Below are 120,979 nucleotides of genomic sequence, written 5' to 3'. Positions count from 1 at the left end.
AATAATTTTATTGAATTAAAATTATTTTTCCTCATAGTACCGATTTAATGTCGGAAAATGTAGCTTTTTCTGAATTTTTTAAAATTTTATTCTCATAAAAATGTCTTTTTTTTCTTGTTAAATTTTTGTTCAACTATTTCAACTTTTTTCATCAGGATTTTATTCCCTTAATATTTGGATTTTATTCTCCTAAGTCTCCATATAATATGTAAATATGTAATATTAATATGTATTAATATGTTAACTAATATTACTACTAATAATAAATAATAAAAATAATAATAACTTGGCACTCTTTGCTTTCTTTCCTCCATTTTTGCTGTTTTTTTCCCAACTTAAATATTCTTTTTTTAATATTATGACTTTATTCCTATAATATGTGTCTTTTAAAAATAACGTAATTTCTGTAATATGTCAACTTTATGCTACTAAAATTATTTTATTAAATTTATTAAATTATTATTTATTAAATAATTTTATTGAATTAAAATTATTTTTCCTCATTGTACAGATTTAATGTCAGAAAATGTAGCTTTTTCTGATTTTTTTTTTCATTTTATTCTCATAAAAATTTCTGGTTTTTTTTTTGTTCAATTTTTCACAACTATTTTTTGTAAGGATTTTATGGTCGCTGGAAAAAGTTTGGACACCCCTTGTCCACTACGACGGAATACTTGACATCCAACATTCTTCCGGAATAACGCCGTTATACGTTAATTTCCAGGTTCCCGCTCCCCCTCTCTTCAGGCCCCCAGCGCCTGTCTGGATAACAATACCTGTTGGAATCCGTCATCCTTAATCCCCGAAATGTAGATTTTTTTTGCGCGTTTCATCCCAGTTTATGTGTCGGGTTTCTTGGAAAAAGTTCTGCTCCGTTCCGGCATCCACCTGGGCAGCTTAACCTACATTAAGACCATTGATCTGTGTCTCGGCGGCACAACGCCAGCATGTTAAGCGTTGCTTAATCTGCCTCATGCTACCTGGATTTTCATATTGGAGTAATAATCCAAACGAAAAGCGAAATAAGGGCCGAGTCACTTCAGAATCTTGTTTAAAAGCTTCTTATCAGAGACCCCCCCATAACCCCCCCACGGCGTTAAAACTAAAAAGGCAATGATAGCCTTTCAAGCTCACAAGCTACGGATTTAATCAAAGCAGCTTGGGTGACGTGTGTGTGAGTTCGGGTCGGGATCATGTCCGAAAACAATACCGGTTCAGTCCACACCCATGTCAAGTCTGTGGAATTCTAACCCCCCCCCCTAATGGAAGACTCCAATACTCCAAAAGGTCCTAAGAGATAGCTTCACAATATTATCAAAGGCTTTAAACTCCACTCGGACTTGACTCAGACTTTAGTCTAATGACTTGTAATGACTTAATAGTTTGCAATGAAGTTTCATAAAGTGGTTGCCAAAACTAAAAAAAAAAAAAAAAAAAAAAAAAAAAAAAAAAAAACACTTCCACACTGAATGAGAGGAAAACCATTTTTTCCCGCTCAATCTCCATCATGTCCGAAAACAATACCGGTTCAGTCCACACCCATGTCAGGTCATGTCTGTGGAATTCTAACCCCCCCCCCACCCTAATGGAAGACTCCAATACTCCTAATAGGTCCTAAGAGATAGCTTCACAATATTATCAAAGGCTTTAAACTCCACTCGGACTTGACTCAGACTTTAGTCTAATGACTTGTAATGACTTAATAGTTTGCAATGAAGTTTCATAAAGTGGTTGCCAAAACTAAAAAAAAAAAAAAAAAAAAAAAAATACCACTTCCACACTGAATGAGAGGAGAACCATTTTTTGTCCCGCTCAATCTCCATCATGTCCGAAAACAATACCGGTTCAGTCCACACCCATGTCAGGTCATGTCTGTGGAATTCTAACCCCCCCCCCCCCTAATGGAAGACTCCAATACTCCAAAAGGTCCTAAGAGATAGCTTCACAATATTATCAAAGGCTTTAAACTCCACTCGGACTTGACTCAGACTTTAGTCTAATGACTTGTAATGACTTAATAGTTTGCAATGAAGTTTCATAAAGTGGTTGCCAAAACTTAAAAAAATAATTTTGAAACCTATTTGACTTTCTAAAAGCAGGTTTTAATATTATTAGCATATTATAACACCCTTATTACAGTCTTATTCTTTGTTTACATCACTTTGCCCAGCATCACTGCCGCTAGCAAAGCAAGCTAACTAGTTAGCCTCTCTAATTTCATTCATTTCAAACATAAATGTTTCAATCAGGTTGGGGAAGAAAAACAAAGAAACAAAAAAAAAATACCACTTCCACACTGAATGAGAGGAGAACCATTTTTTTCCACTCAACCGTCTCAGCCATGGCGATCGAACGTCGTGTCTCATAACAGTACCAATGCTTCGTTACCAGAATAACTGTACAAAATATATTTGTTCACTTCCTGCTTTCCTAATATAGTTTTATAGTTTTTTTTGTTTTAAATTAAATTAAATTAAATTCGGGTGGGTGCCGACCCTAACACAAGAAGAGGGTTAATGTAAAACCACAGGTATACTTAACCTTCCTCTTGTGTTAGCTTTCTGGTATCAGTAACTGTTACATTTGTTCACTTCCTGCTTTCCTAATATAGTTTTATAGGTTTTTTTTGTTTTAATTGTAATTTTTTAATGTAATGTAATGTAATTTAATTTAATTTGGTATCAGTAACTTACATTTGTTCACTTCCTGCTTTCCTAATAGTTTTATAGGTTTTTTTTGTTTTAATTTAAATTTTTTTAATGTAATGTAATGTAATGTAATTTAATTTAATTTGGTATCAGTAACTTACATTTGTTCACTTCCTGCTTTCATAATATAATTTAAGTATTTTTTTTATAACATTTTTTGTCACGTACCAAAGTACGAGGTGATATCACCATACAATTACATAATGGGTACCATAGTAACCATTATAAGAAGCCAAAGTCACAACCAATGGGATAAGAATGTTGTACTTTGAAATTATGACAATGTTTGTATCTCGTAATTTAGATTTTTATTCATAAATATGACTTATGAATTTTCTTCCAATGGTGAAAACGACAACATATGACTTGTAAGTACGATAAAAACTTCAAGACTTGACTTTCTCGTCTTCCTCAAGACTATAACTAACCTGAACCCCCCCCCCCGCTCTCGCCCCCCCACCCCAGTGGGTTACGCAACCATGAACCGACGTCAACTTTGAAGGATTAAACAACAATAGGGATTAGATCAATTCGGAATTGTGAAACTTCATCTTAGAAATAACAAGTCTTTATTTCTCAAGTCATGTGATGTTTTCATTTCGACGCCGCCGCTCTTCGCCACCATGTTTTTAACTTTTCAGAAATGTTGTGATGAAATATTATTGTTCCCTGTAAAGTTTGCTAGCAATTCTATTTCAAGGTAATGCAGACAGGAGAAACAATTATTAATAATGACAATATCACACCGTAACCATTTACACTGGGAGCAAAACTGACACGCTATTACCATGCGGCATAACATCAATTTAGCTCCTGACAAACAGTCACACGCTGCAGGAAGAGCTATATGAAGCTAGCAAGGATCTGGTCAGGTGCAATGAAAGATTATTCCTTAGAACAGGGGTCTCATGTAATAATAATAAAACAGCAAATAATAAAAACTTAAGAAACCACATATAGTTGGTGGGTAGACAAATTATTTTTTTTCAGATTAAAATGAACAAATCATTATTAGAGCCCTGTAGACATGACAAAACACGACTATAGTCACATTTATAACTTTCATACCAAGGCGGGGGGCCTCAAACTAGTGTCCAGCGGGCCACATTTGGCCCGCGGACCGCGTGTTTGAGACCCCTGCCATACAGCATCCATATCAAACTTGCGCGGGCCGCACTAACATTAAACTTTCATATCAAGGCGGGGGGCCTCAAAGTAGTGTCCTGCGGGCCACATTTGGCCCGCGGACCGCATGTTTGAGACCCCTGCCATACAGCATCCATATCAAACTTGCGCGGGCCGCACTAACATTAAACTTTCATATCAAGGCAGGGGCCTCAAAGTAGTGTCCTGCGGGCCACATTTGGCCCGCGGACCGCATGTTTGAGACCCCTGCCATACAGCATCCGTATCAAACTTGTGCGGGCCGCACTAACATTAAACTTTCATATCAAGGCGGGGGCCTCAAACTAGCGTCCTGCGGGCCACATTTGGCCCGCGGACCGCATGTTTGAGACCCCTGCCATACAGCATCCATATCAAACTTGCGCGGGCCGCACTAACATTAAATTTTCATATCAAGGCGGGGGGCCTCAAAGTAGTGTCCTGCGGGCCACATTTGGCCCGCGGACCGCATGTTTGAGACCCCTGCCATACAGCATCCATATCAAACTTGCGCGGGCCGCACTAACATTAAACTTTCATATCAAGGCAGGGGCCTCAAAGTAGTGTCCTGCGGGCCACATTTGGCCCGCGGACCGCATGTTTGAGACCCCTGCCATACAGCATCCATATCAAACTTGCGCGGGCCGCACTAACATTAAACTTTCATATCAAGGCGGGGGCCTCAAAGTAGTGTCCTGCGGGCCACATTTGGCCCGCGGGCCGCATGTTTGAGACCCCTGCCATACAGCATCCGTATCAAACTTGTGCGGGCCGCACTAACATTAAACTTTCATATCAAGGCGGGGGCCTCAAAGTAGTGTCCTGCGGGCCACATTTGGCCCGCGGGCCACGTGTTTGAGACCTCTGCACTACAATGTACAGAAATTCTAGTTAATTATTCTAAATAATTAATTCATTAGAATAATTAAAATTCTAGGTAATTATTCTGCATTATGCATTGGTAGTGTCTGTTTTTATCCACCTATTGCGTTGCTGTGTGTAGTTCTTGTATGAAAACCATTGAATCAGATTGGGAATCATGGGCAAAATTCCCCCCAAAAAGCGCACTTCCCCTTTAAGTGTCCTGCCTTAGGAGGAAAACCAAAGAGAATGACTTGTAAGCAAAATCATTTATTGTCATTTTCCCCTGCTAATATTGTTTGCGTCTCATAATAAAGCTTGTCATAAAACTACGTAGTACATTCACGATAAAGGATTACCTTCGATGGCTGAAAAGAGACCCGACATTTTGTATCCTTACCTTCGATACCGACCCAAACCGTGTAGTGTACAGTATTTATGTATGTACTGTACAGTATTTAAGTACTGTATAGTAGCTGAATGATGCAAGAGTATAAAGAAAAAAAGGGGAAACAAAAAGACGCTAGGACATCAAAAACAAACGCGCCATCATTTCTGCTGCATCCTGGCAGCTTTGAACTTTGACACGCGTTTACCAGGCTGCTGAGGGGGCGCCACGTCGGGCGCCACCTCTTCCTGTTTCCACTCAAGGATGGTGGGCAAAGCCGGCGGGGCGATGGTCAGGTGGGGAACGGCCAAGGGCATGGGGTCTTTTTCCACCACGGTACCCGAGAACGCCTGCAAGACAAAAAAAATGGGGCGTCAGTGCGAGAACCGCTATCTGATGTGGCGTTGTTATTTCCCACATGAAGAACAGTATCATAGGATACTTGACCAGGGGTGTCCAAAAGGCGGGCCGGGGGCCTTTTGTGGCACGCAGAACATTCTATTTTTTTTATAAAGCTTATTTTATTGATTAAGTGTTTGCTTGCTAAGTTAATTAATAATATAGTCTTACTTCAATGCAGCACATTCTAAACATACGATTTAACAAGAAAAGTAAAACAGCAGCAGTAAAACAAAACCAAAAAAAACTGTAATTTTACATGAATAAAGTCAAAATATTCATAGAAAAATATGTGTCATGTAATTATGACGGGGAAACAACGTCATTTTTGTAACAAAGTTCAAATATTATAAATACCGTATTTTTTGGACATAACATACATAAGTCGCGCCGGAGTATAAGTTGCAAAAGGGCAAAAATTCATAATTAGGTAGAAAAAACCATACATAAGTTACCCCGGAGTGTAAGTCGCACAAGGCCAAAAATGCATAATTAGGTAGAAAGAAACATACATAAGTCGCTCCGGAGTATAAGTCGCACAAGGCCAAAAATGCATAATTAGGTAAAAAAAAAAACATACATAAGTCGCTCCGGAGTACAAGTCACTCAAGGGCAAAAATGCATAATTAGGTAGAAAAAATCATACATAAGTCGCTCTGGAGTATAACTCGCACAAGGCCAAAAATGCATAATTAGGTAGAAAAAAACATACATAAGTCGCTCTGGAGTATAAGTCGCACAAGGCCAAAAAATGCATAATTAGGTAAAAAAAAAATCATACATAAGTCGCTCCGGAGTACAAGTCGCAAGGGCCAAAAATGCATAATTAGGTAGAAAAAAACATACATAAGTCGCTCTGGAGTATAAGTCGCACAAGGCCAAAAATCCATAATTAGGTAGAAAAAAAACATACATAAGTCGCTCTGGAGTATAAGTCGCACAAGGCCAAAAAATGCATAATTAGGTAGGAAAAAAATCATACATAAGTCGCTCTGGAGTATAAGTCGCACAGGGCCAAAAATGCATAATTAGGTAGAAAAAAAACATACATAAGTCGCTCCGGAGTATAAGTCGCACAAGGCCAAAAATCCATAATTAGGTAAAAAAAAAAACATACATAAGTCACTCCGGAGTATAAGTCGCACAAGGCCAAAAATGCATAATTAGGTAGAAAAAAATCATACATAAGTCGCTCCGGAGTATAAGTCGCACAAGGCCAAAAATGCATAATTAGGTAAAAAAAAAAAAAAAACATACATAAGTCGCTCCGGAGTACAAGTCGCACAAGGCCAAAAATGCATAATTATGTAGAAAAAAAACATACATAAGTCACTCAAAGGCAAAAATGCATAATTAGGTAGAAAAAAACATACATAAGTCGCTCCGGAGTATAAGTCGCACAAGGCCAAAAATGCATAATTAGGTTGAAAAACAACATACATAAGTCGCTCCGGAGTATAAGTCGCACAAGGCCAAAAATGCATAATTAGGTAGAAAAAATCATACATAAGTCGCTCCCGAGTATAAGTCGCACAAGGCCAAAAATGCATAATTACGTAGAAAAAAAACATACATAAGTCACTCAAGGGCAAAAATGCATAATTAGGTAGAAAAAATCATACATAAGTCGCTCTGGAGTATAAGTCGCACAAGGCCAAAAATGCATAATTAGGTTGAAAAAAAACATACATAAGTCGCTCCGGAGTATAAGTCGCACAAGGCCAAAAATGCATAATTAGGTAGAAAAAAAATCTCCTAGAGTAGGAAGTATTAAATCCCGGTGCATGCGTGGGTTTTCTCCGGGTACTCCGGTTTCCTCCCACATTCCAAAAAAAACATGCTATGTTAATTAGCGACTCCAAATTGTCCATAGGTATGAATGTGAGTGTGAATGGTTGTTTGTCTATATGTGCCCTGTGATTGGCTGGCCACCAGTCTAGAGTGTACCCCGCCTCTCGTTCGAAGATAGCTGGGATAGACTCCAGCACCCCCCCCCCGTGACCCTCGTGAGGAAAAGCGGTAGAAAATGAATGAATGAATAATTCTACCTCAAATCGTCCATTTGGAAGCGGCGCCAATCCCGTCGGGCTGTCCTCCTCCGTAAGTCCGTCGCTGGTGCTGTTGTCGCTGGGCGTGGCTTCGTCGTGGCTGAGACCACGCCCCAGAATTCGTCGCTCTTCCATATCTGCCGCGCTGCTCTCGCTCGTGTCGCTGCACACGCTGTTTTCCCGACTTCGGGATTTCAGTATGGACTTCTTGGGGATGGGTTCTCCATTCCTCACGTCCACAAACAGCCTAAGGGTGAAGAACTATGAAACGAAGCAAACGATGTTGCGGCCATGAACAATGTTCTACCTGTAGATGTCTGCAGGGGTTTGGATTTTGTGGACTTCGTGATGCGAGTGTCCGTTATGGTGACCGTTTCTTTTCTTTCGTTTTGAATGTTCCTTGTGTTCTTTTCTTTCGCTGAACTTCAACATGGTGTTTTTACTCGTGTTGATCCTCACCTAAGCACACAGACACCATTTTGACTCCGACATGGAGACCCGAACCACATGACTTGTCGTCGTCACCGACCTTCTTAAGCTCCACCGTGTGAGAGAAGTAAATAGTCGGCAAACTGTTGTCGTCTTCCTCGTCTCCGCTGGGGGGAACGCTGTCACGGGGTCCATTCACCCGATGAGCGGAGTCCCTTTCGTTCTGCTCCTCCGACGAAGAAGACGACGACGTGTCCTCGCCGACAAGATCTGCATTGTCAGACAACCTAAGGAAAAATATTTTAATAACTTTAATAACCGAAAATCATACAAGTGGGCGTGGCTTACCTATCACGCTCGTTGTGAAGATCCTCCATTTTCTCCAGTTCGTCCAATCGAGCCCACAACTCCTCCTGAGTCATGAAAGAATTTGTCGTCCCGGTTTTTTTATGGGCGTCCTCACCACTTCCGTCACTGTCCTCTTCCAGATCCAGGACCGCGTCCAGTTTGGGCTTTGAATGTGGTTTGTGAGCCACTCTGTGTTTTCCTGTTTGGGGAGGGGGGGGGGGGCATGCGACATATATGTGATTTCAGCTCCAGTGGACGCCATTAGCGTGGTGGTTAAAAATTTAAATACCTTTAGTGAAAGTGGTCTCGTGTTCCCCGATCTCCTCTCTGATGTCAACGTAGCCCCCCTTTTCCTAAAACACAAGCAATGTCAGTAGAGGTGTCAACATGTGGGACGGGGGCCGGGGGCCGTAGGCGGCCTGTGGAACAGTCTAAACATAGAACACTACTCAAATCTGGAAAATCTGTAATAATTAAAAAAAAAAAAAAGTAAACAAAAAAGTCTAAATATTAAAAGAAAAAATTTGTAATATAACAAGAAAAATATGTAATTTTATTGTAACATTGTAATATTGTTATTTTTCACAGAATAAGTCAAAATATCATTATTTTTCAGCAAATAAGTCAAAATATCATGGCAATAAAGTTATAATTACAAAAAAAAATTAACTAACAAATTAAACAAATAATAAATAAAAGTTGAAGCCATTGAAAAAAAAGTGTAAAAATAGAAAAATAAATTATTTCATAACAATAAAGTTAAAATATGATGGGAAAAAAATGTAAAAAAAATAGAGTTCAACTATAGAGTTGGAATATTAAAGAAACATTTCATTGCTTTTGTAGTCATAATATTGGCAGCAACAAAAAATTAAGTTGGAATTTTTGGGAAAATTAGCTTGGAAAAGTTATATCATGGGAATAAAGATAATATTAAGAAGATATGGTTATAATTATGAGAAGAACATTTGTAATAAAAGTTGAAATATTTTGACATTAAAAAACAAAAACATAAAAAAATAACTAACTTTTCGAGAATAAAGTTAAATATTAAGAGAAACTTTTAACAAGAAAAATTTTACAATTTTATGAGAATGAACTTGAGTCGTATTTTGTTTAAAATATTTTTTAAATAAACCAAAATGTAATTTTTGGAAGATTAGGTTGGGAAAATAAAATATGGGATATAAATATATATAAAATATGGGAATAAAGTAAAAAAATTTGTTTTTTTTTTTAAGTTGAAGCCATTGAAAAAAAAACTGCAGAAATAGAAAAACAAATAATTTCATGAGAATAAAGTTAAAATATTAACAACAAAGTTGGATTCTGATAGGATTTTTTTTTTTAATATTAGGAGGAAAAATCACGTAGAGTTCAACTATAGAGTTGGAATATTAAAGAAACATTTCATTGCTTTTTGTAGTCATAATATTGGTAGAAACAAAAAATTAAGTTGGAATTTTTGGAAAAGTTATATCATGGGAATAAAGATAATATTAAGAAGATATGGTTATAATTATGAGAATAATATTTATAATAAAAGTTGAAATATTTTGACATTAAAAAACAAAAACATAAAAAAATAACTAACTTTTCAAGCATAAAGTTAAATATTAAGAGAAACTTTTAACAAGAAAAAATTTACAATTTTATGAGAATTAACTTGAATAAATTTGAGTCGTATTGTGTTTAAAATATTTTTAAAATATAATAAAAAATAAAATAATTTTTTTTAATGCAATTTTTTGAAGATTATATTTATATGGGATATAAATATATATAAAATATGGGAATAAAGTCCTAAAATTACAAGATAAAAATGTACAAAGATGATAAAAAAATGTAAATAAAAAATGAAGAGCATTTTTTGTAAGATAAAAATGTACAAAGATGATAAAAAAAATTTTAATAAAAAAATGAAGAGCATTTTTTTGTAAAAGTGTAAAGTAACATACAGATGAGATGTTCTCCCAGTCCTTCACCATTCCCACTCTGGCTTCAAAGTTGTTCCTCGTCTTGGCCAAACCGTGCATCTCACTCATCACATCTGAAAGCAGAGATTTGGAAACATCAAAATGAGCACTGATGAAGTATAAACACGTCTGCAGGCCGCATGCGTGCATGCGAAACAAACATTCAACATAATGACTGAAATGTTTCAAAGTTGAGGGGGGGGGGGGGCAAATTATGACTCAAAGCGTACACAATATCCTCTGCCCTGAATACCACTCCGGATCATTAAATCTTCACAACAATTAAGCCCTTTTACAAAAAGCAAGCAGAGAGCCCTTGTTTCCATGGTGACCGGGAGCCCCTTCAGCGTGTGCATCAAGTGGAAGTGAGAAAAGGTCAAACAGGGAAGGCCTGACAAGCCCGTCCGCTGTCTGACACATTTCAGCTCGCTATGTTTGCATTACAGCACTTAACTCTGTAATAGCAGGGCAGGCTGGGGCACCAAATTTTGTGGGTGCGTGTTTGGGGTGGGGGGTGGGGGCGCATTTCTACGTCACTTAACACTCTCACAAGAGTTCTCATCAGAGATCGCTACATGCGTTCCGTTAGAACAGGGGTCTCAAACATGCGGCCCGCGGGCCAAATGTGGCCCGCAGGACACTATTTTGTGGCCCCCGTCTTGATATGAAAGTTTAATGTTTGCGCAAGTTTGATATGTGTGCTGTATGGTATCATGTAACCGGAAAAAAATATTAAGTTTGATTAATGTTCATGTTAAAGGTTAAATAACTGTTAATAGTTGTACTCCCTATCCGTGTGGAAGTGGTAAGTTTTTGGCGATTTAAGTTGAAAGGAAATAACTTGAAGGCTACCGTTTAGGTCGCTAGCTGTCTAGTTTGCGAGTTAGCATGTGTCTCAAGAGCCCGCAGTTGCGCAATATGTTGTAAATAAAAAGTATAAATGTGACTATTTGTCATGTCTACAGGGCTCTAATAATGCTTTGTTCATTTTAATCTGAAAAAAAAAATTTGTCTAAAAATTTATTTATTACTGATTGATTGATTTTCTTTATTCTTGATTTATTTATTTTTCATCTTATTTTGTGCAGAAAAATAAAAATTAAGATATTTGAGAACAGTTGAATGTTTTATCAGAGCTTTTATTGTAGAAAATCGGAACCAAAGCACTGAAAAAGTTTGTATATTTTTCTGTTTTTAATAATTTTTTTTTTCAGTGGCCCCCAGGTAAATTGAGTTTGAGACCCCTGAGTTAGAATGACAAACAGGGGGGAAAAAAGACTATTTATTATTATTTCATATTTCAAAATGCCACTTGCAGGATGTTATAAATAATATCAGTGTCCCCGTTTCCATAGGCGTTGCTGTGACTAATGCAACAGCGCCCTCTGCTGGTGACAGTGGAGAATGCTTTGACATCAACCTGTTAATGGGGTGCTTTTCACAGGGTGCGACACCTTTGTAAGAGAGAGAGAGAGAGAGGGGGGGGGACTCACACTTCATCCTGTGGTCGACAATTTTCTCAGCCTGCTTGGCGGAGCACTTTGCAAACCAGTTGTCACCCAGCAACACCGTGACTTCGTTCGAGTGCAGCAGCTTCCCGGGCATGAAGGCCAGAGGGCCGAACGGCACCTGGAAACATGGAGGACGGGAGACAAGATGGAAACTATACACAGAGTGGAAATTGGGGCAGCTTTTTGGTCAGGAATGTATGAAACAGAGGGAACGCTTACCATAATGTCGTACGAGACTTGATCAGGAAGAGTTTTGAGGCGGTCTTTCAGGGCTTGGTAATCACCTGACAGATTCTCCCTGTATATCGTACATAACAATGTAAAAAGTTAAGTCACATGATAGACTAGTCACCTGCTAGCTAGCGCCATTATTCAGTTCATTTAATATATAATAATAATAATAATAATTAAGGATGCTCCCATCAATCGGACACCGATCCATATCAGTCGATTTCGTTCAAAAAAAAATTCACATATGCTATTTAATGCCTTTAAATGCTAACAACCTGTAGCTAGCGCCATTCTAGCCCGCAGCAATCGCCACCTGCATGTAGTGTCCTACCTTAAACATCTTCAGCAGATGAAACAAAAACAATCATGTCTGCCGCGTGAAACCTGACCTCGTTTATAATGTCACAAACGTGACAAAATATGGAGAGTTTTTCGAGGCTCGGGCTAAGACCAACATTCGCCCGAATGTGCGCGACAGTCAGAAAGCTAATAACACCAAAAAACGATAACGGTTAAGGTGACCAAACTATAATAATAAAACGGCAAATAATAAAACCTTAGACAAATTATTTTTTTCAGATTAAAATTAACAAAAATTATTAGAGCCCTGTAGACATGACAAAACACGACTATAGTCACATTTATACTTTTTTTTTATTTACAACATATTGCGCAACTGCAGGGTCTTGAGACACATGCTAACTCGCAAACTACAGAGCTAGCGACCTAAACGGTAGCCTTCAAGTTATTTCCTTTAAACTTAAATCGCCAAAAACTTACCACTTCCACACGGATAAGGAGGTTAACTATTAACAGTTATTTAACCTTTAACATGAACATTAATCAAACTTAATAATTTTTTCTGGTTACATGATACCATACAGCATCCATATCAAACTTGCCTCAAAATAGTGTCCTGCGGGCCACATTTGGCCCGCGGGCCGCATGTTTGAGACCCCTGGTCTAAATTAAGCAGATTTTATGGTTCCCTTTTCATGAGCAGGAGTGCAACCAGGAATTGTGGGTCCCATGAAAAAAAAAAAAATCCGCCCTCCCCTTATGAATTGATTACCAATTTTTTTTTAGTAATTCATGTGTTAGCGTTACTTACCAATGCTGAATCCGACGTTCGCAGTCCTTCACCACCTGTTTTCGTGTGGACAAACAAACTTGCATAAATCATAATACTGAATTGAAATGTGTTTGAAAAAAAAAATGGCGTCTTTATTAGTAGATTTCCGCACTCATCGACTGATAACGATGAAGACTTACGCTAAGAAAGATACGCGATGCTACTTCATCTTGCGTAATGACTGAAAGTCGACCACCAACACCAATTATGACCAAATACCATCCGGTCATTATTCAGTCGGAAGGGATGCTCCCTGTAAGATTCCCGCTTAGCCAGCTGCCGTTTCACGCCCCTGCACAATGTGAAGCTCCATTGTCCCATTGAAGGAAAAAGCACCACCAAACTACATACATAGAACCCACTGGGGAGAGGCAAATGGAGTGCACTACTTGTCTTCAACCAGCAGGGGCGCTGTTTACTCGGTTAATGTAATTTCCGTCCATCTGTCAGAAACTATTTTATCGGGGACAATACTACTGAAATTAAATGTTAATAAATATATCAGATTCTTTAATAGCGGAATTTTTGTATATTTTAGGGGACTAAAAGTACATACAAAGGAAACCCACAGATAAAATGGAACACAATGATACAAAACAAATAGGCCACCATTTCATAGGAAACAAGTTTCAGGAAGTAGAGGAAGACAGAGCTACAAAAACACCAAATAGTTCAAGCTAGTCAAATAAAAATATGCATTATAGCTAGTATTTGTATCTTTGTATGTTTGTACCACTCCCCGTGTGTTTTTATAGTGTGACTTTTAAAGTAGAGCAAGGGGGGCGTTGACGTGCGAGAGTTTCAAGCTAACGTTAGCTCCTGTAGCTAGCTGGCTAACTAGCTTGGTGCTGGTTCACTTTCGTTTAGCGATTCAAACACCTAAATGGGAAATACGCACGAATTACTACATTTTATACACGACGCAGTTTAATTAAACCTGCGCTGAATATTCTGTTTGTTGCGTAAGTTCTGAGGCAGTCAAAGAAAGAAGTAAGGTTATGGAAAATAGAAGCGTCATCGTGACAGACATTTAAATGTGCCATGTAGCGAACATTAGTAGAGCAATATGTTTATTTGATTGTTTACTTATTGCACAAAAGCACTAAAGCTGACCCATGTGGAGCTGAACTCCGTCTCTGGCCTCCGCATGGTCACCAGCTGAGACTGGACGAGTTCATTTGAAGCCATGCTTTGTGTCTTATATACAGTTTTACCTTTTCGTGTTCCTCACGGAGCCTGACAACTCCACCGGGATCCTCCATGTTTATCATATTCTTTTCAGCCATTGTCATCCCAATCGCACAGCAAGTTTGTTTGTTTTGTTGTCGGTGGGTAAACAAAGCTCAAGGGCTGTTGTGAGTCCTAAAGAAGTGTTTATGAATGCAGCAGAAGCTTCTTCTCAGACCCACTTTAGCAGAAGTCATCAACGTGGCAACGGGTATTATCCACACTTTCGGAAGTAATAACATCTCACACTCTCATTTCAGGATTTCCGCATCATCCCCTCCAAAAAAAATAACAATTGTTTGAAGAAATCCAGAGAAAATAAGTCCTCCTCGACGTCGTCCTGCGCCACGCACTTACAAGGACAAGTTATCTTGAGTCGAAGTGAAACATCCGGTTTCATTTCTGCTTTCTTTTCAGAATAAAATAACAGGAATTGACTTAGGTATGTGGGGGGTAAAAATACAAGTTTAATAAGTGCTGATTTTATCAGATGAACGTATTACTAGTCTTTTAAAGGTGATCTGTCTTCAATTAGTTTGTTTGTATTAGAATATGGACTTTCTTTAGCTCTTATTTTGAAGACAATTTCGTTACGTTTCCTTTTTCAGGCCAACTTCACACAATAGATTGTTGCACGCCCTCCCAGTGCATTGTGGGTAATTGTGCATCTACGCATATGTAAACATTAACAAACAACATTTGTAGGTCACGTTAAGCAAATGTAGTCACACAGCACGACGAAATGTTAGGAGATTTAACCATTTCCATAACTAGAGCTTTCTTTCTTTAGACAACTGTCGTTGTTTTGTTAGCAGCGAACGTCGTAACGTAACATCGTAATATCACACTAAGCTCATTAAAATCCAAAACAATAAAACTATTTTTATTCATGAACGCAATAACTACTACTACATCCCAGACAAAAAATAGTGTTATGATATTATGTTGTTGTGTAATAAGTGAAAGTGTTTGTGTTGCATTTAGGTGTGATGGGAAAGTTCGCAAATGTCAGTTTATGTTATATTTATATATTAAGACAGTACCATTATGTTATTTTCATAATCCTATACTGTGCTGTTTTTATATCCTTTCATATTTCAAATTGTTAAATTAAAACCAATATCGTTGATTTAGCATAGGTGATATTGTAGCTGTAATGAGTTGGTATCGAATCGACACTAAAACTTGCTGTATCCGCCTATCCCCACTGACGAGTCATTGTGAATTTTCCCATCATGCATTGCGGTCATCGCTCAACGGCGGCATCTGGAATGAACGTCATGGCGGAACACAGTGGAAAGAAAACAACACAATGCCAAATAATTCATCGATTTTTCTGAAGAACCGGTAGTTTAACAAGGTATGTTGACATAATTCACTGTTAGAAGATTACTTATATAATACTACTGACGTTTTGTACGTATATCAACTGTATTTTTCAATAAAGCTGTGAGAATCATACATGTTTAGCATAAGTTATGCTAACTACCCGAATGTTTTGCTTGAATTTGATGATAGCTTCTGTTTTTTTTCATAACAGATAATGTGTCACAGGCTTGAAGATGTTATGAAACTGTGCTGTGAGTTATCTGCTGATCAGCAAATCCAGACCACAGTGAAGGGGTCTGGGAAGGGGGCAGCAGCAGCCGGAGGCCTGGCCTTTGCTGGAGGCCTGGTTGGAGGTCCTCTTGGTATTGCGGTGGGTGAGTGGAACAGATGTAGTAGAGTCTGTTAGTTATTGAATATTAAATATTGTCTTCACTCTGACGGGAAATGAGAAAAAACACTTGATTAAACCTGGGCTCTCCTCAGGTGGAGCTGTCGGCGGCCTCCTTGGCTGCTGGCTGACCAGCGGCCAGTTCAAGCCTCTCCCTCAGGTCATCATGGAGCTGAGTCCTCAGCAGCAGCAGAAGCTCTACGCCGATGTCGCCGCCATCCTTGGAGACATTCAGTGGACCGACGTGGCGCAGCTGACGGCTCTTGTGATGAGCAACAGCAGCCTGAAGCAGCAACTCACAGCTGCCCTTCTTGGCTATGTCACCAAGGAGCTTCAAGGAAACGTGCACTACGTGGATTAGTGTCTACGGGTCCGCTGGGTGTCAGACTCCTTAAAGGTATCCTTAAAACTCACACTGACAACACCGGCCTTGTGGTGACAACACATTTATGGGAATTGTGCCATTGCATTTGTGCATAGTATTCATACCCAGACCACGTTTTGAGTTTTTTATTTCATAAATATTATTTTTAAGCTGGTGGCCAAACAACAAACAACCATTCCCATCCACGGGGAGAACATGCAAACTCCAGAAGAAAACCTACAAGAAGAAAATAATTTTTTATTTAATATTTAACCTCTTAGCATTGCTATGCAAAAATGGAAAAAAGGTCAGTATTTTCTGAGTTAATTCTGAGTCAATCTGAGCTAAAGTTATAGTTATTAGTATTGTTTTAAGCTTGAATGATATGACTGAAGTTCCAAAAAAAAACCCCGCATTTATTAAAAACAGTTCCGATTTTCTACAATAAAAACTCTGATAAAACATTCCACTGTTCTCAAATATCTTAATTTTTATTTTTCTGCACAAAATAAGATGAAAAATAAATAAACAAATCAAGAATAAAGAAAATCAATAAATCAGTAATAAATAAATATTATAATAATAAAAACATAAGAAACCACATATAGTTGGTGGGTAGACAAATTATTTTTTTTACATTAAAATGAACAAAGCATTATTAGAGCCCTGTAGACATGACAAAACACGACTATAGTCACATTTATACTCTTTATTTACAACATATTGTGCAACTGCAGGGTCTTGAGACACATGCTAACTCGCAAACGAGAGAGCTAGCGACCTAAACGGTAGCCTTCAAGTTATTTCCTTTAAACTTAAATTGCCAAAAACTTACCACTTCCACACTTATAGGGAGGATAACTATTAACAGTTATTTAACCTTTAACATGAACATTAATCAAACGTAATAATTTTTTATCTGGGTGCATGATACCATACAGCATCCGTATCAAACTTTCATATCAAGACGGGGGCCTCAAACTAATGTCGGGCCGCGTTTTTGAGACCCCTTCAGTCATGTAATTCAAGCTTAAAACAATACTTGTAAGTTTAACTCAGATTGTGGCCAGGATATGAATGCTTTTGTGCTTATTTGTATCTTTTTATTTATCAACCTTACCTTTAGTATGAGTTAAGATGTTATATTTATTCTTGGAACCCTCACTTTACGTTTACGATGAGCCGAATAAAGATGTTTCTTTTAAAAAAACATAACATGCAGTACATCTCTGCAGGACTGTAGTCCCCCATTGGAACTAGTGTGGCTCCACTAAGGAACACTAATGTGACTTATTAGTTAACTTTGTGCACGTTATGTCCCATAATGTTAGGCTAACTCTCTGGGGTTATTTTATCATAACCGTGTCTTATATTTTGAGGGTACATTTTTTTTATACAGCTTATTTATAACATAATTAGATCTACTTTAACTCAGAGGATGAAAGAATGCAATTGTGGTCATACCGTAGGAAACAGGTCTTTATTGTTAATTAAATAAATCATCTTTCAACCCTGGATAGAGAACCTATTTCATTAATACATAATATATAGTCGAGAGAGCAGATGGATTTATCCCACGATAACCGTGTCGTCATCAGGGAACTCGTAGTAGGGGACCTCCAGGTTAAGAGGAGCCGGCCCCTTTCTAATTCTTCCCGAAGCATCGTAGTGGGACCCGTGGCAAGGACAGTAGTAGCCTCCGAAGTCACCGGCGTTGGAGATTGGCACGCAACCCAGGTGGGTGCACACACCGAGAACGATAACCCATTTGGGGTTGACGACTCGATCCTTGTCGTGCTGGGGATCGCGGAGCTCGGTGAGGTTCACCGCTTCCTCTGTCGCGATCTCCTTCTCCGTGCGGTGACGGACGAACAAGGGTTTGCCTCTCCATTTGAAGGTCATGTTTTTGCCTTCGGGGATGTCGCCGAGCTTGATCTCGATCTTTGACAAGGCCAAGACGTCGGCCGAGGCGCTCATGGAGGAGACAAACTGAGTGACTACGGTCTTGGCGGCATAGACACCGACGACGGTGCTCGCCCCGGTGACCAGGTAAGAGAAGGCCCTCCTGCCCTCGCTGCTGTCCTGGGACGATTTGTTGGGGTCGGTCACCTCGGGGCGACGGTAATCTGTGAAGTCGGGGATCTTGATGTCTGTGTGAGCGAGGCGGGTTCCTCCAGGAGCTGAAACCAAACCAATAATACAAAACATGTAAATGATGTTACACCTCAGTAATTACGCTCTGATATTTAAACCAGTTCTTAATTCCTGAGGCGCCATATTTTCACAGTGTTGTGCTGTTGTTACACACAAACTAGTCCCTTTCCTTCCGCTACTAGCCAAGACGTCGAAAGAATATTTTAAGTACAAGCCAAACTAATCATCCCGAGGGGGGAAACTATCAATTTTAGTGCTATATAACTTACTGGAAAACCGTCCAATGTGAACTTTAACCCCATGCAATTAAAGGTCATCCAGTCACTTCCGCAAATACATTAACATTGGCTATTTCCCATAGTAATATACAACCGTTGTTTAGCTTTGTGTGTTCATTTCAGGCTTGTTGACATTATTTTTCGGGCGTTGCCTTTTAATAGTTCGACATTGCGGGTAAACTTGTCTGTCAGGCAAAAGAAAAAAACCCGAATCTAAGTACTTTTAAGACAACACTACGCCGCAGTGTAAAAAAAAAACAACCCACGTAGCTTCAATGTGTCGCTAACGTTAAATTAGCCGTTAGCATGTAGCCCGATCGCAAAGCTTACCAGCGGCACACAGGAAGTCCTTAACTCCAGGTAACACCACACCTTTGGCGGATTGCTTTGTCGCCTGCAACATTGGGGCAAAAGCCCCAAAACGAGCAGCGGTGGTAATCATTTTTTTTTTTTGCTCGATAAACGAATCCCTCACCCCCGTAGTTGGGGACACGACCTTGCTACAACAACTCTCCTGTGTCGTACTCTAATATGACGTGTCGGAAACACGCTGTCTTTACAGAAGGTTCCGACAAGAAGACAGTGCGATTTTAGTTTTGTTTAAATATCTGTTTTCATGAGTAACAATCAGAAAAATATAATGTATTTTTGTATATATTTGATGTCAATTTACTATATATATTTAAGCATTTTAAAAAAATGACATTTTAACAGGCACATCCTCAGGACACCCGCATTTGCGTATCCTCGTGATGTAAACAAGGGTCCTGTTAGAATGGAAAGAAAAAATGGAAGAAGAGGCGCAGAATGGTGACACAAAACCGAACAAAAGGGTAGAAAAATGAAAATTCCAAAGCGTAAACTGTTTCTTTTCATAATTTTCGCATATGTAGCATTCTCACTCTATGCTGCGTACAATGTATTTTTTAGCAACAAAATCATCTCCCGCGTTCACAGGGTAGTGAAGAAAGAGGCAGGACCCTCAGGTATCTATATAGAATATTAAATATAATTTGCATTTAAATAGCATTCAATGCGATGTGTTGTGTTTGCAGGACGCATTCGAGATGGCGGAGCTGCTGCAGTCTTAGCGGATCAATGGAATCCCTGGGAGGATGAAGAGGTGGAGTACAACTCCGACCTGAATAAACGGAGAGAAGCCTTCAAACAGCATATGGCACGAATAGAAAAGAACAAACCCAAAAGATATAAGGTCCAGATTTGGGGTAAAGCAGCCATAGGTGAGTTATGTTGTCACAGGTACTCAAGCATCCTTCTTCATCCATAAAAAAAACATGCATACAACGTCGATTAGAGTCTTTAAAATTGTCCATGGTGTGAATGGAGCCTACATTAGCCAATAGCATCAAAGAACTGCAACTAAACTACACACGGATGATTCAAAAATACTGATGTTTTGCATAAAACGCGTCTCCATTGTGAAGGTGTGTATAATAATTACAGAATAGTCATTACCACCGTACTGTTTTGACCGTACTCCACTAAAACGCAACTCTGAATCCCCGACGTCACTTCCTGTCCACACATGTGGAGGACATTTATTGAAACACGACGATTTATTGAGCGTGACTCGGATTCGCGTCTTAAATGGCTTATTTTCTCTGATTATATCAACGTTATTGGGTAATATGAGTGCAAAAGGGGAGTGTAGGGATGTTATTTAATGTCTAGAAGGCTCTAATAATGGTAAACAATTTTATTTAGAATATGATAAACAGGTTTTATAAGCTGAAAGTATGAAAATATTCAGTTTATTAATTAACCCGCAACCCTCGTGAGGATAAGCGGTAGAAAATGAATGAATATTATTCAGTGGTTGCACGAGTGGTTAGCGCGCAGACCTCACAGCTAGGAGACCAGGGTTCAATCCCACCCTCAGCCATCTCTATGTGGAGTTTGCATGTTTTCTCCCTGTGATTGCAACTTTAATTAGTTTTTACTTTTTTTCACTTTTTGTTTTTTTTTACTTTTCCAAATTTCTATTTAAATAATTTGTCAAATTTATTCTTGTAATATTTTGATTTTATTCCACAACTTAAGTTCCCCAAAATTGCAACTTTAATTAGTTTTTACTCTTTTTTTTCACTTGTTTTTTTTTTACTTTTTCAAATTTCTATTTAAATAATTTGTCAAATTTATTCCTGTAATATTTGGATTTTATTCCACAACTTAATTTCCCCAAAATTGCAGCTTTAATTAGTTTTTACTCTTTTTTTCCCCCTTTTTTGTTTTTACTTTTTCAAATTTCTATTTAAATAATTTGTCAAATTTATTCCTGTAATATTTGGATTTTATTCCACAACTTAAGTTCCCCAAAATTGCAGCTTTAATTAGTTTTTACTCTTTTTCCCCCCCCTTTTTTGTTTTTACTTTTTCAAATTTCTATTTAAATAATTTGTCAAATTTATTCCTGTAATATTTGGATTTTATTCCACAACTTAAGTTCCCCAAAATTGCAGCTTTAATTAGTTTTTACTCTTTTTTCCCCCCCCTTTTTTGTTTTTACTTTTTCAAATTTCTATTTAAATAATTTGTCAAATTTATTCCTGTAATATTTGGATTTTATTCCACAACTTAAGTTCCCCAAAATTGCAACTTTAATTAGTTTTTACTTTTTTTCCACTTTTTTTTTTACTTTTTCAAATTTCTATTTAAATAAGTTGTCAAATTTATTCCTGTAATATTTGGATTTTATTCCACAACTTAAGTTCCCCAAAATTGCAACTTTAATTAGTTTTTACTCTTTTTTTTCACTTGTTTTTTTTTTTTTTTTTACTTTTTCAAATTTCTATTTAAATAATTTGTCAAATTTATTCTCCTATTCTCGGTCGAGTGGTTAGCACGCAGACCTCACAGCTAGCAGACTAGGGTTCAATTCCACCCTCGGCCATCTCAAATGTATTTGGTTAAAGTACGTTTCTGTTCAGATTAATGACCTTAACCGAGGTTCCACTGGAATATCTCAGCATTCATTGAAAGAACGCACCCGGAAACAGGAAAAGATAAAGTTCAATCTTGCTAATATTGGATGCCCCAGGGTTCAATTCCACCCTCGGCCATGTCTGTGTGGAGTTTGCATGTTCTCCGGGTACTCCGGTTTCCTCCCACATTCCAAAAAAAAAAAAACATGCTAGGTTAATTAGCGACTCCAAATTGTCCATAGGTATGAATGTGAGTGTGAATGGTTGTTTGTCTATATGTGCCCTGTGATTGGCTGGCGACCAGTCCAGGGTATACCCCGCCTCTTGTCCGAAGACAGCTGGGATAGGCTCCAGCGGTAGAAAATGAATGAATAATATGAATATTATAATAATATTCAGTTTATAATTGTCTTTATGTGTGATGGATTGGCAACCAGTCCTTGCTCTCTTGCCCAAAATCAGCTGAGGTAGGCTCCAGCTCAGCCATGACCCCGAATGAGGATAAGCTATATAGAATATGGATGGTAGTTAAAATGTTGCAAAGTTCAATATCGAGGCATTAATGTTATTGTTTTTAGGTTATGTACATGCTTTTTAATATGAAATGATATGGTTGCCATTTTGCAGGGCTTTATCTTTGGGAACATATTTTGGAGGGACCCCTCAACCCGACTGACAAGGTCGCACAATGGAGAGAAGGCGAGCTCCAGTCAGGAAAAATTGATTTCAGGTAAAAAGTCACTTTTTTTTTTTTAGTCTGCCATTTTAAACACTGTTCCACTTCCTGTCAGTAGAGACACAACCACAATGTGGATTAATTTCCTACGTCGTTTTAGTTTCTACACAGGTCCAGCCGTGGTCCAGGGCCACGTTCCTTTCGATATGAACAGTCTGGTCGTGGTCTTAAACGGTCGCGAGAAGCAGAAAGTGGAGTACTCCACGCGGTGGTTGGAGCACGTTCAAGCTCTGGTTCGTTCCCACGCCGTGTCTCACGTGGCTGTCGTCCTGCTGGGCAACGAGCGCTGCGACAATGACTGGATCGGACCGTACTTGAAGAGAAATGGCGGCGTCGTGGACCTGCTTTTTGTCGTCTACGACAGCCCCTGGGTCAACGACAGAGATGTCTTCCAGTGGCCCCTCGGCGTTGCTACGTAAGTTCGTCTTTTTGTCAGGAAGTTTATAATTGACAATCAAAAATTGGCTGTCAAAAATTAAAAAAAATTAAAAAAAATAATTAAAAAAGGCTTTTATTCCCGTAATATTTTTACCTTAATCCCAATTTATTCAAAATTTTTGGGAATTAAAAAAAAATTTTTGTTTGTACCATTTAACAAAAAAAAAACATAATTTTGTCTTAAATATTTTAACTCTGCTACTAAAATATTATTTTTCATCATATTATTTAGTGGTTAGCGCGCAGACCTCACAGCTAGGAGACCCGAGTTCAATCCCACCCTGTGTGGAGTTTGCATGTTCTCCCCGTGCATGCGTGGGTTTTCTCCGGGTATTCCGGTTTCCTCCCACATTCCAAAAACATTCATTCATTCATTTTCTACTGCTTTTTCCTCACGAGGGTCGCGTGGGGTGCTGGAGCCTATCCCAGCTGTCTTCGGGCGAGCGAGAGGCGGGGTACAACCCGGACTGCTGGCCAGCCAATCACAGGGCACATATAGACAAACAACCATTCACACTCACATTCATACCTATGGACAATTTGGAGTTAACTAATTAACCTAGCATGTTTTTGGAATGTGGGAGGAAACCGGAGTACCCGGAGAAAACCCACACATGCACGGGGAGAACATGCAAACTCCACACAGGGATGGCCGAGGGTGGAATCGAACCCTGGTCCTCCTCGCTGTGAGATCTGCGCGCTAACCACTCATCCACCGTGCCACCATTCCAAAAACATGCAAACCCTTGCATTTGATTTTCAGAGATGCGTGGCGGCTATTAGCTTGATTTAAATGTTTAGGGCATGGGTCTCAAACACGTGGCCCGCGGGCCAAATGTGGCCCGCAGGACACCAGTTTGAGGCCCGCGCCTTGATATGAAAGTTTAATGTTAGTGCCCCCCGCGCAAGTTTGATACGGATGCTGTATGGTATCATGTACCCAGAAAAAATTATTACGTTTTAATTAATGTTCATGTTAAAGGTTAAATAACTGTTAATAGTTATCCTCCCTATCCGTGTGGAAGTGGTAATTTTTTGGGCTATTTAAGTTTAAAGGAAATAACTTGAAGGCTACCGTTAAGGTCGCTAGCGCTCTAGTTTGCGAGTTAGCATGTGGCTAAAGACGCTGCAGTTGCGCAATATGTTGTAAATAAAAAAAAGTATAAATGTGATTATAGTCGTGTTTTGTCATGTCTACAGGGCTCTAATAATGCTTTGTTCATTTTAAATGTGAAAAAAATTATTTGTCTACCCACCAACTATATGTGGTTTCTTAAGTTTTTATTATTATTATTATTATATTTATTTATTACTGATTGATTTTCTTTATTTGTTTATTTATTTTTCATCTTATTTTGTGTAGAAAAATAAAATTATTGTAGAAAATTGGAACCAAAGCAAAGTTTTTTTAAAAAAATTTTTTTGTTTTTTTTTTTGGGGGGGGGGGGGTTTGGAAACTTAAACAAAGGTCCAATACCAAATGTTATGCTGTGCAGTTACAGGCAATTCCCCATGGTCAGGCCCAGCGCCGAGATGATCACCTCCGACCGCCCATACCTCTGCAATTTCCTCGGAACTGTTTACAAGAACTCTTCCCGAGAAACACTCATGCAGGTTCTGAAACAATCCGGCCTGGAAAAGGACTGCATTACCTCTGCCAGGGAGAGGTAAGTCAAAATGTAATTTCTAGTCACCGTTACTTTTAAACTCATACGCATCCTTCAGGTGGCTCCCTCAGGAGACATCGGAGAGTCTGAATCGCTACCAGACGGCGTTGTCCCAAAGCGAGCTCACCCTGTGCCCCGTGGGCGTCAACACAGAATGCTACCGCATCTACGAGGCCTGTTCTTACGGCTCGGTGCCCGTAGTGGAGGATGTCCTGACGCCCGGGACCTGCGCCGGTGGTCCCAGCTCCCCTATGCGTCTCCTAAAAGCAGCGGGAGCACCTTTTGTGTTCGTTAGCGATTGGAGGGAGCTTCCTGCTATACTGGAGAGAGAGCGAGCGATGAGTCAGGAGCGGAAGGTGGACAGGAGGCGGAGGTTGCTGGAATGGTACGCGACCTTCCGTCAACAGATGAAGGAGAGGTTCACCGAGGTCATCGAGGAGAACTTCTTCAAACGCGGCTGAGTTTCTGAACTCCAGGTGTGCTCGCACTCGGACATTCGTGACGTGACGGATTTCCCTTTTTTTTTTTGGCCCGCCATCTCCAGATTAATTAATTAATTCCAGTTTTAATTCGACTTATTCTGACTATTTTGGCTTGATGGCGACTATCATAAATAACTTGCGGGACTTCATTCATTCATTCATTTTCTACCGCTTATCCTCACAAGGGTGGCAGGGGGTGCTGGAGCCTATCCCAGTTGTCTTCGGGCCAGCCAATCACATATATAGACAACATACCATTCACACTCACATTCATACCTATGGACAATTTGGAGTCGCTAATTAACCTAGCATGTTTTTTTTGGAATGTGGGAAAAAAACGGAGAAAACATGGAGAACATGCAAATTCCACACAGAGATAACCGAGGGTGGAATTGAACTCGTGTCTCCTAGCTGTGAGGTCTGTGCGCTAACCACTTGAGCACCGTGCAGCCTATTTTACTTCAACTACAACTAATTTTCCTCTACTACAGCAGTGTCCGAAAAATATATAAAAAATATCAAAAAAAATATCATAAATATCATAAAAATATCAGAATAATATCAAAAGTTGGACAATATCGGTTTTCGGCAAAAAAAAAAGCCAATATTAATATCCCGAATAAAAACCATAATAAAAGTGCAGCCTATTTTACTTCAACTACAACTATTTTTCCTCTACTACAGCAGTGTCCGAAAAATATATAAAAATCTAAAAAAAATATCATAAATATCATAAAAATATCAGACTAATATCAAGAGTTGGACAATATCGGTTTTCTGCAAAAAAAAAAAACAATATGAAAATATGAAAACCATAATAAAAGCGCAAAAGTTCTAATACGGGGCTGCACGGCGGTTGAGTGGTTAGCGCGCAGACCTCACAGCTAGGAGGACCAGTGTTCAATTCCACACTCGTCTATCTCTGTGTGGAGTCTACACGGGTTTTCTCCGGATACTCCGATTTCCTCCCACATTCCAAAAAAAAAAAAAAAAACATGCTAGGTTAATTAGCCACTCCAAATTGTCCATAGGTATGAATGTGAGTGTGAATGGTTTGTTGTCTATATGTGCACTGTGATTGGCTGGCACCTTTTGCGCACCCTGGTGAGGATAAGCGGTAGAAAACGAATGAATGAATGACTTCTAATACGGGATAATAAACACAATATTACAAGAAGAAAATATAGAAATATTATGTTAGAAGAAACATTGAAATATTGGAAAAGTATAAAATATCAAAGTGTTTACTTGCGAGGAATGTTTACTCGTGCCTGGATATTCCGGTCATGCCAGAGGAGGGAAGTACAGTACAGTACAGTACAGTACGGTAGTATACAGTATGTCTAACACTGATGTATTTATTATATGGGAAAGCGGAGTGATGCGGTACTTTTTGTGTAGTGACCCGGTGATGATGATGATTAGTCGTAATTTTGAATAATAATAATAATTCAGTATTTGTGACGGTGAGAGATTGAGACTTATATTTGTGTTTCATTGTTGTTCAGTCATGTAGAATCACTGGAGCACAAGATGCCTTCACTTACCCTTGGAGAAAACTGCCAACACAGCAGTAGAAGCATTTTGAATGATTGTACTGTAGTTGTTTTGGAAAAGCTGTTTTCTATCGCCAAAGTTCTAATTACAGAATTTAATGTTGCATGCGGATATGATTTGTTCTTTAAAAAGTGGTTTTGTTTATTATCGGTGCTGTGTTGCATTGCATGGATGTTTTTTAGTCGGTGCAATAAAATCAAGTCGGTTTCTATTTTGTCCAGCAGATGGCGCCACAGTTCAATGTGCAACAGGAATGTTAACTACTCGAATGTATTGATATTTTTCCGGATTCATATCTCAAACCTACAACAGCGGCTTCAAGTTGGGTTTATTGCTATTGTGGTCTTTAGAGGAGGGTCTTTAAATTGCGTTTATTACATAATATGCATAGAAATTAATACACGTGAGAAATGAAGTTGAATCGTGACTCATGAACTTACTTGTGCGCGTGCGCACTTACTTGTGCTCCCTTGCCCGGCTCTAGCTGCGGAGTGCCGCAGCAGCCAAGTCAGTCCACTGGGCCTTCCCACTCCGCCGGGAGTAACCAGTGGTGTGTGTGTGTGTGTGTGGGGGGGGGGGGGGGGGTTCCAAGCTTCCAGAAAGGGGGGAGGTGTTTGCGTGGCAGTGTGTGTCCGAGTCGCAAACAACGAAAAAACGAACAAAAGCCACAATTTAACTCGATATCAAGGCGCTTGTGACGCTGTGTTTAGGGGACTACTTTCTTACGCGGTGCTAACTGCGACCCATTCTCCTCCACGAAGCCGATGAAACTTGCGTGATTGTGTGATTTTTTTTTTCTTCTTCCACTCGCTCTCTTTAGTCACACCGGTGGCAGAGATCGTACTGGATTGCAGACTAAATACGGAATCCTATCCACGAAGAAGTGATCGTTTCCTGCTTTATGCTGTGGACTTCAAATCCCCCCCTTGGTTTGGGATGCACCGCTTATTGTAGCCCCCCCAGCTTGTTGACAAGCACTTTTTTTGCAATCTCTCAACAGGAAGCTACCAAAAGATGTCTTCTCCGAGGTTCAAAAAGGATAAAGAGATCATAGCGGACTATGAGAGTCAAGTGAAAGGTAAGAGTGGACGTGGGACGTTCAAGTGCAAAAGCCAAACCGCATCACTGAGGCTAGTTAGCTTATGGCTGAAAAAGTTTGGAATGCATGACCTCCAGCAGTGTTTAAAGCCATAAAATCGTCTGACCGATTAACGTAGATTAGCAGGATACTGTAGATTATGTTTATGTTAATATTTCCCATTTTCATGTAATTGTATGCAAGTTGGTTGAAGTTGCAAAAAACAAAAAAAAAAAAAAGCACATGTTTAGGCAGCACACCTGTACTGTATTGCTCAAGGGCACTTCAGACAAGATATGTTTACTGCTGATGTGCATCCCTTCATTGAGCATGACGTCATTTCCTTCAATCTTACCCAGCCAAGACACAGACCACATAAAGTTTATGATATTTGAATTTCAAAATGAAGCAATAAAGCATTAGAACTTTTTTTTTAATTTAGTATTTTTTTTTATATAAGGGAACCTAATTTGCATAACTTGCTCTTCTCTAACAAGGTACAGGATTCAGGAAGCCCTCAAAGTGGACTTGAGCCATTCGGTTTTTTGTTAGAGGGGGCAGCAATCTGTGCAAAAAGTACCGAGTTTTAGGTTTAGCTAATTTTTCTGTCGAGTTGCTGCTCAGAATAACTATTGCCGGGTCAAAGGTCAGAAATGTTTATTAACGGTTTCAATATTTATGAATCAGGAAGTGGATTAATGGTTTAATTCCATTTGAACATGCATCAGATGACAATTGAACGCATCCCATAATCAGTTCCCAGTTCCACATGTCCGAAAGGAGTAGGAAGAAGCAAAGCTTATTAAATCCTACCCCTCCAATCTGGTAATTTTACAATCAGTAACTGTTAGATTTGTTCACTTCCTGCTTTCATAATCTAGTTTTATAGATTTTTTTAGTTTTAATTTTTTTCATTTTATTTAATTTTGTTTTATTTAATTTTATTTAATTTTATTTAATTTTATTTAATTTACTTTAATTTTATTTAATTTTATTTAATTGTATTTAATTTTATTTAATTTTATTTTTTGTCACATACTGAAGTACAAGGTGATATGACCATACAATGACATAATGGGTACCATAGTAACCGTCAATATAGTGATATACTATATATATCGATTCCCTTACTCAATCCATTCCATAGTTTGATTCCACATACTGAAATGCTATGCTAACGCTAACGTAGTCCTAGCATAGAAGTGTTTCAAATGTACTTCTTCCCTGAGATCATATTTCTCCTCTCTTGTAGAGAAGTATTGCGTGACATTTTTAGCTAATTGGTTGTTTTTAGCCTTTTAGCTTGTTGTCGATGGGAAGTAGAATTAGCACAGATGCTACTTGCTATTTTCTCCGAGCGTCATACGGTCAACATTTGACGTCTTGAGTGTCGTTTCCGTCGAGGATCCGACTTTGTGAGGAAATCTGATTTAATAATCGTTTTATTGTTACCGTTTCCTTTCGCCAAAAATGAGCTAACATTAGCCTAGCGGGAGTAGTTGTGCCGTTCACTCGCTTGTAAAAGTTTTCCATTTGTGTGTGGCTCGTCTGCTACATAATCCATTTGGTTCGAGAGGAAAATTGATTGGCAGTGTTACATAAAGCTGGTCACTGAAGCCGGCTGCTGTGCCCTTGAGCAAGACATGCTGCAACTCCCACAAGTTGCAAAGTTGCCGTCTGCTCCGCTGATGATACTTGACTGTGATACAATGATCTCACAGCATGATATGATATGACTCTATTTGCATAACGTGTGGTCAAGATGTGACGGAGAAGCTAACCGTTAGCATATTTGTTCCTTTTTATTCGCCAAATTGTCCCAAAAAAAACGAAGCAGCGTCTTATTTACATGGGCAGTAATGGGCTTACCTGCTGTCTAATCTCATTGGCGAAGATTACTTACACTGTCGGTAACTTCAGTTAAAGATAATCCAGTGGAACCTTGGTTAAGGTCATGAATCTGAACGGAAATGTACTTTAACCAAATAAATTTGTTAATTTATTCATTTTGTACTGCTTTTTCCTCACGTGGGTTGCGGGGCGGGGGTGCTGGAGCCTATCCCAGCTGTCTTCGGGGTACACCCTGGACTGGTCGCCAGCCAATCACAGGGCACATACAGACATTCATTCATTCATTCATTCATACCTATGCAAACTCCACACAGACATGGCCAAGGGTGGAATTGAACCCTGGGGCATCCAATATTAGCAAGATTGAACTTTTATCTTTTCCCGTTCCCGGGTGCGTTCTTTCAACGAATGCTGAGATATTCCAGTGGAACCTTGGTTAAGGTCATTAATCTGAACGGAAACGTACTTTAACCAAATAAATTTGTTCCAATAGAAATGATCTTAACAGAAAACTCTATTGGAGTAGTACATAATAAATTTGGGGGGGTGCTGGAGCCTATCCCAACTGTTTTCAGGCGAGAGGCGGGGTACACCCTGGACTGGTCGCCAGCCAATCACAGGGCACATATAGACAAACAACCATTCACACTCTCATTCATACCTATGGACAATTTGGAGTCGCTAATTAACCTAGCATGTTTTTTTGGAATGTGGGAGGAAACCGGAATACCCGGAGAACATGCAAACTCCACACAGAGATGGCCGAGGGTGGAATTGAACCCTGGGGCATCCAATATTAGCAAGATTGAACTTTTATCTTTTCCTGTTCCCGGGTGCGTTCTTTCAACGAATGCAGAGATATTCCAGTGGAACCTTGGTTAAGGTCATTAATCTGAACGGAAATGTACTTTAACCAAATAAATTTGTTCATTTATTCATTTTCTACTGCTTTTTCCTCACGTGGTTCGTGGGGCGGGGGTGCTGGAGCCTATCCCAGCTGCCTTCGGGGTACACCCTGCACTGGTCGCCAGCCAATCACAGGGCACATACAGACATTCATTCATTCATTCATTCATACCTATGCAAACTCCACACAGACATGGCCAAGGGTGGAATTGAACCCTGGGGCATCCAATATTAGCAAGATTGAACTTTTATCTTTTCCTGTTCCCGGGTGCGTTCTTTCAACGAATGCTGAGATATTCCAGTGGAACCTTGGTTAAGGTCATGAATCTGAACGGAAACGTACTTTAACCAAATAAATTTGTTCCAATAGAAATGATCTTAACAGAAAACTCTATTGGAGTAGTACATAATAAATTTGGGGGGGTGCTGGAGCCTATCCCAGCTGTTTTCAGGTGAGAAGCGGGGTACACCCTGGACTGGTGGCCAGCCAATCACAGGGCACATATAGACAAACAACCATTCACACTCTCATTCATACCTATGGACAATTTGGAGTCGCTAATTAACCTAGCATGTTTTTTTGGAATGTGGGAGGAAACCGGAATACCCGGAGAACATGCAAACTCCACACAGAGATGGCCGAGGGTGGAATTGAACCCTGGTTTCCTAGCTGCGAGGTCTGCGCGCTAACCACTTGACCACCGTGCTCATTTGATATTTTGGAATAATAAAAAAAATTTATTCTGGTGACATTTGTATTACAACTTAAAAATAATATTTAATAATATTTCACCCTCATATTTTCCCTTTATATTACATTTTTCCTCAATATGATGACTTTGTAAAATAATTTGTATTTGTACTAGTTTTGTAATTTTCTTGTTAAATTATATTTTTACAAGGTACCGCGGGACAGTAAATCACAAATGGCCCCTGGGCTGCACTTTGGACACCCCTGGTGTAGTAGTAGATGGACTAATGGAATCAAGTAAAAGCCATACCATCTGTTTGAAGTATTCCTTCATATAACAGTGTGTATCTACGGTACAGTTCCATGGCATGGGGTGTGTACTTGTGTATGCGTGTACTTGTGTATGCGTGTACTTGTGTATGCGTGTACTTGTGTACAAGCGTGTGCATGGCGGTTGAATGATGTTATTGACAGCCCCATCTGTGGCCGCTCACGCTTTTTCTGCAGCTTTAATCAACTCCAAAGCTTCACTTTTCCTGCTGCGCTTTTCAAAAAAAAAGCCACAAAGGCCACCGGGACATTGCAGCACCCACCCACCCACCCCCACCCCCATCAACTCCCCTCCCAAAAAGGGGGCAAACCAGCCTTTTCAATAGCTGATTGTGCAAAGCCCACCATAATAGCAAGACCACCATCATGGACTCTGCTTTTTAAAAACAACAAAGTAGTCCTGCAAAGCCATCCTTAGATGGTTTTAGGCAGGGGTCTCAAACTCAATTTACTTGGGGGCCACTGGAGCTAGGGTCTGGGTGAGACTGGGCCGCATCAGGTCCCCCCCCCCCCAAAAAAAAACGCATTTAAGAAACCACATTAGAAAAAAATATGTTTGATTAATATTCATGTTAAAGGTTAAATAACTGTTAATAGTTATCCTCCCTATCCGTGTGGAAGTGGTAATTTTTTGGGCTATTTAAGTTGAAAGGAAATAACTTGAAGGCTACCGTTTAGGTCGCTAGCTCTCTAGTTTGCGAGTTAGCATGTGTCTCAAGACACAACCTGCCGCATCAGGTTTTCAACAACAACAAAAAAAAATTATTAAAAACAGAAAAATGAATAAACTTTGCTTTGGTTCCGATTTTCTACAATAAAAGCTCTGATAAAACATTCCACTGTTCTCAAATATCTTAATTTTTATTTTTCTGCACAAAATAAGATAAAGAAAATAAATCAGTAATAAATAAATAATAATAATAATAATAATAAAAACATCAGAAACCACATATAGTTGTTGGGTAGACAAATTATTTTTTTCACATTAAAATGAACAAATCATTATTAGAGCCCTGTAGACATGACAAAACACGACTATAGTCACATTTATACTTTTATTTACAACATATTGCGCAACTGCGTCGTCTTGAGAAACATGCTAACTCGCAAACTAGACCGCTAGCGACCTAAACGGTAGCCTTCAAGTTATTTCCTTTCAACTTAAATAGCCAAAAACTTACCACTTCCACACTTATAGGGAGGATAACTATTAACAGTTATTTAATAATAATAATTATAATTTTTTCCGGGTACATGATACCATACAGCATCCGTATCAAACTTGCGCGGGCCGCACATGGAGAGGGAGGTCTATTGGGGGGGTGGGGGGGTGGGGGGGTAATGAGCCGGGTGAGATTGGATGTGTAGCATCGCTTTGCATGAGCTAACAACAAAGTACCACCGTGTTAATAGAATTGGACTCAGATTGGAGAGAAAGTCAATGAAGGAATTAAAGTAATGAGCGAAATTAACAGAAACAGAAAACCGAGGGGGGGTGGGGTGGTGGGGGGGTCCTAAGTTGGATTTCGAGAGATTTTTGCCATTTTAATTCCTTTCGATGGTTGCTGGTTGCGGGGCTCCAGTTTGACCATCCGCCCATTCTGCCACCTCGTAGTCCCGGATTAGTGGCAAGGAGATTCCAGGGGGATGGGTGGAGGCCATATGAGGTCAGTGCAGGATAAGTGGGTGGGGGGGGGGTCATCATAGACTCTGACTGGTATTCATGTGCCATATGTAATATGTTCTTGGGGTTACTGCTTGGTTATTAATATGAGCAGAAATGTCTGGCCTAAAGATTTCAGGTGTTTTGGATTTGGAATTTGGAATTATGACATCATTCCCATATTTTTTTTTACTTTATTTTTATTAAAATTTATGGTAATTTTTCAATTTTTGCAGTTTTTTTTAGTTAAGTTGTTACTTTTGTTGATTTGCTATTTAAACTTTCTTGTCATTTTTCCTCTCGTAATTATGACATCATTCCCATATTTCTTTACTTTATGCTTGTGACATAATTTTTTTCATAATTTTACAACTTTTATTCTCTCTTAATATGTTTTTTTTAATTAAAATTGATGGTCATTTTTTCAGTTTTTTTTTTAGTTGTTACTTTTGTTGATTTGCTAACTATTTAAACTTTCTTGTAATCATTCCCATATTTCTCAATATTTTTATTTTATTCTCTCTTAATTAATAGGTTTTTTTAAAATTAAAATTCATGGTCATTTTTCAATATTTAAATTTTATTCTCTCTTAATGTTTTTTTTATTAAAATTCATGGTAATTTTTTAATTTTTGCTGTTTTTTTTAGTTAAGTTCTTGTAATTTTTTCTCTTGTAATCATTCCCATATTTCTCAATATTTTAATTTTATTCTCTCTTAATTAATGTTTTATTTTTATTAAAATTCATGGTAATTTTTCAATATTTTAATTTTATTCTCTTTTAATTAATATGTTTTATTTTTATTAAAATTCATGGTAATTTTTCAATATTTTAGTTTTATTCTCTCAATATGTTTTATTTTTATTAAAATTCATGGTAATTTTTCAATATTTTTATTATATTCTCTCTTAATTAATATGTTTTATTTTTATTAAAATTCATGATAATTTTTCAATATTTTAATTTTATTCTCTTTTAATTAATGTTTTATTTTTATTAAAATTCATGGTAATTTTTCAATATTTTAGTTTTATTCTCTCTTCATATGTTTTATTTTTATTAAAATTCATGGTAATTTTTAAATTTTTGCATTTTTTTTGTTGTTACTTTTGTTGATTTGCTAACTATTTCAATTTTCTTGTCATTTTTCCTCTTGTAATCATTCCCATATTTCTCAATATTTTCATTTTATTCTCAATTAATATGTTTTATTTTTTATTAAAATTCATGGAATTAAACTTTCAAGGCGGGGGCCTCAAAGTAGTGTCCTGCGGGCCACATTTGGCCCGCGGGCCGCATGTTTGAGACCCCTGATTATCGGGTTAATCGGGCCGTGTCGGTGGACTTCCAGGGAGTTAGGATGCACGGGAGCCATACTGTTGGTCTCGCCGTCACGGAACGCCGGCCTCGTCCGGCTCGGCATTGAACAGAGGAACAAAAGAGCACTGAAAGCTGATCCGTGTGTTATTTTCTGTTTTTTTTTCTCCCCCTCTCCTCCATTCTTCTTCTTCTTCTTCTTCTTCTTCTTTGTGTGTCGCTCGGAGCAGCTGTCCTCCACTCGATCCCATTTCTCTCCAATCGCACAAGCATACCTTGTGGACGTTAGCTGCCGTTTTAGCTTCACCTGTCCAGTCTTGTCTGGGTTGCGGTGGTGCTTTCAAGGTTAGCGAGGCCTCCTAATGAGATGGGAGATGATTGTCAGGTAAAGTGCCCCCCCCCCCCCCCCCGAGGGGTAGTCGGGAGAAGATAACAACATGCGGCTCTGTCACTTCCTCCTTTAGCGGCACGCTATAATTATGTGGATGTTTGAGAAGTCTTCCTTGTTCTCCGAGTTTGGAGTTTGGATGATCTTTCCGTGTTTTGTTGCCTCTGATCCCGTTCAGGGATTTTTTTTGTAAAAAAAAAAAAAAAAAAAAAAAAAAAAAAAAAAATCAATCATCGCTGACTGTGCCCGGGATGGGGCCTGCACACCACAGGTTGGGGGTCATTCCCTCTGAAACCTGAGCCTAAATCCTACATCTGGTGTTAGGTATTCCCAAGATTTTCCCAAGTATTCCTAAAAAATTTTTAATTTTTATTTATATTTGATGTATTATTCTACACTGGTCGCTAGGTGTCACTTTGGTGTGACACACAAGCACCAGACTCGGTCATCGAAACACACATTTTTATGTCTTATTTATGTCTTAAAAGGCTTATCTTTTGCTATTATATATATTACTACTACACTATGTCGGGGGAATACATGTTTAAAGATGACTATAGGGGTGTTATATTATGCATAGTGGGCTTTAATAATGTTAAATGTATTTAGAAGGCCGTAAACAGGTATTCTATGCTCTGTGAAAATATTACATTGAACCAATGAACGAGGTATTAGTGTGTACACCAGGGGTCTCAAACACGCGGCCCGTGGGCCAAATGTGGCCCGCTGGACACTACTTTGAGGCCCCCGCCTTGATGTCAGTTAAAGTTTGATACGGATGCTGTATGGTATCATGTACCCAGATAAAAAATTATTACGTTTTAATTAATGTTCATGTTAAAGGTTAAATAACTGTTAATAGTTATCCTCACTATCCGTGTGGAAGTGGTAAGTTTTTGGCGATTTAAGTTGAAAGGAAATAACTTGAAGGCTACCGTTTAGGTCGCTAATATGAATATAACATGTTATTTATGTATTTATACATAAAATGTCCTTTTTAGATTCTAAAAACCAAAAACTTATTTTTCTGTAGGTTCCAATCCTAAATCAGGAAAAAAAAAAAAAGAATAATTACAATGTAACATGGCTTCCATCTTTGGGATTCCAAGTTCCAGGAATAATTTGGGTTTCAGTTGATAAAAAAAACCGGGGAAAGACGGAAGGAAATCGGGAGAGCCAATAAAATGCTTGGATGCGGTTGCCAGTTATAATTACCCCGCCAGCGAAGAAGAAGAAGAAGACCAAGTTCTGCTTTTGAACCACAATACCAGTCCCCACGGTCTTGGTATGCCAGGAACGCCCTGCTATGTCTGGTTCTTTCTGTCGTTGGTTTCAGGCTGTCCTAAAGTGTCAGCGGCAGGGATAGAAAGGCTGGGTAGTCCCAGTAGTCCCAGTAGTCCCAGTAGTCCCAGTAGTCCCAGTGGTGTTTTATGGAGGGCCACCTACTGTAAAACTTAGCGGTTTTTCCCAAAAAAAAAAATCCAAATCCTTGAGAATGCATCTGGCAACCAATAAGCTACTTTTTAGATTAAAAACTCTAAATTCATTCATTCATTTTCTACCGCTTTTCCTCACGAGAGTCGAGTTTAGTAAGATACAAAAATCTTGAGAATGCGTCTGGCAACCAAGAAGCTACTTTTTAGATTCATTCATTCATTCATTTTCTACTGCTTTTCCTCATGGGGGTCGAGTTTAGTAAGATACAAAAATCTTGAGAATGCATCTGGCAACCAAGGAGCTACTTTTTATATTAAAAACTCTAAATTCATTCATTCATTTTCTACCGCTTTTCCTCACGAGGGTCGAGTTCAGTAAAATACAAAAATCTTGAGAATGCATCTGGCAACCAAGAAGCTACTTTTTAGATTCATTAATTCATTCATTTTCTACCGCTTTTCCTCACGAGAGTCGAGTTTAGTAAGATACAAAAATCTTGAGAATGCGTCTGGCAACCAAGAAGATACTTTTTTGATTAAAAACTCTAAATTCATTCATTCATTTTCTACCGCTTTTCCTCACGAGGGTCGAGTTTAGTAAGATACAAAAATCTTGAGAATGCATCTGGCAACCAAGAAGCTACTTTTTAGATTAAAAACTCTAAATTCATTCATTCATTTTCTACCGCTTTTCCTCACGAGGGTCGAGTTTAGTAAGATACAAAAATCTTGAGAATGCGTCTGGCAACCAAGAAGCTACTTTTTAGATTCATTCATTCATTCATTTTCTACTGCTTTTCCTCACGGGGGTCGAGTTTAGTAAGATACAAAAATCTTGAGAATGCATCTGGCAACCAAGAAGCTACTTTTTAGATTAATTCATTCATTTTCTACCGCTTTTCCTCACGAGGGTCGAGTTTAGTAAGATACAAAAATCTTGAGAATGCATTTGGCAACCAAGAAGCTACTTTTTAGATTAAAAACTCAAAATTCATTCATTCATTTTGTACCGCTTTTCCTCACCAGGGTCGAGTTTAGTAAGATACAAAAATCTTGAGAATGCATCTGGCAACCAAGAAGCTACTTTTTTTATTAAAAACTCTAAATTCATTCATTTATTACCGCTTTTCCTCACGAGAGTTGAGTTCAGTAAAATACAAAAATCTTGAGAATGCATCTGGCAACCAAGAAGCTACTTTTTAGATTGAAAACTCTAAATTCATTCATTCATGTTCTACTGCTTTTCCTCACAAGGGTCGAGTTTAGTAAGATACAAAAATCTTGAGAATGCGTCTGGCAACCAAGAAGCTACTTTTTAGATTCATTCATTCATTCATTTTCTACTGCTTTTCCTCATGGGGGTCGAGTTTAGTAAGATACAAAAATCTTGAGAATGCATCTGGCAACCAAGAAGCTACTTTTTTCATTAAAAACTCTAAATTCATTCATTCATTTTCTACCGCTTTTCCTCACGAGAGTCGAGTTCAGTAAAATACAAAAATCTTGAGAATGCATCTGGCAACCCAGAAGCTACTTTTTAGATTCATTCATTCATTCATTTTCTACCGCTTTTCCTCACGAGAGTCGAGTTTAGTAAGATACAAAAATCTTGAGAATGCGTCTGGCAACCAAGAAGATACTTTTTTGATTAAAAACTCTAAATTCATTCATTCATTTTCTACCGCTTTTCCTCACAAGGGTCGAGTTTAGTAAGATACAAAAATCTTGAGAATGCGTCTGGCAACCAAGAAGCTACTTTTTAGATTTAAAAACTCTAAATTCATTCATTCATTTTCTACCGCTTTTCCTCACAAGGGTCGAGTTTAGTAAGATACAAAGATCTTGAGAATGCATCTGGCAACCAAGAAGCTACTTTTTTGATTAAAAACTCTAAATTCATTCATTCATTTTCTACCGCTTTTCCTCACAAGGGTCGAGTTTAGTAAGATACAAAGATCTTGAGAATGCATCTGGCAACCAAGAAGCTACTTTTTTTAATTAAAAACTCTAAATTCATTCATTTATTACCGCTTTTCCTCACGAGAGTTGAGTTCAGTAAAATACAAAAATCTTGAGAATGCATCTGGCAACCAAGAAGCTACTTTTTAGATTGAAAACTCTAAATTCATTCATTCATGTTCTACTGCTTTTCCTCACAAGGGTCGAGTTTAGTAAGATACAAAAATCTTGAGAATGCGTCTGGCAACCAAGAAGCTACTTTTTAGATTCATTCATTCATTCATTTTCTACTGCTTTTCCTCATGGGGGTCGAGTTTAGTAAGATACAAAAATCTTGAGAATGCATCTGGCAACCAAGGAGCTACTTTTTATATTAAAAACTCTAAATTCATTCATTCATTTTCTACCACTTTTCCTCACGAGGGTCGAGTTCAGTAAAATACAAAAATCTTGAGAATGCATCTGGCAACCAAGAAGCTACTTTTTAGATTCATTCATTCATTCATTTTCTACCGCTTTTCCTCACGAGAGTCGAGTTTAGTAAGATACAAAAATCTTGAGAATGCGTCTGGCAACCAAGAAGATACTTTTTTTGATTAAAAACTCTAAATTCATTCATTCATTTTCTACCGCTTTTCCTCACAAGGGTCGAGTTTAGTAAGATACAAAGATCTTGAGAATGCATCTGGCAACCAAGAAGCTACTTTTTAGATTAAAAACTCTAAATTCATTCATTCATTCATTTTCTACCGCTTTTCTGCACGAGAGTAGAGTTCAGTAAAATACAAAAATCTTGAGAATGCATCTGGCAACCAAGAAGCTACTTTTTAGATTCATTCATTCATTCATTTTCTACTGCTTTTCTTCACGAGGGTCGAGTTTAGTAAGATACAAAAATCTTGAGAATGCATCTGGCAACCAAGAAGCTACTTTTTTGATTAAAAACTCTAAATTCATTCATTCATGTTCTACTGCTTTTCCTCACGAGAGTCGAGTTCAGTAAAATACAAAAATCTTGAGAATGCATCTGGCAACCAAGAAGCTACTTTTTAGATTCATTCATTCATTCATTTTCTACCGCTTTTCCTCACGAGGGTCGAGTTTAGTAAAATACAAAAATCTTGAGAATGCATCTGGCAACCAAGAAGCTACTTTTTTGATTAAAAACTTTAAATTCATTCATTCATTTTCTACCGCTTTTCCTCACGAGAGTCGAGTTTAGTAAGATACAAAAATCTTGAGAATGCATCTGGCAACCAAGGAGCTACTTTTTAGATTCATTCATTCATTTTCTACTGCTTTTCCTCACAAGGGTCGCGGGGGTTGCTGGAGCCTATCCCAGCTGTCTTCGGGCGAGAGGCGGGGTCCACCCTGGACTGGTGGCCAGCCACTCACAGGGCACATATAGACAAACAACCATTCACACTCACATTCATACCTATGGACAATTTGGAGTCGCTAATTAACCTAGCATGTTTTTTTTGTGGGAGGAAACTGGAGAAAACTCCACACAGAGATGGCCGAGGGTGGAATTGAACCCTGGTCTCCTAGCTGTGTGGTCTGCTTGCTAACCACTAGACCGCCGTGCCGCCCCCTCCACTTTTCATATTTTTTTTCCATTAATTTTCATTGAGAAAAACATTTTACCAAATTTTTTTTTCCTTATTTTGGCTACTAAAAAAAAAATTAATCATGGCTTTTCCAATTTTTTTTTCCTGTAAATTTTCTTTTGGTATTTTTTTTCCCCTCATAATATGTTGACTTCACTTTTGGAACTTTGCAACATTTCCCCTAAACTAAATTTTTGGAAACTGCAGGAATGAAGAATGAAAGTGCTGCGTCTGGCAACCCGATGATAGTTGAACTGTGCTAAAAGCTCTCCGTACGGCAAACCCATGCGGCTTACAAGGCAGTTTTTTTTTTTTAACACAAAAGAACCGGCATACTTTCTATTTTGAAAATAAATGGGAATTATGGGATGTGGCCTCCGAAGGGACATTTGGATATCATCCAGTTGGGAAACAAAGACACTATAGTCCGACCTGATCACCACAGAGACCAAACAGTGCTCTTTTATTGTCCGTATCAACACCGAGCGAGCGTCAGTCAGCTGGATTTGTTGCTGACGGCTTTATGGCTCGTCCAATTCTGCAAGTCACTATCGGCATGGCAACATGACAGAAAAGCCGCATTATTCACTTTTTTTTTATTTACAACATATTGCGCAACTGCAGGGTCTCGAGACACATGCTAACTCGCAAACTAGACCGCTAGCGACCTAAACGGTAGCCTTCAAGTTATTTCCCTTAAACTTAAATAGCCAAAAAATTACCACTTCCACACGGATAGGGAGGATAACTATTAACAGTTATTTAACCTTTAACATGAACATGAATCAAACGTAATAATTTTTTCTGGGTACATGATACCATACGGGGGCCTCAAACTAGTGTCCTGCGGGCCACATTTGGCCCGCGGGCCGCGTGTTTGAGACCCAAACAAACAAAACAATGAAAATCAGGTTGGTCATAATTAAGAGAAGAGTCGTTTTTATAAGAATAAACTCAAAATAAAAAAAAAAAATTTATAAAAAAATAAAAAACTTTATTTATAAATGTATTTTATGGTTGTTGTTTCATCAGAGATCCGGGCACAGTTGGTGGAGCAACAGAAATGCATGGACCAGCAGACGGAGATGAGGGTCCAGCTGCTGCAGGACCTTCAGGATTTCTTCAGGAAGAAGGCAGAGATCGAAATGGAATATTCCAGAAACCTGGAGAAACTAGCCGAACGCTTCATGGCCAAGACTCGCAGCACCAAGGACCACCAGCAGTACAAGTAGGTTGACGTTGTCACAGTTAAGTGTGGGGTACACTTTTTTTTTTTTTTTTAGACGAAACGGCAACATATAACACACACAAACATATTTCATGGTCTGCCACATAATTAGGGAAGAGTCGTTTTTAGAAGAATAATAAAAAAAATTATAGAAATAAAAAAAATGTTATTTTTAACATCTGTTGTATCATGAAAAAAAACAAAACAATGAATAAAATCGTTGGTCATAATAAAAAGAAGAGTCGTTTTTATAAGAATAAACTCAAAATAAAAAAATAAAAAAAAAAAATTTTAATTAAAAATTTTTTTTACAAATAAAATAACCAATTTTTTTATTTTTAACATCTGTTGTATCATGAAAAACAAACAAAACAATGAATAAAATTTTACGTCTTGGAAAATTAGGTTGGTCATAATAAAGAGAAGAGTCGTTTCTTATAAGAATAAACTCAAAATAAAAAAATAAAAAAAAAATTAAAAATTAAAAAAAAAAAATTCAAAATAAAATAACCAAAAAATTTTATTTTTAACATCTGTTGTATCATGAAAAACAAACAAAACAATGAATAAAATTGTACGTCTTGGAAAATTAGGTTGGTCATAATTAAGAGAAGAGTCGTTTTTATAAGAATAAACTCAAAATAAAAAATTAAAAAAAATTAAAAATAAATAAAAAAATTAAAAGAAATAAAATAACAAAAATATGTTATTTTTAACATCTGTTGTATCATGAAAAACAAAACAATGAATAAAGTTGCACGTCTTGGAAAATCAGGTTGGTCATAATTAAAAAATAAATGAATAAAAAATAAATAAATGAATAAACTAACAAAAAAAAATTAAAATAAAAAAAAAAAATACAAAAAAATGTTATTTTTAACATCTGTTGTATCATGAAAAACAAACAAAACAATAAATAAAGTTATAAGTCTTGGAAAATCAGCTTGGTCATAATTAAGAGAAGAATCATTTTTATAAGAATAAAGTCAAAATAAAAAAATTAAAAATAATTAAAAAAAAATAACAAAAATTTTTTTGAATAAAATTGTACGTTTTGGAAAATCAGGTTGGTCATAATTAAGAGTCGTTTTTGTAAGAATAAACTAAAAAAAAATAAATAAATAAATAAAAAAATTTAAAAGAAATAAAATAACAAAAATATGTTATTTTTAACATCTGTTGTATCATGAAAAACAAACAAAACAATAAATAAAGTTGTATGTTTTGGAAAATCAGGTTGGTCATAATTAAGAGTCGTTTTTGTAAGAATAAACTCAAAATAAAAAATTTAAAAAAATAAAAAAAAAATAAAAAAAATTAAAATAAATAAAATAACAAAAATATGTTATTTTTAACATCTGTTGTATCATGAAAAACAAACAAAACAATAAATAAAGTTGTACGTTTTGGAAAATCAGCTTGGTCATAATTAAGAGAAGAGACGTTTTTATAAGAATAAACTCAAAATAAAAAAAAATAATAAAAAAAAATTATTTTTAACATCTGTTGTATCATGAAAAACAAACAAAACAACTAATAAAGTTATACGTCTTGGAAAACCACCTTGGTCATAATTAAAATTTTATAATGTTGGAATCTTTGGGAAAATTATAGGAATAAAGTCATCACATGCAAATGAGATCATAACATGAAAAGAAAATTTACTAATTAGAAAAAAAAAATGTACTATTTGGAAAATAAAAAATAAAATAAAAAAAATGTAAAAAAAAATTGTAATTATTCAATAATAAAAATAAAATATTTTGACATTTAAACAAAATATTTTTTTTTAAATATTATGATCATAAAGAACGCCGTAATAATTGTTTTCCTTTTTATTTTTGTATCGTCTCTTCCCTCACATGACCCACTTTCCAAAATAAAAGTTATCCTCCCCTCACTTCCTGTAAATACATGATGCTCGCTGGATGCTCGATTGCTCCAATTGCTGCAGCAGCTGGCGTTGCCCGGTGGATGAGTGGTTTTTATGGCATGGTTCATAGTCCCAGGAGCATACTTCTTAAACAAATACAAGAAGTTGAAATAGCATAAAAAAAAAAAAAACCCCGAAGTCTATATTTTACAGCGCACGCACAGTAAAACCTTTGTGATCGCGTTCTCAGACCTGTTTTTCTTGGACAGATTGGACACCGAATGTTAAAATAGCACCACAATGACCAGTTCAATTTCTGGCTAATTAGTCTAGACAAGCAACACTCTGTTGAGGGGAGCCCCCTGTTGGGGCCCCCGTCATAGGAGGTGAAAAAATAACACACTTGAAGTCAAAATATGGCGTATAGATTCTTCAGTTGGACAATTCTGTTCTTGTTCTCGGTAATATTCCATTTGGACCCCGCGTCTGAATACCCATAAAACAAGGGTGTCTAAACTTTTTACTGAAAAAATCTTTCACTCGCTAAATGTACTGCAAAAAAAGGCCAGTAAGGATAATTCATAATGCCGCCAACATGGAAGAAGTACATTAGAAACACTTCTATGCTAGGACTACTACGTTATGCTAGCCATAGCGTTTCAGTATGTGGAATCAAACTATGGAATGGATTGAGTAAGGGAATCGAACAATGCAACGATGAGCCAATTCAAGAAACAATACAAGCAGTTGATGTTAGCTAAATACAAGGATGAAGAGTCTTGAACCAGTTTAAATTAAATTAAAATAAATTAATGTCCTGAGTTTTAATTAAATTTAAAATAATTAAATTAATGTCTTGAGTTTAAATTAAATTTAAAATAATTAAATTAATGTCCCGAGTTGAATTTAATTTAATTTAATGAATGTCTTGAGTTTAAATAAAATTTAAATTAAATCAAATTAATCTCCTGAGTTTAGTTTAATTTAATTTATGTCTTGAGTTTAAATTAAATTAATGTTTAGTTATTAATAGTAATTAATGAGTTTAGTTTAATTTAATTTAATTTAATAACTTAGGACATTAAATTAAATTAAATAAAAATAAATTAATGTCCTGAGTTGAATTTAATTTAATTTAATGAATGTCCCGAGTTTAAATAAAATTAAAATTAAATTAAATTAATGTCCTGAGTTTAGTTTAATTTAATTTAATAACTCAGGACATTCATTAAATTAAATTAAAATAAATTAATGTCCTGAGTTTAAATTAAATGTATGTCCTGAGTTGAATTTAATTTAATTTAATGAATGCCTTGAGTTTAAATAAAATTTAAATTAAATTAAAATGTCCTGAGTTTAGTTTAATTTAATTTAATTAATGTCTTGAGTTTAAATTAAATTAATGTTTAGTTATTAATAGTATTTAATGAGTTTAGTTTAATTTAATTTAATAACTCAGGACATTAAATTAAATAAAAATAAATTAATGTCCTGAGTTTAAATTACATTAAAATTAAATTAATGTCCTGAGTTTAATTTAATTTAATTTAATGAATGTCCCGAGTTTAAATAAAATTTAAATTAAATTATGAGTTAATTTAATAACTCAGGACATTCATTAAATTAAATTAAAATAAATTAATGTCCTGAGTTTAAATTAAATTTAAATTAAATGTATGTCCTGAGTTGAATTTAATTTAATTTATTGAATGTCCTGATTTAAAATAAAATTTAAATTAAATAAAATTAATGTCCTGAGTTTAGTTTAATTTAATTTAATTTAATGAATGTCCTGAGTTTAAATTAAAATTAAATTAAATTAATGTCCTGCGTTTGGTTTAATTTAATTTAACAACTAAGGACATTCATTAAATTAAATTAAATTAAATTAAATTAAAGTCCTGAGTTTAATTTAATTTAATTATTAAAAAAAAAAAACTTAAACTGTATTTATGGAAAGCAGGAAGTGAACAAATGTAATAGTTACTAATTGTAAAAGTACCAGATGGAGGGGTAGGATTTAATAAGCTTTGCTTCTTCCTACTCCTTTCGGACATGTGGAACTGGGAACTGATTATGTGATGCATTCAATTGTAATCTGATGCATGTTCAAATGAAATAAAACCATAAGAAATTATTTGGACTTCATTTGGGGTTAAAAAAAACCTCGAAAGGAAATGTTGGTTCCTGTCTTTTAACGAGCGACATTATCATGGAGCCACTAGAGGACTTGGATAAGATCTCATGGTTCAGTATCCTGCAGAGGGATGTGGCAATCCTTTACTTCCACCCCCCCATCTATCTATCTGTCTGTCTGACCCAGTTCCTGCTCAAGCCGAGGAGGAAATGATGACATTGGGAGATTTTCCTGGTATTATTATGTGGGGTGTTGTCATCCTGTGTAGAATATCATCATAGATATAAATACATAATTAACATACCAAGTGTGGATGCAAATTTATGGTCATTTTCTCAAACCTTAATTGGATTGGCTTCCATTTGGGGACAGTTCATGAAGGGATCCCCTCTCTAATATCGCCACATAGACATATGCAGTTTGACGCCCCTGCACAAACCGAAGCTCCATTGTTCCATTGAATAAAAAAGCACCCCAAGATCATGATGGCGCCCCTTCCACTGTGCTGTGTGGAAAACGTCTAGTCGTCCATAGTCGTGCTAGTCATGCTAGTTGTCCATAGTCGTGCTAGTCATGCTAGTTGTCCATAGTCGTGCTAGTCATGCTAGTTGTCCATAGTCGTGCTAGTCATTCTAGTTGTCCATAGTCGTGCTAGTCATGCTAGTTGTCCATAGTCGTGCTAGTCATGCTAAGCGTCCATAGTCGTGCTAGTCATGCTAAGCGTCCATAGTCGTGCTAGTCATTCTAGTTGTCCATAGTCGTGCTAGTCATGCTAGTTGTCCATAGTCGTGCTAGTCATGCTAGTTGTCCATAGTCGTGCTAGTCATGCTAAGCGTCCATAGTCGTGCTAGTCATGCTAAGCGTCCATAGTCGTGCTAGTCATTCTAGTCGTCCATAGTCGTGCTAGTCATTCTAGTCGTCCATAGTCGTGCTAGTCATGCTAAGCGTCCATAGTCGTGCTAGTCATTCTAGTCGTCCATAGTCGTGCTGGTCATGCTAGTCGTCCATCGTCGTGCTAGTCATGCTAGTCGTGCTAGTCGTGCTAATCGTCCATAGTTGTCCATAGTCGTCCATAGTCATGCTAGTCATGCTAGTCGTCCATAGTTGCGCTAGTCATGCTAGTCGTCCATAGTCGTCCATAGTCGTGCTAGTCATGCTAGTCATGCTAGTCGTCCATCGTCGTGCTAGTCATGCTAATCGTCCATAGTCGTCCATAGTCGTGCTAGTCGTGCTAGTCATGCTAGTTGTCCATAGTCGTGCTAGTCATGCTAGTTGTCCATAGTCGTGCTAGTCATGCTAAGCGTCCATCGTCGTGCTAGTCATGCTAAGCGTCCATCGTCGTGCTAGTCGTGCTAGTTGTCCATAGTCGTGCTAGTCATGCTAATCGTCCATAGTCATGCTAGTCATGCTAGTCGTCCATTGTCATGCTAGTCATGCTAATCGTCCATAGTCGTGCTCGTCATGCTAATCGTCCATAGTCATGCTAGTCATCCATAGTCGTGCTAGTCGTGCTAGTCATGCTAGTTGTCCATAGTCGTGCTAGTCATGCTAGTCGTCATAGTCATGCTAGTCGTGCTAGTCGTGCTAGTCGTGCTAGTCATGCTAATCGTCCATCGTCATGCTAGTCATGCTAATCGTCCATCGTCATGCTAGTCATGCTAATCGTCCATCGTCGTGCTAGTCATGCTAATCGTTCATAGTCGTGCTAGTCATGCTAGTCGTCCATAGTCGTGCTAGTCATGCTAGTTGTCCATAGTCGTGCTAGTCATGCTAGTTGTCCATAGTCGTGCTAGTCATGCTAATCGTCCATAATCATGCTAGTCATGCTAGTCGTCCATTGTCATGCTAGTCGTCCATAGTCGTGCTAGTCATGCTAGTCGTCCATAGTCGCGCTAGTCGTCCATAGTCGCGCTAGTCGTCTATAGTCGCGCTAGTCGTCTATAGTCGCACTCGTCGTCCATAGTCGCGCTAGTCGTCCATAATCGCGCTAGTCGTGCTAGTCGTCCATAATCGCACTAGTCGTGCTAGTCATCCATAGTCGTGCTAGTCATGCTAGTCGTGCTAGTCGTGTGTGGCCACCTGGTCATTAAACATCGGTATGGTTCCTGCTGGTCCATCATACAGGAAGGACTTAGTTGCTCTTTGACTGAGGTGTCTGTGATGTAGTCCACTATTGTGTTTTTCCATTTAGCTTTAGCTTTAGCTTCACTCCCTTTGCACGTGGCTAACTGGACCACGCATCACCACTACATCCATCTGCCCGGGCTTGGAATTTCCATCCTGTTTTTCCAGTTTTTCAGCGAACATTTCACTCGTTTATTTATCGCTTCTCCAGGAATGTCGACTCTTTTGCCCTAGCAGCAGATGCGGCACCAATGCTAAATGCGAGTTTGAGGTCAAGGCCGGGGTCACTTGCCAAGTTCTGGCTTTTTCACCTGTTGTGTTGACAAGAGCCGTGTCTGTTAAACGGCCCCCGTGGGGGCAAGAGCGGAGGCGATTCTCCATATGGTTCCTGTAGGACTTGACCCCATACCCAGTCTTAGAACATTCTCACTCCTATGTTGCTGTCTAGGAGAGGATATTAAGAGTATTTAAGGCGTGTTTGTGCTCGGCCACATGGGTTCTGCCCCAGAAATGTCATGGACTACAAATGTGTCACACTTAGAAGTGTTGACCTTGAAAACTAGGCAGGACTTTTAGGCCTGGAACCGATGGTATCTGGGCCATTGAACACCAAGGGAGGCCTATGACACGTTCCTGCTGTTGGCCTTCTTATTTTGTCATCCCGCTCATTGAAAAGCTGCTACAAAGTACCAGTAATTACGATGTTTTTGTTGTTTTTTTATTTTTATTTGGGCAAATATGCATAGTTGTGCTACTCGTGCTAGTCGTCCATAGTGGCGCTAGTGGCGCTAGTCGCGCTAGTCGTCCATAGTCGCGCTAGTCGTCCATAGTCGCGCTAGCCGTCCATAGTCGCGCTAGTCGTCCATAGTCGCGCTAGTCGTCCAGAGTTGCGCTAGTCGTCCATAATCGCGCTAGTCGTGCTTGTTGTCCATAATCGCGCTAGTCATGCTCGTCATCCATAGTCGCGCTAGTCTTCCATAGTCGTGCTCGTTGCGCTAGTCATGCTCGTCGTCCATAGTCGCGCTAGTCTTCCATAGTCGTGCTCGTTGCGCTAGTCATGCTCGTCGTCCATAGTTGTCCATAGTCGCGCTAGTTGTCCATAGTCGCGCTAGTTGTCCATAGTCGCGCTAGTCGTGCTAGTCTTCCATAGTCGTGCTAGTCTTCCATAGTCGTGCTAGTCTTCCATAGTCGTGCTAGTCTTCCATAGTCACGCTAGTTGTCCATAGTCGCGCTAGTCGTCCATAGTCGTGCTCGTTGCGCTAGTCGTGCTCGTCGTCCATAGTTGCGCTAGTCGCGCTAGTCGCGCTAGTCGCGCTAGTCGCGCTAGTCGCGCTAGTCGCGCTAGTCGCGCTAGTTGTCCATAGTCGCGGTAGTTGTCCATAGTCGATCTAGTCGCGCTCGTCGTGCTAGTCGTCCATAGTCGTGCTCGTCGTCCATAGTTGCGCTAGTCACGCTAGTTGTCCATAGTCACGCTAGTTGTCCATAGTCGTGCTAGTCGTCCATAGTCGTGCTAGTCGTCCATAGTCGTGCTCGTCGTGCTAGTCGTCCATACTCATGCTAGTCATCCATAGTTGTGCTCGTCGTCCATAGTTGCGCTAGTCGCGCTAGTTGCGCTAGTTGCGCTAGTTGCGCTAGTTGCGCTAGTCGCGCTAGTTGTCCATAGTCGTGCTAGTCGTCCATAGTCGTGCTCGTCGCGCTCGTCGTGCTAGTCGTCCATACTCATGCTAGTCGTCCATAGTCGCGCTAGTCATCCATAGTCGTGCTCGTTGCGCTAGTCGTGCTCGTCGTCCATAGTTGCACTAGTTGCGCTAGTTGCGCTAGTCGCGCTAGTTGTCCATAGTCGCGCTAGTTGTCCATAGTCGCGCTAGTTGTCCATAGTCGCGCTAGTTGTCCATAGTCGCGCTAGTCGCGCTAGTCGTGCTAGTCGTCCATAGTCGTGCTAGTCGTCCATAGTCGTGCTAGTCGTCCATAGTCCCGCTAGTCGTCCATAGTCGTGCTAGTCGTCCATAGTCCCGCTAGTCGTCCATAGTCCCGCTAGTCGTCCATAGTCCCGCTAGTCGTCCATAGTCCTGCTAGTCGTCCATAGTCCCGCTAGTCGTCCATAGTCCCGCTAGTCGTCCATAGTCGCGCTAGTCGTCCATAGTCGCGCTAGTCGTCCATAGTTGTGCTCGTCGCGCTCGTCATGCTAGTCGCGCTAGTCGTCCATAGTCGTGCTCGTCGTGGTAGTCATGCTAGTCGTCGCTAGTCGCACTAGTCGTGCTAGTCGTCCATAGTCGCGCTAGTCGCGCTCGTCGTCCAGTCATCCATAGTCGTAATATTATTATTATCATTATTGTTATAATCTTTATCACTATTACCATTATTATTATTATTATTATTGTTATAATCTTTATCATTATTACCATTATTATTATTATTATTATTATTATAATCATCATTAATTTTACCATTTTCATCATTAATTGTAACAATTTTTGTTTTGTTTTTTTAATTTAATTTTCCAGACTTGATTGCCTCCTGTAGAGTACTGTATCATTCCATCTGTTTTCTGTTCTGAATGGAACCTTCCTCTTTCCCCTTAGAAAAGACCAGAATCTGTTGTCCCCCGTCAACTGCTGGTACCTGCTCCTGAACCAGGTGAGGAGGGAGAGCAAGGACCACGCCACCCTGAGTGACATCTACCTCAACAACGTCATCATGAGGTTCATGCAGGTCAGCGAGGACTCCACACGACTACTGAAGAAGGTGAGGATTTCTCCACATGGAATACCTCGGACGGTGAAACGTTTTGGGAATTGGGTATGCGTTTCTGGTCGAGGTCGAGACTTTTAAGTCACGAGATGTACCATCCGGTGTCCGCGGCGTCGCCAATTCCTATTCCATGTGTCAAAAAACACACAAACAACAACAGAATAAGAGGATGAAAAACAATACACTACAGATGTATAATGCAGAATATGAACCGTCTGTCCTTATTTCTGCCTTTTAAGTCCTGCAAGCCATAAGTCATAAACCTTTAACCCCCCCGCCCCCCTTGTTGAGGTAAAGTTCTTTCATTCACGTTCACAGAAACAGGAAGCCGCTGCTCCCATTTCCTGTTGGTGTTTAAAGTGTCACTGATTCTTTTTAATGGTGCCAGATATGACAGATATGTCTGTTGTTGCCCTTCCTGTTTGTATACATTAGTCGTGCTAGTCATGCTAGTCGTCCATAGTCGTGCTAGTCATGCTAATCGTCCATAGTCATGCTAGTCATGCTAGTCGTCCATTGTCATGCTAGTCGTCCATTGTCATGCTAGTCATGCTAGTCGTCCATAGTCGTGCTAGTCATACTAATCGTCCATAGTCATGCTAGTCATGCTAGTCGTCCATTGTCATGCTAGTCGTGCTAGTCATGCTAGTCGTCCATAGTCGTGCTAGTCATGCTAATCGTCCATAGTCATGCTAGTCATGCTAGTCGTCCATTGTCATGCTAGTCGTCCATTGTCATGCTAGTCGTGCTAGTCATGCTAGTCGTCCATAGTTGTGCTAGTCATGCTAATCGTCCATAGTCATGCTAGTCATGCTAGTCGTCCATTGTCATGCTAGTCGTCCATTGTCATGCTAGTCGTCCATTGTCATGCTAGTCGTCCATTGTCATGCTAGTCGTGCTAGTCATGCTAGTCATGCTAATCGTCCATAGTCATGCTAGTCATGCTAGTCGTCCATTGTCATGCTAGTCGTGCTAGTCATGCTAATCGTCCATAGTCGTGCTAGTCATGCTAATCGTCCATAGTCATGCTAGTCATGCTAGTCGTCCATTGTCATGCTAGTCGTGCTAGTCATGCTAGTCGTCCATAGTCGTGCTAGTCATGCTAGTCGTCCATAGTCGTGCTAATCCAACTTTAAAAACATAAGACCTGTGAATGTGCCACAGGCGAATATAAAAACAGCAAATGGCCCCCGGGCCGCACTTTGAACCCCCCTGCTGTAATTAAAGCCTCACCGAGTCTTTGATCCCAAGTGAGTCTACTGAATAACGAGGCACGAGCAAGGCAACGTTTCCAGATGTTGGACTTTTGCGGGCGCCAGCTGTCGTGTTGTCATCCTCGCGTCTCGGGTTTCCTGTTGGGTGAAGACGGTAGAAGACCTCGCCGTCGGCCATGTTGTCTTGACCCATTTCTTATTTTCTCTCCGCCATCAATTCTTCAAAGAAAAAAAAAACGTGCATTTGTTTCTTTTTTTCCCTGCCGAGCCAAGATGGGATCACATGGAAGTACTTTACATTATTCATACCAGCGGTGGCTGGTTCAACGCTGCCCTCCTTTATTTAGAGAAGTCACGTTCTGTGGCTGCGGCCACCGGCTTCGACCTCGCAACCAAGGTTTTTACACTGTGGGGGGGGGGCTTCATGTCGTCATCTTTCATGGGGGGGGGGGCGTATGTTACCAGGAAGACGTGGTTTTAACCCCTCATTACCGGCTTCCATCCTTCCTTGCTTCCTTCCTTCCTTCCTTCCTTCCTTCCATCCATCCATCCATCCATCCATCCAAGGAAGGAAGGACATAAGTGCAGGAGGAAGGAAGGGAGAGAGGGAGGAAAGAAGGAAGGACGGACATGAGGGAGGGAGGGAGGGAGGGAGGGAAGGAAGGAAGGAAGGATCCCTCCCTCCCATATGTCCATACTACCTTGCTCCCTCTCTCCTTTCCTCCCTTCCTTCCTTCTTTCTGTCCTTCCTTCTCTCTTTCTTTCTTTCTGTCCTTCCTTCTCTCTTTCTTTCCTTCTTTCCTTCCTTCTTTCCTTCCTTCTTTCCTTCCTTCCTTCCTTCTTTCCTTCCTTCTTTCCTTCCTTCTTGCCTTCCTTCTTTCCTTCCTTCTTTCCTTCCTTCCTTCCTTCCTTCTTGCCTTCCTTCTTTCCTTCCTTCCTTCTTTCCTTCCTTCTTTCCTTCCTTCCTTCTTTCCTTCCTTCTTTCCTTCCTTCCTTCTTTCCTTCCTTCCTTCCTTCCTTCATTCTTTCCTTCCTTCATTCTTTCCTTCCTTCCTTCCTTCCTTCCTTCTTTCCTTCTTTCCTTCCTTCATTCTTTCCTTCTTTCTTTCCTTCCTTCCTTCCTTCCTTCCTTCATTCTTTCCTTCCTTCATTCTTTCCTTCCTTTTCTTTCTTTCTTTCTTTCTTCCTTCCTTCTTTCCTTCCTTTCTTCTTTCTTTCTTTCTTTCTTTCTTTCTTCCTTCCTTCTTTCCTTCCTTCTTCCTTTCTTCTTTCCTTCCTTCATTCTTTCCTTCCTTCCTTCATTCTTTCCTTCCTTCCTTCCTTCTTTCCTTCTTTCCTTCATTCTTTCCTTCTTTCCTTCATTCTTTCCTTCCTTCCTTCTTTCCTTCCTTCTTTCCTTTCTTTTTTCCTTCCTTCCTTCCTTCCTTCATTCTTTCCTTCCTTCCTTCCTTCATTCTTTCCTTCCTTCTTTCCTTCCTTCATTCTTTCCTTCTTTCCTTCCTTCCTTCATTCTTTCCTTCCTTCCTTCATTCTTTCTTTCTTTCTTTCTTTTTCTTTCTTTCTTTCCTTCCTTCTTTCCTTTCTTTTTTCCTTCCTTCCTTCCTTCCTTCTTTCCTTCCTTCCTTCTTTCCTTCCTTCCTTCTTTCCTTCCTTCTTTCCTTCCTTCCTTCCTTCCTTCCTTTCTTCTTTCCTTTCTTCTTTCCTTTCTTCTTTCCTTTCTTCCTTCCTTCCTTCCTTCCTTCCTTCCTTCCTTCCTTCCTTCCTTCCTTCCTTCCTTCCTTCCTTCCTTCCTTCTTTTCTTCTTTTCTTCCTTCTTTCCTTCTTTTCTTCTTTTCTTCCTTCTTTCCTTCCTTTATTCTTTTCTTCCTTCTTTCCTCCCTTATTTTCTTCCTTCTTTGTTTCCTTTCTTCTTTCTTTCTTTCCTTCCTTCCTTCTTTCCTTCCTTTCTTCTTTTCTTCCTTCTTTCCTTCTTTCCTCCCTTCTTTCCTTCCTAGCTCGGTAATGGAGTTTCCCTTTTGACAAGCCGTTCCAACAAGTCTTTTATTTTGGAAGAATGTAAAATAAAAATGTTTTCTCAGATGTTGTGATGCCAGAAAGACGTCTCCAAGTTTGGTCTCTGCTTTCTCGGATGTTGTCGGCTCCTCAGATGAGGGAAATATTCCAGGATGATGATGGAGGCTATTTTACTCAGCACGGTTCCCTAATTCCAGACACCAGCCTGGATAAGAACGTAATCCACTTTGCGCCGTGTTGAAGTGGATCCTACGCCATGCATGCAGCTTTGGGAGGAAACGTGTCCACAGCAACAATCACTGTCAATTTTCCTTGATCCGAGTTGCACGATGTTCGATTTTAAAGGAACGCCTTTTTGCTCGACTTTGAACTTCCTGAAGATCCAACAGTGAAAAATAAAAATTCTTGCAATTCCGACTCGTCTTAACGTTGTCATTAGCTTTTATTTCCTCAAGTGGGAATGTGTTAAGTGATTTCCAGTATCGTTCTCATCGTTTTCCCTTTTTTTTCTTTTATTTTTCCAGAGCAAGGAAATCGCATTTCAGCTGCAGGAAGACTTAATGAAGGTCCTTAACGAGCTATACACAGTAAGTAGTAACGACTCCCCCTTTTCATGCTAATGTGCTTTAATAGCATCTTAATGTTACATTTTGAAAGTGACACACTATAAAACCATTCAAATCAGGGGTCTCAAACACGCGGCCCGCGGGCCAAATGTGGCCCGCAGGACACTACTTTGAGGCCCCCGCCTTGATATGAAAGTTTAATGTTTGATATGGATGCTGTATGGTATCATGTACCCAGAAAAAATTATTACGTTTGATTCATGTTCATGTTAAAGGTTAAATAACTGTTAATAGTTATCCTCCCTATCCGTGTGGAAGTGGTAATTTTTTGGCTATTTAAGTTGAAAGGAAATAACTTGGAGGCTACCGTTTAGGTCGCTGGCGGTCTAGTTTGCGAGTTAGCATGTGGCTGAAGACCCTGCAGTTGCGCAATATGTTGTAAATAAAAAATATATAAATGTGACTATAGTCGTGTTTTGTCATGTTCATTTTAATCTGAAAAAAATAATTTTAATAACCCACCAATTATATGTGGTTTCTTAAGTTTTTATTATTTGCCGTTTTATTATTATTATTATATTTATTTATTACTGATTTTCTTTATTTTTTATTTATTTATTTTTCATCATATTTTGTGCAGAAAAATAAAAATTAAGATATTTGAGAGCTTTTATTGTAAAAAAAAAAAAAAATTCAGTTTTTAATAAATGCGTTTTTTTTTTTTTTTTTTGAAAACCTGATGCGGCCCAGTCTCGCGCAGACCCTAGCTCCAGTGGTTTGAGACCCCTGATTAAAATCCTAAAAAGCATACTTAGAAAATGTTGTCTGTAAACCAAGACAACAAGGTAGTGGATGCGGTTCAGCCACGACTTTAGCGCCGATGTCTGTCAGTTTGATTTGACCCGGTTTCACCCACGCCCCGCCCCCCCCCCTTGGTGGATAGACCCACGCCCACCCGGGTAAAGCGTTGCATCAGACATGCAGAGTCCCAAAGTCTGCCACCAGCAGTGAAATAACAGGCCTGGTGTGTCTCTAAATGCGTCCATCTAAAAGAAGCAGCAGAGTCAACACTGCAGTGCCAGAATCCAGACCTCTAAATGAGGACCACATGGTCCAGGGTCAGTTCACCATCGCTAAATTAGCATCCGCTAAGCCAAACCTCACCAAAGGCTGTGTTGTTCCCGTCCCACAGAAATAACTTGGAGAAAAACGTTTACATTAGCAGATGGTTGAATATGAATTTGTGCTCAAGCTGAGATTATTATTATTATTATTATTATGATTATTATGATTATTATTATTATTTTGCATATAAAAGCTAATTCTCCAATTGACCAACGATGGCCCCTCCAGGTGATGAAGACCTACCACATGTACCACTCGGAGAGCATTAGCGCCGAGAGCAAACTCAAAGAGGCGGAAAAGCAAGAGGAGAAGCAGATGGGAAGAGGAGATCCGGTGTTCAGCATCCGGATGGAGGACAAATACCAGAAACGCAACTCGGTGAAGAAGATAGAGAAGATGAAGGAGAAGGTAAGCAAAAATGGGTGAACGCTTTATCTGTTGCCTCCTTCCTTCCTTTCCTCACTCCCTTATGTCCATCCTTCCTTGCTCCCTCTCTCCTTTCCTCCCTTCCTTCTTTCGTTCGTTCCTTCCTCCCTTCCTTCTTTCCCTCCGTCCTACCTTGCTCCCCTCTCTCCCTCCCCCCCATGTTCGTCCTCCCTTGTTCCCTCGCTCCCTCCCTTCCTTTCTCCTTTTCCTTCCTCCTTTCCCTTTCCCTCCGTCCAACCTTGCTCCCTCTCTCCCTTCCTCCCTTCCTTCTTTCCTTCCATCTTTCCTTCTTCCTTCCCTCCTTCCTTGCTCCCTCTCTCCTTTCCTCCCTTCCTTCTTTCGTTCGTTCCTTCCTCCCCCCCTCATGTTCTTGTTCCCTTGCTCCCTCCCTTCCTTTCTCCTTTCCTTCCTCCTTTCCCTCCGTCCTACCTTGCTCCCTCTCTCCCTTCCTCCCTTCTTTCCTCCCCGTCTCATGTTCGTCCTTCCTTGTTCCCTTGCTCCTTTCCTTCCTCCTTTCCCTCCGTCCAACCTTGCTCCCTCTCTCCCTTCCTCCCTTCCTTCTTTCCTTCCATCTTTCCTTCTTGCTCCCTCTCTCCTTTCCTCCCTTCCTTCTTTCGTTCGTTCCTTCCTCCCCCATGTTCATCCTTCCTTGTTCCCTTGCTCCCTCCCTTCCTTTCTCCTTTCCTTCCTCCTTTCCCTCCGTCCTACCTTGCTCCCTCTCTCCCTTCCTCCCTTCTTTCCTCCCCGTCTCATGTTCGTCCTTCCTTGTTCCCTTGCTCCCTCCCTTCCTTTATCCTTTCCTTCCTCCTTTCCCTCCGTCCAACCTTGCTCCCTCTCTCCCTTCCTCCCTTCCTTCTTTCCTTCCATCTTTCCTTCCCTCCTTCCTTGCTCCCTCTCTCCTTTCCTCCCTTCTTTCGTTCGTTCCTTCCTCCCCCCCTCATGTTCATCCTTCCTTGTTCCCTTGCTCCCTCCCTTCCTTTCTCCTTTCCTTCCTCCTTTCCCTCCGTCCTACCTTGCTCCCTCTCTCCCTTCCTCCCTCCCTCCCTTATGTCTGTCCTTCCTTGCTCCCTCTCTCCCTTCCTTTCTTCTTTCTCCCTTCCTTGCTTCCTACTCCCTTCCTTCCTCCCTTCTATCCTTCTTTCCCTTCGTCCGACCTTGCTCCCTCTCTCCCTTCCTTCTTCCCTCTCTCCTTCCTTCCTCCCTCCCTTATGTTCATCCTTCCTTGCTCCCTCTCTCCCTTCCTTCGTTCGTTCGTTCCTTCCTTCCTTCCTCCCTTCCTTCTTTCCCTCCGTCCTACCTTGCTCCCTCTCTCCCTCCCCCCCTCATGTTCGTCCTTCCTTGTTCCCTCGCTCCCTCCCTTCCTTTCTCCTTTCCTTCCTCCTTTCCCTCCATCCTACCTTGCTCCCTCTCTCCCTTCCTCCCTTGTCTGTCTTTCCTTGTTCCCTCTTTCCTTCCTTCCGTCCTTCCTTCCTTCCTTCATTCCTTGCTCCCTCTCTCCCTTCCTCCCTTGTCTGTCTTTCCTTGCTCCCTCTTTCCTTCCTTCCGTCCTTCCTTCCTTCCTTCATTCCTTGCTCCCTCCATCCTACCTTGTTCCCCTCTCTCCCTTCCTCCCTTCCTTCCTCCCCCCTCATGTTCGTCCTTCCTTGTTCCCTCGCTCCCTCCCTTCCTTTCTCCTTTCCTTCCTCCTTTCCCTCCGTCTTACCTTGCTGCCTCTCTCCCTTCCTCCCTTATGTCTGTCCTTCCTTGCTCCCTCTGTCCCTTCCTTCCTTCCCTCCCTCCGTCCTCCCTCTCTTATGTCCATCCTTCCTTGCTCCCTCTCTCCCTTCCTCCCTTCCTTCCTTCCATCCTTCCTTCTTCCCTCTCTCCTTCCTTCCTCCCTCTCTTACGTCCATCCTTCCTTGCTCCCTCTCTCCTTTCCTCCCCTCCTTCTTTCGTTTGTTCGTTCATTCCTTCCTCCTTTCCTTCCTTCTTTCCCTCCGTCCTACCTTGCTCCCCTCCCCCCCCCATGTTTGTCCTACCTTGTTCCCTCGCTCCCTCCCTTCCTTCCTCCTTTCCCTTCCTCCCTCCCTTATGTCTGTCCTTCCTTGCTCCCTCTCTCCCTTCCTTCCTTCTTTCCCTTCTTGTGCCTCAAATGGCCCCCGTGCTGCAGTGTGGACACCCCCGTCTAATACGCTTATTAACTGTAACCTATGCTGTCCTGATTGAAGGTGTGTCTGTAGATGATGAGTAGATGATTAAGCTGTCAGCTATGCGACACATCGACTTGTGAACGAGACCGATTCCTGACTCATTGAATCGTTCAGAAGCTCTGATGTCCTTCCTTCCACTTCTGTCATTAGCGGCAAGCTAAGTACTCGGAGAACAAGATGAAGTCGATCAAAGCGCGGAACGAGTACCTCCTCACCCTGGAAGCGACCAACTCGTCTGTTTTCAAATACTACATCCACGACTTGTCGGATCTCATCGACGTAAGAGTGAAACCACGCCCCCTGAGATAACGAGCTAACGAGCAGTTGATAACGAACAGTTCTTCTCGTTTCCCTTTCCGTGTAGTGCTGTGATTTGGGATACCACGCCAGTTTGAACAGAGCCTTACGGACGTACCTGTCGGCCGAATACAACCTGGAGACGTCTCGCCACGAAGGTCTCGACATCATCGAAAACGCCGTGGACAGTCTGGACCCACGAAGCGACAGACAACGCTTCATGGAGATGTTCCCGACCGCGTTCTGCCCGCCTGGAAAATTCGAGTTCCAGTCTCACATGGGAGATGAGGTGAAATGAGTCGTTTCCGAGTCGGGAATGGAATATGTTACTTGGGAATGGTGAGTCGTGATTTTCTGTGGATGTTCTCAGGTGTGTCAGATTTCGGTGCAGCCTCCCGTGAACGGGGAACTCGTACTGAGGTTCCAGCAGCTGCAGTCTCGCCTCGCGACTCTGAAGATCGAAAACGAAGAGGTAAGATTGGGCGGATTTCAGGTTGCCAGTCGGTTTTCTTACTTCTTACTGTCGTCTGATTGGTTCCCAGGTGAAAAAGACCTCGGAGGCCACCCTCACCACCATCCAGGACATGGTGACCATCGAGGACTACGACGTGTCCGAGTGCTTCCACCACAGCAGATCCACGGAGTCGGTCCGGTCCGCCGTGTCGGAGACGTACCTCAGCAAACCCAGCATCGCCAAGAGGAGGGCCAACCAACAGGAGACGGAACAGTTCTACTTCATGGTTGGTCCACCTGGGGAACAAACCTGGACAGATCAGCGTCATGCATGGCACCAACGTACAAATGAGCTTGCTTGCTTGCTTGCTTCCTTCCCTCCTTACTTCCTTCCCTCCTTCCTTCCTTCCCTCCTTCCCTCCCTTCCTCACTTATGTCCATCCTTCCTTGCTCCCTCTCTCCCTTCCTCCCTTTTTCCCTCTCTCCCTTCCTCCCTAACTCCCTTATGTCTGTCCTTCCTTGCCCCCTCTCTCCCTTCCTTCCGTCCCTCCTTCCCTTCCTTCTTCCCTCTCTCCTTCCTTCCTCCCTCCCTCTTTTATGTCCATCCTTCCTTGCCCCTCTCCCTTCCTCCCTCTCTCCTTCCTTCATCCCTCCCTCCCTCCCTTATGTCCATCCTTCCTTGCTCCCTCTCTCCCTTCCTCCCTAACTCCCTTATGTCCGTCCTTCCTTGCCCCCTCTCTCCCTTCCTTCCGTCCCTCCTTCCCTTCCTTCTTCCCTCCCTCTTTTATGTCCATCCTTCCTTGCTCCCTCTCTCCTCTCCTTTCCTCCCTCCGTTCCTTCCTCCCTTCCTTCTTTCCCACCGTCCTACCTGCTCCCTCTCTCCCTTCCTTCCTCCCTCTCTCCTTTCCTCCCTTCCTTCCTTCCTTCTTTCCTCCCTTCCTTCTTTCCCACCGTCCTTCCTTGCTCCTTTCCTTCCTTCTTTCCCTCCATCCTACCTTGCTCCCTCTCTCCCTTCCTCCCTCCCTTATGTCCGTCCTTCCTTGCTCCCTCCCTTATGTCCGTCCTTCCTTGCCCCCTCTCTTCCTTCCTTCCCTCCTTCCTCCCTCCTCCCTCCCTTATGTCCATCCTTCCTTGCTCCCTCTCTCCTTTCCTCCCTTTCTTCCTTCTTTCCTCCCTTCCTTCTTTCCCTCCGTCCTACCTTGCTCCCTCTCTCCCTTCCTTCCTCCCTCCCTTATGTCCGTCCTTCCTTGCTCCCTTGCCCCCTTCCTTCCTTCCTTCCTTCCTTCCTTCCTCCTTTCCTTCTTTCTTTCCCTCCGTCCTACCTTGCTCCCTTCCTTCCTTTCTCCTTTCCTTCCTTCTTTCCCTCCGTCCTACCTTGCTCCCTCTCTCCCTTCCTCCCTTATATCTGTCCTTCCTTGCTCCCTCTCTCCCTCCCTCCCTCCCTCCCTCTCTTATGTCCGTCCTTCCATCCCTCCTTCCCTTCCTTCCTTCCTTCCTTCCTTATGTCCATCCTTCCTTCCTCCCTCCCTCCCTTATGTCCATCCTTCCTTGCTCCCTCTCTCCTTTCCTCCCTTCCTTCCTTCCTCCCTCATGTCCGTCCTTCCTAGCTCCCTTCCTTCCTCCTTTCCTTCCGTCCTACCTTGCTCCCTCTCTCCCTTCCTCCCTTCTTTCCTCCCCCCCTTATGTCCGTCATTCCTTGCTCCCTCTCTCCCTTCCTTCCTTCTTTCCCTCCTTCCTCCTTTCCTGCCTCCCTTCCTTCCTTCACTCCTTCTTCCCTCCTCCCTCCCTCCCTCACTTCCTTCCTTCCTTCCTTCCTCCCTTCCTCCCCCCCATCTGTAAGGGTGAAGGTAGTACATCCTAATCCCAGGATGTAATCCTTACTGCTTTTCTTCTTGCATTGTGAAGATGGACATGTTCTCAGTTCTGATCAAAGTTCAGAAAGTCTTCGTCTATACTTTGGCCTTAGTTGTATTAATAATAATAATAATAATAATAATAAATGATGATTGGGTCCATGAATAATCACTCAAATGTTTTTCCAGAAATTCCGTGAGTTTTTGGAGGGCAGCAACCTGATCTCCAAACTGCAGGCCAAACATGATTTGCTGAAGAGGACACTTGGCGACGGTACGCTTGCTTCTCCTTGCTGACCTTCCGCTAGATATTTCCTTTCTACGACGAACACCATCATGTTTCTCCAAGGACCTCACAGACATCATCACCAAGCATCTTCATTCTGCTTTATCTCTGCAGGCCACAGAGCCGACTACATGACGACAAGGTAAAGCACATCTTCATTCATGTCCGAGGAGGCCACGCGTACTCTTAAGTCTCCGATACTGATACTTTTACTGCATCGGAGTCACACTTTCATAACGCGGTATCCTTAATTGGTTTGGAACGGAAACAGAAGGTCAGAGTGAGACCTCTTCTCGCATTAATACGTTTGTGCTGCCATACAGCAATAATTGGGAAAAATAACCTCATTTTAGTAGAATAAAAACAAAAAAGAAATATTAAAAAATAAAGTAAAAAAATAAATAAATAATGAGAATAAAGTCCAAATATTATGGGATGTTTAGTGTCATTATTACAAGAAAAAAATCGAAAATTAGCAGCTGTCTTTTTATGAGAATAAATCCAAAATATTAAGAGAAAACAGTGGTAACGTAAGAAGAAAAATAATAATAATAATAGCCAATAATAATAGCCATCATACTAAGAGAAAAAATGTATTTTTAGTAGCATAAGTTTAAATATTAAAGCAAAAAAAAGTTGGAATATTATGAAAAACAAACAAATGAATTTTTTGGAAAATTATGTTTTAAAAAAAAATACATTTGCCTGGTTTTGACTTAAATAATAATAATAATAAATAAGCCATCATATTAAGAGGAAAAATGTCTTTTTAGTAGCATAAGTTTAAATATTAAAGCAAAAAAAAAGTTGTAATATTATGAGAAACAAATGAATTTTTGGAAAATTATGTTTGGGGAAAAATAATAATATTATTGGAATAAAATAAGAAAGTTGAATTCAATGGATGTTTCAAAAGATGGCTGATTTAAAAAAAACAAAAACAAAAAACATTTGCCTGGTTTGACTTAAATAATAATAATAATAGCCATCATATTAAGAGGAAAAATGTCTTTTTAGTAGCATAAGTTTAAATATTAAAGCAAAAAAAAGTTGTAATATTATGAGAAACGAATGAATTTTTGGAAAATTATGTTTGGGAAAAAGTTATAATATTATTGCCTGGTTTGACTTAAATAATAATAATAAATAAATAAAATAAATAAATGAGGGAATAAATATAAAAGGAAAAAAGGAAAACAAATGCACTTCAATTAAGGTGTAAAAAAAAATAAAGAAAAATAAAAATAAAAATCATACAAATAAATTAAAATGACTTAAGTATAAAAAAATAAAAATACATTAAAAATATGTTATGAAATTGTAGAAAGTAAATAAAAAAATTAAAATGACTTGTAAATAAAAAGACATTTGAGAACGGAACTGGTTCTAACACGAGGAACCCCTGTCCTGGAATCGGATTGAGCAGATAATTAATCGGATTAATTATGAATTATTGATCTCGAACTTGAGTCATCTTCTCTTCTAATGTACTTTTTATATCCTAGACACCCCAACGGCGTGTTCAAAACCCACACTGGCCCCCGCCGGGCTCGACCCCGCTCTGTTTTTAATGTTCGGTTATTTAACGGGAATATGGAGTCGTACATCAAGGTACTTGATTACCGCACCGCTCGCTCCACGTTGCTCCCGCCTCCTTATTTTTCCCTCTTTTGCTCCAGCTTTCCGGCCATTTTCACAGGACCCCCCCCGCCCCCGAAACCCCTTCAAGCTTCAGTTAACATGCTAAATAACTGTCTGCACCCAAGGTGTAGCGTTAGCGTGGGAATAGTAGAAGGGCTAACATGGTCGTTTCGGTCAATTCCCGTTAAATCGCCGCCGAGCGGACTTTGTACGGAGGAAATGGCGTCCGCTTCTTTGCGGTTCAAAGCTTTGGTGAGCACCTGCTGTGGTTCTAATCTTTGGGTCTTGCTTCTTTCTGTCTCCTTTGCAACGCCTGTCCGTAGCCGCGGACGACGGAACTCACATGCCCGTCACCAGGTTAGACGCCTCGACGCATCGTAGGGCGCCGCCAACCGCTTGCCTGCTTTCGCCAAAGCTGAATGTGTTTTGTGTGTTTTGTGTGTTTGTGTTATGTTCCGCCCTTGGTTATGGCCGGTCTGCATTACAAAGATGTTTGTGTCAAATACTACTTCCTGTCGCTATCAAAACACGTATTTGTTTTACCTCCTCCAGTAAAAACACAATAACAAACAGGAAGATCACTAATATTTGCAGATTTGAAAAAATCCTAATATGATTTTATTTTGTGGAAAACCTGCCGTTCCGGTGTATAATCTTCATTATGAGGCTGTCGATTGGGACAAAATAATCTGAGTGGCGTCCAGCGTCATGGCCTGGTCACGGCCTGGTCACGGCCTTGTCCTGTCCTTGTCACGGCCTGGTCACGGCCTGGTCACAGCCTGGTCACGGCCTGGTCATGGCCTGGTCACGTCCTGGTGCCGGCCTGGTCACGGCCTGGTCACGGCCTGGTCACGGCCTTGTCACGGCAAATACAACCAGTTGATGCTCGGAGTGGCCTCCAGCGTCACGGCCTTGTCACGGCCTTGTCACGGCCTTGTCACGGCCTTGTCACGGCCTGGTGCCGGCCTGGTCACGTCCTTGTCACGTCCTGGTCACGTCCTGGTCACGTCCTGGTCACATCCTTGTCACGGCAAATACAGCCAGTTGATGCTCGTAGTGGCCTCCAGCATCACGTCCTGGTCACGGCCTGGTCACAGCCTTGTCACGTCCTGGTCACAGCCTTGTCACATCCTGGTCACGGCCTTGTCACGTCCTGGTCACGTCCTTCTCACATCCTTGTCACGGCAAATACAGCCAGTTGATGCTCGTAGTGGCCTCCAGCGTCACGGCCTGGTCACGGCCTGGTCACGTCCTGGTCACGTCCTGGTCACGGCCTTGTCACGTCCTGGTCACGTCCTTCTCACATCCTTCTCACATCCTTGTCACGGCAAATACAGCCAGTTGATGCTCGTAGTGGCCTCCAGCGTCACAGCCTTGTCACGGCCTGGTCACGGCCTGGTCACGTCATGGTCACGTCATGGTCACGTCCTGGTCACAGCCTTGTCACGGCCTTGTCCCGGCCTGGTGGTTCCAGCCTTGTCACGTCCTTGTCACGGCAAATACAGTTGATTCTCGGAGTGGCCTCAAGCATCACGGCCTGAGCACGGCCTTGTCACATCCTGGTCACGGCCTTGTCATGTCCTGGTCACGGCCTTGTCACGTCCTGGTCACGTCCTGGTCACGGCCTTGTCACGGCCTTGTCACGGCAAATACAGACAGTTGATGCTCAGAGTGGTCTCCAGCGTCACGGCCTTGTCACGGCAAATACAGCCAATTGATGCTCTGTTTAGGCCGAGGCTTAAATGAAGTGTCTAACATAGACCTTTATAAGAGTGGTCCCGCATCGTAACCCAAGTCCACAATGACCTAATCCTGCTGTATGAAATGATCACCGCATCAGCGGCTCCAACTCCAACACTTTATAGCCACGGCATCGGCAGACTCTACCGGACTGTGAAGACCCTCGAGACCCGTAAACGCAAGAAAAGCTTGCACCGCCTTTCTGATCATCTTCAGTAGCGGCGCCTGGCACAGAATCAGAACGAGAGTGCGGCCCGCATCTAAGTGCATTTGGCGAATACATCTTCATAGAATTGATTCCCGATCATAAATGATCATTTGATGTGATTAGACTTATATACGACTTAGACATGACTTAGTAGCGCCTCGTACCAGTAATCATATGCTGACTTGTTGGGAGTTAAGTCCGGTATTCCATAGACCAAGGTACTGGTAGTGAAGGCTAACTGCAGCTGATCGTGTCGAATCTGGATGAGTCAGCATGCTAGCTAACTCGCTAACTAACTCACTAACTAACCCGCACTTCCTCTTGAACACACTAGTTCCTTAAGATGTGCATGTTTGTGTAGTTGATCCCTTCCTGTTACTATGAAATTGTGTTTTCACATTTGCAATAAAATTTTTAGGGGTTTGTGTTTATAATGTGGGGGGGGGTTATTTTGTGTTTTTCTTAACGAACCCCATCACGCAAATGTTAAAACACAGACAGGAAGTAGTCAGTGACTGATTAGCTAAATTGAATAGTTACACTTATCTCCTTTCCGTCAAAAGGACTCGGGCCAAGCGATTCCTTGTGTGGTTGAAAGCTGCGTTCGCTACATAAACTTGTACGGTGAGTTTTTTTTTTTTTTAGCGGTAGTCTACTGTCCAGAAACCGAGTCCTGGATTGTTCCTGAAGACCATCACGTTGCTGCAGGCACAAGGAACGTATGCTTTGGTCAGTTGGTCAAACTACATAGAAACCGGGGGTGTCCAAAGGGTGGCACTCAACCCCTTACACGCATTCTAAAAACAGAGTTTAACAAGGAAAACAAAACTGCAGTAATTTTTGCAAAATATAAATGTCATATTATGGGTGAAAACAATGCATAATAAATATACAGTAAGCGTGTTTATATATTGAAATATTGGCAATGGTAATGGTTTAATTTCCCATAATCAGTTCCCAGTTCCGCATGTCCAAAAGGAGTAGGAAGAAGCAAAGCTTATTAAATCCTACCCCTCCATCTGGTACTTTTACAATCAGTAACTGTTACATTTGTTCACTTCCTGCTTTCCTAATATAGTTTTATAGAATTTTTTTGTTTTAATTTTTATTTTTTTAATTTTAATTTTATTTAATTTTAATTATATTTAATTTTATTTAATTTTAATTTTTTTATTTCCTTACTCAATCCATTCCATAGTTTGATTCCACATACTGAAATGCTATGGCTTTTTAACGTAGTCCTAGCATAGAAGCGTTTCAAGTTTTTTTATTTTATTTTATTTTTTGTCTATTTGAGTCGTAATTGAGTCGTTATATTACAGGAATACTGTGGAAAATATGGCAATAAAGTCACCAAGGAGTACATTTCCTGCTTTCCTAATATAGTTTTATAGATTTTTTTTTTTTACTTTTATTTAATTTTATTTAATTTTATTTAATTTTATTTAATTTTATCATCCTTTTATTTAGCAAACAACTGCTTGTATTGTTTCTTGAATTGGCTCATTGTTGTGCATTGTTCGATTTCCTTACTCATTCCATAGTTTGATTCCACATACTGAAATGCTATGGCTAGCATAACGTAGTAGTCCTAGCATAGAAGTATTTCAAGTTTTTTATTTTATTTTTTGTCTATTTGAGTCGTTATATTACGGGAATACTGTGGAAAATATGGCAATAAAGTCAGCAAGGAGTACATTTATCCTAAGTTTATCCTAACTGCAGGCTAATTATTCTCCATGTTCAACCTTGCCCTGCCGTTAAACCCTAATCCCAGTTTAAAGTCAATGTTAATGGGAATAATCCTTGATTAGGAACGTTGGGAGTATTTGTTCCAATGACGATGAAGGACTCTTCTATTCTGGGATACTTTGAGGAAAATGTGACTTTAAAAACTGTTTGTTTGCGTCTGTGCAGGCCTCCAACATCAGGGAATATTCCGAGTGTCTGGATCCCAGCTGGAAGTCAATGACATCAAGAACTCATTCGAGAGAGGTACGCAAGACCCGAGCCATCCGGTCCCAATTTAGTTCCAAACGTGATGTGAACGCGATGCCTTTAATTAGCACCGGAATCTCCCTCCGCTTGATCCGGTTCATGCTTCTGTGTTAAAGGCAATGACCCTCTGACGGATGATGAGAGCAACCACGACATCAACTCGGTGGCCGGGGTTCTTAAACTGTACTTCAGAGGTCTGGAGAACCCTCTTTTCCCAAAAGAGAGGTTCAATGACCTCCTCTCCTGCATCCGTAAGAGCATCCGTCTTCCGTGCTGTGTTCTGCATGCAGTCCATGTTGTTGTGTTTTGGTGCACCGTGAGTGAGGCAGGCATTCATTGGGTTTTTCTACCGCATCATTGGCTTCATTGTGGAGATTCCAAGTACAAAAGGACTGGGTTTTCATTTAGTCAGTCGAGGCCCCCCTTTTCATTGACATTCTGTCTGTATGTGACCAGGATGTGGTCGGTCACATTTTATTACCTCGTGACTGTCTGGGTGGTCTTTTTCAGCCTGCAGCATATTACATGGGTGGCTTGGTGTGGGTTGTCTGTGTTCCTGGGGGTACTTGAGCACACTTGTCCTGTTTACATTCCCCAGCTAAGATTCCAATTCATGGCCTCTTGTTGAGTTTCCCAGCAGCACTGCAGCTACTCCAGTCTTTCATTGAGGAATATGCACCGGGGGCCGGGCATCGAGTACTGGGGGCCGGGGTCTGGGGACCGGGCGCTGGGGGCCGGGGTCTGGGGACCGGGCGCTGGGGGCCGGGGTCTGGGGACCGGGCGCTGGGGGCCGGGGTCTGGGGACCGGGCGCTGGGGGCCGGGGTCTGGGGACCGGGCGCTGGGGGCCGGGGTCTGGGGGCCGGGGTCTGGGGGCCGGGCGCTGGGGACCGGGGACCGGGCGCTGGGGACCGGGGGCTGGTGCCTGGGCACTGGGGACCGGGGGCCGGGGGCTGGTGCCTGGGCACTGGGGACCGGGGGCCGGGGGCTGGTGCCTGGGCACTGGGGACCGGGGGCTGGTGCCTGGGCGCTGGGGACCGGGGGCTGGTGCCTGGGCGCTGGGGACCGGGGGCTGGTGCCTGGGCGCTGGGGACCGGGGGCTGGTGCCTGGGCGCTGGGGACCGGGGGCTGGTGCCTGGGCGCTGGGGACCGGGGGCCGGGGGCTGGTGCCTGGGCGCTGGGGACCGGGGGCTGGTGCCTGGGCGCTGGGGACCGGGGGCTGGTGCCTGGGCGCTGGGGACCGGGGGCTGGTGCCTGGGCGCTGGGGACCGGGGGCTGGTGCCTGGGCGCTGGGGACCGGGGGCTGGTGCCTGGGCGCTGGGCGCTGGGGACCGGGGGCTGGGGACCGGGGGCTGGTGCCTGGGCGCTGGGGACCGGGGGCTGGTGCCTGGGCGCTGGGGACCGGGGGCTGGGGACCGGGCGCTGGGGACCGGGGGCTGGGGACCGGGCGCTGGGGACCGGGCGCTGGGGACCGGGCGCTGGGGACCGGGCGCTGGGGACCGGGCGCTGGGGACCGGGCGCTGGGGACCGGGCGCTGGGGGCCGGGCGCTGGGGACCGGGCGCTGGGGACCGGGCGCTGGGGGCCGGGCGCTGGGGACCGGGCGCTGGGGACCGGGCGCTGGGGACCGGGCGCTGGGGGCCGGGCGCTGGGGACCGGGCGCTGGGGACCGGGCGCTGGGGGCCGGGCGCTGGGGACCGGCCGCTGGGGGCCGGCCGCTGGGGGCCGGGCGCTGGGGGCCGGCCGCTGGGGACCGGCCGCTGGGGGCCGGGCGCTGGGGACCGGCCGCTGGGGGCCGGGCGCTGGGGACCGGGCGCTGGGGACCGGGCGCTGGGGGCCGGGCGCTGGGGGCCGGGCGCTGGGGGCCGGGCGCTGGGGGCCGGGCGCTGGGGACCGGCCGCTGGGGGCCGGGCGCTGGGGGCCGGGCGCTGGGGGCCGGGCGCTGGGGGCCGGGCGCTGGGGGCCGGGCGCTGGGGGCCGGGCGCTGGTGTGGAGGTTCTCAAGTGCTTCCACACATGTTCCTCTAGGAATGGACAACCTCTACGAGAGAGCTTTGTACATCCGAAAGATCCTCCTGACCATTCCCAGATCAGTCCTCGTCGTGATGCGCTACCTCTTTGCATTCCTCAACCAGTAAGTTGATTAGCACCACTTTAGCATTAGTTAGCATTAGCACCAGTTTGTAAACGCTCCCATTCAAATAACCTGTTATCCTTTTTCACGTGTTCTTCCCAGCCTGTCGCAGTACAGCGACGAGAACATGATGGACCCGTACAACTTGGCCATTTGCTTTGGCCCCACACTCATGCCCACACCAGAGAGTCAGGACCAGGTCTCCTGTCAGGCCCACGTCAACGAGATCATCAAGACCATCATCATCCACCAGGAGACCATCTTCCCTGACGCCAAAGAGCTGGATGGGCCCGTCTATGAAAAGTGCATGGCGGGAGGAGACTATTGGTAAATGAACGTTCATCTTTTTAAAATTAATTTAATTATCAAAACATATTTTTTAGTTTTGTTTTCTTTCTAATATTAATATTAAAAAAAAACATACTTTTTTTCTTCAAATATTTTGACTTTATGCTACTAAATTATATAATTTTCCTTATGATATTATGAGTTTATTGTAGTAAAATTGCAATATTTTTGGACAGTTTATTACGCTGGGTATTTTAGTAAAATTACTACCACTATTTTAACTTTCTTCATATCATTTATTATTATTATTATTATAAGGGCCTTAAAGGGCCGGCCTTAAAGCTCCATCCTTAAAGGGCCAGCCTTAAAGCTCCATCCTTAAAGGGCCGGCCTTAAAGGGCCTTAAATTACAACTTGTATTATTTTTTTTAATGTAGGCAATAAAGAACAGCTGCGGGCTGCAAATGCCACCCGGGGCCGCACATTGGACACCCTCGGTCCACGAGAAGAATCAATTATCTAAAGGCTTGCAGTTAAACCTTCACCTGCATGCCTTGCGGGCGCGCTGAGTAGAGCCACATAGCAAAACCGGGGGAGGGGCGTGAAATGATGACTGGATGCAGGGGGCGTGATGAGGTGGTCATACCTTGTACTCACGCGTGTCCCCTGCTCTCGGGTCCCCGCACCCCCCAACCGCTCCGCCCCGCCCCGCCCGGATTGGAGCTCATGAAGCATCTCGGTCACGAATGCACACTTTCAGCAAGCCCCTGGGAGATTTCTCCTCTTGGCGTCTTGTAAAAAAGGCGGGGGGGGGGGGCGGCGGGGGCCCGGCAGTTAGGGGGTAATCTATTCTACAGAGATACGTTTGCCACCTCTCCCATGATGTCAGACGGACACCATGTAGGAAAAAGGAGGCCAAACCACAGATGATGATGGGGGGGGTAATCCTCATATTATACATTCTAAGAGTTTGTTCGCTTGTGTCCCCCCCCCCTTAGTGAGAGTCCCTACAGTGAGCATGGAGCCCTGGAGGAAGTTGACAACGAGGGGGGAGCAGAGACGCACACCAGTGAGGATGGTGAGTAAAGACATGCAGTATATTGCAGCCATTATTTTTCCATACGTATATTAATACTGTAATACTACAATAATATAATAATAGGTACTGGGTTAAATGAAACATGCAGGTCACGTGTACCTTCCTCGGGGTTAAACCCAGCTCACCGCAGCTAATCCCGCCTTTTAGTGTTAGCATTCCAACGTTTCAGCCTCCTCGGAACGCCTCAACATTTTTTTAGTCTCCGTTGGGTCAGGAACGACTAGAGAAGGAGAAACCATGTCGTTAAGCTTAGGGTCCCATTTTGGAATTCTTTTGGAATTTTTTTTAGCATTTCTGTCATTTGTAAAAATTTTTAAAACTTTGCTTTTTTATTAATAATTTAATAAAAATTAATAATATAATATATATTTATAGAATATATTTATTTATATTATATTATAATAATTTATTGATAATTTAATAATAATTTTTTTATTAAGATGAAAAATAAATAAACAAATCAAGAATAAAATCAATCAATCAGTAATAAATAAATATAATAATAATAATAAAACGGCAAATAATAAAAACTTAAGAAACCACAAATAGTTGTTGGGTAGACAAATAATTTTTTTCACATTAAAATGAACAAAGCATTATTAATCACATTTATACTTTTTTTTTTAACTGCACGATCGTGAGACACATGCTAACTCGCAAACTAGACCGCTAGCGACCTAAACGGTAGCCTTCAAGTTATTTCCTTTCAACTTAAACAGCCAAAAACTTACCACTTCCACATGGATAGGGAGGATAACTATTAACAGTTATTTAACCTTTAACATGAACATTAATCAAACGTAATAATTTTTTCTGGGTACATGATACCATACAGCATCCGTATCAAACTTGCGCAGGCCGCACTAACATTAAACTTTCATATCAACGGTGCCAGAGAGGATGTGTGCTTGGGTAAGGCTGCAACTGTCCAGGGACTCCGCTTCTGACTTGAAGTGAGATATGGGGGGGAGTGTGGGGGTGGGGGGGTTAGGGAGGAACAAAGATGCTATTTTTAGCCCTGTGTTGCTGTAGCGCTCGTTGGACCAACGGCGGTAGAAATGAGCAGACAGACTGACTCCCGGTATTTGTCTGTGTTGATGGCTGATAGTTCAACAAAGAACAGGCTTTGCTACACGTCTTAAAAATAAAACCTGTATTTTTGCCATCTTTCCGCTTTTTTTAAATTACAACATTTTTGGCAACACGCAAATAAATGTTGGTTTCAGTGAAAGAATTACGTGGGAATTTGGATAAAATCATGTTGGAGTGGAACCTTGGTTAGCATCAGTCACTAACCAGAAAATGTACTCAAACTGAGGCATAACTTTTTTTTATATGTCAACCAAAAAAAACACGCTAACTGAGGTTCCACTGTACACGATAAAATCAGACGGGTAGATTATACTGGTATCTTCCGTTATTATTATTACTATTAGTTTCATGATGATCATTTATATGCATTTATAATAGTTTAATGTATGTAAAACCATAAAAATATGTTTTTGGAAATATGACGAGCAAAGTAAGGAAACTGATTTCCGGTTGTCATTTCCTCATCTAGTGACTAGGACGCTAACAAGGAAGGACCCGCGCCAAGATGTGTGCCATATTGTACACTAACCAGAAAATGTACTCAAACCGAGGCATAACTTTTTTTTTAATGTTAACCAAAAAAACACGCTAACTGAGGTTCCACTGTACACAATAAAATCAGACGGGTAGATTATACTGGTATCTTCCGATATTATTATTATTAGTTTCATGATGATCATTCATATGCATTTAGAATAGTTTAATGTATATAAAAACCATAAAAATATGTTTTTGGAAATATGACGAGCAAAGTAAGGAAACTGATTTCCGGTTGTCATTTCCTCATCTAGTGACTAGGACGCTAACAAGGAAGGACCCGCGCCAAGATGTGTGCCATATTGTACACTAACCAGAAAATGTACTCAAACCGAGGCATAACTTTTTTTTTAATGTTAACCAAAAAAACACGCTAACTGAGGTTCCACTGTACACAATAAAATCAGACGGGTAGATTATACTGGTATCTTCCGATATTATTATTATTAGTTTCATGATGATCATTCATATGCATTTATAATAGTTTAATGTATGTAAAACCATAAAAATATGTTTTTGGAAATATGACGAGCAAAGTAAGGCAGCTGATTTCCGGTTGTCATTTCCTCATCTAGTGACTAGGACGCTAACAAGGAAAGACTCGTGCAGTGTATTAACGACATGCCAATATTGTACGCTAACCAGAAAGTGTACTCAAACCGAGGCATAACTTTTTTTTTTGAATGTTAACCAAAAAACACGCTAACTGAGGTTGAAGAGTCCAATTACAATATTACATTGAATTACCAGCGGCATGCTAAACTACCACGGAAGCTAATTGTCCGTGTTTATTTCCCCCGTGGGTGATCCCGGGGTCCGCCTGTACGGTTATCAGCCCAATCTAATAATCCACACACGGTCATGCCCCCGAGTCTCGGTCCCTTCTCACCGGCGTCTATAAATAGCGTGTGCGTTACTTCCTCCAGGCTCGGGCTGTGTTGCTGGAGCTAAAATAACCGACCCGGCTCACGCAGTCGGCACTCTTCAACGCCACGTGCGCCAGCTGTCACACTCGCATCCACGTGTGCGAACATCTGCAGCAGAGCATCAGACCTAACGCCAACTTTCCGACACGCGTCATACGTGACGATATCAGTGTCTTCCGGATGTCACCTGACCTGTCTAACACGCTTATGTCGACAGAGGGCGAGCCGATTGAAGCCATCGCCAAGTTTGATTACGTCGGGCGCTCTTCCAGGGAGTTGTCCTTCAAGAAGGGCGCCTCGCTGCTGCTGTATCAGCGGGCGTCGGAAGACTGGTGGGAGGGGCGGCACAACGGCATCGATGGCCTGGTGCCACACCAGTATATCGTGGTCCAAGACATGTGAGTAACTTGTGTGCACAGACGGCAACCTGATGAGAGCATGAATGATGGAGATGGACTGTACAAGACCTTCCTCTTTAATACCACCTTCCTGTTTTGCCATGAGTTGTTTCTCAAATTCAATAATGTTTCTCACTTTCTTTATTGAATTCAAGGAATAACTCATGGCAAAACAGGAAGGTTACCAAAAAAACATAATGTGGCGGCGAGATCAAGACCTTCCTCTTTAATACCACCTTCTTGTTTTGCCATGAGTTGTTTCTTGAATTCAATAATGTTTCTCATATTCTTTATTGACTTCAAGGAATAACTCATGGCAAACCAGGAAGGTTACCAAAAAACACAATGTGGCAGCGAGATCAAGACTTTAATACCACCTTCCTGTTTTGCCATGAGTTGTTTCTCGAATTCAATAATGTTTCTCACATTGTTTATTGAATTCAAGGAATAACTCATGGCAAAACAGGAAGGTTACCAAAAAAACACAATCTGGCAGCGAGATCAAGACCTTCCTCTTTAATACCACCTTCCTGTTTTGCCATGAGTTGTTTCTCAAATTCAGTAATGTTTCTCATATTCTTTATTGAATTCAAGGAATAACTCATGTTTCTTGAATTCAATAATGTATCTCACCTTCTTTATTGAATTCGAGGAATAACTCGTGGCAAAACAGGAAGGTTACCAAAAAACACAATGTGGCAGCGAGATCAAGACCTTCCTCTTTAATACCACCTTCCTGTTTTGCCATGAGTTATTCCTTGAATTCAATAAAGAAGGTGAGAAACATTGAATTCAAGAAACAACTTCCTGTTTTGCCATGAGTTATTCTTTGAATTCAATAAAGAAGGTGAGAAACATTATTGAATTCAAGAAACAACTTCCTGTTTTGCCAGAGGGTGAGAAACATTATTGAATTCAAGAAACAACTTCCTGTTTTGCCATGAGTAATTCCTTGAATTCAATAAAAAAGGTGAGAAACATTATTGAATTCAAGAAACTACTTCCTGTTTTGCCATGAGTTATTCCTTGAATTCAATAAAGGTGAGAAACATTATTGAATTCAAGAAACAACTCATGGCAAAACTTGAATTCAAAACTTGTTTCTTGAATTTTGTGTTTCTCACCTTTATTGAATTCAAGGAATAACTCATGGCAAAACAGGAAGTAGTTTCTTGAATTCAATAATGTTTCTCACCTTCCTGTTTTGCCATGAGTTGCTTCTTGAATTCAATAATGTTTCTCACCTTCTTTACTGAATTCAAGGAATAACTCGCGGTAAAACAGGCAGGTGGTATTAAAGAGGAAGGTCTTGATCTCGCTGCCACATTGTGTTTTTTGGTAACAGTGACGTCAAGAATGACGTCGTCAACGAGAGGTAGAAGTAAAATTTTTGGAGAGACAAAATTCCACGCCGTCTAGAGGTAGAATTGTTCATGCTCTCATTAGATTGTGGTCGGTCCCTCTTTAGCGATGTGATACTCCCAGATCACAAAGCTGCCTGGTGAATTGATTCAGTCTTGTTAGCATAGAAGCATATTCACTCCGATTGCCCACAAAATGGCCATTTGGACTTCTTGCTGCGCTCATGTCCTGTCTCTTGTGCCTGTATTCGTAAATCAGCAGGAGGGGGGGGGGGGGGGCAGCGCTGACGTAGTCTTGCTTAATGAAAAGAGCAGTAGGATTTACTGCCGTCCGGGTAGAGCCCGTCACATCCTGCTCTCTTAAAGCAGGAAAAAGCACGAGTGCAGCATCTTCACATAATCCCATAAAAGAGCTCGTAATAAAGCGTGCGTCACCGAGACCATTTCAACGCTTCATCTAATGAACGCTTTATAAATGCTGTTTTGAATCAGGACTTGACCTTGCGCTCATTTACTTGCGAGCCAGCAACTATATTCCGATATTCCGAAAGCACAGAAATAACCAATCCGTTCATCACTTCCTCGTCTTTTTCTGTTTCCATGTCTGGTGTCTCAGAGACGACAACTTCTCAGACACTCTGAGTCAGAAGGCCGACAGCGAGGCCGGCAGCGGCCACGCCGGCGAGGAGAAATGCTCGGGAAAAGACATCAGTTCGATGCCTGACGCCAGGATCTCTGAGGCCTTCATATCCAGGTTGGTACCACACGTGTGGACGAATGTTCCACCGGATACTACATATATCTTAAATTAAACAATACAATACCTTGTGTGGGCAACCATAACACCAATGTGGAATAACTCATGGCAAAACAGGAAGGTTGCCAAAAAACACAATGTGGCAGCGAGATCAACACCCTCCTCTTTAACACCACCTTCATATTTTGCCATGAGTTGTTTCTCAAATTCAATAATGTTTCTCGCCTTCTTTATTGAATTCAAGGAATAACTCATGGCAAAACAGGAAGGTTACTAAAAAACACAATGTGGCAACGAGATCAAGACCTTCCTCTTTAACACCACCTTCATATTTTGCCATGAGTTGTTTCTTGATTTCAATAATGTTTCTCATATTCTTTATGGAATTCAAGGAATAACTCATGGCAAAACAGGAAGGTTACTAAAAAACACAATGTGGCAACATGATCAAGACCTTTCTCTTTAACACCACCTTCATATTTTGCCATTAGTTGTTACTTGAATTCAATAATGTTTCTCATTCTTTATTGAATTCAAGGAATAACTCATGGCAAAACAGGAAGGTTACTAAAAAACACAATGTGGCAACGAGATCAAGACCTTCCTCTTTAACACCACCTTCATATTTTGCCATTAGTTGTTTCTTGAATTCAATAATGTTTCTCATATTCTTTATTGAATTCAAGGAATAACTCATGGCAAAACAGGAAGGTTACTAAAAAACACAATGTGGCAACGAGATCAAGACCTTCCTCTTTAAGTTTGTCTTTAAGTGGGTTTGATACCCCCCCCACCCAAAAAAAAGACAATTCCTATTGCTAATGGTGCAGCACATGCAGTATTTTTGTCAGCAGGAGTTAGTCACGTGCGTGTATTTGGTCTCCGCTGCTCTTCTACTTCCTCATTGCTCCATTTGGTGACCTTGAAACGTGTTACACACACATTCCCTAACCACACTGCCTCCGCTTCACATTTGCCGTTGAGCCCTTTTAGCTTTTCTAGAATATTCACTATCCCAGTCTTGCATATTTAGATATATTTAAGATGTACAGTATTATTATTATTATTATTTTATTAGTAGTCATAATAAATATTGCCTGAGCTGGTGGTGATGGAGCTTAGTGGCAGTACCCCTCATTCCAGTGTAACATGTTCAAGCAGACTACGCCCCCTGCAGCTACCAATAGTTACTACAGTTGTTTTTCTCTCCATCCAGCTCTGCGCCATGACGGAACATCCACTATTTTAATAATGATTAATCTACATAAAATAAGATGAAAAATAAACAAAGAAAATCAATCAATCAGTAATAAATAAATATAATAATAATAATAAAACGGCAAATAATAAAAACTTAAGAAACCACATATAGTTGGTGGGTAGACAAATTATTTTTTTCATATTAAAATGAACAAAGCATTATTAGAGCCCTGTAGACATGACAAAACACGACTATAGTCACTTTTTTTTTTTTTTTTGCAACATATTGCGCAACTGCAGGGTCTTGAGACACATGCTAACTCGCAAACTAGAGCGCTAGCGACCTAAACGGTAGCATTCGAGTTATTTCCTTTAAACTTAAATAGCCAAAAACTTACCACTTCCACACAAATAGGGAGGATAACTATTAACAGTTATTTAACCTTTAACATGAACATTAATCAAACGTAATAATTTTTTCTGGGTACATGATACCATACAGCATCCATATCAAACTTACGCGGGGGGCACTAACATTAAACTTTCATATCAAGGCGGGGGCCTCAAACTAGTGGCCCGCAGGCCGCATGTTTGTGACCCCTGCCATACAGCATCCATATCAAACTTGCGCGGGCCGCACTAACATTAAACTTTCATATCAAGGCGGGGGCCTCAAACTAGTGTCCTGCGGGCCACATTTGGCCCGCGGGCCACATGTTTGAGACCCTGCTGTTAAGGGGTTAATAAGGGTTATTGTAGTCATTATTCAAGTATTAGTCAAGTATTTTCCCTAAAGGATGAGCCCATGTTCCTTTCCTTTTCCAGCAGGCACAGAAAAAGGTCCGAGCCGCCATCACGCCGCCCTCCCGCCCGCCCCAGCGATGTCCACTGCAAGGTCCATCCCTCCCAGCAGGGTCACCCTGCACACGGAGGCACCCCCGAGACGGGCTCGCCAGTCCTGGGCCACTTCAGTCCACGTGACATTCTACGGAGTCGCAACCACTTGCCCGTGGATAGCCCGGAGCGCCGGCGCCGCACCGGTCACGGCAGTCTCACCAACATCAGTCGCCACGAGTCCCTGAAGAAAACGGAAAGCCCGCCCATCCGCCGCTCCACCTCGTCGGGCCAGTACACAGGCTTTAGCGACCACCATCACCACCACCATCACCATCACCACCACGGCGGCAAGACGCTGGACCCGGAGACCATCGCACAGGTCAGCGCGGGACGAGCGGCGACGTGACCGCAGCTCCCTCCACCGTCAAAGCCCCCCTGCCCCGCCCCCCGGCCTTGTAACAATCTAGTCAGTCCCTGTCTTCTGCTACTGTGTCTTTGTGTGCTAACTACACGCTTGACACATTGGGATCACCAGTTAGCTACGTTAGCGATCTGCATATGGGACATAAGCAGGAATCCTAGACCAGGGCCGCCCCCCTACCCCGGACCTTAGAACTAGAACTAGTGGTCATGTTTAAACCACAGGGATCCATCCCAGTGTTTGGGAACACCCATGGCTTTAGGAGCGCTGTGATTGGCCGGCGACCAGTGAAGGGTGTAATCGGCCCCGGCTGGGATAGGCTCCAGCATACCCCGGTGACCCTAGTGAGGATAAGCGGCATAGAAAATGAAGTTTTAGGATCATGCAAGGATCCATAACGAAGCTTTGCATGGCAGAGGTTACTCACTTCAAATATGCAATGCATGCTGGGTGCTTTGTAATTTCGCATTTTGTCACTTCCTGTTACATCATCACCGCCTTATTCTTGTTCTGATATTGAACCTATCTCCACTCCTTCAGGACATAGAAGAAACCATGAACACGGCTCTGAACGAGCTTCGTGAGCTGGAGCGCCAGAGTTCGTCCAAGCACGCCCCCGACGTGGTGCTCGACACCCTGGAGCAGCGTCAAACCCCCACGCCGGCCAGCTCCAGCGAGTCCCTCGGCGCTCCTATCCACGGCGTGGTGCTGAGGTCCGCCGCCAACACCGAGCCGCCGTTCCGCCGCAGCGCCAGCGATTCCATGAGCACCTTCAAACCGGCGGCGGCGGTGGCGACGACGACGGCGACACCTCGCATGGGAGTGCAGCTCAAGCCGCCCGCTTTGAGACCCAAACCCGTGCTTGTGCCCAAGTCCGGCCAGATACCGCACCAGTCTGCTGTCACTCAGGATCCGTTGGACAAATCCTGCACCATGTAAACCTTGCAATGGAAGCAACTTCCGCGGACGCCGTAGTGGAATTATTCTTCATAGGTAACCAAATCACAAATGCTTCCCGTAACGCATAGTAGTACTACCTGAAATACACGCCATGTACGTGCATGTACCACGTTTACCACTGAGGCCCCAAATCGGGGTGACCTGATTCGCCGGCTGTTCCGATGAACGGCGATGTCACCTGCCTCGAACATCTTCGCCATCGTGAAGCTGCTGTGACCACAACCGGCTCGGAGAAAAACCACCCACTCGGAGAAAAACCACTACTTCATGATAGCGCCATGATACTTTTTATGTACATCTGAAGTAAATATGAAATACTGTATTCGCACGTTTGCGGAACGCCGTGTAGTTTAGTTGGCACCATTTAGCCTCTCCAAAAAGATGGACCGTGATATTCCATGCTGGGATTAGAATGGATGAGAAAACCGGGAAAACGAGGGTTCTCACGTGCCTTTGAGCAAGCACGTGAGTTCCATTTGAGTGTCCATTTGTGTATTTAAATCTCTGCAGGTTGTTTTGGAGAACTTCATCCTAACGCTACGACGATTGGATTTGCAAGGTTTACGCGCGCGTGTGTACTCGTCAAAAGCTGCGTAGATTTCTCAATGACTAACTTGTTATTTTTATTTAAAAAAATGCCATGAGTTGTTTCTCAAATTCAATAATGTTTCTCACCTTCTTTATTGAATTCAAGGAATAACTCATGGCAAAACAGGAAGGTTACCAAAAAACACAATGTGGCAACGAGATCAAGACCTTCCTCTTTAACACCACCTTCATATTTTGCCATGAGTTGTTTCTTGAATTCAATGTTTCTCATATTCTTTATTGAATTCAAGGAATAACTCATGGCAAAACAGGAAGGTTACAAAAAACACAAAGTGGCAGTGAGATCAAGACTTTAATACCACCTTCCTGTTTTGCCATGAGTTGTTTCTCGAATTCAACAATGTTTCTCACCTTCTTTATTGAATTCAAGGAATAACTCATGGCAAAACAGGAAGGTTACAAAAAAACACAATGTGGCAACGAGATAAAGACCTTCCTCTTTAACACCACCTTTATATTTTGCCATGAGTTGTTTCTCGAATTCAATAATGTTTCTCACCTTCTTTATTGAATTCAAGGAATAACTCATGGCAAAACAGGAAGGTTACCAAAAAACACAATGTGGCAGCGAGATCAACACCTTCCTCTTTAATACCACCTTCCTGTTTTGCAATGAGTTGTTTCTTGAATTCAATGTTTCTCATATTCTTGATTGAATTCAAGGAATAACTCATGGCAAAACAGGAAGGTTATAAAAAAGACTTTAATACCACCTTCCTGTTTTGCCATGAGTTGTTTCTCAAATTCTTTATTGAATTCAATGAATAACTCATGGCAAAACAGGAAGGTTGTATTAAAGTCTTGATCTCACTGCCACATTGTGTTTTTTGTAACCTTCCTGTTTTGCCATGAGTTATTCCTTGAATTCAATAATGTTTCTCACCTTCATTATTGAATTCAAGGAATAACTCATGGCAAAACAGGAAGGTTACCAAAAAAACACAATGTGGCAGCAAGATCAACACCTTCCTCTTTAATACTACCTTCCTGTTTTGCCATGAGTTGTTTCTTGAATTCAATAATGTTTCTCACCTTCTTTATTGCATTCAACCGTAACGCCAATGCGGCCCACAGTATAAGTGAGTTTGATACCCCCCAGACTAAAACTGACTGATATTTAGAGAGCCGATAATGTAGAATAAATGTGTACTGTTATGAAGTGTACTATGTGCTTGTGAAAGTGCCTTGGAAGATTTTTCCCGTCATTCATTCATTCATTCATTCGGTTGCTGTGAACGGAGCAGATATGCTACATCAAGACGCCAAGACGTCGATATTGAAATAAAACCATCACGTACACGTAACTGTATACAAGGCATGTAACATCATAACCGTTCCTGCGGGGACTCCTTTCCAATAAATGGAATAGTTTGTCCAGTCTGAGGAAGAGTTATTGGAACAGCGTATGGCGGCATTGAACCTGCTGTTTGATTCACTCAATTGCAACATAAGCAAAGATTAGTCCAGACTTATTCATAAATTATATTTCAGCATTTCAGCTTTTTATTATTGGTGAAAAAGCCTATTATTAATACAAACATCTGTTTTACTTTTCAAATATTAAATCATATTTGTGATTTTTTTTTCTTATTATGACTTTATTACCTTAACAAAACTTTCTTCCACAACCTCATTTTCCAAACTGGATTTTATTGTTAGTTTCTCATAAAATTATGACTCCGCCCCCATTTGAATAAATCTAGTTTTTGTCTTTATTTGGATTTATTTTTTTATCAATTTTGTTCCCATTTCTGCTGGGTTATTTTAATGATGTAATTACTTTCTTATATTTCCTTTTCGGAATTATGACTTTATTACCATATTTTGACTTGATTCTGATAACTTTTTCCCGATTTAATTTTAATTCATTTTGTTTCTCATAATACAACTTTAGGCTGCTAAAATTTATGTTTTTGTAAAATTATGACATGTTTTTTTTTTAATATTATGACATCATCCTTTTTTTTGTTTTTTGGTTGTTAAATTCAATGTGCCCTTGACCCCAAATGTCCCCTGAGCCGCACTTTGGGCACACCTGATGTAGCGCTCTGCCTAGCGGTAGGCAAACTGCAGCCTGTGGGCCACATTGAATCCGCCAAGTGTCGTAATAATCTGCAAGGCATGCTGGGTAGCTTGTCACATTTTTGCTTGACGGCAAAAACATGTTGAGGCGGTCGTCGGAGAAGTAAACAGGAAGTTAAAATACTCTTGATCTCCAGTGATTCATTGTTTGTTGTTGTTGTTGAAGCTGGACTACCCAGCATGCCTTGCGGGCATTGTTAATCCCTCACTTAAAAAAAAAAAACTATAAAATGTTGTCTTTTATAGTTTAGTTTTCATTTCGTTTGTTTTTGTTATTAGCTTCCAGTAAATTAATTTGCCATTATTACAAATTAAATTAATTTTTTTAATGTATTTGTGCATTTTGAAAAACGATTTCCTATGAAAGATGAATCTTCATCTTTACTATGTTTGCCAGTAAATGTAAATTTATTGTTATTGATTTCCAGAGTGTCAAATTTTGAAGATTTCTGGAAGATTTGAAGCCCAACCCAGCAACTAATATTTAAAAGAATCATTAATATGATAATTAATGACATATATATATTTGAACCCCAAAGGTTATTTTTTCATTTCTAAATAAAAAAAAAATCATAACTCCACACTACACTTCCTGTCAAATGCTATTCTATGCTATATGTGGCAGCTTCACTGTTCCGACATCTGCTCCGTTTACAGGAGCGCCTCGGGGTTTGCTCCTGGATTTGGTCTTTGAGGTCATCTGAGCAGAGCAGAAGGGACGCAATACCGAAATATATAAAATACCGTACAACGATAAACGACGCCGAAAAACCCGCCTCACCTCAGCAACATCGACGTTCCTCTGCCATGTGCGGACGCTCTGCTGCAGTTTCTTGTGCTCGTTTTTGGCGTGCATGTACTGAGCGACGCCGGGCGCCTGGTACTCCGACATCTGGTGGCGCAGATGCTTGTTGAGGGTCTCGGTCTTTAAACGTTCCTGCAAGGAGGAATAATTAGACAAGGTCTTCAAGTGTAATACTCCAAAACTGCGTTCCACAACCTCTTCAGCACGTAGCATCTCCTCCTCTGTTTTCTGTAACATCTCCTTTCTTCTTGTGATGTCGCTGCTGAGTTCTACGGACTCCTGCGTCACATCCCGAAGCATCTCCTGTCCACATATTTAAACAACCAGGACTCTGCAGTGCCAAGCTGGTGTGTGTTGAGCTACCTTGTGAGAGTTGAGGACACGTTGAGCTTGTAGAAGTTTAACCCGGAGATCTCCAAGGTTGATGTCTGTCATGGGTTCACTGTACTCCAAGAAGATGTCCTGGATGCGCCGCGGAAGAAGGAAAAGGTTGTCGAACCATCAACTTCACATCATCGCACTTCACATCTCCTGCCCCCCCCCCCTCCCCCGCCACCTCGTGTCCTGCTTTTCCCAGGTCTCGCTTCTCCTGCAGCTGCTGCTGGAGCCTCTTCTGCTGCACCTTCAGGGCTTGGATCTTCAGTTTTAAAGTCTGACACTGCGTGTCCTGCTTGGATTGTGCGGAGGAAAGGCACCAATTCATATATTAATATTAATTTTTATGAATATGACTCAGCTAATTGTAATGGTTTTATTCCATTTGAACATGCATCAGATTCCAATTGAATGCATCCCATAATCAGTTCCCAGTTCCACATGTCCAAAAGGAGTAGGAAGAAGCAAAGCTTATTAAATCCTACCCCTCCATCTGGTACTTTTTAAAATCAGTAACTGTTACATTTGTTCACTTCCTGCTTTCCTAATTTTTTTTAATTAATTTTTTTTATTTTATTTTATTTTTTTTTACGTACCAAAGTATGAGGTGATATGAGCATCCAATGACATAATGGGTACCATAGTAAGTGTCAATATAGTGATATATATATATAGCACATCATGACATGACATCAACTTTTTATCTCGTTATTTTGACTTTTTTATCTTGTTATTTTTATTTTTTATCTTATTTTATTCTATCTATTCATTTCTATGTTTTAGCTTGTTATTTTGACTTTCTATCTCATAATTTTGACTTTCTATCTCGTTATTTCGACTTTCTATATCATAATTTTGACTTTTTATCTTGTTATTTGGACTTTATCTCCTTATTTGGACAATCTATCTTGTTATTTCGACTTTATGTCGTTATTTTGACTCTGTCTCGTTATTTCAACTTTTTGTCTCGTTATTTTGACTTTCTATCTCGTTATTTCGACTTTCTATCTCGTTATTTTTACTTTTTTATCTAATTTCGACTTTCTATCTCTTTATTTCGACTTTCTATCTCTTTATTTTGACTTTCTATCTCTTTATTTTGACTTTCTATCTCATAATTTTGACTTTCTATCTCGTTATTTCGACTTTCTATATCATAATTTCAACTTTTTATCTCGTAATTTTGACTTTTTACCTCGTTATTTGGACTTTGTATCTCCTTATTTGGACGATCTATCTTGTTATTTTGACTTTGTCGTTATTTTGACTCTGTCTTGTTATTTCAACTTTTTGTCTCATTATTTTGACTTTTTATCTCGTTATTTCCACTTTTAATCGTTATTTTTACTTTTTATCTTGTTATTGCGACTATCTCTTTATTTTGACTTTCTATCTCTTTATTTTGACTTTCTATCTATTAATTTCTACTTTGTAGCTCATTTCGACTTTCTATCTTGTTATTTTGACTTGTCTCGTTATTTTGACTTTCTATCTAGTTATTTCGACTTTTTATCTCATTATTTCGAATAGAAAACACCCCTTCAGTAAAGTAATTGCAGGTGTAGTGATGTACAGGATGTACCACAAATGCATTTTAGTGTCTACAAGTTAGTGTATTGCACAGATATATAGTATTTTTACATTTTAAAAAAATACCTGATAGTCACTGGTAAGCAAAGAAAAACACCTATAATGTACCTTAGTCCTGATGTACTGGAGCACCTTCTCTGGTTCTCTTGTGTTGAACACTTTCATCATTGGTTTGCCGAGTCGGTCTTCCAGTTCATTCTTAGCCTTCCGGATGTCCGCTCGCTGTTGCGCTGTTTCTTTAAGGGAGGCCTTGAAGGCAGAACAGGAGGTGAAAACATGGCGTGGCTTTTTTTTTTTTTTTTTTTCTACTCTGTGGCACTAACCTTGTAGTTGTCCTTCATTTTCTCAAATGTCTGTTTGCGTTTCTCCTTGTCTTGTATCACCTGTGCTACTTCCTGCTGCGCCACGCTGAGTTTCTGGTCCAACGTCAGTTGCAAAAGGCCATCGGGCAAGTTGCACTGAGAGATCCGCCCCCATCCTTGACTCTTGACCAGGCAATACACACATAGACATAGATGTTACATTAAAGTAACATGCCCAACACTGGTTGCTATTTGTTTTTATGTGCCAGAGGCCAATAATAAAAGAGCTGCGGGGTATAAAGCTCTTTATATGCTTACCACACAGTCCAGCTGAGGGGTTCCGGTCTCTCCCAGACTCTCAGGGTCCAGGCGGGTGATAAAACGTTCAAACATCTCATTCTCTGCCAAGAGTGCTGCAATGGAACATCTAGTAGACAGAACATTCAAGTCAGCCATAATGGCTTCACTTGAGTCACAGCGTAAAATTATTAAAGCATAATAAAGTGAGTATTATGTATTATTTGTTGAGTGATAAGTTCAAGAAAACAAGCCAGTTTACTCATAAGACTTTAACTTTGACTATTCTAGGTATTTAGCATGAAGCTGTTCAAAAATGGTCGACAAGCTAAGCTAGCATTAGCGCCCTTCTCCTGTTGTCAAAGCGCGGGAAAATAAACTAAACTTATTTTCACTCCTCCATTTAAGTGTTAAGTTACTTTAGTTGTTGAATCCGGGCGTCGAAGAGTTCTTGTTGCTGCTGTGGGACTGTTGTCTCCATTAGGGACAGTTTTTCCTCCATGGTTGCGACGGTACACTTGCTTTGGTTGCTAAGGGGGGGGAAGGTGGATACAAATAAAAACTTTATTGATACCCAGGGTAGAACAATATCGGTACACGAAAGCGTGATTTCAGAAATACTCACTCATATTTCCATTTTGTTTATTACTTACATTATTATTATTTATTATTTACAAACACGAACTTTATTCGTTTACAGAACATTAACTTACACTCCTCGCTCCGTGAGACATAACAGCGAACTCTCAGCAGCAGCAACAACAAAAAAACCCTTTACCCTCACGCACACCTTTCCGGGTGGCAACCACTTCCCTCACAAAGGTTCCGGGTGAATTATGTACCATTATGAATCTAGCACTACAATGTAATTATTATATTGTTGATAATGTACTGTAAAAACTAAAATAGTTTGTTTTATAATGTTAAATGTGTAAATAAAAGCCTAATTTTTTATTTTATTTAACTATTGGTGCTGGTATGGCGCTCACGATAAATTTTGTTTACTTCCGTGTTTTGGGGCAGGAAGGCGTTCCCCTGTGTAGAGGTTTCACTTTCATTTCTCTGTAAAGGGGCGCAGATCTGGATCGAGACAGAGGAGAGAAATAAGTGGAAGATGAGTTCCAGCGTGTCTGACTTCATCATCCAGACCCTGTGCGACAACCAGGGCAGTTTAGACTTCAAGACGCTGAGTGAGAAGTTGGAACAGAGGTTTCGTGTGGAGTACTCGATCCTTCGGCAAATATTTTTGGAAAACGAGAAAATAGTGGTACTTCCGGGTGTGCTTGCTATCCGCGAGGGTCAAATTCTCAGCCAGGACAGCGTCATTGTGGCTAAAACTGCCCTGCGGATTTGCCAAAAGAATCCTTCCGATTGCACATCATGCCAAAGTTTGCACTTGTGCAAGTTTTATGTTTTGGGGACTTGCGCGTTTGGGTAAGTGAAGGCCGCATGTTGCATTTGTATTTTAATGTTTTTTTTTTAATGATTATTATTAAATAGCAACTGACTACCCAGGGAAGCATTATTAAGGGGACATTGAGTTCTGCGCATGCGCGAGACTTGTCACTTCCCCCTGTTGGAAATTTTTACAACAGCGACGTCACGCGCTGTTTTTAAGTGCATGAACATAAATAGTCAATACCGTACTTCATCTATGTAACATATCGTGGAAGGGAGTTATTATATTTGTGACTTATTAAAATAATCGGTTAGCTTGGTTAGCTTGTTTCGTTTTTTTTTTTTTTGTCACCAACACTGAACAACAAAAAAACTGATGCAATCCATGTAGTGCAGAGAGAAACATCCTATCCGGTTATATAGTATCTCGTTATTTTGACTTTTTAATCTCGTTATTTTGACTTTCTATCTCGTTATTTCGACTTTGTATCTCGTTATTTCGACTTTCTATCTCGTTATTTCGACTTTGTATCTCGTTATTTCGACTTTGTATCTCGTTATTTCGACTTTATATCTTGTTATTTCGACTTTGTATCTCGTTATTTCGACTTTATATCTCGTTTTTTCGACTTTCTATCTCGTTTTTTCGACTTTCTATCTTGTAATTTTGACTTTATATCTTGTTATTTCAGACTTTCTATCTCGTTATTTCGACCTTGTATCTCGTTATTTCGACTTTCTATCTTGTAATATTGACTTTATATCTTGTTATTTCGACTTTGTATCTCGTTATTTCAACTTTATATCTCGTTTTTTCGACTTTCTATCTCGTTTTTTCGACTTTCTATCTTGTAATTTTGACTTTATATCTTGTTATTTCAGACTTTGTATCTCATTATTTCGACTTTCTATCTCGTTTATTCGACTTTCTATCTTGTAATTTTGACTTTATATCTTGTTATTTCAGACTTTGTATCTCGTTATTTTGACTTTCTATCTCGTTTTTTCGACTTTCTATCTTGTAATTTTGTCTTTTTATCTTATTTGGACGATCTATCTTGTTATTTTGACTTTATCTCGTTATTTCGACTGTCTTGTTATTTTAACTTTTGTCTTGTTATTTTGATATTTTATCTCGTTATTTTGACTTTCTATCTCGTTATTTCGACTTTCTATCTCGTTATTTCGACTTTCTATATCGTTATTTCGACTTTCTATATCGTTATTTCGACTTTGTATCTTGTTATTTCGACTTTGTATCTCATTATTTGGACTTTGTATCTCGTTATTTCAATTTTTTATCTTGTTATTTCGACGTTGTATCTCGTTATTTCGACTTTCTATCTCGTTTTTTCAACTTTCTCTCATTTTTTCAACTTTCTATCTTGTAATTTTGTCTTTTTATCTTGTTATTTGGACGATCTATCTTGTTATTTTGACTTTATCTCGTTATTTCGACTTTTAATCTTGTTATTTCAACTTTCTATCTCATTATTTCGACTTTCTATCTCGTTATTTTGACTTTCTGTCTCATTATTTCGACTTTCTATCTTGTTATTTTGACTTTCTATCTCAGTATTTTGACTTTCTATATCGTTATTTTGACTTTGTATCTCGTTATTTCGACTTTGTATCTCATTATTTGGACTTTGTATCTCGTTATTTAAATTTTTTATCTTGTTATTTCGACTTTGTATCTCGTTATTTCGATTTTTTATCTTGTTATTTCGACTTTCTATCTCGTAGTTTTGACTTTTTATCTTGGTATTTGGACGATCTATCTTGTTATTTCGACTGTGTCTTGTTATTTCAACTTTTAGTCTCATTATTTTGACATTTTATCTCGTTATTTCGACTTTGTATCTTGTTATTTCAACTTTCTATCTCGTTATTTTGACTTTCTATCTTGTTATTTGGACTTTTTATCTTGTTATTTCAACTTTCTATCTCGTTATTTGGACGAGATATTATTACTTTCCATTGTTGACATTGGTTTTTACTGAGGATGCTGCATGGATGTGGTTTTCCAGGTTCAGGTGTAAAAATCCCCATTCATTGACTTGGCCATACAATACAGCACTGTTGGATACATTTCACCTCCGACACCTGACAGAGAAACAGCTCTTCCAGCTCTTACTGCAGAACGATCCTTACCTTCTCCCCGAGGTAGGTGTTGCAAGGAAACGAGGTGTCTTTGTGGGAACCACTTAGGGAACCTGAGAGGATGCACCGATTCTGATATTCGCTGTCTTTCCTTCCTGTAGATATGCTCGTACTACAACATGGGCGAGGGCCAGCAGGGTTCGTGCAAGTTTGCTTCAAAATGCACCAACCTTCACATTTGCAGTCTCCGTTTCACCTCGGGAGTCTGCAAACCGGACTCTTCCTGTCACAGAAGCCACAATCTGGATGCGAGGTCGCACAAGAGTTTTGAAAAATTGAGTCAGGAGATCATCGACCGACTTCCGAAAGTCTACAAAAATAAATGGATCATCTTTGATCAACGGAGCCCATCTGCTGCTTCTTCGGGTAGGTAATCTGAAGTGGTGATCATGTGGTCATCGTATTTGTTTTCTTACGCACGTTTTGTCTGTAATGGTCAAGGGGCCGTGGGAGGACCCGCCCGGCACCTTTCAAGCAGCAGACAAACTCCCTCAGTGGGTGCAGCTAAAGCAGCTAAACCTGCCGGTGAAACCAACAGCAAGGACATCTGCCTCTTCTCCATCTCCTCACATTGCAGCTTTGGCGGTAAGAACAAAAACATGTAGGCCATACAACATTTAGATCAGGGGGTCTCAAACTCTATTTACTTGGGGGCCACTGGAGATAGGGTCTGGGCGAGACTGGGCCGCATCAGGTTTTCCAAAAAAAAAAAACTTACCACTTCCACACGGATAGGGAGGATAACTATTAACAGTTATTTAACCTTTAACATGAACATTAATCAAACGTAATAATTTTTTCTGGGTACATGATACCATACAGCATCCATATCAAACTTGCGCGGCCCGCACTAACATTAAACTTTCATATCAAGGCGGGGGGCCTCAAAGTAGTGTCCTGCGGGCCACATTTGGCCCGCGGGCCGCATGTTTGAGACCCCTGCCATACAGCATCCATATCAAACTTGCGCGGGCCGCACTAACATTAAACTTTCATATCAAGGCAGGGGCCTCAAACTAGTGTCCTGCGGGCCACATTTGGCCCGCGGGCCGCGTGTTTGAGACCACTACCATACAGCATCCATATCAAACTTGCGCGGCCCGCACTAACATTAAACTTTCATATCAAGGCGGGGGGCCTCAAAGTAGTGTCCTGCGGGCCACATTTGGCCCGCGGGCCGCATGTTTGAGACCCCTGCCATACAGCATCCATATCAAACTTGCGCGGGCCGCACTAACATTAAACTTTCATATCAAGGCAGGGGCCTCAAACTAGTGTCCTGCGGGCCACATTTGGCCCGCGGGCCGCGTGTTTGAGACCCCTGCCATACAGCATCTATATCAAACTTGCGCGGGCCGCACTAACATTAAACTTTCATATCAAGGCGGGGGCCTCAAAGTAGTGTCCTGCGGGCCACATTTGGCCCGCGGGCCGTGTGTTTGAGACCCCTGCCATACAGCATCCATATCAAACTTGCGCGGGCCGCACTAACATTAAACTTTCATATCAAGGCGGGGGCCTCAAAGTAGTGTCCTGCGGGGCACATTTGGACCGCGGGCCGCGTGTTTGAGACCCCTGCCATACAGCATCCATATCAAACTTGCACGGGCCGCACTAACATTAAACTTTCATATCAAGGCGGGGGGCCTCAAAGTAGTGTCCTGCGGGCCACATTTATTTTCATTTTTAATACTCATGTCACCCTGGACTGGTGGCCAGCCAATCACAGGGCACGTATAGACAAACAACCATTCACACTCACATTCATACCAATGGACAATTTGGAGTCGCTAATTAACCTAGCATGTTTTTTTGGAATGTGGAATTTGGAAACCGGAGTATACCTGGAGAAAACCCACGCATGCAGGGGAGAACATGCAAACTCCACACAGAGTGGAATTGAACCCTGGTCTCCTAGTTGCCGGCCATATTTTTTTACACTTTCAAAAAAAATTTTTTTACAGGTCTTTTTAGTTCATTTTTGTTTTGTTATATAAATGTCTTTTTTTCATTTATTTTCATTTTTAATACTCATGTCACCCTGGACTGGTGGCCAGCCAATCACAGGGCACATATAGACAAACAACCATTCACACTCACATTCATACCTATGGACAATTTGGAGTGGCTAATTAACCTAGCATGTAATTAACCGGAGTATACCCGGAGAAAACCCACGCATGCACGGGGAGAACATGCAAACTCCACACAGAGTGGAATTGAACCCTGGTCTCCTAGTTGCCGGACATATTTTTTTACACTTTCAAAAAAAATTTTTTTTACAGTTTTATTTATTCATTTATTAATTTTCTACTGGTCATTTGTGTTTTCTAATCCATCAGAGAAGTGTATCTATGTCCACTGGCGCTTGCCGTATCGATGGCAGGTTTTAGACGGTGACGGTGTGACCTGGAAAGATTTGAGCAAGATGGAGGAGATTGAGAAGGCCTACTGTGACCCAGCACAGGAGTCAAGCTGCGTGGACGGGCTAGAAACACTTAGGTCCTTATTTCGGCCAAAAAAACCCAGGTAGTGTACCCGCATATGTACACTTGGTACATATGTACCGTCCCCTTTTAGACACATCTTTACCGTACTTGTGTGGATTCGAACAAGAGACAGTCTTTGAATAAATAGTACGTGTAATCAAAATGTCATTTTCACTTTCAGCTACGTAGTGGACTTCATGAGGATGACATACCAAGAATCTCAATTGCGTCGCCTGTCCACCGCCTCCTCCGTCCTGAAGCCCCCCCACTTCATTCTGACAACACAATGGGTGTGGTACTGGAAGGATGACAATGGGACATGGAAAGAGTTTGGCCAGGTTAGTCTATCTCGTTATTTCCACTTTGTATCTCGTTATTTCCACTTTGTATCTCGTTATTTCCACTTTGTATCTCGTTATTTCCACTTTGTATCTCGTTATTTCCACTTTGTATCTCGTTATTTCCACTTTGTATCTCGTTATTTTCGACTTTGTATCTCGTTATTTTGACTTTGTATCTCGTTATTTCGACTTTTTATCTCGTTATTTTGACTTTATATCTCGTTATTTTGACTTTGTATCTCGTTATTTTGACTTTGTATCTCGTTATTTCGACTTTGTATCTCGTTATTTCGACTTTGTATCTCGTTATTTTCACTTTGTATCTCGTTATTTCGACTTTTATCTCATTATTTTGACTTTTTATCTCGTTATTTCGACTTTGTATCTCGTTATTTTGACTTTGTATCTCGTTATTTCGACTTTTTATCTCGTTATTTTGACTTTGTATCTCGTTATTTTGACTTTGTATCTCGTTATTTCGACTTTGTATCTTGTTATTTCGACTTTGTATCTTGTTATTTCGACTTTGTATCTCGTTATTTTCACTTTGTATCTCGTTATTTCCACTTTGTATCTCGTTATTTCCACTTTGTATCTCGTTATTTCCACTTTGTATCTCGTTATTTCCACTTTGTATCTCGTTATTTCCACTTTGTATCTCGTTATTTTCGACTTTGTATCTCGTTATTTTGACTTTGTATCTCGTTATTTCGACTTTTTATCTCGTTATTTTGACTTTATATCTCGTTATTTTGACTTTGTATCTCGTTATTTTGACTTTGTATCTCGTTATTTCGACTTTGTATCTCGTTATTTCGACTTTGTATCTCGTTATTTTCACTTTGTATCTCGTTATTTCGACTTTTATCTCATTATTTTGACTTTTTATCTCGTTATTTCGACTTTGTATCTCGTTATTTTGACTTTGTATCTCGTTATTTCGACTTTTTATCTCGTTATTTTGACTTTGTATCTCGTTATTTTGACTTTGTATCTCGTTATTTCGACTTTGTATCTTGTTATTTCGACTTTGTATCTTGTTATTTCGACTTTGTATCTCGTTATTTTCACTTTGTATCTCGTTATTTCGACTTTTATCTCATTATTTTGACTTTTTATCTCGTTATTTCGACTTTTTATCTCATTATTTTGACTTGTATCTCGTTATTTCGACTTTGTATCTTGTTATTTGGAATTTTTATCTCCTTATTTGAACTTTTGTATCTTGTTATTTGGACTTTGTATCTCGTTATTTGGACTTTTTATCTTGTTATTTCGACTTTGTATCTTGTTATTTCGACTTTGTATCTCATTATTTCGACTTTGTATCTTGTTATTTCGACTTGTATCTTGTTATTTCGACTTTGTATCTTGTTATTTCGACTTTGTATCTCGTTATTTCGACTTTGTATCTCGTTATTTCGACTTTGTATCTCGTTATTTCGACTTTGTATCTCGTTATTTCGACTTTGTATCTCGTTATTTTGACTTTGTATCTCGTTATTTTGACTTTGTATCTCGTTATTTTGACTTTGTATCTCGTTATTTTGACTTTGTATCTTGTTATTTCGACTTTGTATCTCGTTATTTTGACTTGTATCTTGTTATTTCGACTTTGTATCTCGTTATTTTGACTTGTATCTTGTTATTTTGACTTTGTATCTCGTTATTTTGACTTTGTATCTCGTTATTTTGACTTTGTATGTCGTTATTTTGACTTTGTATGTCGTTATTTTGACTTTGTATCTCATTATTTCGACTTTATCTTGTTATTTCGACTTTTTATCTCGTTATTTTGACTTTCTCTCATTTTTTCAACTTTCTATCTCGTAATTTTTACTTTATCTTGTTATTTTGACTTTTTATCTCGTTATTTTGACTTTCTATCTAGTTTTTTCGACTTTCTATCTCGTAATTTTTACTATCTTGTTATTTTGAATTTCTATCTTGTTAATTGGAATTTTTATCTCGTTATTTGAACTTTGTATCTTGTTATTTGGACTTTGTATCTCGTTATTTGGACTTTCTATCTTGTTATTTCGACTTTCTATCTTGTAATTTTGACTTTATCTTGTTATTTGGACTTTGTATGCCCGTGAAAAGCCCATCACTCGTGACTGGCGCTATTGCGCTATTCAACGATCCCCGGTTGAACATCGTTCCGTCATTGTGGTTTTTGTGTCTCTCCTCAGAGCGATGTCAACCAGTCGGCTTCCTGGACTTCGGAAACTCTGGAGAAAATTTACACCGCCGACCAAACCACACCGGTTTCTTTCTCTGCCGGCGACCAACAGTATGTAATGCACTTCAGCGGCTATGAAGCAGGATCCCAGAGGATGTTTCAGCAAAATGTCAAATATTTGACCAAGCGGGAGGTCAGGAGGAGGCCTCGCTTTGTGTCGGCGCACGATGTGGAGGTCAAGCGGCGGAGGTACTACACATTAAAGATGCTCTTATTCCTCCCAGGGGTCAACAGTCAAAACCCAAGCTCATTGACTGCCAGCCATTTTCAGTGAAGAGCGTTTGGGGTCATTTTTAGTGAATTTTCAAGACCCCTAGACTACATAAACATTCAGACTACTATGTAAAGACATTTTAGACTCTCTTCTTTTACAATCAAATGTGATCTGATCTTTGTCACAATCACACGGATGAAAAAACAGTGTCTGCTTTAACTGAAACCGCCCAAACATTTATAGGATTTCATATTTTAATGAGGATCGCATGCAAATTATAACAGAAGGGGGAGGAATACATGTTTTTGAACTATTTACGAGCTGCACAGTGGTGGAGTGGTTAGCATGTAGACCTCACAGCTAGGAGACATGGGTTCAATTCCAGGGGGAGTTTGTGAATGCGTGGGTTTTCTCCGAGTACCATTCAAATGTATTACTGACTTGGACCGTAAAGAAATTTTAGACTCTCTTCTTTCATCAGAAAAAAAAAGAGTTTGTTTCTAGCCTTTTTGGGTCTTTATAAATCATCAGTAGAACATGGGTGGTTTCAGTTGAAACACCTGACGTCCATATTTTTTGTTTAAGTGACACCTCAAACACTTCAACAGTTGTTTACGTCTATAAAAAAACAAAAACAAAATTGAAAAAACAGTGTCTGCTTTAACTGAAACCGCCCAAACATTTATAGGATTTCATATTTTAATGAGGATCGCATGCAAATTATAACAGAAGGGGGAGGAATACATGTTTGTGAACTATTTACGAGCTGCACAGTGGTGGAGTGGTTAGCATGTAGACCTCACAGCTAGGAGACATGGGTTCAATTCCAGGGGGAGTTTGCATGTTCTCCCACGTGAATGCGTGGGTTTTCTCCGGGTACCATTCAAATGTATTACTGACTTGGACCGTAAGGAAATTTTAGACTAAAAAAAGAGTTTGTTTCTAGCCTTTTTGGGTCTTTATAAATCGTCAGTAGAACATGGGTGGTTTCAGTTGAAACACCTGACGTCCATATTTTTCGTTTAAGTGACACCTCAAAAACAAAAACAAAATCAAATCACACAGATGAAAAAAACAGTGTCTGCTTTAACTGAAACCACCCAAACATTTATAGGAATACAGGTTTTTGAAGTATTTACGAGTGGTTAGCGTGTGGACCTCACAGCTAGGGAGACATGGGTTCAATCCCAGGTGGAGTTTGCATGTTCTCCCCGTGTATGCGTGGGTTTTCTGTGAGGACTCCGGTTTCCTCCCACATTCCAAAAAAAACATGCTAGGTTAATTGGGGACTCCAAATTGTCCATAGGTATGAATGTGAGTGTGAATGGTTGTTTGGCCACCAGTCCAGGGTGTACACCGCCTCTCGCGCAAAGACAGCTGTAATAGGCTCCAGCTTCAGACACAGTCAGCGGCCATTTTGGAGCTATTGTTGTCTGTTTTATAGCAAGACGTCATGCAAATGTTGCTTCTTCTAAGGCAATTTTTGTTTTATAATGACTTTGTTACTGCATCGTCACACAGATCCAGTTCCCTCAAAGCCGACTTCCCCGAATACTGGGACAAAAACGCCTTGCCTGACATTGGATACAAGGTGTCTGTTTAACGCTGAGATTTTGGTTGGACCAATCGCATGGCTAACGTTGAATAACCTCTGTCTTCTTCTCCACTCTGGAAGCTGGTGCCTCTCCTCGTGAATGCCGAGTATCACAAGATTGAAAGTTTGTTCAAGGCAACAATGCCAAAGATTACCATCAAGAACATCAAGAGGATTCAGAATCCATCTTTGTGGACGACCTTTCAGTGGTAAGTCCCACATGGTAGAGCTTGATCATGAACAGACCTTTTCTTAATTTTCTTAATAAGAGAACAAAAACCCGTAGGTCACACAACATTTAGATAGATGGCATACTATATATAAAAAAAATAATTCAAAATATGTAATTAGAATAGGTAATTTTAGTTTCATTTCATAGACTTTTAAGAAATTATTCTTCCTGATTTGCAGGGGTTTTTATTTTTTATTTTATTTCAGTAATTTTACATATTGATTTAATTCTGTTGTTATTTATATGTATTAATTTTTTTACACTCTAAATATGTATTTATTTTATTGTGCACTTTTTTATAATTTTTTTTGTTTTATTTGTCATAATTGTAAATTTTATTTGTATTATTTTTTTTATCCTTTCAAGTAATTATTATTTGTAATATGTGTATGTGTTTTTATTTTTTACACTTAACGTATTTTGCCTTTATGCAAGTCTTTTTAGTTCATTTTCGTTTTGTTATATAAATTTCATAAATTTTGTGTCTTTTTTTTTCATTTTTAATACTCATATTATTCATGTTTTTTACACTTTCAAATATATTTTTTTTACTGTTTTATTTATTCATTCATTCATTCATTCATTTCACGAGGGTCGTGGGGGTGCTGGAGCCTATCCCAGCTGTCTTCGGGCAAGAGGCGGGGTCCACCCTGGACTGGTGGCCAGCCAATCACAGGGCACATATAGACAAACAACCATTCACACTCACATTCATACCTATGGACAATTTGGAGTCGCTAATTAACCTAGCATGTTGTGAAAAAACAGTGTCTGCTCTAACTGAAACCGCCCAAACATTTATAGGGTTTCATATTTTAATGAGGATAGCATGCAAACAATGACAGAAAAGGGGGGGGGGTACATGTTTTTGAACTATTTTACGAGCTGCACAGTGTTCGAGTGGTTAGCATGTAGACCTCACAGCTAGGGGACTTGGGTTCAATCCCGGGTGGAGTTTGCATGTTCTCCCCGCGCATGCGTTAACAGATATACTTTAGTGTCTTGGCTCACTTACTGGAATTTAATCAGAAGTCGTTTAGCATCCAAACACGTGCTGATACGTTGTATTCCACACCAAGCTAGGAGTGAAAAGGTGACTATAGGGGTGTTATATTTGTCTAGAGAGCTCATAAGGTTATAAACAGGCTGTAACTATATAAAAATATTATATGTATGAATAAGGAATCCGACATCTGATGAGTGATGATTCTCTTTTGGCGCTCAGGCAGAAAGAGCAGATGAAGAAGAGGAATGGCGGCAAACCCGTCAATGAACAGTACTTGTTCCACGGGACAAATGAGACCCTGGTTGAAGCCATCTGTGAGCAGAACTTTGACTGGAGGATGAGTGGCATTCACGGCACCGCCTTTGGCAAGGGTACGTATGTGCAATGTGTATGTTGAAACACCTGACGTCCATATTTTTTGTTTAAGTGACACCTCAAACAGTTGTTTACGTCTATAAAAAACAAAATCAAATCACACAGATGAAAAAACAGTGTCTGCTCTAACTGAAACCGCCCAAACATTTATAGGATTTCATATTTTAATGAGGATAGCATGCAAATTATAACAGAAGGGGGAGGAATACATGTTTTTGAACTATTTAGGAGTGGTCTGCACAGTAATCAAGTGGTTAGCATGTAGACCTCACAGCTAGGAGACCTGGGTTCGATTCCAGGGGGAGTTTGCATGTTCTCCCCGTGAATGCGTGGGTTTTCTCCGGGTACCATTCAAATGTATTACTGACTTGTACCGTAAAGAAATTTTAGACTCTCTTCTTTCATCAGAAAAAAGAAGAGTTTGTTTCTAGCCTTTTTGGGTCTTTATAAATCGTCAGTAGAACATGGGTGGTTTCAGTTGAAACACCTGACGTCCATATTTTTTGTTTAAGTGACACCTCAAACACTTCAACAGTTGTTTACGTCTATAAAAAAACGGAAAAAAATTGAAAAAACAGTGTCTGCTTTAACTGAAACCGCCCAAACATTTATAGGTTTTCATATTTTAATGAGGATAGCATGCAAATTATAACAGAAGGGGGAGGAATACATGTTTTTGAACTATTTACGAGCTGCACGGTAATCGAGTGGTTAGCATGTAGACGTCACAGCTAGGAGACCTGGGTTCGATTCCATGGGGGAGTTTGCATGTTCTCCCCGTGAATACGTGGGTTTTCTCCGGGTACCATTCAAAGGTATTACTGACTTGTACCGTTTGTTTTGACAGGAAGCTACTTCGCCAAAGAGGCCAAGTACTCACACAAGTACGCCACCGCCAGAGATGGTCTGAACAAGAGTATGTTTGTGGCTCTGGTCCTGGTCGGGGACTACACACAGGGACACAGCAGCTATGTGCGACCCCCGCCTAAAGGAACTAGCACAGCCCTTTATGATAGCTGTGTCGATAACATAAACGACCCGAAGATCTTTGTAGTCTTTGAAAAACTTCAAATGTATCCCGAGTACATTATTCACTACTCGGGGTAGGAGAACATGTTCTCCAGCAAGGGGGAGGGGGTTTTGGTATTTTAAGTTAGAACTTCATAGGTTTATACTTTATTATACGGGGGTGTCATCTGAAGAAAGCAGTAAAAAAACGCACACTTAAATACTAAATACTGTAAATAGTAGCACTTAAATGTTACTGTAGGATGTTTTTTTTTCTTGGTAGCAAGATGGCACCAAGTGCCCAAATGGAAAGACACATTAAAAACTGGCATGTCCGACAAGTCCTCCCATTCTGTGTGGAAGTGGTACTGTCCTTCCTTGAATTGGAGACGCTAACTGGTTAGCACTGAGCAATGTGGCGTCAACAATAATAGTTAAATAATAAGAATTAAAAGTACTTCCATTTTCTTGTTTTTCCTGTACTGTAATCATATTGTATTATTATTGTCAACAACCTGTTCACAATGATGTAATATTTTGTCATAATACTACATTAACCAGGTGTTATAATAAACACTAACAACATATTTTGTCATTATTCTACAAAGAATGCAATTTTAAGTCCAGTATGTTGCGGTCTGGCGACTTATTAGTAGTAAAATTAGAGTAGAATAGAGTAAAATTCAAATTAAATCAAATCAAAAATGATTTTTTTAATCTAACAGTTTAATCTCTCATCACATTAATCACATTTTTAGTGTGTTAATTAGGAGTCATTTCCAATGCAGCTTTAGGATATACACGATTCCCTGCTCTACAGCGATATATATATATATGTATATATATATACAGTGAAGAAAATAAGTATTTGAACACCCTGCTATTTTGCTATTTCTCCCACTTAGAAATCATGGAGGGGTCTGAAATTTTCATCATAGGTGCATGTCCACTGTGAGAGAGATAAACTAAAAAGAAAAATCCAGAAATCACAATGCATGATTTTTTAACAATTTATTTGTGTGATACAGCTGCAAATAAGTATTTGAACACCTGTGTATCATCTAGAATTCTGACCCTGAAAGACCTGTTAGTCTGCCCATTAGAAGTCCACCTGCACTCCATGTATCATCCTGAATCAGATGCACCTGTTTGAGGTCGTTAGCTGCATAAAGACACCTGTCCACCCCATACAATCAGTAAGACTTTAACTTGTAACATGGCGAAGACCAAAGAGCTGTCCAAAGACACCAGAGACAAAATTGTACACCTCCACAAGGCTGGAAAGGGCTACGGAGCAATTACCAAGCAGCTTGGTGAAAAAAGGTCCACTGTTGGAGCTATCATTAGAAAATGGAAGAAGCTAAACATGACGGTCAATCTCAATCGGAGTGGAGCCCCATGCAAGATATCACCTCGTGGGGTCTCAATGATTCTAAGAAAGGTGAGGAATCAGCCCAGAACTACACGACAGGACTTGGTCAATGACCTGAAAAGAGCTGGGACCACCGTTTCCAAGGTTACTGTAGGTAATACACTAAGACGTCATGATGTGAAATCATGCATGGCACGAAAGGTTCCCCTGCTTAAACCAGCACATGTCAAGGCCCGTCTTAAGTTTGCATATGACCATTTGGATGATACAGAGGAGTCATGGGAGAAAGTTTTATGGTCAGATGAGACCAAAATAGAACTTTTTGGTCATAATTCCAATAAGCGTGTTTGGAGGAAGAAGAATGAAGAGTACAATCCGAAGAACACCATCCCTACTGTGAAGCATGGGGGTGGTAGCATCATGCTTTGGGGGTGTTTTTCTGCACATGGGACAGGACGAGTGCACTGCATTAAAGAGAGGATGACTGGGGCCGTGTATTGTGAGATTTTGGGGAACAACCTCCTTCCCTCTGTCAGAGCATTGAAGATGGGTCGTGGCTGGGTCTTCCAACACGACAACGACCCGAAGCACACAGCCAGGAAAACCAAGGAGTGGCTCCGTAAGAAGCATATCAAGGTTCTAGCATGGCCCAGCCAGTCTCCAGACCTGAACCCAATCGAAAATCTTTGGAGGGAGCTCAAACTCCGTGTTTCTCAGCGACAGCCCAGAAACCTGACTGATCTAGAGAAGATCTGTGTGGAGGAGTGGGCCAAGATCCCTCCTGCAGTGTGTGCAAACCTGGTGAAAAACTACAGGAAACGTTTGACCTCTGTAATAGCAAACAAAGGCTACTGTACCAAATATTAACATTCATTTTCTCAGGTGTTCAAATACTTATTTGCAGCTGTATCACACAAATAAATTGTTAAAAAATCATGCATTGTGATTTCTGGATTTTTCTTTTTAGTTTATCTCTCTCACAGTGGACATGCATCTACGATGAAAATTTCAGACCCCTCCATGATTTCTAAGTGGGAGAAATAGCAAAATAGCAGGGTGTTCAAATACTTATTTTCTTCACTGTAATGGAACCTACTTCAACGTGATGTCCAGGAGTGCTTCATTATTCTCGGTTGGAATCAGCGACTGGACTCAAGATTTCACTCTTGTCTCGTCTTGTGATCTTGACAAAAATGCCATTTTTAGGTCCGAGCGTGCTCGCCGACTTCAACTCAAGCGGAACCTGTAGAAAAAAAAAAAAAGCTTTGGGAATATTGACATAAGCCCGACGACAGGGGTCTCAAACTCAATTTATTTGGGGGGCCACTGGAGCTAGGGTCTGGGCCGCATCAGGTTTTCCCAAAAAAAAAAACGCATTTATTAAAAACAGAAAAATTAATAAACTTTGCTCTGGTTTCGATTTTCTACAATAAAACCTCAGATAAAACATTTCACTGTTGTCAAATATCTTAATTTTTATTTTTCTGCACAAAATAAGATGAAAAATAAATAAAGAATAAAGAAAATCAATCAATCAGTAATAAATAAATATAATAATAATAATAAAAACTTAAGAAACCACATATAGTTGGTGGGTAGACAAATTATTTTTTTCATATTAAAATGAACAAAGCATTATTAGAGCCCTGTAGACATGACAAAACACGACTATAGTCACATTTATACTTTTATTTATTTACAACATATTGCGCAACTGCAGCGTCTTGAGACACATGCTAACTCGCAAACTAGAGCGCTAGCGACCTAAACGGTAGCCTTCAAGTTATTTCCTTTCAACTTAAATCGCCAAGAACTTACCACTTCCACACCGATAGGGAGGTTAACTATTAACAGTTATTTAACCTTTAACATGAACATTAATCAAACGTAATAATTTTTTCTGGGTACATGATACCATACAGCATCCGTATCAAACTTAGCCCTACGAGGATGCAAAGAGGCGCAGCAAGGGCACTACCCACCTTTGTTTCGGAGCACGTCAGGAGAGTGAACTGGTGGAAAAGACGAACCAGAGCCATCTTGATCTCCAGCTGGGCGAGCCTCATTCCCACACAGTTGCGTGGCCCGGCCCCAAAGGGCAGATACACAAATGGATGTCGACTTGCTTTTGCCTCAGGAGTGAATCTGTAGGGGAGATGCGTGACGTTTATCTCCTGCACTCGGTGTTAAATGGCTATCACACAAGACTAGACATCCTCCATATCAGGGGTGTTCAACAGCAATTCAAATAGGTTCAGATACAGGGAACCAAAAAAGTGACTAAAAAGTTTATTCTGAGTTTCTATCACCTGTACAGTGTTCCCTCGCTTCATTACGGTCGCCTTTTTAGATTTTTTTTAAGGTCATTTTAGTGTTTTTGTTGGGTTTTTTTTACCTGGTAAAGCTGACACCGGCCCTTTAAGAAGAGTTGTATTGTGGGAAGTTGTGGCTTTCGCCAGTAATTGTCTTCTGCGTCCTGATTGGCTGTACACTAATGTCAATCAATCTTAGGGCCGCCCCGCTATGTGTCTTGTAGTTTTGCTGCTAGCTAGGTTTGTTTGCAAGTTTCTCCCCAACAAAACGTTCTGCGCACAAAAGGCAGAGGAGGATGCTAACTATCACACAAAAAAATATTGGACATGCTGAACGAATGTTGAAGTTACACGGCCGTAGGTTGCCGTTACAGAAAATCCATCTTGGGTTTGAGGAGTGCTACAGTAACACCGGAACTTCGCAGGGATGAACAGGAATCGTCAGAGGATTTAAATACACGTGAGTCCCTTTATGATTTATTGGTTGATCATTAAAATTCAAACAAAAGGTTTGGATTTTTTTTTGAGTGTTTAAACAAGAGAGAAATGTGAGAAAGTGTTAATGCCTGTTTAGTGGCGGGAGCTACGGGATGGCCGGAACACTACTTCAGCGTTATTGTCGTTTCCGCTTGGATGCATTTGACTGCAGCACACAATATTCATTGGGGAAGCGGAAGTGCCATTAAGGTAGGTTCTCCACTATTGTTTTGGTCGGTTCCTGTCACTTTGTCTCACTATGTTGACTTTGAAGTGTGATTTAGCACACAAAGATGTTAATATTGGAAGCATGAATGGCCTCCCGAAACAGGAATAGGTTTCCGAAAAAAGGAACTTTAGATGTTTGATTCCACATCGAGCAAGGACTGAATAGGGGTAAACGGAATACCTGCAGTGACAGGAAGCATACAGAGGGGGTGCTAATGAGTACTTATAGAGCAGGGGTGCTCTACCTTTTATTTATTTAAGCCATTTTTCATACTTATGTATTTCTATTTTTTTTAAGTCATTTTATTTTATTTACATTTTTGTCTTTTTTCATACTTATTCACATAATTTTTATTTTATTGGACATTTTTATATGACATTGTTATTTATTTTTATTTCTAGTATTTTCTTACACTTAACCAATTTTTCATTTCATTATTTCTATGCTTTTATTTAAGTCTTTATTTTATTTTATTTTTTTACACTCACATTTTAATTATTTTTATTTTTTTGTCTCACTATGTTGAAAGCTGTTCCAGCTGAATCCAGAAACTACTGTTTGCATTGAAAACATATCCTGAATTGCTCCACACGGTCCAAAAGAACCAGAATTGTCAATTTTTTGGAATCTATCCTTTGCAATAAACGAGGGAACATTGTATGTATGTACATTTTTTTTTTAGTTCATGTAACCCTTTCAATGCTTGATTTAGGCATAAAATATGTACTTCAATATGCATACTTTTGACTAAAAAGGCAGATTTTCTGCCCAAAAACAAGCTGCAAACCTCTCAGGGATGAATTTCTCAGGCTCGGACCAGTGCTCCGGGTCGGAGTGAAGGAAGCCAGTGGGGATCTCCAATGAAGCTCCTTTCGGGAAGAAAACGCCGTTGACAACGCAGTCCTCCTCAATGTCTCGTGCAAACCTTTGAGTATATATATATATATATCACAAAACAAAAACAAGGGTTTGGACACGTATTGAGAATGTAAATGTTCCTCCATTTTACCTGAATGCAGGAGGATAGAGGCGCAATGCTTCACTCACGACCATATCTAAATACTTCAGCTCCTGGACGTTCATGTAGTCAGGTGACTCCTACAAGGAAAGATGAGATGATTTTTTTATTTTATTTTTTTTTTTAACCATACCAAAAGAAACCATAAAGCAACAGACTTACATGTCTGTGAAAGAAGTCATCCACCTCCTCCTGGACTCGCTGCTGACATTCCGAATGGAGCGCCAGGAGGTAGCACGTGAAGGCGAGCGTGTTGCTGCTGGTTTCGTAGCCCGCTAACAGGAAGACGAAAGCTTGCCCTATAATCTCATCTTCTGTCATGAGCTTTTTGGATGAACGCCGAGTGGCCGAATCCGGCTGCCGGTGGCTCGCCGTGTCGGAGTTCTCCCAAGAGTCCAACATCAGCTGAAGGAAATCTCGACGTCTCTGCGTTGGGATTTGGTCAGGAGGAATTTGAAGCTGGAAAACATGGAGGCCGATGCTTGGGAGAGTACCTGCTCGGGAGGTTGCGCCTGCCTCTGTCTGATGATCCCCTTAATGCTCTTGATGAAGAAATTGTTCATTTGGTTGCGCCGTTTATTCGGGATGAGTCCCACCAGCGGAGCCATGATGTGCGGGAAAGCAACTGTGAAAACAAATTCGCGGAATGATTGGCATTTTAATTGTAGAACCTCATACACGGGCGGCGCCATAAATTAATTAAGCAGTACATTTTACATTAAACATTTACGCTGCATGTATTTGATCAGTATATTCAATTTCGAATAAAAAAAAACAAAAAAAACACATATTCCTGCCGCAAGGCATGCTGGGTAGTGATTCTTAATGGTATAGTGGTATAGTGATATCCTCAAACATATTTCCCCTCACCCTTTCAATGTCTGCACCGTTTTATTTGTTGGTACGTGTCCTTTTCTACTGCTACCAAACATCATGATTTTAGTTTTATTTAAGTTCAAGAACAAACTATTATTATTAAAGCATTTTTTTATATAATATGACAATTTCTACTCTGACCTTTTCTAATGATTTATTCTGTGCTCAGTAAACATTTACGTTGCATGTATTTGATCAGTATATTCAATTTCGAATAAAAAAAACACATATTCCTGCCGCAAGGCATGCTGGGTAGTGATTGTTAATGGTATAGTGATATCATCAAACATATTTCCCCTCACCCTTTCAATGTCTGCACCGTTTTATTTGCTGGTACGTGTCCTTTTCTACTGCTACCAAACATCATGATTTTAGTTTTATTTAAGTTCAAGAACAAACTATTATTATTAAAGCATTTTTTTTATATAATATGACAATTTCTACTGTGACCTTTTCTAATGATTTATTCTGTGCTCAGTAAACATTTACGTTGCATGTATTTGATCAGTATATTCGATTTCGAATAAAAAAAAAATAATAAAAAAAAACACATTACTGCCGCAAGGCATGCTGGGTAGTGATTGTTAATGGTATAGTGGTATAGTGATATCATCAAACGTATTTCCCCTCACCCTTTCAATGTCTGCACCGTTTTATTTGCTGGTACGTGTCCTTTTCTACTGCTACCAAACATCATGATTTTAGTTTTATTTAAGTTCAAGAACAAACTATTATTATTAAAGCATTTTTTTATATAATATGACAATTTCTACTCTGACCTTTTTCTAATGATTTATTCTGTGCTCCCTCCGGAACAAAAAATCGCAAATAATACCAGCTTTTAAGTCTTTCGTAAATTTGCAAATGTCATTGGTCACAGTATTGACCCCTGGGGTACTCCACATGTAATATTTAAACTTGCAAATGTGCGTTTTCCTAGCTTTAGATATTACTTCCTGTCAGCTAAGTAGTTATGTTATGTTTCTAATGTAGTCGTTGGGATGTCATGATTGATTGTATCTATAAATACTCATCTATAGATAAAATATATAAAATATGATTGATTATTGAAAAATTTGTTGAGGTTGTCAGAGGAGGTATCCAATATTTTATATTGGATATCAAACATATGACATATTGTCATATTGTAATTGCAGCTGGACTACCCAGCATGCCTTGCGGGCATTTGGGAATAAACATTATAGGCGTTGATTTGTGTTGTGTTTTCGTTTTGTTGCACCGTGAGCAAGTATGTCGCTCCGTTTGATGCCGAAAAACTGCCAAATTGTTTCACTCAAAGTTGCCCGCGATTCAAAATGTCGACCTGTCCCGACTTGAATGGGGATAATTACCTGATAAACAGGCTGGACTTACTATAAAAAAAAAACATTGGTCACAGTATTGACCCCTGGGGTGCTCCACATGTAATATTTAAACTTGCAGATGTGCGTTTACCTAGCTTTAGATATTACTTCCTGTCAGCTACGTATAAAATATGATTGATTATTGAAAAATACGTTGAGGTTGTCAGAGGCGCTAACATATGTTTGATATCCAATATTTTATTGCTTATATTGTCGTTGCAGCTGGACTACCCAGCATGCCTTGCGGGCATTTGGGAATAACATTATAGGTGTTTTGTTTCGTTTTGTTTCACCGTGAGCAGGTATGTCGCTCCGTTTGATGCCAAAAACAGCCATATTATTAGTTTATTATTATTAGTTATTATTATTATTATTATTATAAGTGGCCCGTGAGTCAAAATGTCGACCTGTCCCGACTTGAATGGGGATAATTACCTGATAAAGAAGGCTGGACTTACTAAAAAACATCATGATGGGCCTGAAGAACGAAAAGGAGAAGAACATCTGAGCGTGGCGGACAAACGGGTCGTCTGGGTTCTTCTGAGAGTCCACCTGCATCGCAAACGCCACGCTGCCGATTACGTCCATCGTGAAGCAGCCGAAGCACCTGACAGAGGAAAAGAGAGAAATAAAAGGGGGTGAGTTGCTTATGATTTATTGGGTTTTGAGAAGTCATTTCACCTGTGGATGTCAAAGGCCTCCCCTGATCCCGCATGGACATCTAAGTTGTTGATCAGGGCGGTCGTGGCCGTTTGGATGAGAGGAACCATCTACTGGAACATACGCCACTTGTCACAACAATGATCATGGTATTATATTAATATTTTCACATTCTCACAATAAAATTTAACAAGTCAAACTGGGGAAAGATCATTTTTGATACTTTTTTTGAGATGCAATATAATGGGAAACAAAACAACAAATAAAGTGGAATTTTGGAAAATGACATTGTAATGTCAAAATATTAAAGTCAAATTTTTTTAAAAAGTTTAAATAGTTGGGAAAAATCACAAAAATAATTTTGAGAATAGTCAAAATATTGACAAAAATTTTATTTTAAGATTTTTTTTAAAGATAGAATATAATGAGTAAAAAAACAATAAAAATAATGACTAAAAAACAATAATATGAGAATATTGACAAAAAGTTGCAATTTTATGAGATTTTTTTAAAAAGATGGAATATAATGAGTAAAAAATAAAATTCGTTTTTGGAAAATATATAATAAAGTCAAAATATTGACAAAAAGTTGCAATTTTATGAGATTTTTTTTAAAGATGGAATATAATGAGTAAAAAACAATAAAAATAATGACTAAAAAACAATAATAATATGAGAATATTGACAAAAAGTTGCAATTTTATGAGATTTTTTAAAAAAAAAGATGGAATATAATGAGTAAAAAATAAAATTAGTTTTTGGAAAATATATAATAAAGTCAAAATATTGCAAAAAGTTGCAATTTTATGAGATTTTTTAAAAAGATGGAATATAATGAGTAAAAAACAATAAAAATAATGACTAAAAAACAATAATATGAGAATATTGACAAAAAGTTGCAATTTTATGAGATAAAAAAAAAGATGGAATATAATGAGTAAAAAATAAAATTAGTTTTTGGAAAATATATAATAAAGTCAAAATATTAACGGAAAAAGTTGCAATTTTCTGATATATTTTTTTTTAAGTCGCAATATTATGAGAAACAACAAAATGAAATTCAGTTTTGGAAAATTAAGTTGTGAAACGGTTATAATAATATGAGAATATTGACAAAAAGTTGCAATTTTATGAGATTTTTTTAAACAATGGAATATAATGAGTAAAAAACAAAAATTAAAAATTAGTTTTTGGAAAATATATAATAAAGTCAAAATATTGACAAAGGAAAAAGTTGCAATTTTCTGATATATATATATATTTTTTTTTTTTTGAAGTCAGAATATTATGAAACAAAATGAAATTCCGTTTTGGAAAATTAAGTTGTTAAACGGTTATAATATGAGAATATTGACAAAAAGTTGCAATTTTATGAGATTTTTTTAAAGATGGAATATAATGAGTAAAAAACAATAAAAAATAGTTTTTGGAAAATATTTAATAAAGTCAAAATATTGACTGAGGAAAAAGTTTGAATTTTTTGATATATTTTTTAAAGTAGGAATATTATGAGAAACAAACAAAACAGAATGAAATTCAGTTTTGGAAAATTAAGTTGTGAAACGGTTCTAATAATATTATAGAATGAAGTCAAAATATTATGAGGATAAAGTCGTAATATTACCAGAACAAAATTTACCAAGATTATTTAATAATTTAATTTTAATAATTAATTAAATTTAATAATTAAATATTTGAAAAATACAGAAAAAAAACTCACGTTTGTACTAATAATTAAACATTATTCTTGAAATATTTATCAATATATGTTGCTGTACAAAATATCAGCATCGTGTTTAAAAAAGAAAAAAAAACGCATACATACCGCAGGAGACCCCCTTTCAAAACAGTTCTCACCTCCTTCATTTTGGCAGCACTGAAGGACGGGGTCAGGATGCTGCGAACTCTCTTCCACTGTTCATTCCTCAACATGAGCAGACAATCGCTCATGGGTTTGCTGGCAAAGCGAATCTTCTGCATTTAATTACAAATAAACACGTACAGAACTTACACAACGTACACCCATGCAGTATTGGAAAATGAAGTCATAACTTGGTATTCATCAAAACTAATACTCACCCCTCTGTTCGGGAAACCGCTGAACTCCTTCACCATGACTTGTCTAAGAATGTCAGGATCCGCCACCACTACCACTGCTCTCCGACCCAAATAGTATCTAAAAACACAAAAAAAACATGTTGATAATGTCGCCGCATGTCACATGATGTCGATGAAGAGTATGTGTACCTACCCGCAAACTCTACCGTATGTTTTTATGAGCTCAGACAAAGGATGAAAAAAGCCCTAAAAGGCAACATAGAACAGAAATATCACACCATGATTTCTGTAAACAGGACAGATGCGTGTTTATAATCAGTCGGCTATAAAGGAAATCTCAAACTCACCTCCCGAAACAGGAATAGGTTTCCGAAAAAAGGAACTGTCCTCGGATGTTTGATTCCACATCGAGCAAGGACTGAAAACGGGTAAACGGAATACCTGCAGTGACAGGAAGCATACAGAGGGGGTGCTAATGAGTACTTATAGAGCAGGGGTGCTCTACCTTTTATTTATTTAAGCCATTTTTTATAGTTTTTTTTTTTTTTTACCTTTTTAAGTCATTTTATTTTATTTACATTTTTGTCTTTTTCCACATTTTTATTTTCTATTTTATATTATATTATATTCTATTCTATTCTATTTTCACATAATTTTTATTTTATTTTCTTGGACATTTATTTATTTTTATTTGTAGTGTTTTTCTTACACTTAACCCATTTTTCATTTCATTATTTCTGTGCTTTTATTTAAGTCATTTTTTATTTTATTTTTTACGCTCACATTTTAATTTTTTTTTCTTTTACATTTTACATGCCATTTTTTACACTTTTATTTAAGTCACTTTTAATTGTAATTTATTTGCATTATTTTTATTTGTAATTTTATTTGTACATTTATTTATTTATGCCTTCAGCTGTTTATTTATTTACGTTTTTCATTTCATTATTTCTATGCTTTTATTTAAGTCATTTTTATTTTATTTTTTTACACTCACATTTTAATTATTTTTATTTTATTCCTGTAGTTTTTTACACTTTTATTTAAGTCACTTTTAATTGTAATTTATTTGCATTATTTTTATTTGTAATTTTTTTTTTTTTGTAAATTTATTTATTCATTTATGCCTTCAGCTGTTTATTTATTTATTTACGTGCCCCGTGATTGGCTGGTGACTAGTTCAGGGCGTACCCCGCCTCCCACCCCATGCCAGCTGGGATAGGCTCCAGCACCCCCCACGACCCTTGTGTGGAAAAAGCGGTCGAAAATGAATGAATAATCCATTTTTCGTTTCATTATTTCTATGCTTTTATTAAGTCATTTTTATTTTATTTTTTTACACTCACATTTTAATTATTTTTATTTTTTTATTTTACACGCCGTTTTTATTCCTGTAGTTTTTTTGCACTTTTATTAAAGTCACTTTTAATTGTAATTTATTTGGATTATTTTTATGTTTTTATTTGTAATTGATCCACTTTATTTATTTATTATTTTATATTTATGTTTATATATTTACGTGCCCTGTGATTGGCTGGTGACCGGTTCAGGGCGTACCCCGCCTCCCACCCCATGCCGGCTGGGATAGGCTCCAGCATATAATGAATTAATGAATGTTTATTTGTATTTTTATTATACTTTTAAGTATACAATTGTCAAGGAAATGAGGACATTAGATTATTTAAATTGTATTCCACAAAAAATAATAAGTCTGTTGCAGAGTCATTTTTGATTTGACCCACACAGAACGGACCCGCCACCCACTCTTGGGTCCCGACTCACCAGTTATAAAGTATAATAAACATATCATAATAATTGTTATCGTACATATTGCCAACTATAAACATTAGTCAAGCTAATCCAGAACATCATGACCATACTGACCAGTACAGAAGAGCCAGGAAGAGGAGGCCGAGTGCCATGGATACTCCAACGGGCTCCATGTTGAATATGTTAACTATTATTTCACTATTATTAAAAAAAAAACAAAAAAACAGATTAGTTCACAACAAGCAGCCAGGCAGTGTTTTTAAAACAGAAAGCACATATTCTACATTAAACACTATCATCTTGAGAAACAAATATAAATGTTTGTAAGTGTATTATGAATGTACTTTATATATAATTCCAATCGTTGTTACCATCTTCTTTAGCATATGCTTTAAGTCACGTCATTACTCACTTTTGGTATGAATTTTATACAAAAATGTAACAGTTTGGCCTACATGTCTGCATTTTACGCCATTTACCAGCCACAAAACAGCCAAAAACGTGTACTTAGTAATGTATATTAATGGCATAAATGCTATTGTATGCTAACTGTGTATACTGTACATGCTATTCAACAGCGATAGCATTAAACATCATTTACGTAGCTGTAGAGAATCACGAATGACATAAGTTTGCTTTATAACTTATACAACTGTTAATTAGTAATATTCGGAACCATTCTTGCTGCCGAAAATATGAAAAAAAACCAATGTTTATTTACTCACATTACTTCCTTTCTCTGTCACATGACTTGTGTCATTGCGTGTTCTTCGTCTTGTCATTGGCTTGTAAGCGAACCTGAACTAAAGAAATGTACTGCCATCTTGTGTTCAGTATGGGTAATTACAGGAAAGAATGACTTGCAGTTCTTTATTTGGGCAATAGAGGGCATTGTCTGACCATATCAGTCCATATATTTTAACATGAATGGTTGAGTATTTTCTTGGGAAATCTTGAACTACAGTTGAAGATGAAATAAATAAGATTTATGGCTAATAATTGGTAGAATTATGCTGGTAATGGAGTGCAGGATGTATTTTGCAAAAAAATAAAAATAAAAGTGTGTGAGACAGATAAAGAAAAATATTCTTTAAAATACATCAAATTAATTATATATATTTAAAAAATATTTCATATTTTTGTGCGACCAATATAATTTTTAGTTTTTATTTTTCCTCATCAAATTTCTTCTCAAATATTTTGACTTTATTTTTGGAAAGTTAAAAATAAAAGTGTGAGACAGATAAAGAAAAATATTCTTAAAAATAAATGAAATTAATTATATATATTTAAAAAATATTTCATATTTTTGTGCGACTAATATAATTTGTATTTTTTATTTTTCCTCATAAAAGTAGGACTTTTTCCTCATCAAAATTTTTTTCTCAAATATTTTGACTTTATTTTTGGAAAGTTAAAAATAAAAGTGTGTGAGGCAGATAAAGAAAAATATTCTTAAAAATACATCAAATTAATTAAACAAATTAAAAAAATATTTTATATTTTTGTGCAACTAATATAATTTATTTTTATTTATTATTTTTCCTCATCAAATTTTTTCTCAAATATTTTGACTTTATTTTTGGAACGTTAAAAATAAAAGTGTGTGAGACCAATGAAGGAAAATATTCTTAAAAATATATCAAATTAATTATATATATTTTAAAAATATTTCATATTTTTGTGCGACTAATATATTTTGTATTTTTTATTTTTCCTCATCACATTTTTTCTCAAATATTTAGACTTTATTTTTGGAAAGTTAAAAATAAACCGAAAAAGAGACCAATAAAGCAAAATATTCTTAAAAAATACATCAAATTAATTATTTATATTTTGAAAATATTTCAATTTTTAGTTTTTATTTTTCCTCATCAAATTTTTTCTTAAATATTTTGACTTTATGTTTTAAGTTAAATTATCGCCAGCCAATAAAAAAATATATATCCCCCCATATGCTGCACTTTGGACTCAACATATGCATTCTTATACTTATATAGGGTCATGCTTAGGAATATGTGTCAAGTCAAAAAGCATCAGTCTTAATAAAAAAAGGCTTTTGTGAGCCATGCAAGGGTGATAAAGTGGCTTTGTCCTCCCCAGATAGGACCCGTCTGGGATGATGCTGCATGTGTGAATAATGCATTAGAGACGATAACCCCTCCCCGGCTTAGAGATGGACAGAAATAACACTGACGTCACGATCGGGGCCTCGTGGTACCGGCGGGCGGGCGTGGAGCGGCGAGGCTTAAATCGGCCTGTCGGAGTGCGTCTGTTTTGTGCACTTCCTCTTTTGTCTTTTCATGGTGACGTGCTGGGGGAAGGTGTTTCTGTTATCCGGTACTTCCTCGTTTGCCAAGGTTATTTGGTTCCAGGCTGGACCGTGATGAGTAAATAATATGAATTCATAGATGGTTACGGCATCGTAAAACTGTTTAAATACCTTTAGCATATAGTCACCTTTACATTAGCATTAACCAATATAGCATTGGAATGGCGGCTCGTATTAACCAACGTAATAAGAACTGCACTTTTATTTTTTATTTTTTATTTTTTATTTTTTATTTTTTATTTTTTATTTTTTATTTTTTATTTTTTATTTTTTATTTTTTATTTTTTATTTTTTATTTTTTTTTGTTTTTAATATTAAATATTAAATATTAAATATTAAATATTAAATATTAAATATTAAATATTAAATATTAAATATTAAATATTAAATATTAAATATTAAATATTAAATATTAAATATTAAATTAATATTTAATATTTTATATTAAATAGTAATTAATATATTGTTAATATTATTAATATTTTATATTAAAATTTAAAATTTAAAATTTAAAATTTTAATATTTAATATTTAATATTTAATATTTAATATTTAATATTTAATATTTAATATTTAATATTTAATATTTAATATTTAATATTTAATATTTAATATTTAATATTTAATATTTAATATTTAATATTTAATATTTAATATTTTTATGTTTAATTTATGGTTTTGAGATTATGAGAAAAGCCTTGTGCTTCCTTTTCTTCTTTTGGGCGGCCATCTTGGATGAAAGCTGATTTAATCATGTGATTAATTCCCGACGTTTCACAGCTCCTCGTCGTTTCCTCAAATGAATGACTTTTACGGCCGTGCTCTAAAGCACATAAAAGTTGAGCCTGACGGGGTTAGAGTCCGGGGCAGCCAAACGGGGACGGGGGCGGCGGGCGGCGCGGGGGTTCCATGAAGAAGAACAGGTGAGCTGATTGAACGTGACAGGAGCGGTCACGTTTCAGTTTCCCAAATGAAGATCTAGATGGCGGGACACGGGTTCAGACCTCGGCGTGCCAGACCGAGACCACTTTTAAACCACTTCTGTCAGCTCAACTTAAAAAGTAAGATTCCACATCAAGTAGGCTGGCTGTTTAAGTCGGACGATGCTTGGATGAGTTTGGTGTGGAAGAACGTGATGGTCGGACCTCAACGTGGATCGTTGGAACCAAATTCTAATGAAATATAATTAAATTAATTACAATTATGAATGCATAAAAACAAGAATTTACATGGAAAATTAAAATGAAAATTACAAAATGATGGTCGCCAGCTAAGTAATACCATGACTTGACTTGAAAAATGACTTGACTAAATTAAAAAAACAATTAATTATTACATAATGCAGAAAATACAAAAAAATTATAATGAAAAATAATTTAATTAATTAAAATTATGAATGCATAAATGCATGAATAGAAAAAAAATACATGGAAAATGAAAATGAAAATTACAAAATGATAAAAACACACAACTTTAAAAGCATCAAAATAATATAAAGAAATACAATAAATAATAAAAATGACTTTAAAGTGAAAAAAATAATTACAATAAAAAAGTAAAAATAAATATCCATAAAGAAAACAATGTACAAACACTAAAAATACACCCTAAACTGGTCGCCAGCTAAGTAATAACATGACTTGACTTGAAAAATGACTTGACTAAATAAAAAAAAAATAATAATTATTACATAATGCAGAAAATACAAAAAATATATAATGAAAAATTATTTAATTATTTAAAATTATGAATGCATAAATGCATAAATAGAAAAAAAATTACATGGAAAATTAAAATGAAAATTACAAAATGATAAAAATGATAAAAACACACAACTTTAAAGGCATCAAAATAATATAAAGAAATACAATAAATAATAAAAATGACTTGAAAGTGAAAAAAAGTACAATAAAAAGTAAAATAAAAAGTAAAAATAAATATCCATTAAAAAAACAATGTACAAACACTAAAAATACACCCTAAACTGGTCGACTTGACTTGAAAAATGGCTTGACTAAATAAAAAAAACAATTAATTATTACATAATGCAGAAAATACAAAAAAATTATAATGGAAAATTAAAATTAAAATTACAAAATGATAAAAACACACAACTTTAAAAGCATCAAAATAATATAAAGAAATACAATAAATAATAAAAATGACTTGAAAGTGAAAAAAATAATTACAATAAAAAAGTAAAAATAAATATCCATAAAGAAAACAATGTACAAACACTAAAAATACACTCTAAACTGGTCGCCAGCTAAGTAATACCATGACTTGACTTGAAAAATGACTTGACTAAATAAAAAAAAAATAATAATTATTACATAATGCAGAAAATACAAAAAATATATAATGAAAAATTATTTAATTATTTAAAATTATGAATGCATAAATGCATAAATAGAAAAAAAATTACATGGAAAATTAAAATAAAAATTACAAAATGATAAAAATGATAAAAACACACAACTTTAAAATCATCAAAATAATATAAAGAAATACAATAAATAATAACAATGACTTGAAAGTGAAAAAAAGTACAATAAAAAGTACAATAAAAAAAGTAAAAATAAATATCCATAAAAAAAACAATATACAAACACAAAAAATACACCCTAAACTGGTCGCCAGCTAAGTAATACCATGACTGAACTTGAAAAATGACTTGACTAAATTAAAAAACAATTAATTATTACAAAATGCAGAAAATACAAAAAAATTATAATGAAAAATAATTTAATTCATTAAAATTATGAATGCATAAATGCATAAATAGAAAAAAAATTACATGGAAAATTAAAATAAAAATTACAAAATGATAAAAATGATAAAAACACACAACTTTAAAAGCATCAAAATAATATAAAGAAATACAATAAATAATAAAAATGACTTGAAAGTGAAAAAAATAATTACAATAAAAAAGTAAAAATAAATATCCATAAAGAAAACAATGTACAAACACTAAAAATACACTCTAAACTGGTCGCCAGTTATAAAAACAAAAATTTACATGGAAAATTAAAATGAAAATTACAAAATGATGGTCGCCAGCTAAGTAATACCATGACTTGACTTGAAAAATGACTTGACTAAATAAAAAAAATAATTATTATTATTACATAATGCAGAAAATACAAAAAATATATAATGAAAAATTATTTAATTATTTAAAATTATGAATGCATAAATAGAAAAAAAATTACATGGAAAATTAAAATAAAAATTACAAAATGATAAAAATGATAAAAACACACAACTTTAAAGGCATCAAAATAATATAAAGAAATACAATAAATAATAAAAATGACTTGAAAGTGAAAAAAAGTACAATAAAAAGTACAATAAAAAAGTAAAAATAAATATCCATTAAAAAAACAATGTACAAACACTAAAAATACACTCTAAACTGGTCGACTTGACTTGAAAAATGACTTGACTAAATAAAAAAAACTATTAATTATTACATAATGCAGAAAATACAAAAAAATTATAATGAAAAATAATTTAATTAATTAAAATTATGAATGCATAAATGCATGAATAGAAAAAAAAACACATGGAAAATGAAAATGAAAATTACAAAATGATAAAAACACACAACTTTAAAAGCATCAAAATAATATAAAGAAATACAATAAATAATAAAAATGACTTGAAAGTGAAAAAAATAATTACAATAAAAAAGTAAAAATAAATATCCATAAAAAAACAATGTACAAACACTAAAAATACACTCTAAACTGGTCGCCAGCTAAGTAATACCATGACTTGACTTGAAAAATGACTTGACTAAATAAAAAAAACTATTAATTATTACATAATGCAGAAAATACAAAAAAATTATAATGAAAAATAATTTAATTAATTAAAATTATGAATGCATAAATGCATAAATAGAAAAAAAATTACATGGAAAATTAAAATGAAAATTACAAAATGATAAAAACACACAACTTTAAAGGCATCAAAATAATATAAAGAAATACAATAAATAATAAAAATGACTTGAAAGTGAAAAAAATAATTACAATAAAAAAGTAAAAATAAATATCCATAAAAAAACAATGTACAAACACTAAAAATACACTCTAAACTGGTCGCCAGCTAAGTAATACCATGACTTGACTTGAAAAATGACTTGACTAAATAAAAAAAACAATGAATTATTACATAATGCAGAAAATACAAAAAAATTATAATGAAAAATAATTTAATTAATTAAAATTATGAATGCATAAATGCATGAATAGAAAAAAAATTACATGGAAAATTAAAATAAAAATTACAAAATGATAAAAATGATAAAAACACACAACTTTAAAAGCATCAAAATAATATAAAGAAATACAATAAATAATAACAATGACTTGAAAGTGAAAAAAAGTACAATAAAAAGTACAATAAAAAAGTAAAAATAAATATCCATAAAAAAACAATGTACAAACACAAAAAATACACCCTAAATTGGTCGCCAGCTAAGTAATACCATGACTTGACTTGAAAAATGACTTGCCAAAAAAAAATTATTACATATTACATAATGCAGGAAATACAAATATTAGCCATTTCCGTGTAGTTGACCCCCCACGTCAGAATGGATCTGGACTTGGGTCCCGACCCAGCAGCTAGCTAAGAATCACAGCTTTAAATAATACACACGGCTTATTTTTGTGACATGCTACAGTATGTCGACGTCCCAAACAGGGATCCCTGCATCCGTAATTCCGGACTGAGGTCTCTGCAGCATTCATGGGAAAAGTGGCGCCCTAGCGGCTCCTCGAGCTGCACAGTCCACCCTTGAATGGATCCTCCGGTTCACAAAGGAGGACTTGTCTGCCAAGGTGCTTAGAAAGCGCTCAGATCGTTGATATGCAAGGCGTCATGGCCGCCTGCAGCTTGCCTGCTTTACAGTTAATGAAGCTGCACGCTCTTTTGGGGGGCTGGGGGGGGGCAGGACCCCCCCTTTGCCCCAACTTTGGCACCATCATTTCCACAAGCTCGGCACTTCAATGTTTCAAGAAGGAGTTTGCGCTTATAATGGAGGTTCCTAAATAGGCATGCATTCAAAAGCTGATAAATCGAGCGCACCTTAAGAGGCGCACGCTCATGACTCGAATTCCCTCATGTCTCCGTTCTCTTGATTGCTGCTCCTTCCTCGTTCCGTTTGACCCCACATATGGGTTCCACTCCCTAGCTGGATGTTTGACGTCCCTGGCATGAGGGCGGCCTCCATCAAACGGCACCGACTCCCCGGTGGCCTGGCAGGACTCTAATTGCGGATTCATCCCAAACGGAGCGGATCAATATGGCTGTCTTAAGTCTACGCAATGCAGGGTGCGCTCCATTCAGGTTTGTCCTGTTGGAATTGATTCCATACCAAGCTGGGTTTGGGGCTCTTGCTTGGCAGCGGGACCTCGATCCCAGACCCAGACTGTCATCTGGTCAGTCGGGACCTAAAAGTGGGTGGCAGACATCTATCCATCATGTTTCCATGCCGCTGATCCTCATTAGGGTCGCGGGGGGAGGATGAGCCGATAGAAGCTGACTTTGGACCAGAGGCAACTAACTCACTAACTAACTCACTAATTAACTCGCTAACTAACATGATGCATCACTAAGTGCTTGTCTCTGTGTCAATCACAGACGGATGAGTGGATAGCTAGCTCTCAGTGTGGCTATAGCTAGCTCTAAGTGTGGATAGCTAGCTCTAAGTGTGGCTATAGCTAGCTCTAAGTGTGGATAGCTAGCTCTAAGTGTGGCTATAGCTAGCTCTAAGTGTGGATAGCTAGCTCTAAGTGTGGATAGCTAGCTCTAAGTGCGGATAGCTAGCTCCAAGTGCAGATTGCTAGCTCTCAGTGTGGCTATAGCTAGCTCCAAGTGTGGATATAGCTAGCTCAAAGTGTGGATATAGCTAGCTCTCAGTGTGGCTATAGCTAGCTCGAAGTGTGGATATAGCTAACACTCAGAGTGGATATAGCTAGCTCAAAGTGTGGATATAGCTAGCTCTCAGTATGGATATAGTTAGCTCTAAGTGTGGATAGCTAGCTCTAAGCGTGGATAGCTAGCTCTAAGTGCAGATAGCTAGCTCCAAGTGCGGATAGCTAGCTCTAAGTGCGGATAGCTAGCTCCAAGTGCGGATAGCTAGCTCCAAGTGCAGATAGCTAGCTCCAAGTGTATATAGCTATCTCCAAGTGTAGATAGCTAGCTCCAAGTGTGGATAGCTAGCTCCAAGTGTATATAGCTAGCTCCAAGTGTGGATAGCTATCTCCAAGTGTAGATAGCTAGCTCCAAGTGTGGATAGCTAGCTCCAAGTGTGGATATAGCTAGCGCTCAGAGTGGATATAGCTAGCTCGAAGTGTGGATCGCTAGCTCAAAGTGTGGATCGCTAGCGCTAAGTGTGGATATAACTAGCGTTCAGTGTGGATATAGCTAGCTCTCAGTGTGGATATAGCTAGCTCTAAGTGTGGATAGCTAGCTCTAAGTGTGGATATAGCTACCTCTGAGTGTGGCTATAGCTAGCTCGAAGTGTGGATATAGCTAACGCTCAGAGTGGATATAGCTAGCTCAAAGTGTGGATATAGCTAGCTCTCAGTATGGATATAGCTAGCTCTAAGTGTGGATAGCTAGCTCTAAGTGTGGATAGCTAGCTCTAAGTGCGGAAGCTAGCTCCAAGTGTAGATAGCTAGCTCCAAGTGGGGATAGCTAGCTCCAAGTGTATATAGCTAGCTCCAAGTGTGGATAGCTAGCTCCAAGTGTAGATAGCTAGCTCCAAGTGTGGATATAGCTACCTCTGAGTGTGGCTATAGCTAGCTCGAAGTGTGGATATAGCTAACGCTCAGAGTGGATATAGCTAGCTCAAAGTGTGGATATAGCTAGCGCTCAGAGTGGATATAGCTAGCTCGAAGTGTGGATCGCTAGCTCAAAGTGTGGATCGCTAGCGCTAAGTGTGGATATAACTAGCGTTCAGTGTGGATATAGCTAGCTCTCAGTGTGGATATAGCTAGCTCTCAGTGTGGATAGCTAGCTCTAAGTGTGGATATAGCTAGCTCTAAGTGTGGATAGCTAGCTCTAAGTGTGGATATAGCTACCTCTGAGTGTGGCTATAGCTAGCTCGAAGTGTGGATATAGCTAACGCTCAGAGTGGATATAGCTAGCTCAAAGTGTGGATATAGCTAGCTCTCAGTATGGATATAGCTAGCTCTAAGTGTGGATAGCTAGCTCTAAGTGTGGATAGCTAGCTCTAAGTGCGGAAGCTAGCTCCAAGTGTAGATAGCTAGCTCCAAGTGGGGATAGCTAGCTCCAAGTGTGGATAGCTAGCTCCAAGTGTGGATAGCTAGCTCCAAGTGTAGATAGCTTGCTCCAAGTGTGGATATAGCTAGCGCTCAGAGTGGATATAGCTAGCTCGAAGTGTGGGTCGCTAGCTCGAAGTGTGGATCGCTAGCGCTAAGTGTGGATATAACTAGCGTTCAGTGTGGATATAGCTAGCTCTCAGTGTGGATATAGCTAGCTCTCAGTGTGGATATAGCTAGCTCTCAGTGTGGTTATAGCTAGCTATCAGTGTGGCTATAGCTAGCTCTCAGTGTGGTTATAGCTAGCTATCAGTGTGGCTATAGCTAGCTCTCAGTGTGGTTATAGCTAGCTATCAGTGTGGCTATAGCTAGCTCTCAGTGTAGATATAGCTAGCGCTCAGTGTGGACATAGCTAGCTCTCAGTGTGGCTATAGCTAGCTCTGAGTGTGGAAATAGCTACCTCTGAGTGTGGATAGCTAGCTCTAAGTGTGGATAGCTAGCTCTAAGTGTGGATATAGCTAGCTCTAAGTGTGGATAGCTAGCTCTAAGTGTGGATATAGCTAGCTCTGAGTGTGGATAGCTAGCTCTAAGTGTGGATAGCTAGCTCTAAGTGTGGATATAGCTAGCTCTAAGTGTGGATAGCTAGCTCTAAGTGTGGATAGCTAGCTCTAAGTGTGGATAGCTAGCTCTAAGTGTGGATATAGCTAGCTCTAAGTGTGGATAGCTAGCTCTAAGTGTGGATATAGCTAGCTCTAAGTGTGGATAGCTAGCTCTAAGTGTGGATATAGCTAGCTCTGAGTGTGGATATAGCTAGCTCTGAGTGTGGATAGCTAGTCGTACTGGAAACTTCATGCAAAGGGACAATATGTTGTAAATTTAAAAAAGTATAAATGTGACTATAGTCGTGTTTTGTCATGTTTATGTGCAAACTCCACACAACGATGGCCGAGGGTGGAATCAAACCCAAATCTTCTAGCTAGCTAGCTTGTGTAGCAGGGTGGTTCTCGGGTTTATGGGAGCTGGGGCTTGCATGGGTTACACCATGCAAGTCTATGCTGCATTCCCGAGAAGCAATCATTAGTAGCGAGTACTTACTGTATATGTTTTATACTTTTACATTTTTTTAGTTATTATTATTATTATTTTTATTTTATTTTTTATTATTTGTGAAATAATAATAAGTAATAATTATAGTATAAAATAATTATAAATAATAATAATAATAATAGTAGTAAATAGTACTATTATTACTACTACTTTTACTACTACTATTACTTTATATAACATTTTTTTTTAGTTATTATTATTATTTTTTATTTTATTTTATTTTTCATTATTTGTGAAATAATAATAAGTAATAATAATAGTATAAAATAATTATAAATAATAATAATAATAGTAGTAAATAGTACTATTATTACTACTACTTTTACTACTACTATTATTTTGTATAACAACATTTTTTTTAGTTATTATTATTATTTTTTATTTTATTTTTTATTATTTGTGAAAAAATAATAAGTAATAATAATAGTATAAAATAATTATAAATAATAATAATAATAGTAGTAAATAGTACTATTATTACTACTACTTTTACTACTACTATTACTTTATATAACAACATTTTTTTAGTTATTATTATTATTTTTTATTTTATTTTTTATTATTTGTGAAATAATAAGTAATAATAATAGTATAAAATAATTATAAATAATAATAATAATAGTAGTAAATAGTGCTATTATTACTACTACTTTTAATACTAGTATTACTTTATATAAATTTTTTAGTTATTATTATTATTATTTTTTTTTATTTTATTTTTCATTATTTGTGAAATAATAATAATAATAATAATAATAAGTGAATTAAAAGTATTTTTTCCTCAATATTGACAAAGAAACTGTTTCACAGCTGCTGCCTCTTTGTAGACGTAGATGTCCAAAGAGTTCACGTCGATTAAAATAAATT

At 39.2% G+C, this 120,979-nt stretch overlaps 8 protein-coding genes and 2 long non-coding RNA genes across 29 annotated transcripts; 5 read left to right on the top strand and 5 right to left on the bottom strand.

The window, feature by feature from the left end:
* Window positions 1-4,869: 4,869 nt before the first annotated feature.
* uri1 (URI1 prefoldin like chaperone) lies at window positions 4,870-14,790 on the bottom strand. The gene is made up of 11 exons (XM_058087581.2): window positions 14,410-14,790; window positions 13,175-13,209; window positions 12,052-12,130; window positions 11,815-11,950; window positions 10,304-10,395; window positions 8,635-8,698; window positions 8,346-8,544; window positions 8,098-8,284; window positions 7,876-8,027; window positions 7,569-7,815; window positions 4,870-5,471 (listed from the first exon to the last, which is right to left on the bottom strand). Exons 1-11 carry the CDS (start codon window positions 14,485-14,487, stop codon window positions 5,283-5,285), a joined length of 1,458 nt encoding a protein of 485 aa, XP_057943564.2. The 5' UTR covers window positions 14,488-14,790; the 3' UTR covers window positions 4,870-5,282.
* An 847-nt stretch (window positions 14,791-15,637) lies between these two features.
* Window positions 15,638-17,713, top strand: LOC131138568 (protein C19orf12 homolog). Its single transcript, XM_058087589.2, has 3 exons — window positions 15,638-15,782; window positions 15,963-16,125; window positions 16,235-17,713. The coding sequence occupies exons 2-3, from the start codon at window positions 15,966-15,968 to the stop codon at window positions 16,498-16,500; spliced, it is 426 nt and encodes a 141-aa protein (XP_057943572.1). The 5' UTR covers window positions 15,638-15,782; window positions 15,963-15,965; the 3' UTR covers window positions 16,501-17,713.
* Window positions 17,714-17,964: 251 nt separating this feature from the next.
* Window positions 17,965-19,470, bottom strand: LOC131138567 (cytochrome b-c1 complex subunit Rieske, mitochondrial-like). The gene is made up of 2 exons (XM_058087588.2): window positions 19,266-19,470; window positions 17,965-18,683 (listed from the first exon to the last, which is right to left on the bottom strand). Exons 1-2 carry the CDS (start codon window positions 19,375-19,377, stop codon window positions 18,073-18,075), a joined length of 723 nt encoding a protein of 240 aa, XP_057943571.2. The 5' UTR covers window positions 19,378-19,470; the 3' UTR covers window positions 17,965-18,072.
* Window positions 19,471-19,677: 207 nt separating this feature from the next.
* rxylt1 (ribitol xylosyltransferase 1) lies at window positions 19,678-27,716 on the top strand. Of its 4 annotated transcripts, none has more exons than XM_058087584.2 (7): window positions 19,678-19,921; window positions 19,991-20,176; window positions 22,505-22,607; window positions 22,714-23,028; window positions 24,548-24,718; window positions 24,777-25,194; window positions 27,578-27,716. In XM_058087584.2, the coding sequence occupies exons 1-6, from the start codon at window positions 19,777-19,779 to the stop codon at window positions 25,177-25,179; spliced, it is 1,323 nt and encodes a 440-aa protein (XP_057943567.2). In that variant the 5' UTR covers window positions 19,678-19,776; the 3' UTR covers window positions 25,180-25,194; window positions 27,578-27,716. The 4 variants fall into 4 exon arrangements, with proteins under 4 accessions (XP_057943567.2, XP_057943566.2, XP_078647254.1 ...); XM_078791128.1 differs by lacking the exon at window positions 27,578-27,716 and having other exon boundaries at window positions 19,682-19,768; window positions 19,893-19,921; window positions 24,777-26,037; XM_058087585.2 differs by lacking the exon at window positions 27,578-27,716 and having other exon boundaries at window positions 19,688-19,792; window positions 19,893-19,921; window positions 24,777-26,037.
* On the top strand, window positions 27,685-80,203 carry srgap1a (SLIT-ROBO Rho GTPase activating protein 1a). 7 transcript variants are annotated; one of them, XM_078791122.1, is made up of 22 exons: window positions 27,685-27,835; window positions 41,020-41,215; window positions 49,932-50,094; window positions 53,852-53,914; window positions 55,247-55,426; window positions 57,784-57,912; window positions 57,998-58,219; window positions 58,301-58,402; window positions 58,473-58,670; window positions 60,426-60,510; window positions 60,637-60,664; window positions 62,487-62,520; window positions 64,675-64,735; window positions 66,029-66,106; window positions 66,226-66,360; window positions 68,133-68,238; window positions 68,341-68,565; window positions 69,525-69,604; window positions 72,398-72,578; window positions 74,556-74,693; window positions 76,725-77,112; window positions 77,695-80,203. In XM_078791122.1, exons 1-22 carry the CDS (start codon window positions 27,772-27,774, stop codon window positions 78,091-78,093), a joined length of 3,255 nt encoding a protein of 1,084 aa, XP_078647248.1. In that variant the 5' UTR covers window positions 27,685-27,771; the 3' UTR covers window positions 78,094-80,203. The 7 variants fall into 7 exon arrangements, 6 of the variants coding, with proteins under 6 accessions (XP_078647248.1, XP_057943556.2, XP_078647247.1 ...); XM_058087573.2 differs by having other exon boundaries at window positions 76,722-77,112; XM_078791121.1 differs by lacking the exon at window positions 62,487-62,520 and adding an exon at window positions 62,028-62,133.
* LOC144898593 (uncharacterized) lies at window positions 49,394-58,240 on the bottom strand. The gene is made up of 3 exons (XR_013627473.1): window positions 58,049-58,240; window positions 51,334-51,533; window positions 49,394-50,223 (listed from the first exon to the last, which is right to left on the bottom strand). It is a non-coding gene; the product is annotated as an uncharacterized LOC144898593 (long non-coding RNA).
* On the bottom strand, window positions 58,517-88,054 carry cfap263 (cilia and flagella associated protein 263). 8 transcript variants are annotated; one of them, XR_013627472.1, is made up of 11 exons: window positions 84,888-85,263; window positions 84,594-84,704; window positions 84,196-84,304; window positions 83,899-84,060; window positions 83,684-83,824; window positions 82,167-82,280; window positions 81,974-82,072; window positions 81,806-81,913; window positions 81,587-81,742; window positions 69,725-69,845; window positions 58,541-58,680 (listed from the first exon to the last, which is right to left on the bottom strand). XR_013627472.1 is itself a non-coding variant. In XM_078791133.1 (10 exons), the coding sequence occupies exons 2-10, from the start codon at window positions 84,674-84,676 to the stop codon at window positions 58,666-58,668; spliced, it is 987 nt and encodes a 328-aa protein (XP_078647259.1). In that variant the 5' UTR covers window positions 84,677-84,704; window positions 84,888-85,263; the 3' UTR covers window positions 58,517-58,665. The 8 variants fall into 8 exon arrangements, 7 of the variants coding, with proteins under 7 accessions (XP_078647259.1, XP_078647258.1, XP_057943570.2 ...); XM_078791133.1 differs by lacking the exon at window positions 69,725-69,845 and having other exon boundaries at window positions 58,517-58,680; XM_078791132.1 differs by lacking the exons at window positions 58,541-58,680; window positions 69,725-69,845 and adding an exon at window positions 80,220-81,505.
* On the top strand, window positions 85,271-97,575 carry parp12a (poly (ADP-ribose) polymerase family, member 12a). The gene is made up of 11 exons (XM_078791125.1): window positions 85,271-85,608; window positions 87,603-87,738; window positions 87,837-88,101; window positions 88,177-88,320; window positions 90,078-90,264; window positions 90,406-90,562; window positions 92,758-92,996; window positions 94,543-94,612; window positions 94,697-94,824; window positions 96,073-96,224; window positions 97,076-97,575. Exons 1-11 carry the CDS (start codon window positions 85,289-85,291, stop codon window positions 97,333-97,335), a joined length of 2,058 nt encoding a protein of 685 aa, XP_078647251.1. The 5' UTR covers window positions 85,271-85,288; the 3' UTR covers window positions 97,336-97,575.
* On the bottom strand, window positions 85,766-110,147 carry tbxas1 (thromboxane A synthase 1 (platelet)). Of its 4 annotated transcripts, none has more exons than XM_078791126.1 (15): window positions 110,098-110,147; window positions 109,487-109,570; window positions 107,950-108,043; window positions 107,796-107,848; window positions 107,624-107,720; window positions 107,402-107,518; window positions 105,566-105,654; window positions 105,343-105,491; window positions 103,139-103,269; window positions 102,807-103,070; window positions 102,636-102,724; window positions 102,414-102,551; window positions 100,591-100,753; window positions 99,705-99,851; window positions 85,766-88,312 (listed from the first exon to the last, which is right to left on the bottom strand). In XM_078791126.1, the coding sequence occupies exons 2-14, from the start codon at window positions 109,543-109,545 to the stop codon at window positions 99,732-99,734; spliced, it is 1,563 nt and encodes a 520-aa protein (XP_078647252.1). In that variant the 5' UTR covers window positions 109,546-109,570; window positions 110,098-110,147; the 3' UTR covers window positions 85,766-88,312; window positions 99,705-99,731. The 4 variants fall into 4 exon arrangements, with proteins under 4 accessions (XP_078647252.1, XP_078647253.1, XP_057943561.2 ...); XM_078791127.1 differs by having other exon boundaries at window positions 85,766-88,202; XM_058087578.2 differs by lacking the exon at window positions 85,766-88,312 and adding an exon at window positions 92,689-96,773.
* On the top strand, window positions 99,698-102,290 carry LOC144898595 (uncharacterized). Its single transcript, XR_013627475.1, has 2 exons — window positions 99,698-101,380; window positions 101,495-102,290. It is a non-coding gene; the product is annotated as an uncharacterized LOC144898595 (long non-coding RNA).
* Window positions 110,148-120,979: the final 10,832 nt, after the last annotated feature.

This window comes from Doryrhamphus excisus, linkage group LG6 (genome assembly GCF_037039965.1).
Source record: "Doryrhamphus excisus strain RoL-2023G ecotype Guam linkage group LG6, RoL_Dexc_Guam_v1.1, whole genome shotgun sequence".
Taxonomy (NCBI): domain Eukaryota; kingdom Metazoa; phylum Chordata; class Actinopteri; order Syngnathiformes; family Syngnathidae; genus Doryrhamphus; species Doryrhamphus excisus.
This window is presented reverse-complemented; position numbering and strand designations above follow the sequence as displayed.

Coding starts and splice junctions, on each gene's coding strand:
- parp12a (XM_078791125.1), top strand. CDS start 85,289: ATGAGTTCCAGCGTGTCTGACTTCATCATCCAGACCCTGTGCGACAAC. Junction 85,609..87,602: donor TTGGGGACTTGCGCGTTTGG/GTAAGTGAAGGC, acceptor GTGGTTTTCCAG/GTTCAGGTGTAAAAATCCCC. Junction 92,997..94,542: donor GTGGAGGTCAAGCGGCGGAG/GTACTACACATT, acceptor ATCGTCACACAG/ATCCAGTTCCCTCAAAGCCG.
- cfap263 (XM_058087587.2), bottom strand. CDS start 84,676: ATGGAGGAAAAACTGTCCCTAATGGAGACAACAGTCCCACAGCAGCAA. Junction 83,825..83,898: donor AAATGAAGGACAACTACAAG/GTTAGTGCCACA, acceptor TCTGCCTTCAAG/GCCTCCCTTAAAGAAACAGC. Junction 81,914..81,973: donor GTGTCCTCAACTCTCACAAG/GTAGCTCAACAC, acceptor ATATGTGGACAG/GAGATGCTTCGGGATGTGAC.
- uri1 (XM_058087581.2), bottom strand. CDS start 14,487: ATGACAATGGCTGAAAAGAATATGATAAACATGGAGGATCCCGGTGGA. Junction 8,028..8,097: donor ACACGGTGGAGCTTAAGAAG/GTCGGTGACGAC, acceptor CTGTGTGCTTAG/GTGAGGATCAACACGAGTAA. Junction 5,472..7,568: donor TTCCAAATGGACGATTTGAG/GTAGAATTATTC, acceptor TTTGTCTTGCAG/GCGTTCTCGGGTACCGTGGT.
- tbxas1 (XM_078791126.1), bottom strand. CDS start 109,545: ATGGAGCCCGTTGGAGTATCCATGGCACTCGGCCTCCTCTTCCTGGCT. Junction 108,044..109,486: donor TTCCTGGCTCTTCTGTACTG/GTCAGTATGGTC, acceptor CTGTCACTGCAG/GTATTCCGTTTACCCGTTTT. Junction 102,725..102,806: donor ATGACTTCTTTCACAGACAT/GTAAGTCTGTTG, acceptor CTTTCCTTGTAG/GAGTCACCTGACTACATGAA.
- srgap1a (XM_058087572.2), top strand. CDS start 27,772: ATGTCTTCTCCGAGGTTCAAAAAGGATAAAGAGATCATAGCGGACTAT. Junction 58,403..58,472: donor TGAAGATCGAAAACGAAGAG/GTAAGATTGGGC, acceptor ATTGGTTCCCAG/GTGAAAAAGACCTCGGAGGC. Junction 77,113..77,694: donor ACCCGGAGACCATCGCACAG/GTCAGCGCGGGA, acceptor CCACTCCTTCAG/GACATAGAAGAAACCATGAA.
- LOC131138568 (XM_058087589.2), top strand. CDS start 15,966: ATGTGTCACAGGCTTGAAGATGTTATGAAACTGTGCTGTGAGTTATCT. Junction 16,126..16,234: donor TCCTCTTGGTATTGCGGTGG/GTGAGTGGAACA, acceptor GGCTCTCCTCAG/GTGGAGCTGTCGGCGGCCTC.
- rxylt1 (XM_058087584.2), top strand. CDS start 19,777: ATGAAAATTCCAAAGCGTAAACTGTTTCTTTTCATAATTTTCGCATAT. Junction 22,608..22,713: donor TCAGGAAAAATTGATTTCAG/GTAAAAAGTCAC, acceptor ACGTCGTTTTAG/TTTCTACACAGGTCCAGCCG. Junction 24,719..24,776: donor ATTACCTCTGCCAGGGAGAG/GTAAGTCAAAAT, acceptor CGCATCCTTCAG/GTGGCTCCCTCAGGAGACAT.
- LOC131138567 (XM_058087588.2), bottom strand. CDS start 19,377: ATGATTACCACCGCTGCTCGTTTTGGGGCTTTTGCCCCAATGTTGCAG. Junction 18,684..19,265: donor GGACTTCCTGTGTGCCGCTG/GTAAGCTTTGCG, acceptor GTTTGGTTTCAG/CTCCTGGAGGAACCCGCCTC.